General features: G+C 38.8%; 5 protein-coding genes across 6 annotated transcripts; 3 read left to right on the forward strand and 2 right to left on the reverse strand.

Annotated features, from left to right (window-relative positions):
- Window positions 1–4,681: 4,681 nt before the first annotated feature.
- mettl25b (methyltransferase like 25B) lies at window positions 4,682–15,382 on the reverse strand. Its single transcript, XM_055163971.1, is given in 10 exon segments — window positions 4,682–6,387; window positions 8,678–8,862; window positions 11,391–11,842; window positions 12,722–13,033; window positions 13,460–13,597; window positions 13,677–13,739; window positions 14,162–14,293; window positions 14,295–14,379; window positions 14,679–14,797; window positions 15,023–15,382. Coding segments are annotated over 10 exon segments (1,704 nt in total). The 5' UTR covers window positions 15,155–15,382; the 3' UTR covers window positions 4,682–6,301.
- Window positions 15,383–15,666: 284 nt separating this feature from the next.
- isg20l2 (interferon stimulated exonuclease gene 20-like 2) lies at window positions 15,667–21,714 on the forward strand. 2 transcript variants are annotated; one of them, XM_020936416.2, is made up of 4 exons: window positions 15,667–15,715; window positions 16,472–17,184; window positions 17,693–17,893; window positions 19,323–21,714. In XM_020936416.2, exons 2-4 carry the CDS (start codon window positions 16,489–16,491, stop codon window positions 19,449–19,451), a joined length of 1,026 nt encoding a protein of 341 aa, XP_020792075.1. In that variant the 5' UTR covers window positions 15,667–15,715; window positions 16,472–16,488; the 3' UTR covers window positions 19,452–21,714. The 2 variants fall into 2 exon arrangements, with proteins under 2 accessions (XP_020792075.1, XP_020792067.1); XM_020936408.2 differs by having other exon boundaries at window positions 15,681–15,906.
- Window positions 21,715–23,279: 1,565 nt separating this feature from the next.
- On the forward strand, window positions 23,280–45,436 carry bcan (brevican). The gene is made up of 17 exons (XM_055163435.1): window positions 23,280–23,333; window positions 26,643–26,725; window positions 28,004–28,399; window positions 29,880–30,054; window positions 31,401–31,528; window positions 32,529–32,822; window positions 33,276–33,373; window positions 34,676–35,284; window positions 36,252–36,636; window positions 37,079–37,225; window positions 37,740–37,952; window positions 38,484–38,594; window positions 38,693–38,851; window positions 40,555–40,637; window positions 40,750–40,894; window positions 42,645–42,827; window positions 45,330–45,436. The coding sequence occupies exons 1-17, from the start codon at window positions 23,308–23,310 to the stop codon at window positions 45,434–45,436; spliced, it is 3,342 nt and encodes a 1,113-aa protein (XP_055019410.1). The 5' UTR covers window positions 23,280–23,307.
- Window positions 45,437–46,725: 1,289 nt separating this feature from the next.
- hapln2 (hyaluronan and proteoglycan link protein 2) lies at window positions 46,726–56,962 on the reverse strand. Its single transcript, XM_055163436.1, has 6 exons — window positions 56,912–56,962; window positions 49,157–49,232; window positions 48,574–48,930; window positions 47,662–47,778; window positions 47,406–47,588; window positions 46,726–47,003 (listed from the first exon to the last, which is right to left on the reverse strand). Exons 1-6 carry the CDS (start codon window positions 56,960–56,962, stop codon window positions 46,726–46,728), a joined length of 1,062 nt encoding a protein of 353 aa, XP_055019411.1.
- A 14,138-nt stretch (window positions 56,963–71,100) lies between these two features.
- On the forward strand, window positions 71,101–90,397 carry rhbg (Rh family B glycoprotein). Its single transcript, XM_020936460.2, has 10 exons — window positions 71,101–71,400; window positions 78,177–78,363; window positions 79,301–79,451; window positions 79,529–79,676; window positions 80,183–80,349; window positions 83,647–83,784; window positions 83,907–84,040; window positions 87,492–87,613; window positions 88,019–88,092; window positions 89,371–90,397. Exons 1-10 carry the CDS (start codon window positions 71,214–71,216, stop codon window positions 89,446–89,448), a joined length of 1,386 nt encoding a protein of 461 aa, XP_020792119.1. The 5' UTR covers window positions 71,101–71,213; the 3' UTR covers window positions 89,449–90,397.
- The last annotated feature ends 37,340 nt before the right edge of the window (window positions 90,398–127,737 follow it).

A 127,737-nucleotide genomic window follows, 5' to 3' on the forward strand; every position in this document is an offset into this window, starting at 1 on the left:
AACTTCAAGAGATACATATTTTTTTCCACAACAACTGTTTTTCCTTGTTTAAAACTTGAGTACCGTATTTTTTGGACTATAAGGCGCACTTAAAATCCCTTAATGTTCGTAAACATCGACAGTGCTCCTTATGTATTGATTCTCGTTGTGCTTAACTGACCTGAAATTGATTTTCACACATATTCCACTGAGTCATCTCCTTTAGTCTGACAGAAGCTGACCGCATCAGCGCACAAGGAGTGAGCTGTTGTGGTTTTTTTTTTGCTTATAGTTTATGCAAATGAGCCATGTGGTTTTAAATTGTGTTTCTGTAAAACATAAATAAATGTGCACAAAGCTGCATTAAATACATTATTACTCAGTGTATATTTGAATCCTACTTGTAGGAGATAGTCTCGAGTTTCAAGTGTCGTCCATTTGTTTCGCTTAATGCGCCTTATAATCTGGTGTATAAAAATAGACAAGAGAATTCAACATTATTGATATTGCACCTTTTAGTCCAAAAAATACAGTCATACTATCACTTAGTCAACAAATATCCTCATTAATGTTCAATAATGGTCCCAAATTTATTTTGTAAGTTACAAATAATGTCTGTTGACTTGGGTCATAAAGATTTGTGACTTTTAAAATATGGGTCCTCAGAAAAAAAGTTTGGGAAGCACTGTTCTATAAGATCTTCTATCTCCTAAGGGGAAAGACTTTTACATATACACACCAGTTTTCAGATGATATTTGGAATATTCTGTTGTTTTGATTAGAATAAATGCAAGCAAATCATTCAATCCTTGTTCAGTAAACATTTGAAAAACTTGGTATATGCAGGTGCTGAAAGGTGCACTGTGTTTCTTTGGATATGTCATTTCTTGGCCTGGAATGTTCCACAGTATGACATTAAACAGCTCCATCTTACAGTTATTCCATTACAGGTGGTTTTATAGCTGAAAAATACCTAGAAAAACTGACATTCTGAGAGTGAGTGGGGTTGCCTCTCCACAGATCTGACCTGTAACTTGGTCTGGTTCAATCTCCATGAAGACAGAAAGGTTTAATACTATACTGTGAAACATTCCAGACAAAGCAATAATGTCTCCTTGGAGAAAAGCATTTGAAAGACCCCCACACAAAAAGTTACACAAAAAATGTATTTGAAAAATGAAAAAATGTCACTGAAGTTGCACTATCTCCTTGGGATTAAAGTGTGTTCAGTTTAGGTGTAGTTTTTCCTGAGCTATTCCCAAGAGAAAGTATATATAGGCCAAAATCTTCCCACAGCACGTACCTCTGTTATAAATACATGGCTTTGTATTTGCCACATTACGTTACAGCTTATTGTGCAAACCTAGTTATTCAAGTTCCTCATACTAACACTAGACAGGTCATGTATGGGCATCTTCTAAAACACATTTGGTATATTTGCATTTAGATTAACTGTAAATTATCTGTAAATTAGGTTAAAATTTACTTGAGTGACTTTTTTACACACTCTATATTACACTTCAGGTTGAGGGCACAAACTTTAGCGCCCAGACCAATGACATCACAGTCTCTGTTTATTTAGTGTAATCTGATTGGACAACTGTTCTGTCACTCACGTCACGTCACGTCACGTCAACCTGCTGCGTCAACTCGTAGCAGCTTCACGATTAGCGGCAGCAGCTACTTTAGCCTAAACCCTAAACCTCCCATTGATTTATAAAAAAAAAACTCCACACAGGAAATGGCGAGGACAGAGCCAAAGAGCGGACACACTGACCGACCCGCCGCCGGGACCCGGAGTTCTCGCTGCCGCCGCCGGGGCCAGGCAGAGGATAAAGTCTCTCCGCCTTTTCCCGCTCGTTTCTGGGTGTAAAAGTTTGTCCTGGGCGTAGCGCAGAGGCAGAAGTCCACCTGGTGTCCTGGTGCTAATATGGACTGGTGGAACTTTCAGATTTAAGTAGCAAGTGGAATTAAGTTTTAGTTTTACAACCAGCTCGTGCACTCGGCTCCCGGACCTCGCGTCACGGACCAGACTGGACCGGGATTTGGACCAGTTTCATCTCTTCATATTGGACAATAGACTTTTGGAGACAGAACCAATAGGACACTGGATAGAGGAAACCTTCTGCTTCAGTCTCTGGAGAAGGTAAGAGGCTGGTTTTCATTAGTTAGCGGCAAATGTGAAGATGGAGCGTCACAGGTAAACAATGTTAATAGTTAAATAGTGCGTAAATGAGCTGGTGGGTGCGGTGGAGCTGCTCTGGTTGTTCTGTCGTGTGCTGTAGGAGCGGCGCTGATGCCGTGTGTTCATGTTGTGACCAGAGCCTCTTATCTTATTGTAGTTTTGCTGTCGTTGTTGGGTCTGGGTGTGAACGGCGTGTTACGTTGTGTTGTTGCGTAAAGTTTTCGCGTGGCTGTTCATTGTGCTCTGATATAGTTCAGCCACTAGTAACCAAAATATTCATAATATATATTTATAATTTTGGCCTTGGTGCGCCTCCCAAAAATTATACCACAATTATTATTATTTTTTTTTTATATATATCACATCAGGAGAAGTGTGTGGACGGCGTGCCCTCGCGTACCACGCCCACTACAGCCCTGGTGCTGCCCGATGCGTGGCTGTTTCTTGCCCGATTGCTTCTTTCAGTGATGTTGTTCAGAGGTGTTTTTGACGAGGCTGTTGTTGAAGGTTTACAACCAGTGGCAGACCTTATTGTTTTTTTTTTGTTTTTAAAAAAAAATAAATTTCAACCTTTTATTATTGTCTTGTGTGCGTATCGTCTACCACACAGCCTCAACAACTATTGCAGCTAATAATAATAATATAAATAATAATGATAATAATAACAACACATAATTAGCCTAATACTGTTAAAGAAAAACGTGTTTGATAGCATTTCTGCTTTGTATGACTCCATCCCATTAAAATATTTATCAAATGGCCCTGCTGGTGACCCACGCCCTTCCAGTACATGTGCTCTGACTCCGCTCTGTTCATACATGTTAAACACACAAATCTTACAGTTCTTCTCTCAAATAGAAAACACTCTGTTCCACCTTGTGATGTCATGTGGTAATTCAGGAAGAGTTCCACTATGTTCTTGAACTCCATAGACTTTCACATTTTTTCCCTGGAATTTACTACTACTGAATAAATGGGTCAAAGATACAACTAGTCCAATTAATTTGGTCTTTCGATAATTTATGTTATAGACACATCAAGAATCTCGGACTTCCGGTCATTGCGCAATGCATACTGGGAAGGATTTTCCGAAAAAGTGAGCATCAAACCACCATGTTTGTTTTCCCAGTGGGATGCATCTATTGACAAAGCCAGTCTTTTCAAGTCTTTTGAACCATATCACTTTTGTTTCTGGTTCTGATATTGTCATATTTTTGGGATTTGGACATTGTAATTGTGTGGTTGTTGGATGTCCTAACAGCGGGAAACGGCTCGAGAAATTTGTTTGTGAACTCCATAAATGCAAAAGGGAATCAGATGTGTGTGACTGCAAACCTCTGTTCAAACTGTTTCCCTTCCCAACAGAATTGAATAATAGTACAAGGCGAAGGCGATGGGCAGTATTGATCCATAGGAAGGATGAAAAAGGAAACTTTGACTGCCTAAATCAACTCGAGTTTGTAGCGAACATTTTGTATATGGAGCAATTTTTCGGAGAATGCTTCCCAGTATGCATTGCGCAATGACCGGAAGTCCGAGATTCTTGATGTGTCTATTAGGGTCTTTTTTCAGACCAAGAGTTTTTTTTCATACCTGACAGTTTCGACTGCTCACTGGCACTCTTCCTCAGAGTGGTCATGTGATGTTGCTGTGACGTGTATGGTCAGCTGATTTATACAGGTTTTGGCGCTGTTTTCCTACCGGTGGAGGCAGGACGACAGCGCCATCTGCAGTCCGACTTCCTCAGGACAGTATTCCAGACGTGTGACAGTACTGGGACAGAGCAAACATCACTAAGACAGAGGACGTTGTTGGATTAAAGACGTAATCGAAATACGGATACTTGCCCACGGGACTATAAACCGGCATGAGGGTTTTTTTTACTCTCACACACCTGGGATACTGTCCTGAGGAAGTCAGACTGCAGATGGCGCTGTCATCCTGCCTCCACCAATAGGAAGACAGCGTCAAAACCTGTATAAATCAGCTGACCGGACACGTCACAGCAACATCATGTGACCACTCTGAGGAAGACTGCTATTGAACAGTCCAAACTGTCTGGTATGAAAACAAACTCTTGGTCTGAAAAAAAGAACTTTGAAAACAACTACTTAACGACATCATTACTTGGAACAGAGCATTTTTAGCTTTGGAGATGTAGACTGACACAGACTAATAATAAAGCTTCGCCAACATGTGAATGAAACTCCAGGTATGTTTTTGATGTCTGAAAGCAAAGGTGCTTCTGTTTTTTTAGATTCAAGGTTAATAACATTTATTTCAAAAGTAGATGTTTCTCTTTTCCTCTTGTAAAACAGAGTCAGTGACGGAATGATGAACAAATAATGAAGCATTCATACTTGTCTTTTTTGGGTTCTGGTTTGCGCCCAGTTTAGTCCAGATGTAAACTTGGTTTGGTACTGTTCTAGTAGTCTTAGTTTAGTCCTGGTTTAGTCCTGGTCTAATCTAGTTTAGTTCAGATTTTAGTCCCAATTATTATGTGGACACGAACAAGAGTAAACGCACTCCAAAAGTTTTAATTCTTTAACTAGAGGATTCCAGAAAATTAACTTCACAACTTAATCAATCCATGCATAATTTAAAGTGGCTGCTTGTTTTCGTTTTGGCTAGAGTGCTCCACAGTATGGCATTAATACGTCTAACTCCACGGAGACAAGCAGGCGATGCCACCCGATAAAATACTGATGAGATCTGTGGACAAGTGACCCCACACACGTTAACAATGTATATTTTTTCAAGGTAACAACACCCATGTGGAACCTTCCAGGCCAAACAATAACTTCGTCATTTATACATGCAGGTAGCGGACACCCCACAAGAAAAGTTACACATTGCACCTTTAACATCTTTGTAAATGTGTAGCTCATTGACAGTGGCTTGACTTTAATTGACCCATGTAGCTTAAACCCTCCTGTCCATTGTTGGGCCCAGCCGCTGTGAACTTAATCCTGTCTGGAGAAATTCAATAGCTTCATAAAGAGGCACAAGCTTTGTCAATTATAAAACAGGGGATTGTAAAACTATTTCAGAATCAAGATGTTAAGTTGACAAGGTGTGTAAAATGTGGGCGTCTCGGATTTCAAATAAAGCTGTTAAAAGTGAAATCATGCATCAACAGTGCCATCAAGTGGTGAAATGCAGCATTTTCACACACAGATGTTGACATTATACGTAAAAAAAAAATTAAAAAGAAAGAAAATGAAATCAGCTATGCAGCTTGCATCAAAGTTTGACAATTTGTTTTTTTTCTGCAAAGGTTGATTTCACTCAACACCAACTAAAGGCAACCATGATTTCAAATTTAAAGCTGCACTGTGTACCTTTTCCATCTGCTTGTCTCATTGTGCTGGCAGTGCTTTGCCTCAGATGTTCCACAGTATGGCATTAAACAAATATATCTTGTATTTATTCATTTACAGTTTTTTTTTTTTTTTTAATCAAAACTACCATAAAGACATGTATTCTTACTGAAAGCAGACCCACTTCTCCACATATCTGACCAGTAAATTGGTCTACTTGTATCCATAGAGATAGTTGAATGAAATGCCACACTGTAGAACATTCCAGGACAAAACAATAACTGCACAAAATCAAACCAGAAAAGTGACATAGTGCAGCTTTAACCCAATCGTGAGAGACTCTTTTAAGGTTTTGTAAACCCTAAAAAAAAATCTACAATGATAAACTTTGGCTGTTCATGCTGTAACAAAGGACTGTTAATTAATTAATTTTTCTTTTTTTTCATATTGCAGAGTGCCTCAAATCTCTTCTCTTCTTCACTGCAGTGCACACATTTTGGTAACACTAGCAAGTCAGTCGTATTCTGTTTTTTAAAAATATTCAACAACTGTTATCAGTAAAAGCAATATTTGATTTGAACTCATATTTGGGGACACAGTTAGGTCAGGTTTATGGAATTTTAAATAAAAATCTTACACGTGGTTCCTTTAAGACTTTCAATTTGGGTTAAAACATAATAGTAGACTAATAATTATAAATGTCCATTAAACATGACAAGTCTTCATTGCCAAATAAATAAGAACATGATATGCCTGAAACTCCATACAAGCATACAAAAAGAGTGCAAAGGCAAAACGTTGTCAAAATGTGCTCAGATTATCTGTGCTGCTTCAGAGCCACCAGTACAAAGTTTCTTGGGGAGAAGTTTGGGTTGAAGAGAGGAACCAGCTGACTGTCCACACCTGGAACAGAGAAGATACAAGAATCTCCATCACGTACGCAATAATGAATAATAATAATTCTGCATCAAATATACACCAATGAAGTATTAACAATGTGAGTATAAAATAATTCAAAAAGATTGTCTCCAGCTCCTTTCATTAAAGATGCACTGTGTAACTTAAGGGTGGAGGATCCGCTACCATGGAGATGTTGTTGCTTTGCCTGGAATTCTTCACAGTATGGTATTAAATGTATCTATTTCCATGGAGACAAGCAGGCACCAAAACAATTTACAGGTCTGATTTGTGGAGAGGTGGGCCCACTTACAGTAAAATGCATACTTTTTAAGGTAGTTGTACCAGAAAAGTTACGTAGTGCACCTTTAATAACATTTCTATCCATGATTTGCTTTATTCATGGGTTTACCAGCTTTCAGTTATCTGTACATTTTTAGGGACATTTTCCTATTGTAAAAATATCATAATTTAATCGCTATGGTAACATTCCTAATTTTTCATCATTCAGAGACCCGTAAATATTATAATTTATCTCTTCTTACAGTCACAAGATGGCTGCAGCAATTGTCACAGCAACAGTAACCAGGATCTGTCTTCTTCTGTTTCATTACACCAAATTTAATATAACAATAAAGCCTGGTTTTAACTTAATGGTTTGACTCTAAATAATGGGGCAAAAATCTGAGACAGCTGAGACAAAGTTATGTTTCATACAACTCTAGAATTGGATAGTGAACAAAATCTTGGAATGGAATCTATACAACTCTGTACGACATAAAATTGTACATTTGCATCGAAATAAATACAAGTTTTTAGTCAAAATCATAGGTTGAGTTGGCGCAATTATCAAATCACAAAAGCTTAGGTAATAAAATGTCCTCTGAAAAGAACAAAATATCCTCCTTTATATAAAAATGCTTGTTGTGCTTGTAGTTTAGACCTCTACAAACATGTTCTGAACTACGTGAGATTCTTGTATAACTGATCAGGTCAAATTTCAGTCTTCTCTCCAATATTAAAGCTCCTGGAGTAGTTTTACAATGAGAACTCTGAATATTTGTATTTAGAAAAAATCTAAATTACCTTATTTTCGGCCTATTAGTCGCATTTTTTTCATGGTTTGGGTGGTCCTGTGACTTATACTCTGGTGCGACTTAAATATTAAAATTTTCAGACTGACAGCTTCGAGAGGGCACTCTAGGCTTGTGTGTCAGTGTCTAGTGCTACTTTTACTTGTGCAGAAAAAGCCACTGTCTTTCTGCAAATAGTGAAATATGCAGCCAAAAATGGTAATTGAGCAGCAGAAAGAAAGTTTGGAGTGAGCGAGAAACTTGTGAGGGACTGACGGAAAGTGGGGATGGAGAACACAGCTTCACGGCAACCGGGCGGGTGTGCTATACAACTTTACTGGAAGTCATTGGATGAATCGACAAAGCCTGGACTTCAGTGACAATTGAAACCATCCTGTTGGGATTCAGAAAGGCCAGAATAATTCTAAGTGGAACTGATGCTGCGTCTGACAACAGTGACACAGAAGAGGAAGCGGCGCTCCGTTTACATCATGCATCTACAGTTTATCTCAGAGGATGAAGAATTTAATGGATTTAGTTACTTGGAGTGAGATCGTGAGTTTGGTAAACTTATGTTCTCTTGTTTATGCTATAATTATCTGAATAACTGTTAATATGTTACGTTAACATATTAATGCCTATTTAGCCTGTTGTTCTACTCTGTTGTTATTATCTATAACTTGCATTTCAAGATGAAATGTCAGTTCCTGGTCTCTGATTTTATAAAATACATTTCCCCAAAAAGTAAAGATGTTTTTTTCTTCTTCATTATGCATTTTTTGGCTGGTGCGACTTATACACCGGAGCGACTTATAGTCCGGAAAATATGGTAAATTTTTTTCCCCAGAACCACACAGCATGAGTGATGCACCGATCCGATACTGATACCAGATATCAGCGCCGATACTTTGCTCGATCAGATATCGGCTTCAAAATATAACTTCAGACGATATATTGGTTGGACATATGTAATGAGACTATTTACTGGTGTAGTTGGACAAGAAAATTTAAAGTTGTTCTATAGTTACATATGGGATACATGTGGGATAATTAACAGCTACATACACATTTGGATCAGTTGTGTCTTGTTTTATTTCTGTTTAAATGAAATAAGCTTTGCACGGTGATCGGTTGTTATTGGGTATCAACAGAAACTTGAAGCCATAGTATCGAAGTTGGTATTGAAGCTGAAAAAGCTGCATGGCCCTAACGCACAAGCTTACCGTTCTCCTGTAGGTAGATGATCCGGTCAAGCAGAACCAGACTCTCCACGACCGGAGCCAGCAGCAGAGCCAGGCTGAAGAACACCACCACCCTGCCCTGGTGCTCCAGCATGGCCTCCACACGAGCTGGGTCCAGGGGGAGGTCAGAGGGCAAACCCACCCGGGCCAGCCCCAGACCAGCGTACCTGCAACCGCAAAGAAAGTTTAGGCTCGTACAAACCTTCACTTCGAAACTTCAGTTCTCCGTATTGCTATGTCTCCCTGAGGTGAAGAAAATTGAAAGGGTCTCTAATGTAAGACTTAAATTCCATAAACATTGCCTATCTGTGTCCCCAGATACAAAGTAAACATGTTCAAATCCAATTATAGCTTTCACAGATAACAGTTGTAATTGGTCTGGTCACCTGGTCTATTTTTTATTTAATTTTTTTTACATTTTTTTCTGGTAATATGAAGTTTGCTGAAAGAGTAACTTCTAAAACAACTCCTTTATTTAATTTAAAAACAATACCTGTCTCTATTCCAACCCAGAAATTATGTAAATTGGGACACCATTCTGTTCATCTCTAAATACATTTTTCCCTGTCTTCTTACAGTATCTCCTTCAAACCCACAGCTATAATCAAACCAAACACTCTTTCTCAAAACTACCATAAAGACATGTATTCTTCATTTCTCCACAGATCTGACCTGTAAGTTGGCCTGCTCGTATCCATGGAGATAGTTATATTAAACGCCACACTGTAGAACATTCCAGGACAAAACAATAATCAAAACAATACCAAACCAGAAAAGTGATATACAGTCCCTGACAAAGGTCTTGTCGCTTATCCATTTTGTAGAAACAAAAGCTTATAACCTGACTTTAAATTAATCAATTGGTTTTAGAAATGTCTCATATGAAAGCTAAAACCCTCCCAAATTATGCTCAATATACTAAAATAAATTTGCTTCACTGAAGAAAGATTGATCATTTAATGAGCACAGAAAGGTCAGATTTTGGCAAGACAAAAGTCTTGTCGCCTTGTCATATGATGCACCCAATCCTAGATTACAGCCTCACCTGTGATCAGTTACTGATCAATCAATTAGTGGGTGTGTATAAAAAGAACCCCAGCACACCAGACCTTCACATCAACTGCAACTTGACCTCTGACAACATGCCTAAGATCCACTCTGAGACCAAAGCTTTAATTATCAAGAGGCTGAAGACCAGATCCACTGCTGAGGTGGTGACACCTTCAATGTGTCTCAGCGTCAAGTACAAAGAATAAGAAAAAGATCTGAAATGACTGGAGATGTTTTTGACAAGCCCAGGTCTGGCAGACCCCGCAAGACAACTGCTCGGGAGGACCGTTTGTTGATTTGAAAATCCAAGGCCCCTTTTCCACTGCAGTAGAGCTCCACCAGGCCTGGTCACCTCAAGTCCCTGTGTCAACCAGAACAGTTTGTAGAATTCTGTCTCGAAATGGCCTCCATAGTTGAATCAGTGCACAGAAACCAGCACTAAACAAGGCAATTAAAAAACCATGTGGCATTTGCCAAGGCCCACAGCCTGCTAAAAGGATGGACACTGGAAAAGTGGCAGAAGGTGGATTTCTCAGATGAATCCTCAGTTGAATTACATCACAGCCGCCGCGAATATTGCAGGAGACCTACTGGAGCCTACATGGATCCAAGATTCACCCAGAATGGTGGCGGAAAAATCATGGTCTGGGGTTACATCCAGTATGGGGGTGTGCAAGACATTTGCAGGGTGGAAGGCAATATCAATAACCAAAAATATCAAGAAGTATTAGCTCCTCTTACATTCCCAACCATAAAAGGGGTCAAATTTTGCAGCAGGATGGTGCTCCATCGCATACTTCTATCTCTACATCAAAGTTTCTCAAGGCGAAGAAGATCGAGGTGCTCCAGGACTGGCCAGCCCAGTCACCAGACATGAACATCATTGAGCATGTCTGGGGTAGAATGAAAGAGGAAGCATGGAAGGCAAAACCAAAGAATCTTGATGAACTCTGGGACTGCTTTCTTTGCTATTCCTGATGACTTCATCTACAAATTGTATGAATCATTGTCAAACCGCATGCATGCAGTCCTTCAAGCTCATGGAAGTCATGCAAGATATTAAATATGGATCTCACAGCACCACTACTTAATTCACTGACGTTATGCAACATATTTTTGTATTTGAAGTCAATTATTTGTTCAATTTTCTGTAGGTGACAAAACTTTTGTCTTGCCAAAATCTGACCTTTCTGTGTTCATTAAATGATCAATCTTTCTTCAGTGAAGCAAATTAATTTTAGTATATTGAGCATAATTTGGGAGGGTTTTAGCTTTCATATGAGACATTTCTAAAACCAATTGATTAATTTAAAGTCAGGTTATAAGCTTTTGTTTCTACAAAATGGATAAGCGACAAGACTTTTGTCAGGGACTGTAGTGCACCTTTAACCCAATTGTGAGAGACACCTTTAGGGTTTTGTAATCAAGAAAATTAAACAATAAAAAAACTTTGGCTGTAATAAAGAACTTTTAATATTTTGTTTCTTTTTTTTTTTCATATTACAGATTGCCTCAGATCTCAGAAATTATGCAAATTGGGGCACCATTCTGTTAATCTCTAAATGCATTTTTCCCTATTTACCTACAGTATCTCCTTCAAACCCAGAGCTATAATCAAACCAAATACCAAACCTGCCCCACTCACTCTGTAAATTGTAACATATGAGCCTTCTTGATGGTCTGGATCCCGGCTCTCTTCAAGTCCGGCCTCACGTCTCGTATGAAGCTCTCCAGCATGGCTCTGTAGCAGTGCGTCCTCAACAGCTCGCTCCCCTCTCTCAGCCTCCTCATGTAATCCTCTATGGCGTGGCACGACCCCTCCCGCGCCTTGTACGACAGCTGGTGCCCGGGCAGACCCCCCACCCAGCAGCTCATGGGGTACCCTAACTCCGAATGGTGCCGGGTGAGGGACGTGGGGCAGGGGCACTGAACCAGCCCAGGAGGAGTCGGGTTCTCCTTGGTGGTGATTTTCATGTAACAGCAGGCCACAGACGTGATGCCGCGTACGTGTGGGCACTTGACGAAATGGCGGAGGAGGGTGGCGCTCAGGTCTCCGCACGCGTGGAGGCCCGTGAGGACGAAGTCTGAGAAGCTCTCCTGGTCGTAAGGATAAGAAAATAACAAAAATTTTGAGTTACGATTATTGTGATATATATCAGATTTTCAATTTTGTATTACTTGTTTTGGTATTACTTGTTTTCTGGGGGAGGGGGCATCAAACACTTTCTCAATAAAAATGTTATTGGTTTGTCTGGAATGTTTCACAGTATGGTATTAAACTAGAGACCAAACCAAGTTACAGGTCAGATCTGTGGAGAGGCAACCCCACTCACAGTCAGAATGCCTGTTTTTTTAGGTATTTTTGAGCAGCAAAACCAGCTGTAATTGAATAAATATAAGGTAGAGCTGTTTAATATCATACTGTGGAACATTCCAGGCAGAGAAATGACATATCCATAGAAACAAACAGGTGACGGACCCCCAAACGTAACATAGTGCACCTTTAAGTGGAACAAAAGTGCAGTAAGTAGAACCTGCAACTAAAGCCTTTATTTCTATGTCATAAACACAGACAATTCATTTTCAAACTAATTTTCATTAGCATAATAAAGGTGTTGCTACTTTCATTGTATCATCGAAAATATAAAGAAGTTACAGTAATTTATCGTTTATAACTCCTTTTGTAATTAGTAAAAATATATTTCAAATTATCAAAATAAGGACTGTTTGTGCCACCATGATCTCATATGAAGAAGCTGTATGTGATCTGGTTTAAAACAAACTTTCTGAATGAAGTTAAATAGCAGTGATATAAACAGTCTACGTTACTTGTACTTTTGTGGCGTATAGATTAAATGGAAATTACATTTTTTTCTACTAAAATTGTCAAAATTATTACTTTTTTGGGCTCTCAAAATTATAGTGTCATCTGAGTAATCACCATTATCGATAAACAAACCATCTTGACATCCCTACCTGGTTGTTACACACAGATTCCTCATAGACATTTTGAGTTTGTTGGCAGCAGTTCAAAGATGACAGCTCATTCTTAGTCAAACATTCTTGTGTTATCTCTTTGAGTTGTGGGTTAGATTCCACATCTTGTAGTTTTGTTTCATGCTTGGAAGCCTTTAACTTCTTTTTACGTGGGCCGAAAGTGGGCGGACTTTGGCTGGCACAGGGTGATGATGACTGTAGCTGTTTGAGGAAGTCTCTCCATGAAGAGTTGGGGTCGACCCAGCCGGCCACATGACGAGGATGGGAGTCTGGGATCAGGAAGGTGCAGTTCTGGAAATTTCAAAATAAATACAAGTTTAGTCAATGACTAGTACTGATGTAATGTATGATACACATATTATATTTTTAACATGGTAACAGCATGTCTACATAAAATCCAATTCTATTAGAGCTGCAATTAATGATTATTTTAATAGTTCACAAGACAGACTTTTTAAATACATTATCAACCAAACAGAAGTTAAAATATTGTGACTGATGGTTTCTAGGTTTTGATGTAATAACGCCACTGTCTTTGTTTTAAAACGAGCCTTTCTACATGTGTTTGAGACTCTGTATTCCAGATAATGATTGTATTTAAAAAAATCTAAATTACTGTCAACTAGTCATGATTATTTAATTAATCCTCACGGTCTACATTGATCAAACACATTTTTAATGGGCATAAGATAAATAAACCCTAGTTTTTGGACTTACCCTTTTTTGCTTTTCTTTATCCAAGGCCCATAACAACTGTTTGTCAAACACAGTTGCCATGGAAACCAAGTGTTGATCAGCTTCGATTGCAGTCACTGACAGTCCAAGGCCATAGGACAGGAAGCGAGTGAGATGACCCTGTTTGGGGCAGAGCATGGTCAGTTTGTTCAAATGTCCGATTCCAATTGTGAATTGAATATATTCATAGGATCTTTACTTGTCCAGAGCCGACATCCACCACTTGGTCACAGCCGGTCTCGTCACAAATTCTCTTCACCAGCTGAACATAGAAATAATAAAAATGTAACACCAAAACATTACTGGTTTTTGACAACATTAGATTGTCTACATCTCCAAAATGCTCTGTTCCACCTTGTGTTGTCATAAAAAAGTTTTCAAGTTAACCGCTACTTTTTACCTTTAGTTGAGGAGAGACCGGTAATTCCAGGGCTGAAATTATTCAAATGATTCTAGTGAAGGCGTGCAGACTTTAAAAATACAGAATATCCTATATTACCATATCACATCACAAGGTGGAACAGAGTGTCTTGTGTTTGAGAGAAGAATTGAGCCTAAATATGCAGGGAGTTGTGTGTGTGAATGACACAAAACACAACTCCAGGTATGTTTGTGATAAAGAAAATACACTATGACACCAGAAAAAAGCGTAATATGGGCTTTAAGAAAAAGACCAAACTGTACCGTGCCCAGCTTGCGTATTTCATGTTGTTTCTTTGGTTTGACGTGTTTCCTGAATATATGTCCCAGCAGTGAGCTCTGACTCTGGTTCTCATGGAACTCCTCTGGCTTCCCCGTCCCAAAGGAAGGGTCTCTTTTGTGGCTGTCTTCCCTGGGAAACGGCCAAAGCATGAGCCGTGGCCCTGAACGCCAGCAGGGACAGAGGCCAGACTGAAGGGTACCTGGAGGAAAGGACAGTTACTTTGGAAGTTATTACTAATAAAAAGTAATTAATATTTGTCATAAATGTATTTATGTGACTGGGTATACCATCCATTCCCTGAGACTTTATCTTTTTTTTTCAGTAGCAAAACCTCGCACTCCTCCATTAATGTTGGGTTTCGGGGTATAACTCCTTTATTACACGAATTGCCATATACTTCACAATCTACTGAGACGGTCGCCAAATGATTCCCCCCATAGACTAGGATATTGGTTCACTATCATTTTCCTAAAAAGGTCCTCAATACCATCATCTTACCGCCTGTCTTGGCAGGTAGAATCTAATAACAGATCTGCTATCTGTGGAAAAGACAGATGTTTGAGGGCGGACTGCCAGCTGCTGGGTAATGTCTGCCACAGGTCCTCTGTGAAAAACTCCTGAGGGGCAAAAATATCACGTTGTAAGAATGCATTTTGATTGTCTCAAATAGAGGATGAACAAGATTAAGAAGTGTCAACATTATGTTCACTTGCATACACTATCATTAACAACAATAATAATTATAACATAACAGTAAATAAGTAAATGATGCAAAAAATATTATGCCCAGTCAAATTTCTTAGATTGTTATTTATATTTAAATGTTTTTAAATGTTACATACGATAATATAGGAGTCGGACAGGTGCCTGTATTGCGAGAGGAAAGAGGTGAGGTTTGTCGCCAGCTCTCTTTGTTGTTCTGTAGTAAGACTTTGTTTAAACATGTCTTCATTTTGACTTGGAAGAAATTGCATAGGTTTTGTATTGATTCCACGTTAATGCTAACACTAACTTAGCTCCGTTCTTTATTAACCCAGCTTAACTTGTGAATCGGTTCAGTTGCTAAAGCAATTATTCAACTTAAAAGTGTAATTCATTCAAACGACTTTAACTTCATGTACATAATAACCACAATCTTACTCAAAACTATCACGCTAACAGTGGACAAGCGCTAACAACAGCTAGCGTGCTAACTCCTGGGCGGTTGCATTCACTTACAGTTCGTTTTTTTTAAAGTTAGCTTCCGTTAACGTTGTATCTTTGCAGGCTCAGCGCAATACCATTATTACTCACTAAAATAATATTAATAAATGATAAGATGATGGTTATCCAGTAAAGTAAATATTTCTATAACGTTATTTGAATCGTAAATTAATTTTCTAATTCAGATTAGATAAAAATGCTTCAATAATATAACGTTAGTCCTAACACAAACGAAGGAACAATGGGTAGTGAACGCGGCATAACCTGGAACCAATCAGAAGCTGTTTTGACCTGGCATTTTCACGTGCTGAGAGCATTCACTAGTAGAAAAGGTTTGTTTAACTTTCGCTTAAATAAAAAATAGGAATATTGCTCCACCCAGCATAAATAATGCGTTGTATCTGAGTTTAAAATGATTTACTGTACTGTGATACTAGCAGACTGAAGAGCTATAACTTAAAGCTGCTTGCTTTTGTTGTGTGATCACTAATCTTTATCAACGCTACGATCATCCAACAAAGACGTGAGTATAGCATTCTTAAAGCACTGCAATATGCTGTAATTATAACAGACCATCTTTTTAACTGTCTGATTGTTGAGGTCATCAATGAACGTTGTTTAGGCTACTTATGTGTGCATTTTTTTGATATTGAGCTCACTATTCCACCACAAACCAATGCACATATTAGCTCACCTATCATGTTATGGTATAATTTAATGTGTAACAACTTGTAATAACATAATTACATTGAAGAATTTTAAGTTTTGAGTTATTATATGTTATTACACTGCATTTCTGGGATTCAGATGACATTACAACATTGTATTGTATACTGATAGGGACCAGATTAAGATATATTGCTACTAAAATGATAAATGTTTTTTTTGTTTTTGTTTTGTTTTTTCTTGTAATATAGTGAGCTCTTGGGTCTAGCTGTATCGATATCGAATCAATTCCTTATTATCAACATCAAGTTTGAAATTTTAGTATTGTGAAAATGCAACAGTGTACGTGGGTGTGTTATGGGGTGTTGTTACAAAAAATAATATTTGACATTTTTTCATTTATTTATATTTTTGTTTTACAGGAGGAAACATCTGAGCCATGTCGGACAACAACACACGTGTAAAAAAGAAGCAATGGAAGAGCAGATGGAGAAAGATGAGACAAGGGAACATCCAAAATTCCTTTAACCGCACAAACAATGCACATAACAGAGACAATACTCATAATATTCATAATACCAACACGCCACATTGCAATGAAACCAGTTTTACAGAGAATCATGGCACTACTGTCACAGTAAGGATCCATTCAGGAGTCAGCTCGGGTCAGTCCTCTTCCCAAACCTCTGCTCCTGTAAGATCTCAGGTTACCACTAGCTCCATTCCGCAGCAGCACTGCAAGCCAACTGCCTCAGCGCACCACCAGCCCTCCTCTTCTGCCGGTGTGGGACCTCCGAAGGGACAACAGGAGACACCTGTGGACTTTAAGAGGGTCCTCTCCGGGGCTGTTGCAGGTCCATCCAAACAAAGCAGTGGTCAAAGGGTTGTCCAGTGCTTCTCTTCAGTAGCTGCTCCATCTAAGTGTTTGGCCATAGACTGTGAGATGGTGGGTGCGGGTCCCAAAGGGCAGATCAGTCAGCTCGCACGGTGCAGTATCGTCTCATACGATGGAGACGTCGTGTACGATAAGTTTATCCGACCACCTCTACCCATAACTGACTACCGCACGAGATGGAGCGGCATTAGGAGGAGTGACCTATACGAGGCTATGCCATACGACCAGGCCAGGAAAGAGGTGAGAAGGAAACCCAACTTATACTGTTTAGCTTCAGCTTTGTACAATGCATTTTGTGTTATTAATTCTGTAGCTTCTCAGATGATACTACATTAATTTGCAGAAACTAATATTTCAGGTTAGAAAATCTGTCTTTTTTGCCATCTTGTGTCTGTATCATTAAAAGATGTATAATTTAGTGAAAGGAGGGATGGATTTTTAATGCACTAAAATTTATTTGGCTATTAAAAGCACTGCTAGACTACTTTTTTGCTGATCTGTTTTTGACCTTTTCATGCTTGGAAGCATATTTTCTCATGCTTATTACACAAATTAATGTTTTTATTAACTTAAATATTTCTTAAAAGTTTGCAGAAATTGTGGCATATGAGAAAAATGTAAAGAGGTGATTCTCATTTCTGTCAAACCCAGGTTACAAAATGAGTCCTTGTTGTGCATAAGCTTCATAAGATCTACTTTGGAGCTACGTAAACAGTAAGTAAGTGAGAGCTTATATTTTTATTGTCAGATCCTGAAGCTGATCACGGGGAAGGTGCTGATTGGACACGCCATTCACAACGACCTCAAAGTGCTAAACTACGTCCACCCCAAAGCTCAGATCAGAGACACGTCCCGGATCCCTCTGCTCAACGCCAAAGCTGGTTTTCCCGTGCAACAGCCCGCTTCACTCAAGAGGCTCACCAAGGCCATCTTTAATCGGGACATCCAGGTACCACCACCCTCTTCTTCTTCTATACAAGTCCTGTCCATTTTTATTAATAGAGCTCTTGAAAAAAAAAAAACAGTCAATCAAAGTCCTTTTCACAAATTCAGAGTGTCAAATAATAAAGTCCAAATGACAGGTTAGACTACTATTTTCATTAAAACATAGTTACCACATTTATATTTAAGGTTTTACCAAAAAAAGAAATTCTAGTTTTTTTTTTCTGTGAATTTATAATTATGGGCAGTAGATATGACATCCATCCATCCATTTTCGTCCGCTTATCCGGGGCCAGGTCGGGGGAGCAGCAGCCTAAGCAGGGACTCGTAGACTTCCCTCACCCCAGACACGCCCTCCAGCTCCCCCGGGGGGAGCGGAGGAGTAGATATGACAGATAGAGATAATTCCAGTTCAGTTACCTAGCAACCATAATTTAAACAAGGGTCAAAACATTTGCTCTGTTATTATTATTACACTAATAATAATAAAAAATAACCGCACCTTTATTTTGTTAGATTAACGTCAGAAAAATGCCTTCCTTGCATGTGAATTGTTCCTGCATTTTGAGTGTGTTGATGACGTAGGTAAAGGCATTCCATTTTAGAAGTAACCAGTGCTTCCTGTATTTATGTACTTTTACTCTCAAGTCTATTTTTTTTTTCACAAACTGCCACTTCAGACTGCCTCCAAACCATGTAATAACTAGAAAAATGTTAAACTCTGCCATATGCACTTTAAGTTGAGTTGTACATGATAACAATTCATTTTGATACACAGTAAAAATTATCCTGTAGTCTTTGCTTTGTAAAGTATTTATAATAGAAATAGAGCATTTTAAAGCAATTCAAGCATTTGTGCAACAAACCTGTTTGTTTGTAATATGCAGAACTGTTTGTGTTTAAAGGGGACATATTATTTAAAGTTATAACAGAAATGTTGCCCCATGATTAACTTACTCAAAGTTGTTGAGTAATCCTGTATTCTCCTGCATTTGAGGCTTCAGTGGTCAGAATTTTTTCTGTTTTCACCTACCCCCTCACTACACCCACTCTCTTCTTCTCTTCTCTGTTACTTGTGCATATTATTCATGATCAGTGTGGGTTATAGTTTAATGCTAAATTCTAGAAAAAGCATATCTTTTTAATAAACTCATTGTTGAGTGTATTAACTTGTGTACTTTTGTGATATAAAATCATTTGTTACATTGTAAAAACATATATAGAACAATATATATTTTTTGCCTAACTAGCGTTTTCTGTTTCCATTTTTACTCACTAGTCTGTCTAGTCAAAAAGACAAATCTGATGTACTGTGGCCAAACTGGGGAAAAAAATATCGAAAACATAGCAAAAACCCTCTAGTAATATACAGATACCAATAGTGAAAACTATGTATTACCCATCCCTGGTTCAAATGTATGTTCTTGTGTCTTCAGACCGGGAAGAAGGGCCATTCGTCGGTGGAGGATGCCAAGGCCACGATGGACCTCTACAAAGTGGTTGAAGTGGAGTGGGAGCACAAGTTGGCCACCACAACTCTGAAAAATGGAACAGAAAATAAATGAATTGTGATAATTATGGTTCTTAAATTACAGATGCAAAAACTGCTTTTATTTTTTTAACTCATTGATGGGTTACATGGTTGGACTGTTGAGTCAGAGGCTCTTTCTCAGGTAGAACTCAAAACTATGCTGCAATCACAAGATACCACAAGTACCTAGTGATCATATTTTAAACAACTTTTAACAGCCAAAGATTGTTTATTCTACTGTAGTCAGAGTTGGGCAATGTTTCCCAAAATGATATGCACATAAGGGTATGTTACTTGAAGCGCCCATATTAGGCTATCTTTTAATCTGTTATAATGTTGTTTCCTCATCACAAACAGACCTAGAGTTGTGTTTTATGTCATTCACACATCCTGCATATTTAGGCAGAGTTTTATCAACCAGAAAACATCCACCTCCATACACCTTCTCTAGATTCATTTGGTTGATTTCAGCACTGGAATTGCCAATCTCTACTGAACTAAACGTAAAAAGGTAGCTGTTAACTTGAAAACAACTTTTTAAAACTTTTTTATGATGAGGTAACAACATTCTAAGCTGATTAAAAGCTCATAGAGTCAGTTTTGTAATATAGGTGCTTTAATATAACTATAGTACAAATATAAAGTAGTGGTTCAAGATATTACTCAAAAGGAAACTACTGCTCAAGTAAGAGTAACTGTAAGAGTAGCAGTCTGTATGTTTCTGAATTGAACTTAATGTGATTAGATGGACAAAATATTAAATTAAATAATGAGATAAAACTAAAATAAGGAAAAAAAAAAAAAAAACAGTGGTGCAAGAAACACCAATGTTCAAAATATATGAAGGAACTGTATGTAGCCTGCACTCTACAGGAACTGCAACCAAAACCGAACCTGGGTCCATTTATTTGATTTCAGCGTTTCAGCATTGGACCTGGCAACCAAAATGAATCATGTAAGGCGCATTCTGCTTTCTGCTGTGGAACATTCTAGACAAAGCAATAATATTTCCATGGAGTTAAGCAGGTGGCAGTGCACCTTTAAGAACTAAAGCACCTAATTATGACACAAACAACTTGGACATCATATCCAACGTTTATATAATGAAGTTGTTATTAGTAAAAGCTATATTTGATTTGAACACATCTACCTCATGTCTGGGGATACTTGGGTAATGTTTATGCAATTTAAAATCAAAATGTTACATACAGTTCCTTTAATATTGACACGCGAAGCTTGTAAACAAAACTTTTACTGAAGTCCTGTTGCTCTGTAAAATATCTGATAATTAAGTAGGATAAAAAAGTACAGCGTCTGAAAACTACTCACCCCTGATTTGAGTTTCTTGTGAATGTTAAAATATTTTAAAAGATTGACTATAATGATTTTATAAATGTTCTATTGTTAAAAAAAATACATGCTTCTTCACTTCATTTTCATTTAATTACACTGCTGTAGTTCTCTGCAGGGGAGTCAACATAGGAGGAGCAAAGGAGTCTGTTGTCTCAGGTCTCAGAGTCTTAGGGAATTGGAACCTCTGTCTATTACCGTATTTTTCGGACTATAAGTTAACTTTTTTTCTCCAGTGCGACTCATATATTAAAATTTTCAGACTGACAGCCGCAAGAGGGCACTCTAGGCTTGTGTGTCTGTATCTAGTACTACTATTACTCCTGTACCACTGTCACTTCACACTCTACTGCGCATGTCTCCTGTAGAAAAAGCCCGCTGTCCTGCTGCATATAATGAAATATGCAGCTGAAAATGGTAATAAGCAGCAGAAAGAAAGTTTGCAGTGAGTGAGAAACTTGTGAGGGACTGGTGGAAAGCGGGGATGGAGAACACAGCCTTACGAGAACCAGGCGGGTGCACCATGCAACTTTCCTGAAAGTCACTGAATGGATCGACAAAGCCTGAACTTCAATGACAACCATAACAATCCTGTCACTATTCATAAAGGACCAAATAATTCTAACTGGAACTGATGCTGAGTCTAATGACAGCTACGCAGAAGAGGAAGCGAAGCTCTGTTTACATCATGGATCTATGATTTATTCCCGGAGGTCGCTCAGAAGTGACACCGAGGATGAAGAATTCAATGGATTTAGTGATTTGGAGTGAGATGGAGAGTTTGGTAAACTTAAGATCTGTTGTTTATGCTATTAGTATCTGAATAACTGTTAATATGTTACGTTAACATAGTAATGCCTATTCAGCCTGTTGTTCTATTGTTATTACTATAATTTGCCTTTCAAGATGAAATGTCGGTTCCTGGTCTCTGATTTTATAAAATACATTTCCCCAAAAAGTGCGACTTATGGTGTGACTAATATGTTTTTTCTTCTTCATTACTCATTTTTTGTCTGATGTGACTTATACTTCGGAGCGACTTATAGTCCGAAAAATACGGTAATTATAATTAAAGAGGGGCCCATGTGAGTCTTATTGCCCCAGGTCCCCAAATTTCTGTCAACGGGCCTGGTACCCTGTGATGTTTAATATACGAAACAGTGTGTGTTTGCAGTTTGGACAACACTCAAAACCAATATTGCCCAAGCCATTTTCCCACTCTGGATTAACTTCACACTTCTGAGCCCATAAGCTCCTCATATGGGAAGTAATATCACTAATTCCTGGTAAGACTTCATTATTAGCACAGCCTCAGAGGGGGGCTGGGGATTTACATAGGACTGACTAGAAGTGTTACTGTTGACACTTTTTTAAATATGGTGTAGACAGTTTTGTATTAAAGGTGCATTGTGTAACTTTTCTGGTGGAGGGCCCGTCAAATGCTTTTTTTCATGGATATGCTTTGCCTAGAGTGTTTCACAGTATGACATTAAACCTTTCTATCTTCATGGAGACCAAACCAGACCGAGTTACTGGTCAGATCTGTGGAGAAGCAAACCCACTCACAGTCAGAATGCCTGTTTTTCTAGGTATTTTTGAGCTGATAAAACCACCAGTAATTGAATAAATGTAAGGTAGAGCTGTTTAATGTCATACTGTGGAACATTACCAAGTAGAGTAATGACATATCCATAGAAACGAGCAGGTGACAGAACCCCAACCAAAATGTTACATAGTACACCTTAAAACTATGCTGACATGTTTTCTACCCTTCCCATCAAATTTGTACATTATATTTCAAAGATAAACTTAAGCTGAAATAGGGCTGTCAAAAGTAGGATTGCACAGATATAAGGCCACATGGTAATATAAAAGAAAGTACTACGATTTAATGCTGAAATGTTGCCATAGGCCATTATATCACAGGTCTACCTTTTAGCTGGACACGATTAGTGACCATGGGAGACCAGTAGCCTACATTCTGAGGAGTGTGAAGGTGTTACACAGTGTTATGAGATCTTTCATACAGTGTCTTGTCATCTTTTTCCATATGGCCATTGTAGCCTATTGTTTTGAATAGTTTTATGTTATTATTTTATTATTTAAATTCATCATAACTAGAAATAAGCTAATAACAGGATGATAATAATAAACATAATAAATATAGCCTATAGCAGTTTGTGTAAAAGTATAGGCCTGGTTTAATTTAGGCCTAAATCAGAACTCTCCAGCTGTAGTGAGGGAGGGAGCTGCTTTTCCTCTGTTCTCTTTATTAGAAGCAAAGGGGACTCGTGTGGTCCGGAGAAGGGGCAGGGCTCTGGAGGAGGAGGGGGGCCTTTATTTATACGGCCCGGTGCAGCGTGCTTCCCTCGGCTCACCTCTCCTCCTGTCCTCTTTCCCTTGCTTCCTCCTCTCCTCCGCCTCTCTGGTCCTCCGGTCGTTGCCCAGGCTCAGGGCAGCAGCTGTAGCGGGGGTGTTTAGAGCAGACCTCGGACTCACACGCCACGCACCTGCACTCTGGAGACGGGCACAATTTGCAAATGGACCCTAAAACTCTGAGAAAAAGGTTTGTCTCATAAGTTAAGTAGCCTGCACTTAATACTGGAACTTAGTTTATGTTTTGGTTTTAATTATTACTAAAGTCTAAAATGTAAATAGCCTATAGGCTGCATGCTGCGCTGTGGCTCATTTAAACCTGTCATTTTGGTGGCCAAACTCTATGCTGTGTTGGCATTTTTACTGTACTTTTAAGACTACTTACTCCCACCCTTATATTGGGTTTTTTTTTTTCATGCATTTGTTAGGCTAGATCTTTTTGCATTTTTGTTTTTGACAATGGCAATTTAATTAAAAGGTCTGCTTCGGTATTTTTCATTGATTTGTTGAGAAACTCATTCCCATTAGGTTTCCAAAGAAGATCCTCCTCCATCATTTGTAAAATTTGCTAAAATACTACATAGAGAAATGGCCTTGGCCATAAGTTTGGTCTTTCACAGATCATTGATCCTTGTAGAAGATGCTTTTTGCAGACACTTATGTCTTGTGACCCATCCACTCTTTTGGCCCTGAAGTGAGTCAGCACAGGCTCAGATGGAGCATTGCTTTAGACTGAACAGATCCAATGCTTCTTGAATATCAACATGTGAGGGCCCACCATCTCTGTTCCTCCCTCTTCCTTCCCCTGCCCTTCTTCACCCTCCTTGGCTGCTCCTCTCTTCCTGTAAGGCCAGGCGGGGGACGGAGGTTGCCACGGAGATGGACAGACCAAGTCATTTGAGGTGGCCCGATGTGGCACTGGTGCTGGGCCAACAGTGAGTGGTGGTCTGCACTGCAATCTGTTCAATGGGAAAAAGGAAAACCAGTCAGCAGAGGAGGATGAACTTTAAGAGAGGCTATTCACATCACATCATAATTTAGCTTTGTCCACTCATTGTTACACGTTCTATTTGAACTTTTCTTTACACTTTGCAGATCCGCTGTTGTTTCCTGGCATTCTGTTTTTTATTTGATGTGGCCAGTCCCGCCTCCTTCAGTGTGAAGATGTGACGTTTGCTGCATTTTAATTAAACAGATCCAGTGCATCTGGGCCTTTCACACCGCTGTTTTATACACACAGAGATTTGATTTGAAATGACAAAGTACATACTACAGTACCATTTGAGACACATTATTTACTTAAATTTATCATGTAAATGTGAAAGACTTTTGGCAAATAGACTGAAAAGAATCAAGGATGACAGGATTTTTGGTGCCTTGTGATGCATTGTTTTTTGTGGCATTTTTGCCACTTCTGACTTTTAACCAAGATGAATTCTGCACTCACATAAGACTGTTCCTCTCTTTCTCTTGTTGCCATTGACAGCCCCAGTAATTATAAGACATCAAAACTATACATTTTAATAACAGACTATTGAAGTGTCAGTATCCCACAGATCTGGGAAAAAGACAGACAAATATTGGAGCTGATTTGTTATCCATCCCTCATTTAAATATATTCTATTGTAATTACAATGCATTAGTCTTCATTTTTTAATCATTCCATACCCAGTGGGGGTAAGCTACTATTGTGTCCACAACTGCCTGGGGCAGACTGACAGAAGTGAGGTTGCCAATATGCACCATTGTTGCCCTCACCCACACACTGCACACACACCAGGCAGTGTGTGGATGAAGTATCTTGCCTAATTCCTGGAATTCCCAGTGGTCTCCCATCCAAGTACTAACCAGGGCCAACCCTGCTAAGCTTCTGAGATGTGAGGAGATCTTTGATAAGCAGGACTGGTTGCAGATGTAGAACCATAGAATCCTTACCTCAAATTCAAAAGTTTGAGCCCTTTTAACTTGGTAGGCGTTAAAAGCCCCTCTCAAAATGTGTGCTACTTCTTCTGTAGTAGAAGAGTGAGGTGAGTGGGCAGCCTCTCATGACCTTGACTGACCTCAGTAGCCTGAGCTGTGGTCACACGTCCACACTTCTGTTGCTGTTTGTTTAGCTCATAAACAGCCTCTGCCTCTTTGAGTCGTGACATTACACAAGGTCACTCCTTCTCTCTGTGACACATTTACATTTCATTTGAATACTGATATGTTCTTTGCATCTCAACAAATACTGTGTACAAGTCATAGCTGTGGTTAAATGTGCCTGTCAAATAGAATCGTAATCAGAAAATCTGAAAAATTACTCAGTTACAATCGCAATGGTAATTAATTAATTAACTTCTGTTCAGAATAGAACTGGATAAAAGAAAAATAATCATGGGTTCTTTTCTTCATATAGCTCGATTTTCAATTGGATTATTGTTTGTCTTATTAAAAACTAATAAAAATTGCTTTCTATTTGAGATTCCTGAAGATGAACCACATAGCCTTTTAATTATTGCCATTTACTACCAAAAGAGTCAAATTTCTTCCTTCAAAATCTAAATTCTGCTCAAACCACATGCTGTATTGACTTTAAATTATACTAGGTCTATACTTAATTGTTCATTAGGACAGTATAGAAGTAATTGTTTGAGATAATCAAGCCAATATTAGCTATTATGACCCTAGTATCAAATACATTTTCGGTTGCATTTTACTGTCCATTCACTTTTTATGCAAAACATAAACCTCAAAACATTGACTCTCAAGGACATGATGAAAAGGATATGATCTCTTTTTTACTGTTGTTGCTGTTTGCTGTTGCAAAAATAATTGTGATATTCTTATTTGCCCCTCCTCTGTGTGGGGAGCAGATGGACAGAGGCAGCGCTGTGTCCTTGGGTCTTTGTCGTGTCTTTGAGGAGCAGTGGAGAGTGAGCAGAATCCTGATGTCTCACAGCCAGACCAGTTACATTAGCATTATGATTTCACTTGTGCTTTCCAAGGAGATTGTGCTTTTGTTATTCAACTTAAAGTGGAGATAAATCAACTTATTATAAACTCAACTGCATATGTGTGTCAAAGAGTGTGTTTTAATAGCATTATCTACTGTTCCTGTTCCCTTTTCTAGCAATGTTATAGTTTGTGAGTTGCACAGTTAAAGGTGCATTGTGTAACTTTTGGGTTGGGGGTCCATCATGTTTGTTTCTATGGATATGTCATTGCTGGGCCTGTTACGTTCCACAATATGACTTTAGACAGCTCTACCTTACATTTATTCAATTACAGGTGGATTTGGGTGCCTCTCCAGAGATCTGACTTGTAACTTGGTCTGATGGTAAAAGGGTTCAATGCCGTACTGTCAAACATTTAAGAAAATAACATCTCCATGGAGAAAAGTATTTGACGGACCCTCCACCAGAAAAGTTACACCTTTTAGTAGCAGAAAAAAAAGTGGATGTAGTGTTTTGTTGCACTAAAATGTCAGTCAGACTGGACATGTTTTGTTTCTCCACAGACTGGGAGCGCCTGTGTCCGTGCTCTGGTGCACTGTGTGTCTGCTGCTTCTGCCTCCATCCTCCTCCTCCCACCACGAGTCTGGTAGATTACACACACGACATCACCTGTACATCACATGATTTATAGGTGATGTAAATCATGGCTTATCAAATCAAACAGCTCAAAAGAGTACAATATAAAATGACTGAGACACCTGCCATTTGCTGTCAGCTGAACCTGATAACCCAGACCTGAGCATTGTCCAGCTCCCGGGCTACATACCCTGTGGCTGACTCCAACTGGTTCAAGCTAATTTGGAACTACAAAATAAACATATTTTATAATTTTACCTCATGCATGGACTAAAACTGCATGGCAATCCATCCAATTTCTTCTGATTCGCTTCTAACATTTTTTCTAGGTCTAGGTTACATGCGCAAAGACGAGTTTACATTTTTCTCTTCAAAACTTAACTAGCGTTAGCTTAGATGCTAACACTGTGAGCTGCTCCTGTTGATGACTCCTGTAAAGGTCTTTAAGACATTCTTTTATTTATAAATGTGTACATTACATATGTAATTTAAGTACTGGTAGTACAGGAGCAGGCTGTACTTTAGTACGTTTTTATTGCTTTTTAAAGTATAATTTTCTGTGGTTCCGCTTACTAAGTCTATGCTTAGACCTATACGCAGAATACTTGACTTTTTTTGCAAACACCATCATTTGAACAACTTCATTGTCTTCACTTTTTCATTGCTTGGTCATAACATATACTCTTACCAGCTTGTCAAAAACAATCCCGATTTCTGCGTTTTATAAAGAAATACAATTAATATTATGCAGATTGAGTTAAGCATTTTGGCCTGGCCTTCTACAATATTTTCTGTTTCTCATGTGGCCCAATGGAAAAAATAATTGCCCACCACTGTCATAAATTTTGTATTTCAAACTTGACTTGAGCCACAAGATTCAAATGCAGATTTGTAAATTCAGTCCTGCTTTTATCCAGACTTTTGGCTCTTTTTGGGGTATTTAAAAATGTAAAAATGTGTCATTTTGATCTTAATCTGGATAAAAAATGTGAAATACTGGCCCCTTGACACTGTTTGTAGAATCATTAACTTATTAAAACTTTTTCATTTTTAGTTAGCTTATTTTTTAGTTGGACTTTATTGACAAGTACTACTTGTCTATAATTACTTCTAAGTCATTCTTTCAGTACAAGAGAATGATACAAAATTAAGACAAGATTATTTCTTTTTACTATTGTCCATTGTTCTTCTACTTTATCTTCTGACTTCATGAAAATAGTTAATGAAATAGTTCAATGATTAGTTGTCTAAATGTATAAAAGTACACTAATGCTTGTTGTCTTTCCAGATGACTCCAGTCTGCTGCAGGTGACCATCCCCGTAAACCCTCCTGTGCTGGCCGTTCTGGGGGGCTCCCTAACTCTCCCCTGCCTGGTCTCGCTCGCCCACCCCCCACCCTCGCCCTCCTCCAATGGGCGCCTGGCCGTGCTCTCAATGCCCCGGGTCAAGTGGACGGTGGTGAGGGCGGGCGGTGAGGAGACGGAGATCCTGGTGGCCAGAGGGGACAGGGTGAAGGTGAGCGAGGCTTACAGGGAGCGGGCGTCTCTCGTGCACTACCCCTCCTCCCCCGCAGACCTGACCCTGGCACTGGGCGAACTCCGGCACAACGACACAGGCTTCTACCGCTGTGAGGTGCAGCAAGGCCTGGAGGACGCACACGATGTGGTGCTGGTCAAAGTCAAGGGTAATGCTACCGACAAATTAGAAAATATTGGTTACAAAAGTGTAGATTAGGGATGGGAAATAAATAATAATGCCGTTTATCATGATAAACAAAAGAGTAGTGGGACATTTTATGTAATCGTGATAATGGCCATTTTATCACCAAAATGTGCAGCTACTTATCCATCATAGTCTCTGCTAGATCATTGTTGTTTTCACTGATAACAAAGTACAACACTGTAACATTTGTTTAAATATGGAACTTATTCATAATATTAAAATTATTAATATTCATATCCATAAAATTTTTAAGTGTCAGCAACTTTAATAATTATCGGGATATAGATTTTTAATCACAGTTAATACATGCATCATGAATTTCGGACTTCGGGTCATTGCATGATGCATACTGGGAAGGATTTTTCGAAAGTGAGAAGTGAGCATCAAACCGCCATGTTTGTTTTCCCAGTGGGATGGCAAAGCCAGTCTTTCCTAGTGTTTTGAACCATGTCGCTTTTGTTTCTGGTTCTGATATCCTCATATTTTAGTTTTGGGATTCAGACATCATAATTGTGTGGTTGTTGGATGTCCTAACAGTGGAAAACGGCTCGACAAATTTGTTTGCGAACTCCATAACTGCAAAAGGGAATCAGATCTGTGTGACTGCAAACCTCCGTTCAAATTTTCCCTATTGTGTAATTTATATGAGACCTCCAGTTTAGACCTTCATCAATCATAACTCCTAAAAATTTGTCTGCTTAAATCTGCTTAAAAATCTATAGGAGCACCAAAACCCATCTGTATTTTCATCCCTTCTCTTCGGTCCTCCTTTGTGTGACGTGTTACAGTGATGGATTGTTTTCTCATTCAATGCTCACAAACCAATAGATTCTGGATCTCCTGACCACACACATTTGGGACCTCATATTTCAAGTTTAGAACGCCTGCCTTTTCATGCGCAGAGGACTGATTTCATTCACGCAAAGATACAGCATATTTTGCACTGTAAAATGTTTGACAAATGCCTATGTTATTTATTTGAATTATGTTTGTCTGCATCGAAAAATACAATACGAATCAATACTAAATCAAAACAAACAAACCAAAAAGTTAAAATCTCTCCTTCTCCTATTTTCAGTTGAAGATATTAGATTTTTTTGTGTGTAATCCGAGTCACACCGGCGGGTTTCAAATAACAATATATTGAAAAAGACTGAGGTATTGAAAAGTACTATTTCTCTCAAAACTGAAAAACGTAATTTGTGTTTTAGTTTTTCTGCACATATTTTTAGATCAGTTCAAGCTGGGGTGGAGCAAAGAAAATGACAAGAATGGAAAAAAAAAAAAGCAGTAATTATTATAGCAGGGGATTTTCAGTGCAATTTAATACATAACTCAATCATAGTGAGTATTACATGGTACTGGATCAAAACAGACTTGGCTAAATGTCTCAAAAACACTATATATATATATGTATAATTCCATCTCCGTGTGTTTCCCAGGGGTGGTTTTTCATTACCGTGCTGCCTCCAGCCGTTACGCCTTCACCTTTGATCAGGCCCGTGAAGCCTGTGAGGACATCGGGGCTGAGATGGCCTCTCCACAGCAGCTCTATGCAGCCTATACCAGCGGATACGAGCAGTGTGACGCAGGCTGGCTCTCCGACCACTCAGTCAGGTGACCACCACAAGCACAGTACATAATAATAATAGTAGCATAATAATTGTACATAATACTTGCATAGCACTTTTCATGACACTCAAAGACACAAACACAAAGGAAGCAGTTTTGAACAAGTTTTCAGGGTGTTTTTGAAGATTATGCGTGTAGATGAGTCCTCTGAGTCTCTGTTATATTTTGTAGAGAAATTACTGTATTTTGTGGACTATAAGTCGCATTTTCTTTCATGGTTTGAGCGGTCCTGCAACTTCTACTCAGGTGCAACTAATATATTAAAATTTTCAGACTGACAGCTGCAAGAGGCTCTAGGCTTGTGTGTTGGTTTTGTGCACATGTCTCCTGCAGAAAAGGCCACTGTCCTGCTGCAAGTAGTGAAATATACAGCAGAAAAAAGTAATCAAGCAGCAGAAAGATAGTTTGGAGTGAGCGAGAAACTTGTGAGGGACTGGCAGAAAGCGGGAATGGAGAACACAACTTCACAGCAACTGAGCCGTGCGCAATGCAACTTTCCTGGAAGTCATTGGATGACAAAGCCTGGATTTCAGTGACAACCGAAGTTGCGCGGAGTTGCTCAGAAGTGACACCGAAGATGAAGAATTCAGTGGATTCAATGGATTTTGTGATTTGGAGTGAGATGGAGACTTTGGTAAACTTATGTTCTGTTGTTTATGCTATAGTTATCTGAATAACTGTTAATATGTTATGTTAACATTACGCCTATTCAGCCTGTTGTTCTTTATTCTTGTTGTTGTTATTACTATAATTTGCCTTTCATGATGAAATGTCGGTTCCTGGTCCCTGATTTATAAAATAAATTTCCCCCAAAAATGCGACTTATAGTCTGATGTGACTTATATATATTTTTTTCTTCTTCATTATGCATTTTTTGGCTGGTGTAACTTATACTCCGGAGCGACTTATAGTCTGAATGATAATCAATAAAAGCTCTTTCAATCTTTTTAATGTTTTTTTCTTTCATTTTTGTCTCTTTACATTTTTTTTTTGGCAGACTTTTATTTGTCAAGATTATTCACATCAATGTAACGTCAATAGTTTGAATAATTAGATTTTTGGTGTGCACTGAAGATAGCCACTGATTCAAGGGTTCTTTTATATTTGGTGCCCCCTAGTGAAGCTTGCATGAAATTTACAATTTGAGAGTTAAAAAAATAATAATGGAAGCTTGTTTAGGATTATACATTTCTACCTAAACTGGCTGTACATGATTGTTTTTCTCTTTTCACTATTTCACAAAATTGCATGCCACAATTTTTTAAATGTTAGATTTTTTTGTATAAAATTAAGTGTTTCCTATCTTTACTTGTGTGTCTTTGTGTTTCCAGATATCCGATTCAGATGCCCAGGGAAGGCTGTTTGGGGGATTTGGATGAACTGCCCGGGGTCAGGAACTACGGGCTCTTAGAGTCAGAGGAACTGTACGATGTCTACTGCTATGTAGAAAACATCAGGGGTGAGTGGGATTCTTTGCTTACTTTTTTAGTAACATTACCACTCGACATTATTAGACATTCATTTCAATTTGCAACTGTATCAAAATTGTGGCTGCATAGACTGTAAACTTAAGTGGAATGAGGGAGTGTGACATTAACCACAGTGTACAGTGGCAGTCTAATGTAGCCAAGTGAGGCAAAGGAAAATAAGGCACCTGATTGGCCTGTTATTATTGCTGATCTCTTGATTTAAAACAAACATTTTAAAGGCAGAATGAGAAGCCTCACAGTAGCTGTTACAGAGAGAGAGTTGCAGATTTTTCATTAGAAGTCAACTGGAGTCAGACCTCAAAGTTATATGTTATTGACTTTGTTAAAGAAGACCTATTGTGCTTGTGTCTGCAATATAGTTATAATTTATGACACCCGTGGATCATTATAATTTGTACATTTTACATCACACACTATTTTAAAACTACTTAATAGTAGTAATAACACGAATAAAACAAGTCCGTTTTACAAAACTGCAGAGCTCAATGGGAGCGGACGTCACTGTGAATATCATCACAACACAAAGCCGCAGTGGATTATTTTTCATTTGCACCAAAATGACTACCCAGCGCTGCTGAATGCTACATGTATCACTGATTAAGAAAATAAAACTGGAGAACGAAGTACAGAGCAGTGGGCGTGTACGGGTGGCAGTGAAAACGGGGGTTGATTGACAAGATGATGCCTTGAAAATAAGCGATCATAGGTTGTTGAAACATGCAGAAATCACTCCAGTTACAACTTTGGAAGAGTAAATGGTGAAACAACTATAAAAGCTCTAAAAAGATGATTTTGCAAAATAGGTCTGCTTTAACACTTTTTAAAAATACTTTTTTAAAGCCGAATACAAAAGATGCGTTATGTTCATACCAAAAATACAAAGATCTTATCTGTCAACTGTACCCCATCCCTAATCAGCAGTACTTTTTTGTTAGTATATAATTACATAGTGGTCTTGGTTTCTCTTAGGTGAGGTGTTATATGGCCCTGCCCCCGAGCGCTTCAACTTCTCTGAGGCGAAGTCTTTCTGCCAGTCCCTGGGAGCAGAGCTGGCGACCACCGCTCAGCTGTACGCCGCCTGGAACGACGGCCTGAACCACTGCAGCCCCGGGTGGCTCGCGGACGGCAGTGTGCGCTACCCCATCGTGACCCCCAGAGAGCGCTGTGGGGGAGGGGAGCCCGGGGTCAGGACTGTCTATCGCTTCAGTAACCAGACAGGCTTCCCTGAGCCACACACACTGCATGATGTGTACTGCTTCAGAGGTAAGAGGGCAGAAACTAGGGCTGAAAGGTTTGGAGAAATTGTAATTGTGGGATTTATGTTTTAATAAAAGGATTCTGTTCAAACTTCACATTTTAAACACATCCAGAAGAAATGACAAGAACACTGAACCGACAATCTAATAAAAGAATCACATTCAGAACATTGTGGTTTGGGCTGCTTTTTCAGTCATACATTACCTGTCAAAAGTTTAGACATTTTTCATTTATTTTCTTCCTTTTTTCCATGATTATTTACATCAAAACTGTGAATGGACACACATACACAAATACACACATGCAGATTGCAAAATAATCCCTTTTCTTTTTTTTCTTTTTTTTAAGATTTCCTTGTTGGTGACACCTGAGTCATGTCCTCAAATATGCCATTGCTCAGGAGAAAAGTTTCCTCAGTCTGTACTTTGCTCACTCCTCATGTCCCTGTTTCTATTTCAGGTGAGAATGGTGCTTACACAGACTCCCCTCAGGGTGAGCCTGCCACACAGCCCGACGACACGGACCACGACATCATTTACTCCATTCACTCATTTACAGTGCGTGTGACAGGTTTCATATTTTTATAATGATTATTTGGTTTGGTGGAATAGTGCCTGTGCTAAATATTTGTCATAGTTTTGCATTGCTTAAGTGGCATTTTGTGGAAGGAAGGAAGAAGCGATGAGTATGTCATTAATACCGTATTTTCCGGACTATAACTCACTACAGAGTCTGAGTCACACCAGCCAAAAAATGCGCTATGAAGAAGAAAAAAACATATATAAGTTGCACTGAACTATAAGTCGTTCCTTTTGGGGGAAATTTATTTTACAAAATCAGAGACCAGGAACCGACATTTTATCTTTAAAGGCAAATTATAGTAAAAACAACAAAACAAACAGGCTGAAGAGGCGTTAATATGTTAATGTGACATATGAACAGTTCTTCAGATAATTATAGCATAAACAACAGAACATAAGTTTACCAAACTCTCCATCTCACTCCAAATCACTAAATCACTGTATTTTTCCTCCTCTGTGTCACTGCTGCACGAACTCCGGAGATAAACCATAGATCCACGATGTTAACAGAGCGCCGCTTCCTCTTCTATGTAGCTGTCGTCAGACTCAGCATCAGTTCCAGTTAGAGGCCTTTCTGAATCCCAACAGCATGGTTTCGTTTGTCACTGAATTCCAGGCTTTGTCGATTCATCCAGTGACTTCCAGGAAAGTTGCATGGCACACCCGCCTGGTTGCTGTGAAGCTGTGTTCTCCATCCCCGCTTTCCGCCAGTCCCTTACACGTTTCTCGCTCACTCCAAACTTTCTTTCTACTGCTCGATTACTGTTTTCAGCTGAATATTTCACTATTTGCAGCAGGACAGCGGCTTTTTCTACAGGAGGCATGCGCAGTAGAGTGAAGTGACAGTGGTAGAGGAGTAATAGATACTGACACACAAGCCTAGAGCGCCCTCTCGTGGCTGTAAGTCTGAAAATTTTAATATATAATTCGCACCGGATTATAAGTCGCAGGAAACACCCAAACCATGAAAAAAGTGTGACTTATAGTCCAAAAAATACAGTACAGTGTATTTCATCCAAAATGCATGGACAATGTACATTTTACAATTTACAAGGCATTTTTCTGCTTGTTTTATTTTATTTTATTTATTATTTCACAAAACAAATCTGTCAACATTCAGTTGTATTAGTCTAATTATTGTCAATTTATACAAGTTTTGCTCTTGTCTTAACATTACAGGCTGCCAGGTAAATAGTTGTAGAATTAACTTTACGTATGTCTGTATTTATCTGCTGCCTGTGTCCAACCAGGAAGTGAAACTATCATATGTACTTTAAGGAAGAAGACATGGATGAAGTGACATCTCAAGACAGCCCCATGGTCCACCACACAGAGGAGCCCATAGAAAACCTCTCTGCCACTCCAACACAAGACTATACTACAGATAATCTTCATACTCCAATACCTGAAAAACACCTAACCACAACCTATATGGAAGATATAGTCATAAAAAGCGAGTATCATGAGTCTTTTCAACAAGTTCCTTTAAGTTCAGATTACACAACACTTCCAGATGACAGCACTGAAGCTGTAGAATCCACCTCACCCAGTGTAGAAGGTTTTGAGCACTTGGACCATAACACAACTGAAAGTCTAATAGAAAAAAATGAAACACAACATGTCTTCATTTCGCATACTGAAAGCGATTTTACTAGTTCGCGTGAAGACCACACTTTGGAGTTTGAAATAGACAATTCAACCATAGTCCTTGAAGTTTCTGAGGAGCTTGAAGAAAAGACTACTGTCTGTGATGAGATGTCCCAGGTCACCGATCCAACAGAAGAAGAAGATTCAGGAGAAGAAGATGAAACAGCAGCCAGTGAGACGACAGAGGAACCCGGACAGGAGAGCACAAACCCTGCACCGGGACATCTACTCACTCCAATTGTAACTGGGGCTTATTCCACTTCTGCATCAGGTATATCATTGTGCTGAGATTTTTTTAAAGCTTTGAATTGTTATATTCACTCAAATTGGCACACTCAACAAATATGAGCAAAGAATCTGAAGTGTAGCCTGATTCATCAGCCGGTTTCAGTTCGTTGGAAACTGTCTGACCTTGCAGTGTTAGAATTTGTTCGATCGATAGTAAGCGGGTACTTTTTTCATTTAACCAATCGCTGCTTTTTGGTCGTGAAGTATGTAATGCACCACTAATGGGGCTAACTGGTATATTAAGCTTTTCCCAAATCCGTAGGAAGAAGAGCAATAACGTCTTTCCCCTTGATAAAATTCACCAAACATTCTCTTTGTTATGACTTTAAATCCTTGATTTCGGGAATCGTTGACAACTCTGAATGTATGGCTCTTCGCTGATTTGCTGGTGCCCAAACTCACATTTTCATGGTTTTTGCAAACTGTCTAGTGTATTCCGAAAAAAAATATAGACAAAATACTAATACAAATGCAAAAAATGTTGATGTCACAGAACTAGAAATATCCCAAGATGAAAAACAATTAGTATGAATCAAGTGTATCAAGTATAAACAGTTCTAATGTTGCCTACATTTGTAATACTATAGTTTTTTTGTTTTTTTTTTTTTTTACAAATTTATTTAGTTATTATGTAACTTTTCTTGGTTCTTATTATGTAACTTTTCTTGGTTCACCACCTGTATTTTATTACCTTACCTGGAGTGTTCCGCAGTATGACATTAAACAGACACAAGAGAATCTACTTACGGTAACAGTTTATGTTTTTCACAGCATCATTTTTAGCAGTAAAATAAAAAGCAAGCAAAATTATTAGATGTTTTAGGAGAAAATTACTCAGTGAATCTTTAAGTACATTACACACATACTAGGCACTGTGGCTATTGTGAATCAATAATTTAGATTTTTGTCTTTTCAACAGAACCTCCATCCTCTGACATTCTTGAGCTCACTACAGTGGCTTCTCCAGATGATCTACCAATGCTCCAGAGTTCTCCTCTACCTTCTGAAGAGGCCCACACCTGAACCACTGACTGACACTGACCACTCACACACGTCTCTCCACGCAGTCACTTTCATTTCACCCACATACATCACACTGCCCTCTACCCCTGCGGAGGAGGAACTCATCTCCCAAATCTCCACTCACATTCACCAAAACACAGAAGAACCAGACGAAGAATTAGAAGGAGACAGTCAAGCTGAGATGTTGAACGTCACCATATCTGAAGATGGGTCTGGAGAGTTGTCAGGTGAAGAAATGGAAGTGAATGGACATAGTTTGAGTCCAGAGCCTACAGCCAGAGGTGGGTAGTACATTTATAATATAATAACTTTTTTTAAACTTTGCCCACAACCACATTGCCCAGTTTCTAATCTGGGCAGTACCTGGGGGACTGAAGAAAAGAGAGGGGGGAGGAGGGGTGGGGTCTGGAGGTATACAAACACTCTGACTGGTCTAATAGGTATCCACGCTACAAACTTGGCCCCTGTAGCCAGGTGTTTGTATCAGAAATACCTGGCTGTAATCAGGGTAGTCCTGCGTGATGTCAGTGCTGTGGCCACTGGAGTCACTCATAGATTTACATGTTTTTGACCACAAAGCTGCAAATATGGAAAAAAAACACACTCACTTGAGTACTTTCTTGTACCACTATTTTCTACTTTTACAATATTAATATTATTTTGAAGTAACATTACTCTTACTTCAGTACTATTTTTGGCTCTTCCTCTGCCCTCTGCCTACAGTGGACAGCACAACAGTAGATTGGGACTTCCCGCAGATAACCCTGGTTTCCTATGAGAGCGTGACACTGGGCTGGGAGCCGAAGTCCGATGGGCCACCCCAAGAGTCTCGATCTGAAGTACTTTATAGCCCCGTCACCACGGTGACAGGTGAGGCTGAGGCAGGGACAGGGGTGGAGCACCTGACAGAGACCAACCGACAGGAACATCAATGGTGAGATTCAAATGCCTTGCCATTTTTATTTGTAAATATAGAGACACTTGTGAATTTCTTTTGACCCAAAAAGTGAAAATCAAGTTGCAAGTCTAAATAAGTCTAAATATTATTGCCGGAACCCAAAGTTAAAACCATACAAAAAAAAGACTTCCACTGAATGGTGGAAAACTGATCTATCTCCATGGAGAATGTTCCGAAGTATGCCTTTAACTTCCTATTTCCATGGAATCGTTCAGGTGTCACCTTTCTGGAGGTGTCACCTCCAGAATGTTACACATTGTGCCTTTAAATTAGGTTTGTTAGTGGCATGACATTCATTTCAAGTGGGTATAAACCAAAATTTCATTAGATTCATTTTCAAATGAAAACCTCTGAACTGTAATATGACTGCACTTGTGAGATACCAACACATCCCCTGCCCTGACGTGTGCTGTATTGAACTGACAGAGCCTTGGACAGAAGAGGACGACTCCATGTCATCAGGGGAAGTCTGTCCATGGCATTCTTATGAAGAAACATCAGATGATCCTCTCACACCAGATGACCAGGACGTGCCCCTCCACACCCCCACCCCTCAAGAAGTGACGGGAGACGTGGAGGCACACCCAGCCATGGCTGCTTCTGTCCCAGAGGTCAGGATGTCCGCAGCAGGTTTGTCAGGTACGTCACGTGAGAACTGTAAAGGGGCAGTCACCCACTTAGTTATTATTTATAAAATGTGGGCCATCCTTCTGTTACGTGCCACTGTCTGCCAGCAGGGTCTTATATTTGGATAATGTGGACGTAGACTGTACAGATACACTGAATCTAATTTTACCCTAGCTAGACCTGTCACAAAAATTACTATAATGACTTATAGCAATAATTAATGTGAATTAATATGAAATGAATATGAACGCTAGAACAATATTTTTTGGGGCTCAGTACTTCAAATATTCTGAGACTGAAAAACACTGCAGATTTTTAGAGAATCAGTGAATGATGCTAAACTCTGTTAATTTGAGATGAGAGAAATGTCATTGTATCTCAAAATTATGGGTGATCCTTTGTTTCACATGCGTCACTGCTTATCATTTTTCTGTAGCTACAAATCACGCTTTTAAATATGTTATGGGGACAGGTTTATTTGACACTGTAGATATTTTGTGTAACTGATTAAAAAACTTTAATCTCTAATTGTGTTTTTATCAGACACCTGCCTACAGAGCCCCTGTTTGAATGGAGGAACCTGTATCGAAGAAGTATCCAGTATATTTTCATGCATCTGTCTGCCTGGGTACCATGGGGACCTGTGCGAGTTAGGTAAACTTTTATATTTTAGTTTAGTTTAGTTAGGTAAACAATTATATCTACAAACATTATTAGCGTAACAATTAGCATTCCTCTTTGGTTGTGTGCAGACCTGGAAATGTGTGAGCCGGGCTGGGATAAGTTCCATGGATTCTGTTACCGTCACTTCTCCAGTCGTCAGAGCTGGGACACAGCCGAACAGCACTGCCGTCTGTGTGGAGGGCACCTGGTGTCTGTCATGACCCCCGAGGAGCAGCACTACATCAATGGTGAGGCTATAGGAGCTGCACCTGGGTGGTGCTTGTAATATGTGACAAAATCAATAGTTGTCTAATTGTTGTGTCTATCCTTTGAAAATTCCAGTTTGTGCATTATTTGATGCTTTGTCCTTCCAATTACATTAACTTAAATTATAAATCGGATGTTACATCTCAACATTCACTCGTCATGTTACTCTTACTTTAGTACTTTTACCAAATACTTTTTACTCTTAATATATCTCTTCTTGGACCACTACTTTGTACTTCTACTTGAGTACTGTTATTTTGTATCATGCTACTCTAACTTCAGTAAGTTTTTTTGCTACTCTACCAGCCTCTGACTGTATTCCACATGGACGTGGAATACTGATTCAAGTATATTAGCATCTTATTTAAAAATGTAGTATAGACAGTATTTATATTTTACGCCTCAAATATAGTGGAGTCAAAGTAATACGCTCTCAACAAGAAATACAACCCAATTAAAGATCCTCAAAAAATAATTAAGTACTTCAGTAAAGTAACTTAATTACTTTGAATATGTGTCTTCAAACACACGAGAATTGTAGAAAACAAAAAACTATTGTAGATAAGTACATGAAATGCCATGTTGGACCACCAGATGGAGGCAAAGATTTGCTTCAGAGACTTGCTGCTTGGACCACTCATTTGAACACGTACGTTTTAGGATAGTGATGGTTATGCTCGTTATGCCCACAGTAATAATGAAGTAAACACAACTTTAAAGATGAAAGCAAAAACAAAGATAATATCGAATCAACTTTTTTGTTGACTATAAAAATTTTATAGTTATTTCCCTTTACCATTTAAACTCTCAAAGTTATTTTGTGATTTGTGCATGTTTGAGTAATCTTCAGTCGCTCACATTTTGCTGATCAACCATTTTTACTCCCACTGCTACTTACTTCAGCTCTTTGTTGTGATGACGTTTACAGCGACATCAGCTCCCATTGGGCACTACAGTTTTCTAACGCAGAAATCAGTAGATTTGTTTCTTTTATTAAGTCATTTTAGATGAATATTGCTATTTAAATTGTCCATATGATGACATAAAGAGCTATGGGTGTTGTAGATTATAACTATAAAGCAGACGACAAGATAAGTCGTCTTTAAAGTCGTCAGGAATGCAGCATGCTTGTCCTGACACCACATTATGATAGTAGATAGCAGATATTACCAGGAAAGACACAACAAAAAGCCTTTAATGCCCCTCCCTCATTCCACAGCTTCTGTTGGTATCAGATCTGGGGTCGCCATCACACACACTGCTGCTGGGGGCTGTGGAACCCTCTCAGCTGCTACCATGGCAGCCTTAAAAACACATACAAATTTATATTTCAAAAAAGCATAGGCTAAAAAAGACTGAAAGCTTATGTGTATATTTGTGTGGAATACAGTATCACATTTAAAATACGTACCTACAAAATATTTTATTATTACATTTATATATATATTTAAATTTTTATAGTATTATTGTTATTTTATGTTATGTATGGTATGTTTATTTATTTATTTTATTTGCTATTTTCTATTATCTATTTAATGGGGGAAGGACAAGTACAAAGTAACTGGTACAGTATGTGAAAATGACATGGTGAGTTTTATTAAATGTCTGTGTAAATGTACTGAAACATGTAATATCTTTTTAATATTGTATAATTTTTCCAGATTTTTTTACATCTAATTTTTAGATAAATTCAAAGAATATCAGTGGATTGGACTGAACGACAGAACTATTGAGGGAGACTTCCGCTGGTCAGATGGCAGCCCTCTGGTCAGTATATAGAATACCTTGTACACTTTGTATGTTTTTGTTGTCTCAATCACATGGATTTAATAATGTATGATATTTTTTCTCTAATGGCCACTGTCAACTCTGTGCTCAGTTGTATGAAAACTGGTCCAAGGGGCAGCCGGACAGCTACTTCCTGTCTGGAGAGGACTGTGCTGTGATGGTGTGGCACGAGCAGGGCCAGTGGAGTGATGTGCCCTGTAACTACCACCTGTCCTACACCTGCAAGAAGGGAGTCAGTGAGTGAACTTCAGCTTAAGTGATTTTAAAGGGGCTGTACTGTACCTGATTTTCTTCTGTGTAGTTAAACCATGTAGTTGATTTTTTTTACCACAGTGCAGATACATTGTAGCACTATTGTAGTGCACTGTTAGCATGCTAATTATTTGCATTATCATGACTGCAGAACTCAGCCCTGTCCTCTGAAAGTTGTGAAACGCACTTATAAACTCATTATGGTGAATACTGTATTTTTCAGACTATAAGTCGCGCCAGACTTGAAGTTGCACTTTTTGGTGGAAATTTATTTTATAAAATCAGGGACCCGGAATCGACATTTCATCTTGAAAGACAAGTTATAGTAATAACAGAATGAAGAACAACAGGCTGAATAGGCATTAACAACGTAACATATTAACAATTATTCAGATAACTATAGCATAAACAACAGAACATAATTTTACCAAAGTCTCCATCTCACTCCAAATCACTAAATCCATTGAATTCTTCATCCTCGGTGTCACTTCTGAGCAACTCTGCGCAACTTTGGTTGTCACTGAAGTCCATGCTTTGTCATCCAATGACTTCTAGGAAAGTTGCATGTTGCACCCACCTGGTTGCCGTGAAGCTGTGTTCTCTATTCCTGCTTTCTGCCAGTCCCTCTCGCTCACTCCAAACTTTTCTCTCGATTACCGTTTTCTGCTGCATATTTCACTACTTGCAGCAGGACAGTGGCTTTTCCTGCAGGAGATATGTGCAAAAAACTAATACACAAGCCTAGAGCCTCTCGCGGCTGTCAGTCGCACCAGAGTCGCAGGACCACCCACACCATGAAAAAAAGTGCGACTTATAGTCCGAAAAATACGGTAATTAAGATGCTTGGAATGTAGGTACAGCCCCTTTAACAAAAACATGTCTGACTATTTGTAAATCCAATCATTTCCTTTTGTAAATAATGCTACTCAGCTTCTTCAGTTGTTGTATTTACTCCACTTTACTGCTTCATACTGCTTCATACTGCTTCACCTTTAACTCCATATTATTGCATAACTCCCTGGCATACTTCATCCTGAACTAATTGTAATCCTTCCTTTTTGGACTTTTTTAATGAACCCTTTCATTTTTCACCTAAGGATCACATTGTAAAAACAGAACAAAACAGACAAAAAATCTGACAAGTGTGACCATCTGCATATAACTGTAAAACACTTTGTTGATCACAAACCTATAGAAGAGACTCTGGTATGGTGCTGTGTGTCGCTGTATATGCATTCCAAAAAAATAATGTAGACGAAAACTAAACAAGTGTGAAAGGGTTTGTGAGAACTACAGGCAAGTTTGTGGGTAACGATGAAACATTTTTTGGTTAAGTAATATTAGTATCCTAGAAGAATTCTTTGTAGTACTCATGATTTGTAGTATGAACATGTGTCTTCACCAGTACACCTGGGATTTTTCCACCACCGAGCATGGAGTGAATGAATAATGCACAAAATTGTTAAGTGATTTTGAACATCTGAAGACTGTATTTAAGACAAATGTATATTATTTTACATCATTATATTAAGTACAATGTAGTATTTTACAGCTATTTTCATAAAACTTCAAAATCTATAGCTAGCTTCATTACAGAATTATTATTTTTTTCATCCACCTATCACCGATCCCCACTCATTCCTCAGCTAATCCACATCCTAACACTCCCTCATAGTTCAAATTAGTTGTAAGGAAATTTCAGACGTGACTCACCGTGTTGTGTACTTTTATTAGCTTCGTGCGGTGAGCCTCCAAAGGTCGCGCACGCTAAAGTCTTTGGCAAGAAGCGTTCGCGTTACGAGATCAACTCCATGGTGCGTTACTACTGCGAGGACGGCTACATTCAGAAACTCAACCCGGTCATCAAGTGTCTGCCCAGCGGCTTCTGGGAGGAGCCACGGATTACATGCATCCCAAGTGAGTCCAGTTCCTTTTGCTGACCATTAAAGGTGCATTGTGTAACTTTTTGGTTGGGGGAATGTTCCATAGTTTGACAGTATAACAGCTCTTCCTTACATTTATTCAGTTGTGGTTTTATAGTTCAAAAATACCTAGAAAAACAAGCATTGTGACTGTGAGCAGGGTTGTCTCTCCACAAATCTGACCTGTAACTTGCTCAGGTGTGATCTCCATGAAAATAGAAAGGTTTACTACAATACATGCATCACGAATTTTGGACTTCCGGTCACTGCGCAATGCATACTGGGAAGGATTTTCCAAAAAAGTGAGCATCAAACCGCCATGTTTGATTTCCCAGTGGGATGTGTCTATTGACAAAGCCGATCTTTTCAAGTCTTTTGAAACATATCGCTTTTGTTTCTGGTTCTGATATTGTCATATTTTAGTTTTGGAATTCAGACATTATAATTGTGTGGTTGTTGGATCCAAACAGCAGAAAATGGGCTTCAGAAGTTTGCGAACTCTATAAATGCAAAAAGGAATCAGATTTGTGTGATGGCAAACCTCCGTTCAAACTGTTTCCCTTCCCAACGGAATTGAAAAATAGTGAAAGGCAAAGGCAATGGGCAGGATTGATCCCCAGGAAGGACAAAAAAGGAAACCTTTGGCTGCCTAAGAAATCATCCTGAGTTTGCAGCGAACATTTTGTATGTGAAGCACCATCAACGCAAAACCCCGATCCCTCGCTCCACCTTGGTTACGAAAAGTCAGCGCCAAAGCAAAAGGCACCAGCTGTTTGCCAAGAAACACTTTCCACTGCAAAGTGACCAAGACGTGATGTTGCTGTAAAGCCACAAGAGCAAGAAAGTGCAAGCTCAGCCTGTTTGTCTTCTGTACCTCTCACTTAACAAATGGGATCCCACTTTGTTGGCACTCCACATACAAAATGTTCGCTACAAACTCAGGATGATTTAGGCAGTGAAAGGTTACCTTTTTCGTCTTTCCTGTGTATCAATACTGCCCATTACCTTCGCCTTTCACTGTTTTTCAAATCCGTTGGGAAGGGAAACAGTTTGAACAGAGGTTTGCAGTCACACAGATCTGATTCCCTTTTGCAGTTATGGAGTTCGCAAACTTCCGAAGCCCATTTCCCGAGTTGTTTTCCGCTGTTAAGACATCCAACAACCGCACAATTACAATGTCCGAATCCCAGAATTAAAATATGACGATATTAGAACCAGAAACAAAAGCGACATGGTTCAAAAGACTAGAAAAGACTGGCTTTGTCAATACACGCATCCCAATGGGAAATCAAACATGGCAGTTTGATGCTCACTTTTTTGGAAAATTCTTCCCAGTATGCATTGCGCAATGACTAGACGTTCGAAATTCGTGATGCATGTATACTGTGAAACCTTCCAGACAAAGCAATAACAAATAACAAAGCAATAACGAAAAGCATTTGACAGACCCTTCACCAAAAAAGTTGCACAATACACTTTAAAGAGCACATATTACGCAAAATTGCCTTTTTCAAGCTTTTGACCATGTTAGAATATTGTTCCCTCATCAAACACATATATCAAGTTGCATTTTCCTTCATTCATTCACGCTTCTTTGATTAATCTTGTGTAGTAAATTCACTCCCCACAAAGCAGTTTGAATTTTCCCAGGTTTGTTGCATCACAGCATATTGTATATTGTACATTACCCCGTGGTGAGTCCATAAATCATCACCATCATTACTACTGTGTGTTTACATTGTCAACATGTCTGGGAATGTTTCTTAAAGAGCTAACGTTTGTGTTTTATTCCCCTCATTGGTAATTCTCTCTGCTGCCAGTAGATAGAGCCCTACTCTAGATTTCAGTATGGGGAGTGGCCAAGCATGAAAATAATTACTGGTTCTTTACAAAGACATTATCCTAAGTTCTAAAACATGAGAAGCCAAAGCAAAAAATACTGAAGAGCATGTTTTATATGTTGTAATGTTTTTTCCTCATCACAAACAGACCTGGAGTTGTGTTTTGTTTCATTCACACATGTTTAACACATAAACCCTGCATATTCAGGCTTAGTTCTTCTCTCAAATGGAAAACACTCCATCTTGTGATGTCATGAGGCAATACAGGAAGACTCCATTGTGTTTTTAAACTCCATACACCTTCACATACACCTTCACTAGAATAAACCTGGAATTGCCAATCTCTACTAAACAAAAGGTTAAAGGTAGGTGTTAACTTGAAAACGACACCTTCATGACATCACAAAGTGGAACAGAACATAGACAGATTAATAATGCAGGGTTAATCAAACATGCGCATGAAACAAAACTCAACTCCAGGCATGTATTTGAGGAGGTAACAACATTCTAACATGGATTAAAGCTCACAACAGACAGTTTTTTTAATGACATTTAAAGGCCAATAACAATACAATAATCCATAATGTGTGTTCTTTAAAACATCTTTACATCAAGCTAAAATGTCAACTTATCTCATGATTTTATTTACTTTTCAGATTTTGCACATTTGATGAAAGAGGCCTCTGTCACCACTCCCCCAGCTGAGAGTGTGACTGCACAGAAGTCTGCTCCACAGTTCCGGTACATCAAATGGGACATCTAATTATTATTACTACATTATTATATTCTGTGTATGACTGTAATAACTACTGCACTGAATCTAAATGTTGCTGTTGAAATAGATCCCATATCATGACATGCATAGTCATAGATGATATACGACAATGGACAATCTGGATGTTATATGTTTTATGATTATAGCTGATTTTTTGTTTTGTTTTTAAATAACAGAAAATGAGTCTTGAAACTGTCTCTTACTGATAAGTGCTGTTATGAGGCAGTAAAGCTGAAGTTGGAATAAGGGAATACCTAAACTGTATATTTTGCACGTTGTACATTACCACATTTAAACTGCAAACACTTTTATCCTGTGACTCATATGTTCACTTTAGATAGTTTTTATCTGCATTCTGACACTTTTCAATAATAAAAATGCTCCCCTCTGCCTGCTGTTTATTTAACATTTATTACATTAGTACTTGGATGGGAGACCGCTGGGAATATTGGGTACCACAGTGGGGCGCCAGTGGCAAAAACAGTTGTTTACCCACATTGCCTAGTATGAAAGTGGGATGTGTATAAGTGTTGGTGGTGGTCAGAGAGGCCGATGGCACAGATTGGCATCCTCACTTCCATCAGTCTGCCCCAGGGCAGCAGTAGCTACAATAGTCTGTCAGTGTCTCATTTGGGTTGCCAGTTTCAGTGTTGAAATCCAGTTGGTGTAAACCTGAAAGGACTCCCTCTGATCTGAATCCTCTCTACTTAATCCCCAGTGCCTGCAGTCAGCCATTAATCAGTGCTAGTGCAGCCTCTGCAGCTCAGTGAGTGCCTCTATCTGCAGATTTAGGTACTGGTAATCCAGGTTCACTAGTGATTGTGATACCCCTTTAAAATCACGCAGGCCCCATACTGTTTCTTTAAAATGTAGGCATTTATCCAAATGAAACACTTGGGCATGGGAAATCTCAAAACTCGTATTTTCTGGCATCGTAATTTCAACATAATGGATAGACCCAACTGAATGTTGTAGTAGATGATTTATTAGCAGTAAAAAGGTTAGGTCATGTGTCATCTATGAAATACATTTTCATAATATCTTTTACACTATAATAAATTATTATATATGACATTTCTTGTCATCTTGTAGAATAATAACATGGATAAATGCAAGCACCTTTAGTTGTATTTACAGTATCTATTAAATTCACAAATGAAGACACAGAAAATAGTCATATCATTATATAAATACTTACAGTCCCAAACAGAGTCATAAAACAAATAAATTAAAGCAGCAATAGTATGATTTAGACCCACATCATAGTTACCCACTCGTTACCTATAACAGTAAGCTCCATAGAGGTGAGCCTTTTTATCTGGAAATCCAAATGAACGGACCCCCGCCTCTGATACCCCTCCACAGCGCCTCCTGGGGTTACTGATGGGGAAGCGCACACTGCCGTCTCTCAGCCAGCCTCCATCGCACCGGTCGTACTGGTGGAAATGCCAGGCAGAGTATAACTGTCCAACTGCAGCTAGCTCTGCTCCTACCTTTGTACAAGCCAACTGTGCCTGCTCATAGGAGAAGGCACCACGCACATAGAAGACAGATCCTAGGGAAGAAAAAGTACAAATCTTACACTTATTCAAAGGAAGTTTGTAGTTTTAAAAATATACTATTATCATATCTAAACGTGGGTTGCCAGTGCCTTAACCTGCATAAAGAGAACACATACAAGTTTTTCCATTTTTTTCATTATATAGTCATGCCTCATGTGAAAGCTCAGAACCTCCAGAATACACTTACTGAGCTGTAGAGGCTGCACTAGCACTGATTCATGACTGCCTACATGTGCTTAGGTTTAGGCATATACTGTATAAAAAACTGGACTAAGGGAGTGTGATGTCACCCTCACCCATAGCATTTGGCTCCACCCAAATGAAGCCAAATGAAACCAATCGAGGCAGTGGCCCCCATAAGAAATGAACAGGGTACAAATCTAAAAACAACTCACCAGGCGCCAACGAGGTGAAGCAGAAAGCATCAAAATGATCTCTCTTCTTGTCCTTGGGACCATAGCTGCGTATGCCCGGCTGCAGCCCCCCTCCACAGACCGCTCTGGGCTGGATGATCGGGTACTGTGCTGTGCCGTCGTGGAGCCAACCAGCATTACACCAGTCCAAGCCCTTTGTCCAGGCTGGTATTCATAACATAATAGTTTTACCATTTATTGAGAAATGTCAGTTAGTGTTAATATAATGTTGAGGTACCTCTGTAGAGCTGGTCGAACGTAGCTAAAGTCGCGTCATTCTCCGCACACGCTTCCTTTGCCTCATGGTAAGTGAATCTGTATCGGCCGTGTTTACTCTGATATGGAAACACTAATCCTGAAAGCAGCAAGTTATCAGGGCAGTATTAGGATCTCTTTCTTTTATCCTGTTTATTATGCATTATTTCTATTGTTTTCTGGCCTATAAGCGTGCATAGTTACCTGGTCTTGGTCTATGACAGCTTTTGTTTTCACTTGGTCCTGAATCCAAAACTGTCTCATCTCTAAGTTAGTGTTGTTTGGTTTCTGCCTTGACCCATGATAGTTTTGTTTTTGTCCCCCTAAATTCTACAGTAATCTATGGACTGATGACTGATATGAACTGATAAACTAATATAAGAATTCCATTTATTTCAGAACATGTTTATAGGTTCAGTTTATGAAAGTCTATGGGGATGCCATCTTGTGTCAAACACATTTCAAGCATCTTGAGAGTTCATGCTCCAGGCTTCAAACGCCAGAGTCTTAAAATCTGAACTTTTGATATAGTTCATGGTGTGTCAGCATGTTTCTAACATCTGCCCTCAAATGCAAAAGTCTAACTAGAGGCACGATTTTGGCGCCATGGTTTGAACGTAGCATAAGACTTTACTATAAAGACTGGATAGTTAGTTCTTTGCTGACGACATTCTGTCATTTAAAAAGTGCAGCCATTGCAATATATTGGTGGCAACTCAAATTGTGAATTTATAATTTCGTTTAATTTGTGCAGCCCTAGTCTGAACCATGATCTCCTAAACTCTTCATCAAGCTTTAGTCTGGCCTTCTAATGTTCAGGTCTTGTCTTAAGTGTTGTTCAGTATAGTCTTATCCACACTAAAAGCTCTTTACCACAGTTTCCATTGCCACTGACCTTCTATACTCAAAGTGATGACCACATTCTCATCCTCTATGCCGTCGATGAGCTCACAGCGGTACCTGCCTCCGTCCTCCAGCGCTAGGAGGTGGAGTTGTATAGACACGTCCATGGCGTGGGCATTCCTGGGAGTGGCGCGTGGTCCCAGACGTCCGTAGGGTTTGTATCCCTGAGCACTGAGCATCATGACCACATTCTGTACCCCCATCGCCTCCGGGTCCAGTTTAGTCCATTTCACTTTGTAATGTTTAGGCTTATTTTTCAGTAAACATGGTAAAGTGACATTGTCCCCTCTTCGACCCGTGACTTCAGCATATACAGGGGGCTCAATGAGGTACTGCAGTTCTTTAGTTTCTGAAAGCAAGTGAGGGAGTTTAAAGTTACATTTTTGTTTGTGTTTACTAAAGACTTCCTGTGTGAGTTTTTAGGTGGAGAGCCAAGGTGTTGTTGTTTTGTCTGGAATGCTCCACCGAATGGCATAACACTTAGCCATAACTATGGAAACCAAGTATTTCTGCCAATAATAATGTCTGTAATCAAATGACTGAAAGATAGATACAGAACAAAGTAAAAACCATACTGTGGAACATTCGACAGCGACCAAGAGTATTTTCAGAGGCCATAAGGAAGGAACCTCCTCCATTAAACCCTAACAGCTGTAAAATAAGAGCAATGATACAAAGAGCACATAAGTCCATAAAATCATGTACAAAATTACAATTGAAAATCGTGATTATTTTGAATTTATTTTTACAAATGATATTTTTGCTATTTGTTATTATAGTATATTGTGATGTGTGAGCTTCTGTGTCCAAATAATTACAAATCAATAAAGTTTGTCTAAGGCTAAATACTGTAAATTGGAATTTTATGTAGTAAATGTAGACAATCTCTCCCAGCACAGTGCAATCTCTCATCAACCATTAAAACAGGTTTGTGAACTTTGAAATGCATCACTTTCGAAATAACTATGTGTACTGTACAGTATACAGTATCACATTCCACACTTCACACGCTTTAGTTCGTTTTTGTTCTATAGGTAACCACAGTCAGATTAATGAAAAAGTACTACATGATATGCTCCCAGTCTGATTCAAAATACAGTAGAAATAATAAGAGCAGTTATGTACTTTGAACAGAGCTGTTTTTTTCTGCTGTGTAAACATTGTAGATCACTGTACCTGTTTCTAGAGGTGCAGATATGGCCCACAACCAGCTTGAAATCAGAAGAAAACAGATCCCAGCGGACCACATTGTAGGAGGGGATGTTCCGCTACTGTAAGAAACACAACTTTACACCAGTTTTACACCAAAAATATGACTTTTAAAAATAGTATTACCTGCACAGTTCATTGGAGGCTTTTGTCTTTTGAAGAATCCTTATAACATCCTCTTGTGTGGGCCCTCATTTTAACGAGAACTTGAAGTAGAAACAATTTTTTGTGTCTTGACCCAGGACCATCATCTGTCAGTCTCTCACTGCCCCACGCCCTCTGTTCACTGCCCCTGCTCTGGGTCAGACGGTGCACCGCTTGTAAACAACATGGAAATTTCTCTACCGTCCCACTGCTGTCTTTTTATTGTGCATTTTGTAACAGATAAAATTCATGTAGACTTTTATTTCATAGCTGACATTTTGAAGACTTCTCACTATTCAAATGAACACTATTTTGAGTAACAATCCTGATTTTTCATTATTTTGAAACCTATGGATTTGACTTGCACCAGAGAAGCGACTTTATATTAGACAGGCCTGTCCTTTCATGCTTCCAAGTTTATTTATAAATAGTTAAATTTTTTAATTTTATTAGATTGCTGCAAAATTTGAAGAAAAACTAAAGTCAGCAGCAAAGGTTCTTTACTATTTTTTAATAAAGTAAAATTCGTTTTATCCCACAATACAGATATTATCAAAAACTGAAGACTGCTGTATGTGTGTAGGTAATTATAAAGCATTTTTAGTCTCATAGTCATTTTTTCTTGGCAGAATTATTCATACAAAGAAGTGTTACCTAAAAAAACAAACTCATGCATTTACTTACACAGAAATGCTCGACGATTTTTTTTTTTTTTTTTAGCTTTCTTTGGTCAGATTGTTTGGAGGAATGGTGACTCACAGCAAGAAGCTTCTGGATTCAACTTCCAGACCGCCCAGGCCTTTTTGTGCAGAGTTTGCGAGTGTCTCCCTGTGTGGGTGGGTTTCCTCTGGGCACTCCCGTCCCCCTTTAACCCAAAACATGCATAATAGATCAAATCCTCCAGCTAACGTAGTCCTGACTAAGACTAGTTCAAGATCTGAAGATGGGTCTTTGAGTACCAAGCTGCGATGCCAATTGACCCTGACAGGTTTTCCCCAGCGACAAAATTCCCTATGGAGACAGTGTAGTGTACCTTAATCTTGTAACATTGCAATTAATAGTAAACTCACGTGATCTTCAGTTAATTTTTTTTACTCCTTTTTCACAACTTTTCACATTTGTTCTTTTCTGTATAGACCCCCGCCTCCCCTCTGCAGCATATTGTACGATACAGTGACCATCCTTATAAGCCTGACACACAACAAGTCTCTGTATTCTGCCCTTTCCCAGAACACCATTGCCAACCCGCACTGTAGGGAGCATTGAGCCGTGCCCGCCTGTGCCCGTGCAGCACCCGCACCCGCACAGCGCCCACACAGCACCCTCACCGCGCTGGGGGCCAACGGGGAGAGGAAGCTCCAGTTTCCAGCACAGCTACCGGGCACAAGGGCGGTATTGTGAGCAGTGACAAGAGCCAGCGGTCACACAAACAGTGGGCAATGCGGAATACACATAAAATAATAGCAGCGCTCAGCTTGTGCCCGCGCCGCCTCCCCATTGTCCAGAGACATCAATGCAGCTCTTTGTGCTCAGCAATTAGCATTCACCCAAACACCTATGGGGACAACGGAGAACTGTCCTCGGGGAGAAGTGGCCTAAAAGGGGAGGCTGCAGGATTTCAGGCAGCCAATTCAGAGCAAGATTTTTTTTACAGTGAGAGATTGTTGTGATGGTGATTTGTATAAGCCTAGAAGTTATGTTCACATGGCATCAACACAACATGGCACAAGATACTAGAATCTCAATGACAGGTTAGAGCGCTCTTTTCACTGAAACTGTAAATTCAAGATAAAGTTTTAGGTTTTGGTGAAGTTTATATATTTGTTTCCCAGTTGGACATGGGCTGCACATGATCAGCCATGGCTACAATGAATTAACTGTACCAGTTTGCTGAGGCTAGAGTGATATGCTACCGGTGTTTTCCCATTTATAAAAGTTCATAAATAAAAGGGAATCTTGGAGAGATGGTCCTGTTCATGGCAGAGTTCTTCTACTTACTGAGGAGTGCTTGTGTTTACCTGATTGATCACAGATGCAGCTTCAGGATAGCCAGGCTGGCGTCGCCTAGTGCCTCTGCTCAATTTAATTTCTCTCCAGCAACTAGGTCAGGAATCAAAATACAATAGACGGTTCGCAAAAAACCCCAGAAGGGCAAGTTCGGGCATCAGCCAATCAGCGAAAAGCCATATATTTAGTGTTGTCAACAATTCCCGAGATCGAGGATTTAAAGCCGGAATAAAGAGAATGTTTGGTGAATTTTATTAAGGGAAAGACGTTATTGCCCTTCTTCCTACGGGGTTTGGGAAAAGCTTAACATACCAGTTAGCCCTGTTAGCAGTGCATTACATATGTCACAACCAAATAGCAGCGATTGGTTAAATGATAAAAAGTGTACCCGCCTACTGTCGCACGAACGAAGTCTAACGCTGCGAGGTCAGATGGTTTCTATGAAGTGAAACCGGCTGATGAATCAGGCTAGCATCAGGAGTCACGCAGTCATGATATCAGTCACAGCTCACCTTTGGTCGTATGATGGTTTGTACCAGTCTTACTCTGAGATCTACAACTTTTAGTTACAACTCAAGATTTTCTTCATGATCAGAAATCTTTTGTTGCAAATGGCTAAAATCGTGCAGTGGACACCCATGGCACAATAGTAATGATTGAGCTAGTTAAACATAACTTGATGAAGGTGTGCATTTTGGATGGAATTTTCCATGACTGACGGATTGATTTTATGACATAGTAAGAGGTATTATGTTTAGAATTCAACATTATTTCAGGAATTTTTGTACTTTTCAGCTTTTTTCCATAAACTGCCACCTAGCTGATGTAAAACTATGATACATATCTACTACAGCTACCATCCCATAAAACAAGTAATAAGAAAAACATAAAAACCTGTCATCTGCACTTTATAATTGAGCTGGAGGGCAGTTGAGAATTATAAGGTGGAATTTGCTGTTTAACTGTCAGAGTGCAGAATTGTTCTCTTGGTGTATGGTTAGTATCTCTGGAATCACTGGGCCTATCCGCATGAAATGAACAAGTTTCTGGACACACATAATCAATGACCAATCACACATGTTTGAGTGGTCCTTTATTGTTGGTCTGACTACATCACATCATGATGCGGTAGTTTTCAAGTTACCAGCTACATTTTACCTTTTGTTTAGTAAAGATTGGCATTTTCAGGGCTGAAATTAACTAAATGAATCTAGTGAAGGTGTATGAAGTTGAAAAACACAGTGGAGCACTTCCTCTATTACCACAAGACATCACAGAACAGAGTGTTTTCTGTTTGAGAGATGGGTTTGTGTGTTAGACAAAACACAACTCCAGGTTTGTTTGTGATGAGGAAACAGCATTATAACATAGATGAGAAAATAGAGTGATGCAGAGGTACAACTGCAGCTGCTGTGTTGTCTGGACAAACATTGCCCTCTACTGTAAGTCAACACCAATGGACACCACACCACAAGCATCCCTCTCTCTCCCCTTCCTTGCCTCCTTGTTAGCTTAACCCGCTTCTTCTGTTGACAGTTAGGCTCCGTGCAGCTGTCAGAGTGTAGTTAGTTATTCTGGCCTGCAGGTAAACTCTGTACCACACTCTACTCTGGTATTTCCCTATCCAGACTACTGATGGATGACTTCTTTATGCACTCATTAAATACACTGCATTTATATTCACAAACTTGCAATATTATTTAAAGGTGCACTATTTCACTTTTCTGGGGAAGGCTCCATCTCTTTCTTGTCCCTGCAGAGATGTCATTGCTTTACACACATAGTATGCAAAATTGAAGCTTTTGAGCATTTAACCAATATATGTACAACAATATATGGTTGAACCCATTATCAAAATCTGAGTCAATCTGAAAACATAAAAATATTCACTTGGCATTTTGCTTGGATTGTTGTGTCACAGGTAAAAAATATGGACTTCTCCAGCACAGGTTTCAAGTTTATAAACCATTACTAGACCTGTTGCGGTCTGCCAAATTATGTTCACTAAGAATGTATGACTCTATTAGCAGAGCATTCACTTGGCCTGAGGGATTCATCTGTTTGTTATGCTACTCGTCATGTGTAACTCTGCTGCTGATGTGTAGTTTATACAAAATTTCAAAAAGTTGTGATGTGAAATAATTATCCTGAAGTGAAAAGCATGTTTAAAAGAGAAATAAAGTCACAAGAATGTATAATAAGTGTCCTTTAAACTTTTTTTTTTATCTCCATGGAAACAAACATGTGACCCCACCAGGCCAAGCAAAAGAATTTTCACAAAAAAAGGAAAAAACTAAACAAAAAAGGATGATGAATGATTATCTTCTTTAGTACAGTTATAAAAGAACACTTAAAACTGTCACACTGGTCATTTCTTATACATTCATAGCATATACGAGCTCAATATGTACAAGTACTAAGGGACATACGCAGTTTAACCGTTTTTAATTATCAAAACAGTGAATATGACAAATGTATTGCATAAAATGAGTTTCCTTCTCTGAGCAAACACTAAAATATCAATATCGATTTATCATATTTTAATGCTTTTTCCATAATGAAGAGCCTAATAAAAGTTACATAATACACTTTAACATTAAATGACATCAGTATTACAGGCATTTAAAACATGCATTAAAATAACACTTATAATAGCACTTAAGATGATACTCCGTCCTCTTCAGTGGATGTTTGGATATCGGAGCAGCCCTCACCTCCGCACCAGTGTGATGCAGCAGCGCGTGACCCTTTCAATAATAACATGGTGGGGTGAAGAGGACAGACCGGATCTACTTTTTCACTGTAGTCTTTCTGATCCTTTGTGGAAACACGTCTGCACCCCTAAAAAACATTCCTGCAGTGCCCCCACCTGTCCCGGAGCCAGTCGTGAGTGACAGTTTGTGAATGTGACTGATTTGGTCCTTGAGGTTTTCGTGACAGACTGGAGGGGCCCCTGTCTAGCTGAGGGTCACCCGTTTCCCCACCTTAAAGAGATACGGGTGCTATGGGTGCATTCTTTCACATGATGGATTTGGAATTGAACTTTTGTGAACTTGGCTTTGAACTGTGGAGCCGCTAGTAAAAACGATAAACTTTCTTGTAATGTCTGAAAAGTTGTGTTAAGCAAGCAAGCAAGATTTATGTGTTGTGTATAGCCTAATGTTTGCACAATGGCAACCTTGTCTTGTACTATTCGGAAGGGCTGCAGCTGTTAAAGGTCATATATTACCCAAAATTGACTCTTGTGAGCTTTAAGCCATGTTAGAATGTAGTTACCTCGTCAAACACATACTCAGAGTTGTATTTTTCTTCATTTACACACGTTTGAATGACCTTTATGATTAGTCTGTCTACATCTCCAAAGCTCAAAGTAATTCTAGTGAAGGTGTATGGAGCAGAACACTTCCTGTATTACCACCTGACATCACAAGGTGGAATGTGTTTTCTGTGGAGTGTTTTCTGTTGGAGACAAGAGCTCAACCTAAATCTGCAGGGTTTGTGTATTAAACATGTAAATGAAACAAAACAACTCTCGGTATGTTTTTGATGAGGAAACAGCATTATAACAGATCAGAAAATAGTGTAGTATTTAGAAGATGTAAACATATAAATTGTGACTTTTTCTCACACTTTGAAAAGTGCGGTTTATACAGTGATGTGGCTAATATATGGACGGATTATTGTTTGGTACATTGTCCATTCATTTATACGGTCTATGGTTGGTATGGTTTTCAACACAGCAGATATGCACACACACCTTATGAAAAATACACAAAGAAATGCATTTGATGCAGCTTTTAAGTTAAAATCGATTGATGTGGCTGTCGTCGAAGGAAATAGAGCCACTGCACGTGAGCTCGGCATCAGTGAGTCGATGGTGAGATTTTGGCGATGGCAGCGTGACGAACTGACTTAATGCAAAAAAGACGGCAAAAGCTTTCAGAGGCGATAAAAGCGGATGGCAGAAAATTGAAAATGTTCTTGAAGACATGAACGCCTGCGACTTATATTCAGGTGCAGCCTATATATGTACAATTTTTTTTTAAAAAAAAAAGTTAAATCTAGTTGATCCGGCTTATATTCAATAGTCCAGATATTACTGTAGTTGACTAAAATTCAAAAAACAATCATAGTTGTATTTTGATAAATGTAATTGTAATCTGGACTGTATAGACTCTAAAACATATACTAAAAGACACTTTTCTAACAAAACAGTGGTATTATTAATTTAAAATAGAGCAAAGAATTCCATATTTTCATCAATAATACACTTTATCTGTCAATATTCTCTATCTGGAAGATTGTCTCCTTGTCAAAAACATACGTGTAGTTGTTTAATCTATTAGAGATTCTGAGATGATCCATTCGTATTTCGCCTGGATTGTTGCATCATAGGTTAAAAAAAAAAAAAGTCATGCACAGTTTTGATGCCCATAAGCCATCCCTGGATTTGTTCTGTGGTGAAATTTGATTTGTTTATTTTCCAACTGTTCATTCCTGTTGCTGACAGCAGAGGGAGCTCCTATGTCTACATGCTTCATTGATGTATTGTTTATAAAGTGTTTTTCTAATAATTTTAACTTAGAAATGAATGTAGAATGTTTAAAATGGAAAACTGTTTTGTATCAGATTTTTGTTACTTGTAAAATGATCAAACAATGCATATTATATTATACTATCTATTTAAAATAAGTACTCCACAAAAAGCTGTTGTTTTGCACTCTTAGGCAGCGTGACCCTTTGACCTTGACTTGAGTAACTGGAGCCTGGAGGTGTTGTCTTAGCTCACATGTGCAGTCTTGTGACAATCACAGGTAGATTCGTATCAGACGAGTGCAGATGGGAGTGAGATAAGTCTGCATTCCCATCGCTGTGTTTACTCTGCAGCACATTGACTACACACTGAAACAATACTGGCAAAATACACTGCTTATGTATTTCAATGGGCTCAGTTCTAATGTAATGCATACCGGCACGTAGGAGGTCCCATTATAAACTACCGTATGCCATGCGCTGGTCATGTTTTCTCTTAAAACATGAAAAACAGAACTAGTTTGAACAGTTTGCAGAAGTTCAAAGTTTTTCCTCCCTTACCTAATGCATTTGGACGGTCTTAAGTATTCACTGCAATGAATTTCTAAACAAGTTTTGCAGCTTTCAGAGGCCAGAGAGACTTTTCCGGTCACGGTAATGCTAACAACAACTAGCATGCTAACCGTGCACCTCCTGATTCTCAACTGTTTGTTCTAAAATTGCACAAATTTGACTCTTGTGAGCTTTAAAAGACTTGTTAGAATGTTGTTACCTCAAAATTATACATGAAATTGCATTTTGTTACATTCATACAAGTCTGTCATGTCATTATTAGTGCCAAAGCTCAAAATCCTCTGTTTCACTTTGTGATGTCGTGTAGTGGTTGTTTTCTACCACTGATGACAGCTACAACCCTTATGTTTAGTAAAAAATAGGAAACCCCAGGGCTGAAATTATCCAAGTAATTCTAGTGAAGGTGTATGGAGTTTTAGCAGTTGAGCTCTTCCTGTATCACATGACATCACAAAATGGATCAGAGCATTTTGAGCTTTGACAGACTAATAATGACATGACATACTTATATAAATATGTAGGCTTTGTGTGGTAAACGTGTGAGTGAAATAAAACACAACTCCAGATATATTTGTGATGAGGAAACAACATAATAACATAGATCAGAAAACATCATAATATAGACGCAGATATCATTTATACAATACATCTGTACTCAAATACATGAACAAGAAAAATACAGGTACAGTTCCTTAAAATATATGTGATAGCGTGGTTACATAAAGAGCAGGTCTAAGCTTGCATGTATCTCTCGGATCTGGGGCCAAACCTGTTGCAGCCACCACCCCCTGTGCATTTATCTGATACAGTTGTGTTATCAGCGCAGCCCTGGAGCCAGTCTGCCCACAGCCACTGACACTTCCACATGACAGCGCTCTATGGCATGCGCTCTTGGACCTGATCAGAGCAGATAATCAAAGCTTTATTAAACTATTATGATTTATAGTTTAATTATATGAGCTTGTTGTTCAGAACAGGTAATGACTCTAGCAAACATGCCTTGTCAAAACAAGTGTACAGTAGTAGAATAGAGAGGCTACTGCTGCTGTAGAAGCAGTGAGCCCGTGTCAGGGCGTATGTCAGCAGTCAGGTGTTACCCAGTGTTTGTGCTGGACCAATATTGGTAAATCTACTCTCTCTGCAAATGAGAGCTCAACATCTGTGGAGTTTCTACGTATAAATGCATGCACCTAATTTACACTGTTTTCTGATTTATGTTACAATGTTATTTCCTTACCAAAAACATGGAGTCGTGTTTTGGTTCATTCACATATGTTTAACACCTAAATCCTGCAAATATTCTCTCAAACAGAAAACACCATGTGATGTCATGTGGTCATACAGGAAGTGCTTCACTACACCTTCACTAGAATCATTTAGATGATTTCAGCCCTGTAACTGTTCATCTCTACTACACAAAATGCTGTTGACTAGGTAACAGCATTGTAACATGGCTTAAAACTCACAAGAGTCAATTTTGCGTAATACAGGATTTTTAAACCTCAACACCAGCAAGCATAATGCATATTGTAGCCACCCTGCATTAACAGGGAGATTATTTGTTGTGAGTGTAGTATACACATTTGTTCTGAAAACAGCTCAGTTGCTCTTGTATCTCTACACCACACACAATAACTACACTGTAGTTGTTTTTAAAGACATATACATATTGATCTTACTTACTCCTGTTCAGATACAGTAGACCAAGCAGACCTTTTAAATATGTGATATAACCTTCATGCTTGAATTGGCTGAAAGTGTTTATGAAATTACAACTCATCTGTCAGCTTCTCAGGATCATATGACCTACACCCTGAGGTCACATGTCCTGTCTAATCCACATCAGTGCTATCGTTCTGCACACGCACAAAATTTTCCATCCAAAGTGTGCGAGAAGTGGGTGCCAGTGTGAACAGAATTCCCCCGAAATCTCTCTTTGTCAGTCTCTCCCTCTCTCTCACACTCTCTTTCTCTCTCAATCGGCTTTAAATCAGCCTTAAATCTCCAGCATTGGCTGATATTTTGTTTTGGTCGATCTGCCACCTAAAATACACACAAAGCTTTGTTTAACTCTGAACAAAATTTGACTACACAGTTCTGTCATGGGTCAAAATAAAAGAGCTCTGTGTGAGTTTGTTGTAAATTTAAATTACATAAGTTGAGGAAATTAATTGGAAATTAATTAAATTGGTCCTACGCATCTGCTCAAAAACATGTGCAGAGCACCTCAGCCATCAGTTGCTCTGGATTATAAACAATCAGAGTTGGAATTGGCCATGAAAATACTCATATCAGTCGAGCTGTAGTTGTGTGCCCCTGTGTCTCACTGAATCTGTCCTGTGACTGTGTATCAGCTAAAAGGGGTTTGGTTCCTTGCACAGACTCTGGACCAGTCTCCCTCCACCTCTCACACAGATGAGCAGCAGGATGTGAATGAATGGATTTGAAAAATGTAGTTTCCTCCTCACAGCCTTTACACCAGGGATGTCAAACTCAAATTCACATTGGGCCAAAAGTAAAACCTGGGACTAAGTCGTGGGCCAAACTCAATATTTATTGAAAATTTCAGCAATAGCTGCATGTTTTCTCTTCTTTCAAGGTATGTAATGTTAAACCTTTTCTTATTAAAATAAATGTTTAATAATAGTTTTGCTTAAAAATTTAATCTAGAACAAGCATAATATAAAATAATAACACAATTTTAAATAAATAATGTCTCTATAGTCTATCTGTAGCTGGCGGGCAGCTCTAATACATATTTGATATGAGCTCGTGGGCCAAATATAATTGTATCCATCCATCCATTTTCTTCCGCTTATCCAAGGTCGGGTCGCGGGGGCAACAGTCTGAGGAGGGCCTCCCAGACTTCTCTCTTCACACACACGTCCTCCAGCTCTTCCAGGGGGATCCCGAGACATTCCCATGCCAGCCGAGAGACATAGTCCCTCCAGCGTGTCCTGGGTCTTCCCCGGGGCCTCCTCCCAGTGGGACATGCCCAGAACACCTCCCAAGGGAGGCGTCCAGGAGGCATCCGAAACAGATGCCCGAGCCACCTCAATTGGCTCCTCTCAACATGGAGGAGCAGCGGCTCTACTCTGAGCTCCTCCTGTGTGACTGAGCTCCTCACCCTATCTTTAAGGGAGCGCCCAGCCACCCTGCGGAGGAAACTAATTTCGACCGCTTGTATCCGCGATCTTGTCCTTTCAGTCATTACCCAAAGCTCATGACCATAGGTGAGGGTAGGAACGTAGATTGACCGGTAAATCGAGAGCTTCGCCTTTCGACTCAGCTCTCTCTTCACCACAACGGTCCGATACAGCGACTGCATCACTGCCGACGCTGCTCGATCCGCCTGTCAATCTCACGCTCCATCCTCCCCTCACTCGTGAACAAGACCCCGAGATACTTGAACTCCTCCACTTGAGGCAAGGACTCTCCACCCACACGGAGAGGGCAAGCCACCTTTTTTCGGTCGAGAACCATGGCCTCAGATTTGGAGGAGCTGATCTTCATCCCAGCCGCTTCACACTCAGCTGCAAACCGCCCCAGTGCATGTTGAAGGTCCTGGTTTGATGGAGCCATCAGGACAACATCATCTGCTACTCCCCCCGAACTGCCAAATTTCCGTGGTGGGGGGAGTTTGCGTACCCGAATGATCCTAGGAGCTATGTTGCCCGGGGCATCACGCCCCTGGTAGGGTCTCCCATGGCAAACAGGTCCTAGGTGAGGGATTTAAAGGTGCACTATGTAACTCATCTGGTCAGTGGGCTCTGGTTTATGTTATAATGTTGTTTCCTCATCACAAACAGACCTGGAGTTGTATTTTGTTTCATCCACACATGTTTAACACACAAACCCTGCATATTTATGTTGAGTTCTTCTCTAAGCTGGGAAGCACTCCACTGTTCCACTTTGTGATGTCAGGAAGTGCTCCACTGTGTTTTTAAACTCCATACATCTTCACTAGAATCATTTGGATGATTTCAGCTCTGAAATTTCCCATTTCTGCTGAGCTTGAAAAATACAACTATGTGAAAAGTTACTCACACAGGTGTGAATGAAACAAAACAAAACTCCAGATATGTTTTGATGAGGTAACAGCATTATCACATGGCTTAAAGCTCACAAGAGTCCATTTTACGTAATATAGGACCTTTAATGACAAACTGTGGAACATTGCAGGTATAGCTAAAACATCTCCATGAAGACAAGCAGGTGGCTGACCATTAACCAGGAAAGTTACATAGTGCTCTAAATGTTATTCTGACAGAACCAAAAATAAAAGCAGACATTTTACTATGCACACTTCTATCATATCCCATATCACATTTTACCCAGAGGCCTTTGCTAATTGGCCCATTGAGTGAAACAGTTTGGCTGAGAGGCCCGTTGCCGTGGGTGATGATTGTAATTCAAAGCACAGGAGTTCTGAGAAAGAGTTTAGAGTAGACAGGACGGGACTGGCCCATACGCAGGTGCCACAGGCCTCGTACTGACTGAAGAGAGACTGACGCGAGCTAATGGAGCCTATCCAGATATACTTCACGGCTTATGTCATCTTCCCACATTAAAACTAAGACAGCTCATGATGGATGTTTGAATGTACTTAAAATGCATTAGGTAGTATCTATAATATACACACAGGTGGGTAGACAGTAGTAGACCCATGATGATAACACACTTTGAAACTACTTTGCGCCACTAACATTCAATTAAAATAAAGCAGCATAATTCTAGTAAACCATTTTAAATAGACAGTATCATTAAAAGATCTAATCTGCAAGAAATAAACAACAGAATGAACCAATAATTTTGTCAGAGAAGAGACTTATTCAACCCTCTACAGCTCAAATCTTAACAAATTAACAAAAATAACAAAGATCTCTCCACGTTTGCAAAGAAAATATATGCACGATAAATATGGAGAACCAAAATAATAGTATTGTCCGAGCGTTCATATATTGAACAAAGTCGATATAGTAATTATGATAACGGGTCTAGTAACCAAAAATTTACTCAAGTGAGAGTAACGTTGCTTCAAAATAATATTACTCAAGTTAAAGTTCAAAGTAATGTTTCAAGAAAGTACTCAAGTAAGAACTACTACAACAAGAGTAACTTAAAGGGCTCATATTAGGCATTTTTCTGATCTACTGTATGTTACAATGTTGTTTCCTCATCACAAATAGACCTGGAGCTGTGTTTTGTTTCATTCACACATGTTTAACACACAAACCCTCTTCTCCTCTCACCCTGTTCCATCTTATGATGTCATGTGGTAAGGTAAAGGAAGTGCTCCATACATCTTCACTAGAATCATTTGGATAATTTCAACCCTGGTATTGCCCGTCTCTACAAAAAGTAAAAGGTAACTGTTAACTTGAAAACTACTGCTTCATGACATCACAGAGCATTTTGAGCTTTGGAGATGTGGACTAATAATGCAGAGTTACACAAACATGTGAATGAAACAAAACTCCAGGTATGTTTGTGAGGAGGTGACAACATTATAACATGGTAAAGCTCACAAGCGTCAATTTTGCATAATATAGGACCTTTAAAGTGTAACAATCGAGACATAACATCTGATATAATTTAAAGTTAATGTAATTGGAAAGACAAAACATTCTAAATTAATGCACAAGATCTGATATTTTAGACACAAAAAAATTGAAAAACTATTATATCTAAAGAAAGGTGCAAGAAACACAAATGTTTAAATGATTTCATATAGTCAAGATAAAGCTTTTGTCAGTTGTAGAATTACTGACAGCAGGAGGAGTAAACAAAACTTTTACTCAATTATGAGCACTGTTACTTCAATAAAAAATATAATTCAAGTATAGGAGTAAAAGTATGCTGCTAGAAAAGTACATTGAAAATTACCATTTCTTTAAAAAAGTTATGTAAATGTAACTACCCACTTATATCTACACTGGACACAAAGTAAAACCAGGAATAGCTATAGGACTAAACATGCCAAGACATTATAGCCTAGATCCACAAATGAAATGAAATGTAAGACACGCTATATGCATGATGAATATGTCAGTTTGATTGGCGGTTGAGTCTGTGAGGTTACTTTCATGTCATCTCATACTTTTATGTCTGGATTTCAGATAGATGACAGTTGTCTGTATGTCTATGGGCAATCTCTGTTTTTGCAAGAAAGATTCAGGAGTCGTTAGGGATGTGCAATTTATCTTTTTGAGTCATTTGTAATGTATTATATAAAGGTGCACTGCGCAACTTTACTGGTGAAGGGTCCGCCACCTGCTTGTCTTCATGGAGATGTTATTGTTTTGTCTGGAATGTCCCGGTATGCCATTAAACATACCCCTCTTGCATTTACTCAATAACATGGATTTTATTGACTTAAAAACTTGCATTCTTACTGTGAATGTGCTCGTTTCTCCACAGATCTGACATGTAACTTGGCCTTGTTGTGTCACCTGCTGTCTCCCTAGAGTTAAATAAGTGTAATGCCATATTGCGGAACATATAAGTCCATCGTCTAACTTTTTGGATGGGGGTCCGTTACCTGCATTAAACATTGACGTATAGCTCTACTTTATATTTATTCAGTTACAGGTGGGTTTCTTGCTCAAAAATACCTAGAAAAACAGGCATTCTGACTGTGACTGGGGTCGCCTCTCCACAGATTTAACCTGTAACTTGATCTGGTTTGGTCTCTGTGAAGATGGAAAGGTTTAATACTAGGGTTGGGTGGTAATACAGTATTACAGTATCCTGCGGTATCAAAAAGTAGCAACGGTATTAGTTTCATTACCATAATAAAAAAATCTGCAACGCATAAGGACCTAATATAATATTATAATTTATTGATACCTAAATTTGTTTGCTCAGCACAAATGAATGTGTGGTTGTATTTTCAGTTTAATACTAACATGATTTAAAACTAATTGTAGGAGGCAGGATTGGTGCACTGTGTTGTTGAGGGTGTGGGTGTATTGCTCTGGTGCAGAGGGGGCAGGGCTCACTCGGGCAGGTGCGCGTGCATGTGTGTCTGTGGAAGGATGTAAAAGCGTGCACTTACCTGTTGCCCAGTTTTGACTGAAGGGCCAGGGTGGGTATCCGTAATTTTTGATGACCGCCACTCTTCCTCTATTCTCACCCTTTATTTTCCAACTGGTTCTATCCATCTTCTTTGCTGCGCTGTGATAGCTGTATGTCTGGAAATAAATATACAAAATGCATTCTGGATCTCAGCGTATTAGTTTACAATAGCCTCCATGCATACACACAAACTACGACCCCAGGAAGCCGCTGCACTAATAGTATCTATAATGTTTCTTTTAACTGCGGGAGGAGATGACGTTCAATTAGTTTTGTTTTGTTGTCACGTGACACTCATGAGGGAGACCAAGACAAGACAGCAAGTGTTGTCTTGGTCTCCCAAAAAGTACTAGTACTTTTGCTATTTGGCAGCATTTTGGCTTCAAGTGCACATTTGTTTACGTTTTACAGAAACAAAACTTAAAATCACATGGCTCATTTGCATAAACTGTAAGGCGCTGATAAAAACAACTCTTTCCTTGTGCGCTGATGCGGTTCAATTTTTGTTGTACTAAAGGACATGACTCAGTGGATTATATGTGTTCTCTTTGTGACAGAGGATGTGCGGCTGATGGTGAGTCTGTTCTGTGCGTGTATCGCGTTGGAGATGGTTCATGTGAAACTTTTCAGAGATTATACGTCGCTTATATGCATAGACCGTATAGTGATGCGACTTCTTAGCCTACTAAAGTCGTACTAAAACATTTTGGTAATATGGTAATACTGTATACCCCGGTAAAATCCTGAGAAGGTTCAAGGGTATCAAAATTTGGAGACCGCCCAACTCTATTTAATACCATACTGTGAAACATTCCAGACAAAGGAATAACATCTCTATGGAGAAAAGCATTTGACGGACCTTACACCAGAAAAGTTACACTGTGCAAATTTAAGTGTAAGTAATTAATATCGAAGCCTTTTTATTTGTTTTTAAAGACAAAATAACATCAAAATTTTGAATCAATCAGTAGGAGGAAAAATATGTCCTATTTTCAGTATTTGCTTAGGATTGACTTCACAGAATTCCCACACTAATCTTGTGGTTATGTCTTGTTCAGCCGTCAGCTATTATCTCTGTTTGTTTGCATAGTGCCATTTTTATGCCAAGATGAAAAAAAAATCTCTTTAGTTCATTTATTTTGACAGAAGATACTTGTAGATGTCAGGTTTTATTAAATACACAGACTCAACCAACAAACACTGACTTGATCTTGTGATAAAATCTGGAACAATGTATTTTGGAGCTCAATATTTATCTTGGAGACTTTTTTTTTTTTTTTTTTTTTTAAAGTGGAGATACTTATTTAGTTTATGTGTCATTTCAAACAGTAACAGCCCACTCCCACTCTCAGTTTGAACCATTTTATACAGATTTTAGCTTTGGCCATTTCTCTCTGTGATAAAATTAGTTCTCCCGTTGGCTTCTGTCACGTAAATAATTATAAAAAGAGACAATATTTTGAATGGCTCCTTGAAATAAACAGATCCAAAAGAATCGGATCCCACAAAAGTGCCGAAAGTCATCACTAAAGTCTACTGTGCCAATAGAAATGAAGCGATTGTATTCACTCTAGAAACATATCATTTACAAAATCAACATTTCTAACATATTTTGAAAGATATAATCAAAAGCTGACCGCGTGTCACATTTTTAAAGGCGGGGAGCGTTGCCATAGCGTCGGTTACAACATGCAGAGTGCCCCACATACTCCTTTGACGCCTGTCTGTAGTGGCCATAGCTCACATTCCCCAAATCACAACAGCATTCTAAAACGATTGTGAAAAAGACGCTTAAAGATGGAGGGGTCGATAGTGCGCTGAGTGACATCTTATCTGAACGCCACACCTGCCTCCTAAACTACTGTACAGAGAAGAGTTTATATCTTAAGTTTATATCATTGTTAAACATATCTCTTCCGCTAAATGTTGGTAGCATTTGTCCTATGCACTCAAAGGGCAAAACTAATGGGCTATGTAGCTTTGTTTAGCAGAAAGGTTTAGTAAACATGTGTGATTCTTGGACTGTGTAATTTTTCTGATGGAGGGTCTCTATGGAGATGTTGTTGCTTTGCCTGGAATGCTCCACCAAATAAGTTACGTATAAGTTACATTGATGTGAATTGTCATTGTCTTACCTAGAATGAACCCTAAAAAATCTTGACATACTTTTTGATCAAAGTTACCATATTTTTCGGTCGCACCGGAGTACAAGTCGCACCAGCCAAAAAATACATAATGAAGAAGAAATAAAACATATATAATTCGTATTGGACTTTTTTGGGGAAATTTATTTTATAAAATCAGAGACCAGGAACAGACATTTTATCTTGAAAGACAAGTTACAGTAATAACAATAAAACAGAGAACAACAGGCTGTTAACATCACATATGAACAGTTCTTCAGATAACTATAGCATAAACAACAGAACAGAACAAGTTTACCAAACTCTCCATCTCACTCTAAACTAATCTCCATCTCACTAAATCAATTAAATTCTTCATCCTCGATGTCACATCTGTGCAACTCGGCGACCTTCGGAGGTAAACGGAGCGCCGCTTCCTTTTCTGTGTAGCTGTCGTCAAACTCAGCATCAGTTCCAGTTAGAATTATTTGGGCCTTTCTGAATCCCGACAGCATGGTTTGGGGTGTCACTGAAGTCCAGGCTTTGTCAATCCATCCAATGACTTCCAGGAAGTTACATGGCGCACCCTCCCGGTTTCCCTGAAGCTGTGTTTTCCATTCCCGCCTTTCCTCAGTCCCTCACAAGTTTCTCGCTCACTCCAAACTTTCTTTCTGCTGCTCGAATATCATTTTTGGCTGCATATTTCACTACTTGCAGCAGGACAAAGGCCCTTTCTGCAGGAGACATGCGCAGTAGAGTGAAGTGACTGTGATACAGGAGTAATAGTAATAGCAGATACTGGAACACACCTCACAGCAATCAGTGTGAAATTTTTAATACATAAGTTGCACTGGAGTATAAGTCGCAGGACTACCCAAAACATGAAAAAAGTGTGACTTATAGTCCAAAAAATACGGTAAATAAACATCGGCACGTGCCCATTGCTCTCTGCTACTTTTATTGTATTTATTTTATTTCTTTTGGCAGCGTTGCATAGTCATTTTGGTACAAATGGAAATAAAACCTGCTGCTCCCTAGCGTGATCTGTAGCTATCCATTTCTTTCAAGTTATTTTAGATGAATATTGCAGTTAAAACTTTGCAAATGATAACTTAATGATCCACGGGTGTCACAGATTATAGCAGACACAAGCACAATGGGAAATATTCCAGACAATGAAATAAAACAGGGAAAGAGGAGAAAACCAGATAGGAGTCGATTACGAATTGTAACATTGTAAAGAAATGTTTGGACGGCAGTCACAGCAGGTTTCATACAAACAACTCCTTCCTGATTTAGAGGACTTTGTGAGGACCCTTCCCTATTCAAAACACATAATATTTTGATTTGGATTGCTTAATTGCTATGACCAAGGACGGTTGCCATATCTTGAAACCCACGAATAAAGACAATTGTGTAAACAAAATGAAAAAGTCTTCCACTGTATTGTAGACACTGAATAATAAGCAGCTTAGGTTAATTTCTAAGTCACGAGGTTAAGTTAACAGTTGAAAACAAAGTTATTTTAGAAAGACTGCTACAATAGTTGGAAACCAAACATGCCCCATATCCTCCCCTTTTCGGCTGCAGGCGGATCTCTTCCCCAGAAATAAATGAGCACACTGTTGGAAAGCATCGTACTATTGTTGGAAATGGGCCTAAACTAAAACCAAGATAACACTAAGGGCATCTAAGGACGGTGTTACTATTTTACACGTATTTCTTTTCAGTTCTGCACTTTGCCAATATGACGTCTCAGAGTAGTGTAGAAGTATAAAGTAGAAGTATAAATATTAGACTTAGACAAACGTTATTGATCCACAAAGGAAATGATTTGGACACAGTAGCTCACACATCAAAATACAATATAATAAAAAAGAGTAAAAAAATATAAATGATAGCAAAAAATATAACAAGAGACTGGTGAAATACATATATATAATTATAAATTATGAAGTATCTATAAGTTCTATGTTTGGCTAATACATTCTTAGTTTATAGAATGCTGTTTGGCTCTTACATAAGAAGTCTGTATACATTTGTAAAACTAATAAAATTGCATAATTAAGGTGACTTTCTGGTATTTCATGTAGTTTAGGCTTCATACTGCACAGTAATTAGTAGGGGTGTGCAAAAATATCGATATAGCGTATCGTTTAATGTGATGACACAGTATCGAAACCGTGAGCTGCTGTATCAATATATCACCAAGAGTATTTTTTTGTATATTTTTCTAAATTATGTTGTTGCAGCGCTACAGTTTTGTTGCTTGTTTCATGGAAGGAAACTCGTTTATGCGACACATTTGACATTTTCACTGTTTTGATGATTAAAATGTTTGTGTTTCATATGAACTTTGCACAAGAAGTGGTTTAACAAAGACTTTTAGTATCACAGCCACGATTTAGCCTTTATTTCTTATTGAACCGTATCGAATAGATTTGAAATATATTGTCATGAACTGTATCAAATTGAAAGCTCACTGTATCGAGATATGTATTGAGGATTGTATCATTTTAGCATGAAAAATAGAAAACATAACTCTGTAGCGTGTGTGTAATTTTTATTTCTCTATTTGGTGATACATAAACTCATTACAAATAGTGATGTTTTAAATTCTCTGTCATGTTTGTACACTATAATGTAATGCAATTTGAAAGTATTTTAAGTATTCAGAATACTACAGTAGTCTGGTTGGACCATGCAGGTATTCAATATTATGTGACTAAATCATTTTTCTAAGTATTCTTTCCAACACTAAAGATGGACACAGAGAAACACGATACCAGGTAAGAATTACAACCACCCTATGAAGCAAAATATATATTATTATTTAACCTTCTTAACCTTTCCTCAGATGTTTACTGTTTATTTCTTTCAGCACATGTCCTTGTGTGACTGTTGACTCTCTAAAGAGACTGGAGCAGAGGAGCCCAAATGCTTTAAGCTAACACTCAGTTTCAGGAGAAAAACAAGCTAACACCCGTCACCACCACGGTATTTATATTTTTTCTGTTCAAACAGTCACAAGTTCAAACACATGCACCATGTACACAGCAAATAACACAGCTAATAACATTTCACTTACATGCAATGGGATACTAAAAACAAGGTCTGGTCAGCTGTCAGCAGATTTTGCCTCAGGGCAGTTTGAGGAGAGTAAAAGTCCCCAGGACAACAGAGTCCCTCCTGTGTGTCCTGTAGCAGTACAGCCAGTCTCTAGAGGGAACTAGGTCAACAGCAGCTCTGTTATTTCAACTGATGAAGAGTTTGGGCTTTCCATCAAAGTATTTCCTTTGGAAGGTCTTCTGTCACATTTGGTGTAAAACCTGTAGCATTTCACAGGTCCATAGCTAGCTCCCTAGCTAGCTCCTTGAAGAATTGTAATTTTCATTCCGGCTCCCGCCTGCATCTGTGATATTTTGTCCCTCTCCCGCCCGTAAATCTCGCTTTCATAAGCTCTATCAAACACGGAGAAGGGAAAGGAATTGTCCAAAAAATGTGCACGAGATTAGACGATGTCCACAAATTTAGGCTGCTTAAAATATTTTTATTAATACCAAATAAAATTTCCAGCACAAATGAGTTTTGATAGGCAAGCATTAATCATTTGTATATTTTACTTTACACTAGGGATGGGCATGATTAATCGATTAATCGATAATTGATCATTAAGAATTTCATCAATTACGTTAATTTTAATCGACAAACCGAATGCAGGTTGCTGTGCGTAGCCTGACCAAACAGGGGTCCGTACATGTGTCTCTCTGCACTCAGAAGGAGCGAGCAAACACAAACATTCGGTCAGTCTGCACAAATGCGTATTTAACGATGACTTGTACAAGAAATTCCACGCTTTCCGTTGCGTTCGGGACAAGTGTGAGTCCATGTGCACAGTGTACAAAGCAGCACATATGTTTCTGTGTCCAGTGGGAAAAAGTTTTGCCAGGTGAGAGTCGCTCAATGTCGATGACGAGTCCCCACCTCCCACCCCCCGTACGGTGTCCTGATTTTGACAAACGCAAATATGGTCACACTAACCTGTATTCCACCGAGTCATGTCTTTTAATCCGACAGAAATTGACCGCATCAGCAACACAAGAGCTGTAGTTTTATCTTCGCTGAGTTTATGCAAATTAGCGATGTGGTTTTTAGTTTCGTTTCTGTGAGAGTTGCGCAAAACTGAACGGAATTGAAACGGATTGATGTGGCTCTAGAGTCGTTACGGTTTATATGTCGTAAAGTTGAATTTATTTATGCAGATTAGTAGTGCAGATAGTAATAATAATGATGATCATTTTAATATAAAAACGTTAATGATTAATCGATAATCGATCGTTAAATCTTCCGACGATCGATTAAGAAAAATTCATCGAATGCCAATCCCTACTTTACAGTCATATTTAGTGTGCAGGACTGCAGTTTATCATCCTACCCGTATTGTGCAGTCCTGCTCCCGCCCACACTCGCAATTAGCTTTCAAAATATGCTGCACTGTTTTGTGTGAGGTCCCGTGGAAGGCCTGCGGGAGTGCAAAGCTCTAGTTTGAACTCCACAAGCTACACTTCTTAGTTGGTTAAAATCCCATGATTTTTGGTTTAAAAACAGAAATTTAAACCAAAAACTACTGAGTGTGTCAAGCAGGTAGCAACAAGAGCATCCAACCACCATAATGTAGTAAATGATACTAAAGTTCTGTGAGTTCAAAGGTCATACAACTTTAATTGCATAGACAAGTGTGCATTCCACACCTGGTTCCTCCTCTTGCCTGTCTTTGGTCTTCCTGGAGGGGGCAGGTCTGATGGGAGTGTCCTGTCCTGCAGAACAAAACCTCCTCAGTGAGAGTGCATGCTGCTCCTGTCACTGCTCCTGTCTGTGTCCTCTCACCACACTCAGCTCTCTGTTGCAGTGCTCTGTGAGTTTTACCCCAGGATCTTTACAATCTGCCCTTTACCCAGACTGCACCATGACGGACGCAACCACCAACATGCGGCTGAAGCTGCCCTCCACCTGCCTCATCCTGGAGATCATCCTGATGATCCTGTTTGGGACCCTGGTGCAGTATGACCACGAGACAGACGCTAAAGAGTGGCACGAGCATCTGCACAACGGATCCAGCAACGGACACAATGATTTCTACTACCGCTACCCCAGTGAGTGCTCTGCCAGCTGCTGTCAACAAGTGTCAATAAGTGGAGGAACTTAATAAATACAATTAACTATAGTGAAGTATACTCTAGTAAACTGAGTAACACATATATAAAAGCACATTAATCACAGCCTTTATAGTGTATGATTGAAGACATCCACAATGAACAAATAGACTTATTCAGGTGTACTAATAACATAATTAATAGGAGTCTAATAGGAGATGTTATTGTTTTGTTTTGATGTATTCAGTTATAGGTTGTTTTGACAAACAGGTGAGCGGGGTTGCCTCTCCACAGATCTGACCTGTGACCTGTGACCTAGTGGAGACCCCTGCTTGTCTTCATGGACAATATCTCCATGGTGACAAGCAAGTCTCTTTTAGAATGCATGTTTTTAAGGTAGTTTAGGAAAAAGTTTAGTTTAATGACTTCAGTACAGAGTAGTAATTAACTGTAATAGAGACAGCTATTATTATCCCAGTGTCAACAATTCTACTGCACAATCCGCTGTCTGCTTGTTTAGCGTTGTTTGATTGTTGTAGTATGTTGTATAAAAATGTATTTGAGATTGTTCCACTGCAAGATGGGAAATACTCAATTATCTTTCTCCAACAACATGAGGTCAGAGGTCAAACCAAACCAAGCAGCGTGCACTTTTAGGGTGTGTTCACAGTTTGCACATAAAAACTGGGACTAAACTGAGACAAAATTTTGAATCAGACCTGGACTAGATCAGAACTAAACCAGGACTAGAACAGGACCAAACACAGTCAGCATCTGGTCTCAACAGTAGGAGTGTAACAATAACCAAAATATCGTCATATTGTATCATCAAAAGTCTCTCAGTAATATCGTGGACCATCACAACATATCGAATCACAAGTTTTTTTGCTTGAATTCATTGTTATGGTGCAGCAATAGCTAAAAAAACAGAGGGAACTATATCGACCATGATCCTTTGCTCCGTTTTGGCATGAAGAAATAGCAGTTCTAAGCACTTTTAAATCTTAGTTCTTCGGATTAAGTCTTGTCAAGGCATTTTAAGAAGAAAAAGTAGCATATTCACAGTTTTGTTAGCCTCCACAAAATATTGCAATAAATATCGTACCTTGAGATGTAAATCGTGAAAATATCATACCCTGAGATTTGGATATTGTTACATCCCTACTCAAGGTTCGAACCAGGCCCCAACCAGGACAACTGTGAACGCTATATAAAAATACAGTAGAAACAGTGGTGGTGTTTACAAGTTTCTGCTACATTAGGTAGGATTCGGCTCACTAAGCAAAGCTGTTGACGTTTGTAGAATAAAAAATAAAACACAGTGTATTATTTGGACTAGTTTTGCATGTAAAACAGTGAATGACGTCTCTGCAACCTCTGATACTAAATATTGGACATCTTAAAACTGAACGATACAGAAACCAAGAAACTGAGATGATATTGCTTGTTTGGATTTTTCCACAGTATGGCATTGAATGTATTAATCTCTCCATAAATGAATAATGCATGTTAAGTTTAAAAGTCATATATTTTGCAAAGATGATTCTTGTGAGATAAGCCATATTAGAATGTTGTTGTTATGTTTGTTTCATTCACACATGATTAATCCTTTATTATTAGTCTGTTTACTCCAAAGCTCAAAATGTTCTGTCCCAACTTGTGATGTCATGAAGCGGTTGTTTTCAAGTCAACAGCGGCCTTTTACCTTCGGTTCAGTTTGGCTCAGAGATTGGATGTTTAACGGCTGAAATTATCCAGATGATGAATGATGAAATGAGTGAGGCTGTATGTTGTTAAAAACAGAGTGGAGCACGTCTTGTGTTGTAACACATCTCAACGTGGAACAGAGCGTTCAGGGCGTGTCTGATAAACACACGTGAAGGAAACAGAACACACCCACAGGTCTGTTTGTGATGAGGAAACAACATTATAACAGATCAGTAAACAACGTAATATGGGCCCTTTAAAGGTTACATGGCACAGCACACAATTAGCATACCCCTTCCTATTATAAATGCCCCAATGTGATCCTGCTCTCATTAGATTACATAACTTTCGTGTGAACCCCCTCCACCCTGGAACAATCTGGGGAAACGCTCTGTTCACTTTGTATGGAAAACATGGCCCCTGCTTTTTAAAACAGGCTTTTATCAGAAGGGACAAGACAACCAGGTCACAGTGTCCCAAATAAACCTGACTATAATACATCGCTCATTCAAATTTTAAAATGCAAATTAAAAGCCCACTGTGTGACTTTTCTTGTGAAGGATTGGCCGTCTGCTTGTTGTCATGGGGATGTTATTGCTTTGCCTAGAATGTTTGGCATTAAATAGTTCAATCTTGTATTACTGAGTGGTTAAATTCCTTAACAAAACAACAAATTTAACTTGGTTTGTGGTGCTTGTCTCCATGGTGATACAAAAGCTTCAAGGTGCACTATGTAACTTTTTTGTTGTGGGTTATTTCTATGGATATGTCAGTACTCTGCCTGGAATGTTCCATAGTATGACAATAAACAGCCCTACTTCCCATTTATTATAATTATAAGTGGTTCTATAGCAAAAGAATACCTAGAAAAACATGCATTCTGGCTGTGAGCGGCGTCGCCTCTCCACAGATCTGACCTGTAACTTGGTCTGGTTTGGTCTCCATGAAGATAGAAAGGTTTAACACCATACTGTGAAACATTTCAGATGAAGCAATATCTCTATAGAGTAAAACACTTGACTGACCCTCCACCAGAAAAGTTACACAATTCGCCTTTAATGCCATACTCTGGAACTTTCTAGGAAACGCATAAACATCTCCATGGAGACAACAAGCAGACATGTTACACAAAGCACCTTTAATGCTACTTTAATCTCACCAAAACCCTCTGCTGATCCAAATTTGGTCTGAACATGTCCAAGATTGTGAAAAATTTCATTACACATCTCTGTGACTTTGCAGTACCATTGTATCCAGAGGGCAGCATGCAGGCGCTTTTCAGAATGTGGACAAACCTGTTCCCTCACAAACACTCAAATTCAAAGAAATTCATTTGTTAGGTTCACCGCAAGACTTGCATTTTGGCAATAGAACAGTAAGACAGTGTTTAAATAAGGGGTTTAAACAAAGTAAAGATAATAACACAACATAAAATTAGATCTGGAAGGTTACAATTAATTATTTTTAAAAGTATAATTTGCAGACCTAGATTTTGTTATAGTCGTATTTTATCATGACATGTATAAACCTCATGTCTGTTTAAAAGGTTTTGTTTGGAAGGGCATCTGATTTTTAACTTAACCCACAATTTCAACTTTCACAACAACCCCTGAATTAAGAAAATGTTATGTCATAACTCTCAAAGAAATACACTTAAAGGTGCATTGTGTAACTTTTCTGGTGGAGGGTCCATCACCTGCTTGTTTCTATGGATATCATAGTCATTGCTCTGTCCGAAACGTTTAAACATTAAACAGCTCTACCTCACATTTATCTAATTACAGGGGGCTTTATAGCTCAAAACATAGAAAGGTTTAATACCAAACTGTGAAACATTCCAACAAAGCAAAGCAATAAACATCTCCATGGAGAAAAGTATTTAACAGACCCTCCACCAGAACAGTCACGCAATGCACCTTTAACCAAAATTAAATGAAAAATTGAAATAAATATTTAGATTTAAGTGAATTCACATTGATATATATCTCCACAGCAGCCGATTAAAGCTGTCAGCAGAATACATCATGTGAAGGAAATACTTTGACATAATCGTGCAATTAAGTAATCATTTTGTCTTCTTATCTGATCATCATTTTTATGCAGAAGTGGGTGTGTAAGTCTGAACCAATCACGTCTTCTGCACGCTGTATCTGATGTTGGCTGTCTTCAAAACAGATCGAGTTCATTTTACAACAGTGTGTAATAGACCAAAGTTATTCCTCACTTACCTTATGCATTCTGAGCATCCTAATTATTCGCAGTGATGAGTTTATAAGTGCTTTTCATGACTTTCAGAGGCCAGAGTGGAGTTTTGCAGTCATGGTAATGCAAACACCTAGCATGCCAACAGTGCACTTCCTGATTATCTGAGGTTAAAATGCTATGTACTTAGATGTAGACAGCACATAGCAGTCTCATTTCTACCTTACACACTGCTTCTACAACATATCTGTGCTGGAATAAAACAAATTTTGCTCAACTACACACAAAAAAATCTGGCACAGACACTTTAAAGGTGCACTATGTAACTTTTTGGTTGGGGTTTCATCATCCATGCTTGTTTCTATGGATATGTCATGGCTCTGCCTGGAATGTTCCACAGTGTGATATTAAACTGCTCTACTTTACATTTATTCAATTACAGGTGGATTTATAGCTGCAAAATCCCTAGAAATCAGGTACTCTGACTGTGAGCAGGGTTCCCTCTCCACAGATCTGACCCCTAACCTGGTCTGGTTTGGTCTCCATGAAGATAGAAAGGTTTAATGCCATACTGTGAAACATTCCAGACAAAACAATGATATGTCTTTGAAGAAAAGCTTTGGACAGATGCTCCACTAGTCAAACTTTATCAGTCAAAAGTTTTAAGTAAAAAAAACCAAAAAGCTATTAAATTCCAATCTCAAATAATGTATGATAATGCACTACAAAATGCACTAAATCAACATTTTCCACACCCCATAAAACAAGTCCATCATTTTAAGTGTGACTGCAAGGTTAAAGTGAGTCTAAGGCCCATTATGTTTAATAGAGCCGATAATGTTTAACCTGCTCTAACTGTCACGAGATGCTGTGGTATTTACACATGCACATCCTGATGCATACCTGTACTGTGTGTGTGGCTCAAACACCTGCTCGTATATAAGGACTGTTCTCTACACATCCAAGTGTCTATAAGAGATAAGACTGTGTGTGTCTGCATGTGTCTGCTGATAACATCGCGTGACCGTCGCACGACATGTCCTGCTGGAGCTGTGAAATTTTTTGTTTCTTTACTTTGCAGTTTAACGTCTAAGGGTTAAAAGAACTTTACAAAGCCTGTGATCTTAGTGATTTTTAAAAAGTTATTACAATCACAACTGAACCTGAGTTGCCAGAATGGATGATTGTCTTGTTAATGCCATAATTTGCAGATAAATTAGGCTACACATACAAGTTTTTCTCAGTATTTCTCATGTGAAGGCTCAGAACTTCCAGAATTCACTGCTCACTGCACTGATTCATGTTGCTGGGTTTTACATATTCAGAATTCAGATCAGGGAGAGGCCTTTTAGTTTTAAACCAAATGGATTTCACCATAGAAACTGGCAACCCAAATGAAAGACTCACTTGAGGCTCATTCTGTTTTTTGATTGGATCACCGTGTTCTAAACAACTTGGCAATAACATCTCGTATTTTTGTCATTTAGTACATCGACATTAGAAGTGAGTATTTGAACATGTTTACATATCTGAGGACACCGTTAAGTCATGTTTATGAAATTTAAAATCAAACCCTTGCGTACAGTTCCTCGAAGCAATCTGCCAGGATTAGTTACTACTTAATTAAGGCATTAGAGAAAGTGACATGTTCTGTCCTGAATGTTGGAGAAATTCCATCTGTGGGCTGGACCGAGACCGCAGTACAGCACCGAATAAATAAAGAGAAGTAAACACGATAATTAGGGCTGCGCAATTAATTGACATGTAATCATATCAAGATCTAATCATTTCTAAACACTAGTGTTCAGCTTTGATACTTTTAATGGAGAGGCGTGGCAGTCATCTGTCAGGAGCACATGGTTTGGATCAGAGTTCAGTCTGGAGAGAGAAAAAAAAATGTAAATGGCTCTAATTATTATTTTTTTCCCCATAAAATAAATATCAGAAGACTTTTTTTCTTTTTCTTTTTTTCTGTTTAATTTTCTTTTATTACAGTTTTGTACATTTCTCATCATCCATGAATAACTTTTTTCTTTTACATAATTGAAAATGAGGATAAAACAATAAGAACTGTATCAAAAATGCGATGTATTTTCTATAACTTTTATCAAATGACCGTGAACATTGTTTCATTCCAGCTTAAGTATCACTGTAAACTTGACTGATATTATCTCTAAAGTTCATGTCATGATTGTTTACAGCTACATGGATTAAGGTGCAAACCAAACAGATTTACCAGATCAGTGAAAACAGACTAATCCGCATTGAGTGAAATCTTTTGAATCAGATTACATTCAAATGCCTTCTCCTATACATGTTTATATGGCAGTGATGAATGAGTTAAGACTTTGCGTTTTATAGTACAGCAGAGTTGGTACTACAGTATTTATCGTTTTTAGTGATCTGGTCTGGCCAAACACTCTATAATTTTATAATAACACACACTATATAAGCACAAGTCTAGGAAGATATGATTTCAAATTATACTTCGACTTAAACAAACTTTATTAATCCACAAGAGAAATTACTTGGACAGAGTAGCTCACACATCACATTATATTACAATAACAAAAAGTAAAAAATATCAAATTAGCAAGAGACTGGTGTCAAATAAGGCATAACTGTAAATATGTGTATGTAAGAGTAAAGTAAATATTTTAAATGATAGAAATGTGTCTTTGAATTGTCTGCTGGTCAAGTGGTGAGGTCATTTGGTGTGTTTTACTTGGAGGTCATAGTAACAGTAGCAGTAAAAATACTTTGAGGTATTTCTTAAACTTACTCCTACTCTACCCCAAAACCTTATTTTTGCAGTTATGATTTTATTTCCATTCCTGTTTGTATAAGTGAATGTCTCGTGTGTGCAGGTTTCCAGGACGTGCACGTGATGATCTTCATTGGCTTCGGGTTCCTCATGACGTTCCTGCAGCGTTACGGCTTCAGCAGTGTGGGTTTTAACTTCCTGATCGCCGCCTTCTCTCTGCAGTGGGCCACGCTCATGCAGGGATTCTTCCATGGCATGCACGGAGGAAAGATCCATATCGGAGTCGAGAGGTACTGCACACTGTTTTCTATAGTTTTATAAAGTTTCTTTTTAAAGTGAAAATCACAATATTTCCTGTGAGCTGTCCTAGTGGTTCTAATCCTGTCTAATTTTGAGCAAGATCAGCCCTATCTTTACTGGGAATGCCAGCCAGCACTAAGTGGAGTTCACTGAAAAGCTAGGAATGCATGGTATCGGATAGCTGTGCTGATATTGCCAATTTTAGTAGGTCCGATATCAGTTCCAAGATATCCGATATCCCATTTTGGTCTATAAAGTGGTAGTAAGACAAATTGCCTGCCAATGTTGGCCCAAAACTAGCCAGGCTGTGGAGCCACCTAGTGCCTCCGCTCAATTTCATTTCTCTCCAGCGACTAGATCAGGAAACGGAATACACTAGACGGTTTGCAAAAATCCCAGAAGTGCAAGTTCAGACACTAGCCAATCAGCGAAGAGCCATACATTCTGTGTTGGCAACAGTTCCCAAGATTGAGGTTTTAAAGCCGGAACAAAGAGAATGTTTGGTGAATTATCAAGGGGAAAGACGTTATTGCCCTTATTCCTACAGGATTTGGGAAAAGCTTAATATACCAGTTATATATGTCACAACCAAATAGCAGGTTAAATGAAAAAATGTACCCGCCTACCTTCTAGCGGAAGAATTCTAATGCTGCAAGGTCAGACGGTCAAACATTTATATTAAGTTTGTTTATTTTATATTCATGAATTTGAATTGACACATTGGTTATTCAACAGTTTTCAATTTTAAACCACGTGATTCTGGTAAATTTGCTTTTATAATATTGTAATATCTAGAAAACATGAATGCACACTAGTCTGGTTCCAAAGGTTTCCAACCGTACATTAAAACTGAGCTCTAGGTGATAGACTAGCTCTGCTTTCATTATGGCCTACATTTTTTACATGATGCCTCCTGTCTTGTCCCAGTATGATCAACGCAGACTTCTGCACTGGCTCTGTGCTCATCTCCTTTGGGGCGGTCCTGGGGAAGACCAGCCCAGTGCAGCTCCTCGTCATGGCATTGTTTGAGGTCACTCTCTTCGCCGTCAATGAGTTCGTCCTGCTCACTGCTTTGGGGGTAAAGCTCACAGATCTCTTTATTATGATTATTACATACAGTCTGTTCTCACTCTTTACTCTATACTTCTCTGTCAGGCCAAGGATGCAGGTGGCTCCATGACCATCCACACATTCGGAGCGTACTTTGGCCTGGTGGTGACCCGAGTGCTGTACAGACCAAACCTGGAGAAAAGCAAACACAAGAACTGCTCTGTCTACCACTCCGACCTCTTCGCTATGATCGGTCAGATATTTACAGTATTCTGCTCATTACTAAACATTGAAATAACAACAAACAAAAGTACACAACTGGACAATACAAACATTAACAGTCAGTCAAGTCCAGTTCTGTCAAGATGTCCAAAAAGTGTCCATGTCCATTTAAAGTCCTTAAAGGTGCACTGTGTAACTTTTCTGGTGGACAGTCTGTCAATTGCTTTTCTCCATGGAGATGTTATTGATTTGTCTGGAATGTTTCACAGTATTAAACCTTTCTATCTTCATGGAGACCAAATCAGACCGAGTTACAGGTCAGATCTGTGGAGAGGCGACCCCGCTGTAACCTGTAAAACCACCTGTAACTGAATAAATGTAAGGTAGAGCTGTGGGACGGTAGAACATTCCAGGCAGAGCAATCACATATCCATAGAAACAAGCAGGTGACAGACCCTCCACCAGAAAAGTTACACAGTGCACCTTTAATGAGCTGAAGTTTGACATTTGTGTGTGCGTGTGTGTGTGTGTGTGTAGGAACCATCTACCTGTGGATGTTCTGGCCCAGCTTCAACTCTGCCATCACGGCCCACGGAGACGACCAGCACCGCACGGCTCTCAACACCTACTACTCCCTGGCGGCGTGTACTCTGTCCAGCTACGCTCTGTCCTCTCTGACCGCTCACGACGGAAAACTGGACATGGTACAAACACACACACGCAAATAATGTAATATTAAGAGTTTAAAGGGCCCATATGACGCTATTTTCTGATCTGTTATAATGTTGTTTCCTCATCACAGACAGACCAGGAGTTGTGTTTCATTTCATTCACACATGTTTTAACACACAAACCCTGCATATTTACGATGAAAACAGTCTGTTCCACCTTGTGATGTCATGTTGTTTCTCCACTGTGTTTCTAAACTCTATACACCTTCACTAGAATCATTTGTATCATTTCAGCCCTGAATTTGTCAATCTCTACTAAACAAAATGTAAAAGGTACTGTAGCTGTTAACTTGGCATCTACCACTTCATGACATCACAAGGTGGAACAGAGCATTTTGAGCTTTGGAGATATAAACAGACTATTAATAAATGATTGAAACAAAACACAAGTCAAGGTCTGTTTTTGATGAGGTAACAACATTATAATAATATAGTACAGTGTTGGGAAGGTTACTTGTAAAATGTATTCCCCTACAGATTACAGATTACATAACCCAAAATGTAGATTGTAACGGAAAGCTTTAAGTTACATTAAGGTGAGTATCGTAATCTGAATACTTTGGATTACTTGATATTGTCACACGAGAAAACACGGTCAACACACATCGCATGGGACGACAGCGGTGTCCACGCAGTACAGAAGGAGACGTCTTAGGTTGATGATGATGATGAAGATGGGTGTTTGTGGGTGTTTGTGTGCGTGTCCCCTCATGTCTCAGGTCACTACTGTATTGGACAGTACTGCAGATATCAAGAGCCTATGCAGGTTGTTTTCACCAGTGCCATTCGCTCCAGTTTGACATTTAAGTTTTAGGCGTTTTTATATTTGTTATTTTTTTATATCTCACGTCGGGAGAAGTGGGTGGTCGGCGTACCCCCGCATACCCCACCCACCACACGCCCGTCCCTCTCTTTTTTAAATACAAAGTGACGTCTGAATTTCCAAGACACAAATGCGTTGTTGCTCGTGCACTGCTGGCTCTGTTCTACTGGCTCCTCGACCTCATCTACTGTGTGACCGACGCCACCAACCTTTAGGTTTCCGGCAATGAGTGGAATTACCGAAATAAAAAAATATATATTGAAAAATGGGATATAGCCCAAAATGTGAAAACAGGAAAATATCTCAGTGTAATCCGTTTATTTTAACAAGGTAACTGTAGTCCAATTACCACTCATTGAAACAGTAACTGTAACCGGATACAGTTACTTATAATTTTTACTCTGATTACGTAACACTAGTACATGTAATCTGTTACTCCCCAACACTGATATTATGGTAGTAGTAGTTTTATCAAACACTTGAGTAATTTCTTGGAGTTCTGCTTAATATAATTTTGAAGTAACATCACGATTACTTCAGTAGAACTACTACTTCTCTACCCATCTTTCTACTTATGTCTTTTTGATTTACTGTTTTCTATCTGTGTTATGATCAGAACTAAATTTTGGCTCCACTTAAATCATTTATCAGTATTTCCCTAGGAGATGATGTAAACAATGCTTTTAATGCGTACTTGTCAATCATTTGGAGTAAAAGTTTTTGCATACTGCCCGAGGTGAATAGTTTTATGACGTCTCATCTGTCATCAAGCAGACACACCCCTCACTGTCACTCAGAACACTGCACTTTTGAACTCATGCCTGTACTACTCCAGTGTAGGAAATCACATAATCGTATCTTTTTCATTTTAAAAACAGAATAATATTTATGGAGTCGGTGTGCACATAGCGTGTACTGGGATCTTATCTGCAGACAGGATCGGGCCAGTAGCTCGTGTCTATCTATACTGAAGAGCTAAGGCAAGTCTGAGCATGTAGTAGTGGTAGCTCTGGTGGTCTGCATGGACTAAAAAGCTTACAGGTAACAGTAGTGGTACTTGGAAATATTACTTTCTGCTTTTAGAATATACGAGTGGTAGTGAAGATATTAGTACTTTGGTGAAAATGCTTTTTATATACATACTTTTTATCTTCTATGTTTATTTCCTATTTCCATAATTAAGAACTATAATTATAAACATAAAACATTAAATAAAAGACATTTCAATCCGTGTATCATTCATTCATTTCTTTTTCAAAATAAAACCAAAAATAAGAAAACAAAGAAACAACAATTTTCTTCAGTATTTGTCCCCAAAACCAAAAACTGAAAAATGAATCATTATCTGTTTTTTTCAGTTTTTGATTGAGTGTTTAAATGAATGATGGAAAAAACGGATCATGGCTGTTTCCTGTTTCTGCAGTGCCGGACTTTTGCATCGCATACAGACTGATCCCAGGATTGAACCAGGACTAAAACAGGACTAAAACAGGTCTAAACCAGGTCTAAACCAGGACTGAACCAGGTCTAAACTAGGACTAAACCAAGGACTAAACCAAGGACTAAACCAGGATTAAACCAGGACGAAACCGGTCTCAGTCCCAGTCTGGTCCCGGTCTCAGTCCTGATCACCCAATGGTCTATGTGGGCGCACCTCCAGGCCCATTTTGACACTCAGTACTGGTTCAGCCTTGGTTCAGTCCTGGTTTAGACCTGGTTTAGTCCTATTTAAGTCCTGGTTTAGTCCTGGTTCAGTCCGTATGTGGTGCAAAAGTCCGGCATCGCAGTTTGAGTCACGGAAACAGGAAATAGCCGTTATCAGTTTTTTCCAATATTCATTTTAACACAAAATCAAAAATTGAAAAAATGTATCATTATCTGTTTTTTCATTTTGGTTTTGGAGACAAATAATGAAGAAAATAGTTTTTTGGTGGTTTTTTTTTCGTTTTTTTATTTTTGGTTTCATTTTGAAAAACTAATGAACAAATGATACATGGATTAATTTCAGTGTTTAGGATAAAAGTCCAAATTATCTCAGTATAAGTTTTGCAAATAAGAAACTACACAGTAAAAAGTAAGTTTAACTAACCCCAACTATTCAAAATAGTATAACTCAACCAGAAGTTAAAGCACCACCATGTAATCTTTCAGCCAATAAACAATCCACATTTCCAAGTCAATTCTGTAGAGAGGCAAGCCCACGTATGATAAGAATACAAGTTTTTCGAGCAAAAGAAGTTTTTTGTTGTGAAGTGAAGACAGAATAAAATTTTCCCTTGGACATCTGAGGTATTACACAAACATGAGTTTTTGAGCTATTTGCACAAAAAATACTTCTTTTAGTCTCTTTATTGGCTGAGATGTTACACAGTGGAGCTTCTAAAATGTCCATAGGTAACCATAAAAGAGTGAATAAGTGTAAAATATTTGTTGTTGTTGTGTTCCAGGTGCACATCCAGAACGCGGCGCTGGCAGGTGGCGTGGCGGCGGGCACAGCAGGGGAGATGATGCTCACTCCGGTCGGCTCCATGATCGTGGGCTTCCTCGCTGGAATCATCTCTGTGCTCGGATTCAAGTACCTCTCTGTGAGTTTAAACACCACTTTTAGCCTCTTTGTGGTTTTTATATGTGATTTTAAAGGTGCACTATGTAACTTTCTGGTTCGGGGCCACTTACAATCGTCATGTCTTGTGTGTGCGTTGTGTAGCCCATCCTGGAGTCGAAGCTGAAGATCCAGGACACGTGCGGGGTCCATAACCTCCACGGCATGCCCGGAGTGCTGGGAGCCATCGTGGGGGCGGTCACTGCTGCCGTGGCAACCGACGACGTCTACGGAGAGGGGTAAGGGTGTCAGAGCAGCGATTGCTATCAGAGAAAGACTGTCTGTTCTGAGGGAAGACAGGATCCTCCTCTGGGCCTAATCCCAGCACTATAGTTGTGTACGTTTAACAGAGTGACTGTAGAGATGTACAGGAATCACATTACAGCTGTATTTAAAGGCCCTGCACCGGATTTTTTCCTCACCTGACCAGCCACAACCACATGCTTTGACAAAACTTTACAAAGACGAGTGGATCTGGAGCTGTATTCTGTCTCCCTGATTTCAGAGGGAGTGATTGATTAACCAACCAAAGAGACGCATGCTTAGTTTGCGTCAGAAACAAATGTGTAAAAAAGGGGAGGGAAAAACAACATAAAGGACTAAGAAACAGCTCAGGTTTTAACAGTAACAACAATCAAAGCACCAAAATTCTTCTTCTTCTTCTATACTTCTCTCAAGTAAAAGAAGTTAGGTGTTTTTTGTTCTGAATCTGAATTTTTGGAAGGAAATATCTTTTGTATTTGAGAGCTCTGTGGTCCGGTTCCAGTCACTTCTGGATTCAAACAGAATGTAGAAGAGACTGGCTGGTCAGGCAAGATTTTTCCCATGTATTTGAGCAAAGGTTGTCTTGCCCCAGTACAGATATACCGCTACTAGTATTGTATAAGCAGCTCTTGAGGTCAAAATAAGTCTTCAGTGTGCTTTCTAATTATCAAGCATTTTACTGTGTGATAATCAGGAAGTGCACATTCGCATGCCAGTAGTTGTTAGCTTTACCGCCACAGCAAGACTATGGCTTCTGAGATTTGTGAAAAGTGTTTATAAAGGTAACTTTGGAGTTTTTTGGGTTTTTTTACTTAAAAACTTAACTTAATTTTTTACATATTTTTATACATATTTACATATTATTATTATTATTATTTTATTTTATTTTTTTTTTTTTTACATACATACATTTAAAGTTCAGTCACCCAGCCAATGTATATGTATTTGGTGATAGCTGAGAAGGAGATAAGTCAAGATACTACCCTAAAAAGAACATTTATTAAATTGTTAGTCCCATTTAAAGTGAACCTTACAAGAAAATTACAAATAAAACTTCCACCTGAAAACAAGTAAGAATATAAAAGCGTTTATTCGTAACATTCTTAATTCCAGTAGTGATACAATAACAGACTTGAGTGGCAGATCTGGTGAGTTTACCTTGAGCATGTGGGTGTAAACAGTTTGTGGTCAGACATGTAGACTCCATTTGAGGACATCAGGGACACACATCATTGGTAAAGTCAGTGGAGCTCAGTACTGGGAATATTTACTGAGGGATGGTGCATTCACTGACCAACAGTAAAACAAAACTGAGCCAATGTCACTTTGAAGCATAGGTTTGAATAGGTTATGTTCATGTGACATGGTAGAATCCCTATAGTCCTGGGATGTCCAACTGAGCATATATAAGAATCATGGCGAGCCTTAGATGAGGTACAGTTAGATGTATATAAAACATAAACCTTTATTTATTTATTAGTGTACAAAATTAGACATCAAAATTATACATGTACAATGGTAATAGGCTTTTAATCAATCAAATTTTACTTATTCAGCACAATACATGTAATTCAGAAATCCCTTGGCAAGCTACTTGGAAAGCGGTGGAGAGCTACCAGTAGCTCCCGAACTACAGGTTGGAGACCCCTGCTATAGTCTAAAGGTCCTGTATTACACAACATTGACTCTTGTGAGCTTTAAGTCATGTGTTAATGCTGTTATCACGTCAAAAACAGACCTGGAGTTGTGTTTTGTTTCATTCACACATATTTAAGTAACACTTTAGTTAGTTAGTCTATATCTCCAAAAGCTCAAAATGCTCTGTTCCACTCTGTGATGTCATAGAGTCGTAGTTTTTAAGTTATCAGCCCAGTATTCAGCTAATTTTTACCTTTAGTTCAGTAGAAATCAGCAGTTCCAGAGCTGAAATGATTCACATGATTCTAGTGAAGGTGTATGGAGTTTAAAAACACAGTGGAGCTCTTCCTGTATTACCACATGACATCAGTGTCATTTGTTTTCTGTCTGAGTGAAGAACACAGCGTAAATATGCAGGGTTTGTGTGTTAAACATATGTGAATGAAACAAAACACAACTCCTGGTCTGTTTGTGATGAGGAAACAACATTATAACATAGATCAGGGCTGGGTATCATTAAAAAGTTGCCGATACGATACATACCTTGATACACAGGCCACGATACAATACATATCTCGATATATTCGACACGATATATTTCAAATCGATTCGATACAGTTCAGTGAAAAATAAAGGCTAAATCATGGCTGTGATCCTAAAAGTCTTTGTTAAACCACGACCTGTGCAAAGTTCATATAAACATATTAATTTTAATCATTAAAACAGTGAAAATGTCAAACGTGTTGCATAAATGAGTTTCCTTCTACTAGACAAGCAACAAAACTGTAGTGCTGTAACTAAATAATTTAGTGAAATAGACCAAAAACAAACTCTTGGCGATATATCGATACAGCAGCCCACGATATTGATACTGTATCATCACATTAAACAAAACGATATATCGTTATTTAGATATTTTTGCACACCCCTAGTTCTAATGTAGTTTTAGTTTGGTACTCTGTTTTTGTCTAGTTAAGACATATTTTAGACCATGTTTATACTGGGTGATGTTTCAGTGAACACATAGCTTTGTCTTGGTTTGAATTAAACTGAATTAAATTTGAGATATGAATAAGGCTTCATTCAGACTTACACCAACTTCACACCAACTTCAGATTCACACCATCAAAAATTCGGACTTTAGACCAAACCAAACAAAGTCTTCAGCATTTTAGACCTGCTTTAGACCTTTTAACACAACGGAATCCAGGCACTCCTAAGAAGTAAAAATCACACAAGGTTTTTACTTCTTTGGAGTGCCTGGATTCTGTTGTGTTAAAAGTTTTGATGCTTTTTACAAGAGCACCCTCTACCTGCTCCCACTGACTGGAACACCCACAGCAAACAGCCACATTTTTTCTGCTTTAGACCTGTTGTAGTCCTGGTGCATTGTCTAACTTTTCTTGTTGAGAGTCCATCACCTGCTTCTTGTTGTCATGAAGATATTATTGTTTTGCCTGGAATGTTCCACAGTAGAGATTAAACCCATCTATCTCAAGGGAGACAAGTATAAACTACATCACAATTCAGATATGTGGAGAGGCAACCCTGTTCACTGAGAGAATTATTGTATTTTTGAGCAGTAGAAACACCCATAATTAATAAATGCTAGATACAGTAGACTCCCTCCAGCAGAAAAGTTGTGCAATGTCCCTTTATACAGTAAACATAAATCATAACTCCAATGTGTATGTGTGTGTGTGTGTGTGTGTGTGTGTGTGTGTGTGTGTGTGTGTGTGTGTGTGTGTGTGTGTGTGTGTGCGTGTGTGCGTGCGTGCGTGTGTGCAGAATGGAGGACGTGTTTCCACAGATCGCTAATGGAGACTTCACAGCCTCGGTTCAGGGAGTGAGACAGGCCATCTCCCTCGCTGTGACCCTGGGCATCGCTCTGCTCGGAGGACTCATCGTCGGTACGTTTAATGTTATTATTATTATTAGGGATGGGACAAGATCTCGTACAACAAGATCTCGAGAGACAAAATTGCTACAAGATCGTGCAAACATGAGTAAAATTATCTGGTGAGACTGTTTTGACATTTGGATTGGACAAAAAAAAGTTAAGTGCTGGCAAGTCAGATTTCTTGGGAAGGTGTTGTACCAAAAAATGAGGCTACAATGACATCATGAAGTAAATCACAAATGTTGACGTTAAAATGTTAAAATTTCATCTTGTCTTGTTCTCATTAACCCATTTCCCATTTCGTTTCTCATCTCATTTTATAGAAACTGGGTCTCATCTCACCCCTAATTATTATATATTTTAATATGTTTAAACTATTCTCTCATTATATGTCCTGTATATTTTATTTGAACAGGTTTCATTTTGAAGTTGCCAATCTATGGAGCTCCATCTGATGCCATTTGCTACGAGGATAGCATCTACTGGGAGGTATGTGCTTTCTCTCTTTTATGGTCACTTGGCATAAAAAATGTATTTGAAATTAACACAATTAAAAGGGATTCATTTGAGGTTTAAAGCTGCACTGTGTATCTTGTTCGGTGAATGGTCCTTCACCTGTTTTCAAATTCATGTTATATTTGAGTAATAAATAACACCCGTAGTTGAACGATGACAGATTACTTTAATGCCATACTGTGGACAATTTAAACCGAAGCATTAACATCTCCATGGAGACAAACAAGTTGTAGAACCTCTCCAGAAAAGTTAGACAGTGCACCTTTAAGCCAAGACACAAATCTTGCACACAAATCACAAAAAAATTCCAGTATTTCCCTTTATATCATAACTTATTTATCATCATAATATAACAGCTCTAATCATTTTGAGATTAATAAAAACTTAAATCATAATTACAGTTGTTTATCTTTTTTTTAAAATATATATATATATATATATATATATATATATATATCTTAATATTTTGGAAGACATATTAACGTTTTTCTTACACAATAAACACTTCAAGCTGTCTATTCCATAAAATTATATATAGCAATTCTTTGTGTGAACCACCAGAGGGCGTACTTGCACTGATAATGCAGTCACTCTACCGATCCAGCACATGTCCAGCAGGTGGCGCACAGACATTTTTAATCATTTGTCCAGTTCTGTTGGAGCAGTCTTCAACAAAATGATGTCAGACATTTTGACGTCAGTTATGTTTCCTCAGTGGGATTTGTGGGATTTGCATTTTGTTTTTTTGTTTTTAAATTAAGAAAGACTGGACTGGATTGGAAATAGATGCACAATTCAAATTCTACAAAAATAACTATGTATTCTGTAGTAAATAAAAAAAATCATGATGTGTTGAAGTGTTTGTACATACCTATAACATATATTTAATTGTAAATATACTCATTATATTAATATGAAAACCATAATTAACTAAAAGAAAAGGAAGTTAGGCAAAATCTGTGTTTTAAATGTAACAGAAAATAACTCAAAAATGAAAATACAGTAAAATATTTTTAGTTTTGGTAGATTTTTAAAACTATACTTGTAGTGTCAATTGAAAACTGTATTGAGTAGTATTTTTCATGTGTACTTCTGCTTTTACTTAAGTATAATTTAGGCAGCAGTGTAATTGAGTACATTACTGGCCATGTAACTGTACTTTTAGTTGAGTACACATTTGCAATACTCTCTCAAATACTGCTAAATATATACTAAATGATATACTGAGATGGTTTTCTTTTTCTTTTTCAGATGCCAGGAGAAGAGCCCCACCACGACAACCAGCTGACCGCAGTGAGGACGGAAGAGGGAGAGAAACTGAACGGCTAGAAAGAGAGGAAGAGGAGAGGAGGAGAGGTAAAGGGAGAGGAGGAAGAGGGAAGGAGTAGGAGAAGGAGAAAGACAGAGCAGAGGGTGAGAGGATGAAGATGAGAGCAAGATGAGAGTAGAGAGGGAGGTGGGAGGAGGAAGAGGAGAAAAGCGAGAGGAGGTAAAAAGAAAGAGAGGGGAGTACCTATATTGAGGTCGGAACATTCCATCTGTGAACACGTATATGACCAAATGCCTCAAAATGATTTCTTGTATCTAAAAAAAGAAAGACAGAAAAAAAGAAAGTTAAAATATGTTTCAAAATCTGCCCAAATTGTATGTACTTCCATTACATTCACATTTTAAATAAGCGCCTGTCTAAATATACCACATAAATAAGATAGAAAATTTAAGATTTTAGAACACAGTTATCAAATTTTATTCATTTTTGTTTTTTTTTTTTTTTTTTTCTATTATTGTAAAAAGCTAAAAAAAAACGTGTGTAAATTTTAACCTAAATATTGTTGTGTGGATCAAACATGGTAAAACGCTAACAATTTTTTAAAGACATTATAATATTTTAGCAATTTTTTCTACTATGGTAAAAAAACAAAAACGTGTATTTGCTTATTTTTAACGAGTAATGAACATTTTACTGCTGTCCCTCTCCTCACCACTAGAGGGGAGTATAGAGCTGTTATGCTGAGACAATGGTGCTTCCTGTTCTGAGTCTGTTACAAAATGAACACATTTTTAAACCAAAGACAAAACCCCCAGGCCCCGCTACTTTACAATGAGATCGCCTTTATAGTTTAAAATTTACAAAAATACGTTTGTTTGTATAAAATTTGACTCTTTCTCATTTATATTTAGCTATACATTTGAAGAATGTATACCAGTCTGGATTTTTGGCATTTTCTTGAAGCTCAATGTATTGGTTGTTTTTTAGTAAAATAAAATGTTCAGTTCACTTTGGCTTATTTTTTTTAATTATTATTATTAAACAGTATTGCGATCTGTGTTTGTAAAGACGATGAAGCTTCGTTTGTAAAGATGATGAAGTTGGAAAAGGTTTAGATCAGTGTTTCCCAAACTTTTTTTCTGGGGACCCATATTTTAAAAGTCATAAACCTTCACAACCCAAGTCAATAGACATTATTCGTAAATCACAAAATAAATTTGTGACCATTATATTGAACATTAATGAGGATATTTTACTGCTGACTGAGTGATCGTGTCTCTCTGAACAATTAGTATTACTCAAGTTTTAAACAATGAAAAACAGTAATCAGTGTTTCCCGCAGAAAACTGGTTAGGCAAGGTCGTGCACGGAGAAGAAGTGAGGAGTGGGGAGGGTGTGTGGAGATTCCGTGCCCAGAGAAAAAGTGAGGAGGAGTGCGTGGAGATGTATGTATATTGCAGAGCTACATGCAGATTGTGACAAGGTGACCCCAAAAAAATCTGCAGCGACCCACCTGACAGTCAGTCTTTGGGATATAATGGGTTAGAGCTCATACAATTAATGTGATATGATTTCTGCAGACTGTTTTTGAATGAGGCAGTTCTAACTAAACTCATTCATAAAGCCTTTTTAACGTACACATTTGTCATATGGATCTGTGGGAAGCTGCGAAAATGAGGAGGCTTTTATGTTATGTTAGAACCACTTTCAAAACGCTCCCATTGCTTTGCAGAAATAGCTGGATGCCGTCAAAGAAATGAATCAAATTAGCAATGTATTGATTATTGAAAAGCCTTTTAACAAGCCTTGAAAAAGAGAAAAACTGTTTATCAAGAAAAAAAAAACACTGCATAACTCTAGAATCGCCAGATCGCCTTCGTGATTGAATGGAAATAAAAAGTAAAACCATACTTTGGTTCATTCTTCATGGATGTAGATACGTTTTCTGATGCACTGTGGAACATTATAACCAAAGGAGCAACATCTCCATGGAAACAAGCAGGAGGAGGCCTTCTTCCAGATGAAATATGTCAAGAGTCAGGTTTGTGGAAATGCAAGCATGCTCACAATAAGGACACGTTTTCTATATTTTTCAATGTAAACAAACAGGTTTTATTTTCATACTTCTGTTTTTTTGCTAAAAAGTGACACTGTGGGGCCATTAAAATGAACTTTAATCAGTAGCTTTTAGTCATTTTATTATTTTGAAACCTTTTTGGCTCATTCAAACATGTATGATCCATTGTAGTTCAAATACTAGCGATGTAACAATAACCGAAATATCGTGATATCGTATCGTCAAAAGTCTCACAATAATATCTTGGACCATCACAATATATCAAATCACAAGTTTATTTGCTTAAATTTATAGTTATGGCACAGCAATAGCTAAAAAAAATGAGGGAACTACATAGACCAAGATCCTTTGCGCTATTTCAGTCAATCTGCATGTTGAAACAATGGTTATTAAGCACTTTTCAATCTTAATTATTTGGATTATGGCGAGAGAAAAGTAGCATATTCACACTTTTGTTAGCCTACATAACATAAATAATCGCAATAAATATCGTACATGCATATCGTGAAAAGAGAACTCGATATTATTACGCATTTTTTCTGTTGTGGGATTATAAATATGACATATGATAATGAAACGTTTTATCAATAGATGTGGTCAGCTATAGTTTCTCTCTGTCCCCTCTGACTCCATCTCAGGACTTCGTTATTTCCTAAAATCGGTCAAATTGTGTTAAATCCGCGCCACGAAACACCGTCTATAACGTCAACACCGTCATCAAATCTCCTCTCCCCAAATAGCCTGATTGATTAGCCCTGCTCCTCTCAGGGCATTAATTGCTAAGTGCACCGCGGCGGGCCCCTCACAGGCTGTAAGGGGCCCTTCTGTACCCCCCCCCCCCCCCGTCATCTCGCCCCCAGTGCATGATGGTACCTCTCTGCGTGAACGGCCCCCCCAGCCCTTTCCCAGGAGCGGCAGACAGGTGGGCAGCTGCTTCCTCAATGGAGCTTAATGGAACTTCATAAGACTAATTAAAACGCAGGCAAAAATAATCATGATTATGCTAATTATGGTATTGTCTCAGAGCAGGCCTGTGTATGTGGCCTATCGTGCAATATGCTTAAAACACTGGGCCAAAACACAGCGGCCATTTCCATCCTGACGCTATTGTTGTGCTAGCGTGTTATGCTAATGGTTTTAATTGTGGAAGGCTAAGCTAAAGGATAAACATATGTGCGGCGAAAAGTGTTGGCAAAACAGGAGTTAAAACTGAGCCTATAGGAAGTATTAGTGAATTGTTATTGCTTTGTTATGTAAATTAGGGTTAAACATGATTGAAAACGCTTTTTAAAAATGTTTCCAAAAATGTATTGAGAATAGGAAATTATATTTTTACTTTTATAAATGATAATACATAAAAGCAAATAAAAATCTTTAAGTACCTGACTTTTCTCTCATAAATTCTGACATTTATTATTCTTTTACCTATAAAATACTAATTGTACAAGCAGCATGTTGTAACGAAATCAGAGCAGTGCGTGTAACTGCAAACTATTTATTGCTGATATTGATCGCAAACACATATGATCTTCACAATCTGCTTCTCCAACTGCCAGCAGCATTGATACACACACACACATACAGAACACATACAAAACACATTCATAACAGGCAATGTGGGTAAAGTACCTTGCAACTGCTACCGGTGCCCCACTGTGGCACCTGAATTTCTCAGGTACAAACCAGCCTCAACATGGCTTCTGAGATCTGACGAGATCAAGGAGGTTTGGCCACAGCAAGGAACCGCTCACCCTTTCACACACACCCACACACACGCGCACATGCACACGCACATTCATACACTAGTGTAGAAATATCCAGGAGTGAGGCGGGTTAACTGTCTTGCCCAAGGACACAGTAACAGTCTTGTCACTGCTAGGCTTTTGGCAATGTTTATGTCAGGAGCATGATTTGAACAAACAACCTTCATATCAGAGAGCGCTGTTCTGAAGCTGTTTTCAAAGTCAAAATTCACCTCATAAGTGTTGTAGAAGTTTTCAGCTTGTCCAAGAAAGGGTGGAAGTAAAAGGCTGAAGACCGACTGGATGTCTTAAGCGGGAGAAGTTTATATGGGCCCAGGGAGACGTGAAAAGTCAACATAGTATGATTTCAAAAAGTCAACATAATATGATTTCAAAAAGTCAACATAGTATGATTTCAAAAAGTGAACATAATATGATTTCAAAAAGTGAACATAGTATGATTTCAAAAAGTGAACATAGTATGATTTCAAAAAGTCAACATAGTATGATTTCAAAAAGTGAACTTAGTATGATTTCAAAAAGTCAACATCGTATGATTTCAAAAAGTGACATAGTATGATTTCAAAAAGTGGACATAGTATGATTTCAAAAAGTCAACATAGTATGATTTCAAAAAGTGAACTTAGTATGATTTCAAAAAGTCAACATCGTATGATTTCAAAAAGTGGACATAGTATGATTTCAAAAAGTGGACATAGTATGATTTCAAAAAGTCAACATAGTATGATTTTAAAAAAGTCAACATAGTATGATTTCAAAAAGTGAACATCGTATGATTTCAAAAAGTGGACACAGTATGATTTCAAAAAGTGGACATAGTATGATTTCAAAAAGTGGACATAGTATGATTTCAAAAAGTGGACATAGTATGATTTCAAAAAGTCAACATAGTATGATTTCAAAAAGTGAACTTAGTATGATTTCAAAAAGTCAACATCGTATGATTTCAAAAAGTTGACATAGTATGATTTCAAAAAGTCAACATAGTATGATTTCAAAAAGTGGACATAGTATGATTTCAAAAAGTCAACATCGTATGATTTCAAAAAGTTGACATAGTATGATTTTAAAACGTCAACATTGTATGATTTCAAAAAGTGAACTTAGTATGATTTCAAAAAGTCAACTTAGTATGATTTCAAAAAGTCAACATCGTATGATTTCAAAAAGTGGACATAGTATGATTTCAAAAAGTGGACATAGTATGATTTCAAAAAGTGGACATAGTATGATTTCAAAAAGTCAACATAGTATGATTTCAAAAAGTGAACATCGTATGATTTCAAAAAGTGGACATAGTATGATTTCAAAAAGTCAACATAGTATGATTTCAAAAAGTTAACATAGTATGATTTCAAAAAGTGGACATAGTATGATTTCAAAAAGTAAACATAGTATGATTTCAAAAAGTCGACCTAGTATGATTTCAAAAAGTCAAAATTACTTAAATTCTCTTACAATAATGTTACCTGAAACACTAGATGGCGCTGTCCTCTGTGGATGTATGAATAAAGGCTTCTGTTATACTTCTGTTGGGATACTTTACGTCATCATTGTTTGGCTCCATTCTGTTTGGCGCTTTCATTCACTGTTAATGAGCTTGTGTGTTTCCTGTGTGCCCTCGGTCACGATTCTTCAGTCGATGGTTCAATTCCCCGCTCAGTTCAGCCAGCATGTACGTTTTAATTGACACAAAGCAATGCCGATCTTTTGGAAAGTGCCGAATGTGGTGCAGTCGTCCCAGTAAACTCAGAGAGAGAGCAGTCTTTTTAACTAACCAACCATGAATGCACTGAATACTGATCACTGTCAAACAATTCAAAACCCTATTAAAGAATCCACAAGGCTTTGTACTCTCAGAGCTCACATCCTGATCTGGGTTGATTGTTCTGCGCTAACCCAAGAAGTGTTTATTTCTTTTATGCATATTTAAAGTGAACATATGATGCATTCTTGTGGCTTTAATTCCCAAATATAAACATGCTTCAGGCCTCCTTGGCACTAGTATTTCATGTTTTCTAACTAATGGAAAACATGCAAAAACATACAATACATACAAAAAACTACTTCTGTTTCCACTGCAGTATTTAGACAATGTTGGTGAAAAGACTCGAGTGAATTCTTGACAAATTTGCTAGAATTCACTAGAGGTAAATTTGCTGCTTTGTGATTTAAAAAAATGTCCAAATATGTGCTGCCTCCAGTGGCCTCTATAATACATGTATCTCGAATTTTGGATTTCTGGTCATCATGCAATGCATACTGGGAAGGATCCTCAGAAAAAGTGAGCATCAAACCGCATGTTTGTTTTTCCAGTGGGATGCGTCTATTGACAAAGCCGATCTTTTCAAGTCTTTTGAACAATAACGCGTTTGTTTCTGCTTCTGATATCGTCATATTTTAGTTATGGGATTTGGTCATTGTAATTGTGTGGTTGTTGGATGTCCTAACAGCGGAAAACGGGCTTCGGAAGTTTGCAAACTCCATAACTGCAAAAAGGAATCAGATCTGTGTGACTGCAAACTTCCATTCAAACTGTTTACCATTTCTCGAGCCATTTTCCGCTGTACATCCAACAACCACACAATTACCATGTCCAATTACAATAACTAAAATATGACAATATCAGAACCAGAAACAAAAGTGATATGGTTCAAAAGACTCGAAAACTTTAACTTTGATAATAGACGCATCCAACTGGGAAATCAAACATGGCGATTTGATGCTCACTTTTTCGGAGGATCCTTCCCAGTATGCATTGCGCGATGACCTGAAGTAATTCGGGATGCATCTATTTCCAGTAGTTTGGTAACACGCACGACTGCCCTGATTACAGCCAGGACCCTTCTCTCTTCTCCCCGTCACTCTTCCCCTTTAGTCCTCCAGTTTAAAATGCGGGTGTGGGCAGTTTTTTTTTTTTTTTTAAATACACTGCTCACCATTGTTTTTTGTTTTGTTTGTTCTTTTAAACCGTTTCTCAATACCTCACAGCTGTCAATGTTCTTTTGTCAATAAAAAGATATCTACGCATTATGTTACTGTTGTATTATTTGTGAAGCCAAGATGATAAAGATTCATTTCATATTTAAAACTAGATTCTCCACTCAAATAATCAGCATCTCCAGTCCAGTTTCAGATCATCTCCTCGTGAGCCTGGTCCTAGGAACAGAGCCCCGGGCCACAGGAGCTGCAGCTGTGTCTCTGCCGTCCTTAACCCTTCACGCTCTGGACAGTTTGGAGTGGGACATAATAGGTTAATAGAGTCCCTGAGGACTCAGTGACTCCCACGGGACTCCTCCTCTGCTCTGTCCTGTGAGGGGACATAACTCTCTCTGACACAGGCAGAACTATCGCTGCTCACTGCACCTCTTTTCATTATAGAATTAAAAGAGCTAGATGAAGCCTGTGCTTTTAATGTTTTTTAAGAAGGTGCTACATTCACATCTGCAGCTGGGTTGTCACTACCTTAAATTACATATGGTCGACACCTACAAGTTTTGTTATTCTCCGTATGTGGATGATCTGATGTGAAATGTCACATACTTGTAAATTCAATTCCCAGTTTTTGAATGAAGTCTTTGTATGGAGTTGGCTAATGCTGCAGTTAGGTATTTCTGCACAGTGATGACCCACTGCTCTTTATAGTTACAGTGGTGAAAACTAGAAATCTGTAACTTAAAGTTTATTAGATTAGATTTTTTTTCACCTAAACATGGCAACCTGTGCTCTCTGGTCTTCTTTAATCAGGCCTACAAAGACTCACTATATGACAGAAGTAACATACATAGCATCTAGTGGTCATATATGAGAATACAAAAGGTCAAATTGCAGCTTTAGAGTAGGTTCATATGAATGCCTCATGTGAAAGCTCAGAACCTCCATAAATCACTCCCTGAGCTGCAGAGGCTGCACTAGCCCTGATTCATGTTTGGCTGCACGTGCTGGGGTTTAGATAGGTATGATTGCTTTTAGGTTTTAATCAACTGGATATCAGCATTGAAACTGGCATCCCAAATGTGAGACTTACGTGAGGCTCATTCTGATTTCTGACTGAATAATCGTCTTGACAACCAACACACCAAATTATAACAACTTGGTCATTAAGTCCAATAAAAAAATCTGCATTACAATTATCAGTAAAAGCTACATTTGATCATATTTACCTAATATATGGGGACACAGATAGGTCAAAAATATGAAATCTTGCACTACATTTGTTTTTATATTTATGTTGGTAATTACTCTAAAATTATGTATTTGTCCCTATTTCCAAGCAGTGTCTCGTCTTGATAATTCAGTAGATGTTTTCAAACTGGGACAAACCGAATCACCCTAGTGAAAGAGACAGGGTTTATAACATAAACACAAGATTAACTGTAGTGTAAATTTTAAACATCACAGTCACAATCAGAGTCATTGTTCCCGGACAGACGAGACCCCATTTACTCACAAATGTCAAGTTTATCCGGTTAGACGTTTCCCCAGCATTGTGTGTGGGGTCAGAGGTCAAACAGCTCCCAAGGGAGACTCATGTCCAGACAGATGAAGTGGACAGCCTCTCAGTGTGAATGAAGAGGAAGAAGTGTCTTGCTTAAGGACATAATGACAATGTATTTACAGGCAAGTCAATGTCAGCCCCAAGTCCCTAAACGATTTAAAGAGCATATGACACTAGCACCTTCACTAAAACATATAATTAACTTATGTTTTCAATTTTACTGAAATATCTTGCAGATTTTTATCTAGTTTGACAATTTTGGTCAAGTTTTAGTTATACTTTCGGGGCAGCAAATGTGACATACTTAATTCTAGAACTATTACCTACCAACAATAAATGCAACAACAAGGGCCAAAAGTTCTATAAATTTTGCAATAGTTATAATTAGACTGATTAAAATAGATGACAAGAGATATTTTGTTAACTTAAACTCTCAGAAAAAATGCATAAATTGTCCTTGCATTTTGGATGGAATTTTCCATACTGATGACAGCGAAAGCATGTACCATCCCACCAAACCAAGTCATAACCAGAAGTAAACCTGATATATGCAGTCTAATGCCACATTTATACCAACTCCGTTATGTCACCTGCACGTCTCCGTAATAATTAGAATGTGTTAAAATTAAGTGATTTAGTACCAGCTGTTTATAGCCACATAGAAGATAAACACGAGAAAACTGTCCGTTTTCAATGATCAGATGGAACCTTTCATTAGGCCTACTCATTTTCTGGTAGACCAAAAACGGCGACGGACGTCAACACCGGCAACTTACATGGATCTATAATGTCGATTTAGCTCAACAAAACGTTGTAGGAGGATTTAAGTTTTGCTCGCGTCTCTCCTGGGCATGTTCAGGATTTATCGTGTAAATTAAACCAGTGGGATGTTTACAGAAGCCAGCGCAACTCCGTGTCTACCAGCAGCCGGATTTATGTTCTATTTTGACTTCTCGATGCGACCGGAGCACCTGTTGAATGTCGACGGGAAAAAGCAGGAGCGGAAGAGGAAGAAGGAGAGGATTTGAGGTGAGGAGAGCTCACACCCGGCTCAGGCGTGTCTCTGTGGGAGTGTTCACAGCACAGGTAGGGTGCATGCACACACCCACGTTTGCCCGCGGTGTTATCTGTTAGACTTGTAGTTAAATACGCTGTTTTGTACAAGTTCAATAGCGTGAATGCTTTTTAAAAGGTTTTTTTTTTTATAATAACCACGCATCCCAGACACATGTACACAATGTAAATTGGAATGTGTGAAATGTTCATGCGGCAGATGCACGTCTCTCTCACACAGTGGAGTTGGTGTAAATGAGGGCGACACTGTCATGTGTAATCAGATTGGTCGACCTGTACTGTCACATATGACAGCTAGATGTTATCTGCAGTCAGTGATGGGAAGGATACTATAAAAATGTGTTAATTAAAGAATACTGAATACTTGCATTACAATGTATTTTGTATACTTATATTACAGAATACTTTGACGCAGGGTTGCATTTAAAATATTTGTTTCACTGTTTGTTATGCATTTATTGATTACTACAAAAGTACTTAACCAGAGCATTAGCCAGCTTCATACAGGAAGACTTCATCCAATCTGGGAACTGAACTTACGAGCATCTTGTTATAAGGCATCCCACCAACTATCCCATACTGCAAGCATTCAATGATATGTATAGACAGTTAAATATAGTATATGATTGCATAGATTTGAAATTATATGTAAACATAGCCTCATCAAAACTTGCGCTGTGCAGCTCAGAAGACTTTTTACATAAGTGATTGCATAATTATCCACTTGCTTATGTTTCCGATCAGATCCTTCACTGTGAAATTAGCGGTTAAGCTAGCACAGCCTTAGCAAACATCAACAGTGTGACGGCAGGCTCATCAGTGTTAATTTCAGCATCGTTAGCAACTAGCAGTCGCCTCTCCAATCAGCTCTATGGAACCATGTGAGAGGATTGCCACAAACTGTAAGCCAAGATATCAGTTGTGTGTTTGGTATATTGAGGAGGATTTCATAAAGACAAAGAAGTCATGTACCTAAGAGGTGGCTCTGCACAAGCCATTTCACATGTTTGAACCAGGCTTCATTTGTAAATGATCTGGATTTACAAATGGACACAAAAAATTGGCAGATTCACCATGACTTAACCTTCTAGTATCCGGGAGCATAAAAACATGCTTTTAATGCTTCAAGACAAAGTAAAGTAAAACTGATATTATTTTTCATAATTCTGTATGGTGTCATTTCTAAAATTGTAGCTGTTAAGTGTTTCCTTTGCACTTGCTGACTGACACTAGAATCTGCCCATTGCAAACAAAGAAAACAGCCTTTTCCAAAAGTGCTTAGAACTCGCCTAGACTCCCACGAAAAACACCATTTTTAATCTGTTAACCACATAAACAAACATTATGCAATTTTTGGTTTCTTGGTTTTGTTTAAGAATTATTAATTAAATTTTTCCACTGGATGGCACTATATATTATTACCTGGCTGAGTGTGTTAATGTGAGTTTGTGAGGCACATGGAGTGTTTATATGTGTGTGGACATGCACTTGTGTGGGTCTGTGCATGTGAGGATGTACATGAATGAATATGTGTGTGGACCTTTTGCTATTAGATTTTAAATAGAATTTCACAGACTGTGAAAAAGTATATTAGAATAACACAATTGCAATATCACACATCCCATTTTTCTCATATTGGCTCATTGTATTTTTGCTCCTAAGCTCAGTCCAGTGAAGGAGGGACAGTGGTGGTGTGGGTGGGAGCAGGAAGTTGTTGAGTTGGAGAGGCTGAAGTCCACTTGACTTGGGGCAAAATGGCCTCCAGTACGTCCAGGAAGAGTCCACTTAAAGATCCCCCTAAAATCCTCCAGGTCGTGTGAACGTACAACTAACAAAAGCAGAGGTAGTGCTCATTTGGTGAGCAGAAAACAGTGGCACAGCTCCACCACACCAGACTGTGAGAGAGTGTGAGAGTGTGGGACAGGACCAGAGTAGTAATAAGACTTTAAACGTGCTCTACATGATTTTTACATATTCCTAGCACCTTTTTTTATAAGCACTTTTCATATCTTTCAAAGGCTACTTTTACCGTGACAAGAATGCTAGCAACCAGCATGCTGACAGTGGACAAGATGTTTTATAATTAGTACTACAATTAGGACAATTTTATTTTTAAGACAGTTTTGGCTGTAGTGTGGTGATACGACTGTAGAAGCTGCAGGTTCAGGGGTTTAGGTCGTGACCGTTCAGAGTGGAGTCCTTTCAGGTTTAAACCGACTGCATTTTAGCATTGAAATTGAAGACCTGTCCACACAACTTTTTTTGGTCAAAACAGTGAAGTTTGTATTTGTTTTGGTTCCAGAGTGGAGAAATCTGAGAACGCCGGCATTGTGTTGTCGTGTGGTTTGCTTTTTCGAAAACAATGATGTCGCGACCCCGTCATCACCATTATCCTCCGATGCAGCAATGACTGCAGCCCTTGAACTGGCCTCCACAGACTGCAAAAGTGTTGCCGAAATGGGACAGGTGTAGCCTACGGAGCCACTCCTGTCGCCCAGCAACCGAGACACGCTGTTAGCTCTAATGCTAACAACACGTACCACAGAATACACACATGGATCAATAACAAAGATTACGCACGAGTACATAGACATGGACATAGCCTGAGTCTCATGCTGCTTTCTGATAATTGCCAAACCAAACAACTTGGCCATGAGGTCCAATATTTTTGTAATTGATTAAATCAGCATTACATTATGTTTATCTTGTATCTTCGGTAATGTTCATGAAATTTAAACTGAAATTCTTACGTACTGTCGCCGTTGAACCTCCAACACCCCTTACCTCTGACAACCCTGGGAACCTCCTCTACCCCCCCACCCACAATCACCCCCTCCTCCAACCATGTCATGTAGAAGCTAAGCCAGTTATTGAGGAAGGGGGTGGTTGAACTTAATCGTGGCTGGTCATTGGTGTCTTTTGTCAGGTCCAATGTCCACCTTACCCTTCCTGTGTAATACGTGCCTTTGTTGGTTTTGCCTCTTGTAATGGCTCCTCCGGTGGTGGGGGGGCTTGTTAGCGCGAGGAGCACCCAACCGGGGGGACATCGCCTCTGGGTCGCTGGGATTAAAGGCCACCCCTGCTGGTCGCTGAATGTGATCCTATGTCCTGTCACAATGCACATTCAAGCAACAGGAATGAATATTATTTCTTTAGATCTTTGCAGGTTTTTTGTTCCCCGTGAGGGTCTTAATTTGGGGTTTGCCGAGTCACGTCAGGAGAAGTGAAAGGGCGAGGCGGCGTACAGAGGGAGGGTGGGTTACACAGTGGAACATCAATGGCTGCCTGACCTTTTGAGTCTAAAGAGGGAAGAGCCAGCACAGCACTGAGATATTAATGAACGAAGGAATCCATTAAAGCGCTGTCTTTAGCTGTCAAATGGGCTGTGAAGCTCCATACACGGGGCTTTATTCTCATTTTTACATCTGAGCTTAGCTGTGTTTGATCCAAAATGGTGCCCTTGGGTTGAATGATTTGAAAGAAAGGTCTCCTGATATTTAATATGAAAATGTTTTTAAGAGGAAAATATAATCTGCACCTTTTAATGCAAATCAAGTAGTAAACAAATGTCAGAATGTCCACCCAGAATCACACATTTTGACCAAAGTTTACACAGAAGGATGGATCTGGTGTAGTATCCTGTCTCCCTGATTTCAGAGGGTTTGATTGACACGTGGATTAACCAATTGGAGAGATGTATGCTCCGCTGGCATCAAAAACAAACATGACGATTTATATGAAAATAAGGAGAAAAAACAACATTAAGGACTGAAAAACATCCCAGATTTGTGTAGAATGTTACGAGAATTTCCCCATTTCAGAGACACGTGATATAAATTAGCCACTATGGCTGGACTGTCCCAAGTTAGGACAAAGGTTTTTCACGCCCTATGGTTCTTTCTGGATTCAAACTGAATGGACTCAGGCAGAATCACAAGGTTTGACTAAAGTTTACACAGGCAAATGAATCTGGGGTGGTATCTTGTCTCCCTGATGTCAGAGGGAGTGATTGACAGGTGGATTAACCAATCAGAGAGATGTATGCTCCGTTCGTGTCGAAAACAAACATGGCAGTTTACACGAAAACAAAAGTAGAAAAAAACAACGTAAAGGACTGAAAAACAGACGAAATTTTTGTAGAATGTTATGAGAATTTCCCCATTTCAGAGACACGTGATACAAATTAGCCGCTATGATTGGACTGTCCCAAGTTAGGACAAAGGTTTTTCACACCCCATGGTTCTTTCTGGATTCAAACTGAATGGATTCAGCCAGAATCACGTGTTTTGACCTAAGTTTACACAGATGAATGAATCTGGTGTGGTATCCTGTCTCCCTGATTCCAGAGGGTGTGATTGACAGGTGGATTAACCAGAGAGATGCATGCTCCGTTCGCGTCGAAACAAACATGGTGATTTACACGGAAAAAAAGGAGGAAAAAAACCCAACATTAAGGACTGAAAAAGAGCCCAGGTTTTTGTAAAATTAGCCGCTATGGTTGGACTGTCCCAAGGTAGGACAAAGGTTTTTCACGCACTATGTTTCCTTTCTGGATTCAAACTGAATGTAGAAGGAAGTGGCTGATCAAACAGTCAGATCACACATGAAATGAAACGTGTAATGGTAAAATCTAGGGATGTAACAATAACTAAAATGGCCTTCCCGCCAAATCATGAGCTTTCCCACAATATCGCAATAAATATCGTACCGTGAGGTTCATACCGTGACAATATTGTATTTATTTGTTTGACTTGAATATCGTTATACTATTTGCCATGAAATATCTAAAAGGAAAATTCACAAATGTTAAACCTGATAATTTCTATAGACACAAAAATATCACTCTATTACAACAAGAATCTACATTTTAACAATATTAATTTTAGTTGCCCCATCTGTATTAAATATTACTGGCCCTTTTTCGAACTTCATCTGAAACCCTGTAATACAAGATAAAACAAGATATCGCAACAAAAAAGGATTATTCAAATGTGTGAATGAAACAAAACACAATTCCATGTCTGTTTTTGAGGAGGTAACAGCATTATAACATGGCTTAAAGCTCACAAGAGTCAACTGAGTGTAATATAGGAGCTTTAAAGCAATGTAATGACTGATTATAAAGAAATCATTCAGAGCTACTAAAATATGTGAGTTCTCTATAGTTTAAGCTTGTTTAAGAACCAGTTATGTTTCATAGTATTTGTTTGTACCAATTTGTAAGTATGACACAGTACCCCATAGACCTTAATCTCACCATTTAAAAAACATTATAGGGAAAATGAGGTGTAGCCTGAAAGTAATTTATTTCAAGCTGATAATGTTACAATGCTAAAGTCGTTTTGACCTGACAGCCATTTTGCCAAAACACAGTGTTTCTGACCCGAGCAAACAAAAAACATTTATTTTGTGTAGTAAATGGAATTCAAACACATTTCTACAAGGTTGTTTAAGCATTTTTGTGATCTATGTTATAATGTTTCCCCATCACAAACAGATCTGGAGTTGTGTTTTGTTTCATTCACACATGTTTAACACACAAACCCTGCATGTTTAGGCTGAATTCTTCTGACAAACAAAAAACACTTTGTTCCACTTCATGATGTCATATGGTAATACATCTTCACTAGAATCGCTTGGATGCTAGTCCTGGTCTAGTCCCTGGTTTAGTCCCATTCTGGTACCTGGTCTAGTCCTGGTTTAGTCTCGGTCTAGAATCTGGTTTAGTCCCGGTTTAGTCCTAGTCTAGATCCTGGTTTAGTACCGGTGGAGTACCTGGTCTAGTCTGGTTTAGTTCCGGTCAAGTAACTGGTTTAGTTCTGCTTTAGTACCTCATTTAGTCACGGTCTAGAACCTGGTTTAGTTCCAGGTTAGTACCTGGTTTAGTCCCCATCATGGGGCTGGTTTAGTCCTGCTCGAGTACCTGGTCTAGTCTGGTTTAGTTCCAGTCGAGTACCTGGTTTAGTCCCGATCTAGTACCTGGTCTAGTCTGGTTTAGTTCCGGTTAAGTACCTGGTTTAGTTCCAGTTGAGTACCTGGTTTAGTCCCCGGTCAAGTACCTGGTTTAGTTCCAGTTGAGTACCTGGTATAGTCCCAGTTTAGTCCTGGTTTAGTTCCAGGTTAGTACCTGGTTTAGTCCTGGTCATGTGGCTGGTTTAGTTCTGGTTGAGTACCTGGTCTAGTCTGGTTTAATTCCAGTCGAGTACCTGGTTTAGTCCCATTCTAGTACCTGGTCTAGTCTGGTTTAGTTCCGGTCAAGTACCTGGTTTAATTCCAGTTGAGTACCTGGTATAGTCCCAGTTTAGTCCTGGTTTAGTTCCAGGTTAGTACCTGGTTTAGTCCTGGTCATGTGGCTGGTTTAGTCCTGGTTGAGTACCTGGTTTAGTCCTGGTTGATTACCTGCTTTAGTCCCGGTCGAGTACCTGGTTTAGACCCGAACTAGTCCTGGTTTAGTCCCCCTGTAGTCCTGGTTTATTTCCAGTCTAGTCCTTGTTTAGTCCCAGTCTAGTCCTTGTTTAGTCCCAGTCTAGTCCTGGTTTAGTCCCAGTCTAGTCCTGATTTAGTCCCAGTGTAGTACCTGCTTTAGTCCCGAGCTAGTAGTCACATTTTCTTTGTGTTTTGTAAATTTTTAATCAGCTTTTCTGTATTTTACGTAAATAAATGACAATTTATGTCTCCCTTTACTGTTGCCTGGTATCAGATTGGTCAAAAACAGGGACACCTGGGACATTTCTTGTGTAAAACTGGGACAAATCACTGGTTTTGTATAAATTTGCTGGGACAGGGGACACAGGGCTCAAAACTGTGACTGTCCCGGGTAAATTGGGACGTCTGGTCACCCTAAGTTTGTGTACTAAAGGACTTCTAACTTCTATCAAATTTCCAACTTTATTTTATCCTCTTCTTTGCTTTTTTTTTTTTTCCAAACTAGATCACTGAACATCTCTTGCATCTCCTGAAAATCAGTCAACCCCTCTAACCCCGCTGTGCTAACTGTTGTCTCATTTAGCACGCAAGCTCGCACTGTACGCTACTGTATGTGCACCAGGGGACCCATAAAACACGCGCACTCATTGTCACGTCATGTCAGCTCCCCCTGAAACAAGAAAAACTGCCCCAGATGGGAGGAGCCAGCTATCCCATCGGGGAGAGGGGAAGATGAGCTTGTTGCCTTTATGTAAATTAGCATCCGATGATTTTTTTTTTTTCGGTGGTCCACAAAGGGGGCTTGTGAGGGTGACGAATGGGAGAGGTGAGGAGGGGTTGTGGGGATAGGACGGCCGCAAAATTCCCATCGGCTGCCCCGGTTCTGCGCTCCTTTCAGGCGTTCAGTCGGCACAAGCACGACCCCGTTTTTAATTTGCGGCAGATTAGCTGTTAGCTCGTTAATTAGCGTACTCGATCTGTTAGCGATTGTATCCGATTCGGGTTGTAGCCTTTGCGCTTTTTTGCAGTGTCCAGCTGCAACCGAACAATGACTGTGTCTATACACCTCCATACGCTATATATTATCTGTCACATAAGGGTGAGTTTTTGTACAGTCGTAGGGAGTATTATCTGTTACAGAAGGGCGAGTTGTACAGTTGTAGGGAGTATTATCTGTTACATAAGGGCGAGTTTTTGTACGGTCGTAGGGAGTATTATCTGTTACATAAGGGCGAGTTTTTGTACGGTCGTAGGGAGTATTATCTGTTACATAAGGGTGAGTTATTGTACAGTTGTAGGAGGGAGTATTATCTGTTACATAAGGGTATTTGTACAGTTGTAGGGAGTATTATCTGTTACATAAGAGTGAGTTGTTGTACAGTTGTAGGGAGTATTATCTGTTACATAAGGGTGAGTTGTACAGTTGTAGGGAGTATTATCTGTTACATAAGGGTGAGTTGTACAGTTGTAGGGAGTATTATCCATTACATAAGGGTGAGTTATTGTACAGTTGTAGGAGGGAGTATTATCTGTTACATAAGGGTATTTGTACAATTGTAGGGAGTATTATCTGTTACATAAGAGTGAGTTGTTGTACAGTTGTAGGGAGTATTATCTGTTACATAAGGGCGAGTTGTTGTACAGTTGTAGGGAGTATTATCTGTTACATAAGGGTGAGTTGTTGTACAGTTGTAGGGAGTATTATCTGTTACATAAGGGCGAGTTGTTGTACAGTTGTAGGGAGTATTATCTGTTACATAAGGGTGTGTTGTCGTACAGTTGTAAGGAGTATTATCTGTTACATAACAGTGAGTTGTAGTACAGTTGTAGGGAGTATTATCTGTTACATAAGGGTGAGTTGTTGTACAGTTGTAGGGAGTATTATCTGTTACATAAGGGTGAGTTGCTGTACAGTTGTACATGGTGAGTTTTGTCATCAATAACTAGTATGCTAACACACACTTCCTGATTTTCAGACAATAAAATGCTCTATAATTGGACACAGACAGCACACAGACGCCGATTAAAAAAATAAAATTGGAAAAAATAAAATCCGAGAACAAAGTTAGTATTGTGGGCGTAAATCGGGGATTGATTGGCAATATGAAAATTGAAAATAAGCGATTAAAAATTAGTCAAACATGCACAAATCGCTCCAAATACAGCTTTGAGAGAGTAAATGAGAAAGGGAATCAACTGAAACATGGTTAAAATTTCTGAAAAACTCAATTTAGGAGTTTATAGATTGGCTTTAACTGATACAAAAACTAAAACTGTGATAAATATGCACAAATGTCTATCCCACCAAACCAACTCGTAATTACAAAAACAAGAAATCGTTGCGCTTTTTAGCCATTTCAGTTATTTTATTTTATTCTCATGAGGTAATTCAGAATACACCCCCTCCTCTTTCCTCTTTCCTCCTCCTCCGATCATTCTCCTCTCCTTCATATATTCCCCGCGGGTTCTTTTCAAATCATAGTGAGGGATTAAGTAGTGTAAAGACTAAAATTGTTCCATGGCTCTTATAGCGCGTGTACAGTGGACTTCTGGGTTTAGCTCCTATGTGGTTCAGATTAGCGGCGAAATGTATGGCCCTTTTCAAGCGCGGGGCTGTTAAATTTGTACTCTTTAATTTCAGGCTAATTTTGGGCCAAGTGGATTCCATATGGGGGACAGTTCTCATTAATTCTGACTGCGGAACGACTAGAGCCACTGTGCGAGGCATTGTCTCGTGTACTGAGCGCTGCGATGAGTTTTGGAGGGTTCGAAATCTATTATTCTGCAGCGTACAGTGACATTTAAAGGTGCACTGGGTAACTTTCCTGCTGGAGGGGCCATCATCTGCTTGTCTCCATGGTGATGTTATTGATTTGCCCAAGATGCTTCACTGTAAGTGTTTTATTTCACAGAACTACCACAAAAACATATTTTATTAATGTGAGCGGGTCTGCTTCTCCACAGATCTGACCTGTAACTTGGTGAAGTGGGCTGCTTATCTCCATGGAAATAGTTAAATGAAATGCTATAGTGTAGAACATTTCAGGAAAAAATAAGAAAAGTTGCACAGTGCACCAGTGGAAGAAGTGAATGTCATTGTCAGACCATGTACAAGTCAGGTTTGTGGAGATGCAAGCTTGCGTTTTGTGCTCATTTATATAGTAATAGTTATGGTTTTGTGTGTGCGTGTGTGTGTGAAGTTAATCATTTTTTAACTTCCTGTTCAGACACGTCAGTAGATGTGACATACATAGAGGTAATTCCATATCTGTTACCTAGCAACCATATTGTTAACAAGGGCCAAAACATTTTTTTCTTTTTTGTGTGAAATGAATGTAGAAACTGTCAGGAAAATGTACACATTTTCAGTATCAATTATGGCGTTTTAGGACTTTCTATTTTTGTACTTTTATCCAGAAACTGCAACTTAAAGCAACATTGTGTAACTTTCTGGAGCTGTTTCATCACCTGCATGATCAAATAGAAAGTTAAATCCATACATTGGAAAATTCTGCATGGAGATAGATACTTTTTATGCCATACTGTGGAATATTATAACCAAAGGAATAACATGTTTGTTCATGGAAACAGGAAGTGGGAAGCCCTGCGCCAGGATAAATAAGAGTCAGGTTTGTGGAGATGCAAGCCCGCTCAGAGTAAGAGTTAAGTTAAAACATTATTTAGTGCAATTAAAAGCATCTTTTTTTAAAAAAGTGCTATTATTTCAGTCAGTTTTCCAGATTAAAAAGTTACATGATGGGGCTTTATCAATATTTACATATTTTTCGGACTATAAGTCGCAGTTTTTTTCATGGTTTGGGTGTTTCCTGCAATTTATACTCCGGTGCGACTTATGGATTAAAATTTTGACACTGACAGCCATGAGAGATTCTAGGCTTGTGTACCAGTATCTGCTACTCCTATTACTCCTGTATCAATGTGACTTCGCTCTACTGCACATGTCTCCTGCAGAAAGAGCCTCTGTCCTGTCTGTATCATGTCAGTCGATCACACCATTACTATTACATTACCACTGAAAATTTTAAATGCAAGTGATTTCAGTGAAATCTGAAGCCATCCTGTTGGGATTCAGAAAGGTCGGAATAATTCTAACTGGAACTGATGCTGAGTCTGACGGCAGCAGAGGAAGCGGTGCTCTGTTTACCTCCGGAGGTCGTGGAGTTGCTCAGAAGTGACAATGAAGATGGAGAATTCAGTGGATTTAGTGATTTGGAATGAGATGGAGAGTTTGGTAAACTTGTTCTGTTCTATGCTATAATTATCTGACAAAACTGTTCATATGTGATGTTAACAGTCTATTGTTCTCTGTTCTGTTGTTATTACTAGAACTTGCCTTTCAAGATGAAATGGTTCGGTTCAGTTCCTGGTCTGATTTTATAAAATAATACGGTATCTCAGGTATCCCACCAAACCAAGTCATAATTAGAAAAACAAGAAAACCATATACGCTGTGAGTAGTGCACATGCAGCACAAGTGATAATCGCTGGGGCCAACCAAATCTAAAATCTTGAATCTTGTTTGTCATATAAAATGTTAAAATCAACGATAATTTTTCAACCACAACCTCACCAATCCACACACATGCACACATACACACACACACACACACACCTCTCTCTCTCCACACAGCCTGCCTTTTGAGCGTAATTAAACCAGGAGGTGCCGACACAATGCGCTTTTGTCTTACGGCGCGGAGAGGGGGAGGACGGGGGGAAGAAGAGGGGCGAAAGGAGGGAGAGGAGGAGGGAGGGGTGAGGAGTAGGGGGGCTCCGCATATTAATTAGGAGGCTGCGGTGTGAAAGCCAATCAGGCGTGTTAAACAGACACACACACACACACTCACAGAGGAGGGGCCAACACCACGGGCACTACTTTCTCATCCCTCTCCCACGCCGGCGTAGGGATACATCAAGGCTCCATCAACCGCCACCATCCATGCCACTTCCGGCCTCGGCGCGATGCCAGCCGCCGTGGGGGGGGGTTAGGGGGGAGTGAATGTGCCAGGCTGTGTGCGGAGCAGCAAGGGAGAGGAGATCGACCATGAGGGGGCGCCGGCGAGTCGGAGGAAAGCGCCGCACAGACTTCTTTTGTTTTTTGGCGTGCATTCAGCGCCGCGGTGTAATTAATCAACGCCAATCTGAAAACGGGCTCTGGGATTCGGTCTGAATGGAGCCGATCAGTCACAGCGTTTTTATTCAATTCAAATGGATGTACAGTGGATTATTAATGAAAATGAAATACGGTACGATGTATGACTAGAACACTCAAGTCAAGTTTGTGTGTGTAGCATGTTTAAAAGTACTTCAGATGATCAAAGTACTTCAAAGCAGGTTAATACAGTACAAAGCATTAATAAGTCGGGGTGGGACGAGATACAATTTCCACAATATGAGGCAAAACACGAGATTGGATCTACGAGAACGAGACAAGACGACATTTTGACATTCTTTACAATAAGTAAATTGTGCAGTCCAGTTCACAATTTTGGCCTCACCATTTTTGATTTACTTTTTTGAATATCATTGTTGCGGCACATTTTGGGACTATAGCTTCTCCATTTTTGTATCTGACCCAAATGTAAAAACATGGGGAAAAAAATCTCACAAGATCATTTTCAACACATGTATGCAATCTAATGGCAATTTTGTCTTGCGAAATCTTGTGGTACGAGATCTTGTCCCATTCCTGTTCATAACGCCGAACAAAAGAGCAGTAGAAGAGTGAATGGGCTTCAAAATCTTTTTTCAAATCCTCAGAGTATACAAAGGCAAGAAAAAACTCAATTTAGAAGTATCAATTTGAAACCTTTTTTGTGATTTAAGATATATATATTTTTTATCAGTTAATGTTTTTCATTGACTGAAATAGGCTCTATTCATGCTTACTGGAAGACATTTGGAAACACGCAGATGACTGCTTCCGGTGTAGTTACCGACACTGAGCGTGTGATAAAACCGTGGATTCATCAGCAAGATGACACTCTGAACAGAAGATGCAAAAGTGGTGTCACGTTTTCACTTTTTATTCTGTATTTAGACGAGCATTTTTTGGGAGGAAATCTGCATCCCTACGATGACTCAAAAATGTGTGGAATTCGATTGGGCATACACGCCAGGCGGCTAGCTGGTGACGCTAGGTGATGATGTATGTGACTTAAATGTGTACGCAACGTGAGCAGACCTGACCAGAGTTTTGCGTCTTGGGCAGTGCAGATGGAAACGCCTCGATGGCGCATATTCAAATTTTCCACTCTGGAGGGTGGTTTCAGATTTTTAAGTTTTTAAGCCCCAAAAACACGGCCACTGTCTAGGCACTTTTGATAAGCGAAAGAACAAGCATTCTCATGTAAACAGGCCCTTACACGCAGCTGATCGTAACTGTTGATCTGCTGAACAAAACAAAGCACTACAATTACATTTATTTTATTTTTTATTAAGTTAGACAAATTATAAAACACAAATTAATAGGCAATTTATAAAAGGAAAAAGGAAAGAATACCATGACATCTAGATGAAGAAAACTGGACCATTCTACTATTGCCATTAGAACCCAAAGGAAATCGTCATCCGCATGATTTCAAACTTCTGCCAGTTTTGTGACCTTAGGTCACAGGCCTTTGAAATCAGGACATAGATCTGAAAATGGATAGAGCCAGGGTTACAATTTTTTTTTTCTTTTACATGTAAGATATCTTATTTAGTGTTTGAGTGAAGTAGAGATGACTGGAAATAGGCCTAAAAAAGTCAAATTTTGTCTCATGTTAAAACTTTTGATCAATCAGGCTTACAATTAGATAAATCAACAAAACCTTCTGTACAATCCGGCAACATTTTGTACTAAAATGAAAAAAAAAAAAAAAAGAAAGCTTTACAATGTACAATGTCCAGTTATTCTGAATCTCTGAAAGAAGAAAATGAATACAGCCTTTTTTAGTTCAAAATATTGACTTAACTTAAGAACCTACACAAGAGACAAATTCAAACGTACGTAAAACTCAATGTGAGAAGCATTTGTCAAAAAGTGTGATCTGTAAGTCAAACATCTGTACACTTTTTCATGTGTATTCAAATCTGTTCAGTAATTAGTCACAGCCAGTCTGAAATCTGAAGGAGATTTTTTTTTATTGAATACGCTAATCCGTACATGAAAAGTACAGTTTTGAATCCATCTTCACATTCTATTCTCAAATTGTTCCCTCTTTTCTTTATTTCAAAAGTTTGCAGTGGTCCAAAGTTGTTCCTCACTTACCTTACTCATTCTGAGCATCCTAATTATTCACCACGATGAGTTTATAAGCGCTTTTCACAACTTTCATACACCAAAGTTTTAGTTTTGCAGTAATATTCACAACAACTAGCAAGCTATCAGTACACTTCCTGAGTATCAGACAATAAAATGCTGCAGCTGACTTATTTTGACCTTAGGAGCTGCTTATATAATCTATCTGTACTGGAGCAAGACAACAAATTTTGCTCAAATATATGAAAAAAATCAGATACAGGCCCTTTAATTTCACTTTTAGCTATTTATCCAATGAAAGTAAAAAGACATGTTGCGACGAATCTTCCAAACACGCCAGCACTAAGCAGATTTTTATTTACTCCTTATACCATAGCAGCGATTCAATCTTGTATCTTTTCAGAGCGTGTACTTGCCAGACGGAGTCCAGCTTGTGCCAAAAATATGCCCCGTGAACATTTGGAATTCCCACGCAGGGTCTGTGTGTCTGCTGCCTCTGTAACTCATCACACGGACACATCTCAGCTCGTTCAGTTACAGCAAATGGGAAGTGAGGAATTAAAGAAACTGCGTATAAGATTTAGATTTTAAAGATGCATCGTGTAAATTTTCCGGTTTAGGGTCAGTCAAATGCTTTTCTTCATGGAGATGTTATTACTTTGTCTGGAATGTTTCACAGTAATGTATTAAACCTTTCTATCATCATGGAGACCAAACAAGACCAAGTTACAGGTCAGATCTGTGGAGAGGCGACCTCAGTCAAAGCCAGAATACCTGTTTTTCTAGGTATTTTTGAGCTATAAAACCACCTGTAATTGAATAAATGTAATGTAGAGCTGTTTAATGTCATACTGTGGAACATTCCAGGCAGAGCAATGACGTATTGTTATGACCCAGCTCGCTTGGGTGAAGTAACAAAAATAACCAAGATGGAAAATGGAATAAATGAAATAATGTTTAATTAATAGGGGTGTAAAAGGTAAATCAACAAAACAGACTAAAATATAAACCGAAAATAATCTAAACTAAGAAACAAAACAATAGTGCCACAAAACAGGTCACGCAGGCTTACAAAATAACGATTGGTTAACTAAAGGGACACACACACAAAACTAAAACACAAGTTCCCCAAATTAAACCAAATAAGCCCACAAACAGAATTGACAATCGAAATTAGAATCACAAACCAGGGCTCCCACAGCAGGAATCAAGGTGTGCCAGTAAAATCATTTAAAATACTCAAAACAAATAAGAACTAAAGACCTGGAGCCATAACACGTATCCATAGAAACAAGCAGGTGACGGACCCCCAGCCAAAAAGTTACACAGTGCACCTTTTAGTTCCATAAACATGACCTAACTGTGTGCTTAGTTATGAGGTAAACAAGTTCAAATTAAAATAGCATTTACTGATAACAATTGTAATGCTGAGTTATTCAAAATTACAGAAACACTGAACATGGTGGCTTGTTTAAATTAAAGTTTTTTAAGTTATAATTTGGTGTTTTAGTTCTCAAGATGATTCTCCAAACAGAAAGCAGAGTGAGCCTTACATAAGTTTTATTTATTTATTTATTTATTTATTTATTTATTTAATGAGACAGGGACAGTGCACAATTTACATGAACCTTAACAGGAGAGATGCTTTGTTCAGGTTGTAGCAGCAGTGCTCATTTCTCCCTGTAGTCCCCGGGCAGGTTCATTGACTGATCGTGTTTAATTGACCTTAGTTATCAACTGTTCTTCCTGGAGACGTACGTGCCATGTTTTGAGTTGAGTCTCATTTGTGTTGCCAGTTTCAATCCTGAAAAAAACTTAAAATGCCTCTCTCTGATCTGAATAGTCACTAACTAAACTCCAGAATCTGCTGCCAGGTGCTAGTGCAGCGTCTGCAGCTCAGGGAGGGAATTCTGGAGGTTCGGAGCTTTAATATGAGGCATGACCTGCCCTTATACTGAGAAAGAGAAAAATGTATCTGCAGGTTAAGGCACTGGCAACCCAGGTTCAGTTGTGTTTTTAAACTATAGCAGTTCCTTTAAGGCAGACATGTCAAACTCAGGCTCGGGGGCCAAATTTGGCTCGCGATACAATTATATTTGGCCAGCGAGATCATATCAAATATGTATTAGACCTGCCCACCGGCTACAGATATAGACATTATTTATTAAATTTTTTTTTATTATTTTATATTAGGCTTGTTGTGGAGTCAATGTTTAAGCAAAACTATTATTAATAAAAAGGGTTTAGCATTACATATCTGGTAAGATGCAGAAAACATGCAGATGTTGGTGAAATTTTTCAACAAATATTTAGTTTGGCTCACGACTTAGTCCCAGTTTTTAATTTTGGCCCTCTGTGAATTTGAGTTTGACATCCCTGCTTTAAAGATTTTACTACACCACACAAAACATTTTAGCAATGAAACGACTCTTTAGAACACAACAACAACATCACACAACACAACACTGCAGAAAGCATAAAAAACACAACATATAAGTAAGAATAGCTGTTTTAAAATTAAAGTTAAAATAGTGATCAAAGTTTTAATTCAAGTAGAATTAAAAAAGCAAAAATAGTAATAAATATTTGGATATTATATTGGATTTGGCAAAGTTCAAGTCTTAAAATTAGAAATATTTAAACAAACCTTTTGACACTTTTACTCAATTAAGAGTGTTATTTAAAAATATATAAATAAAGTGAGATTACTTTGCTTGTGATGAAGTGTAATTTCTTCAAAAAGTGAATAAAGTAAAAACTTGTAACAAACCATTCCTAAAAATACTGTAAATTTCCCTTCCAAAATCAGAACGCTTTCCAAAAATCCGTCATCCTCCAAGATTGACACCAGGAAACCGACTTTTGTTGCCGCCATTTTGGGTCCTGAATGAGTGAAAACAATATCGCCCCTGAGAGAAAAAAAGAAAGAAAGAGAGAGGGAGAGAAATAAAGGCCCACACCTCTCTCCACAGAGCTGCTCCTGTGTGCCACTGTACACCCCATTCCCCTGACAACAAAAACCGTTAGCCCAGATTTAGCGTCCCTTCTCCAGCTAACACATCTGTTTAGTTATCAATACCACCCACCTCCCTCCCTCCTCCCTTTACATTCAGGAGCGAAGGAACAATTTAGGTGTTATAAATCATTGGACTTTTTTCGGAGGCGTTGACAGGCTGTACAGTGGCACCCCAGGGACCTCTTGCACCCTGCTTTATAGTCCGAGGCCACCCAAAGACTCCCGAAAAAGTGGGTGATCCTCGCTTTTTGCCTTGCTTTTGTTTCGCTTCTCCGTTTTCCTCCATTTGGGACGAGGTTTTTGGTGCACTTCCGCCCCGCTTTCAAACCTCGCCTTCCTCCTGCGCGCCGATTGAATTTTTCGTTTTTTTCTTACGTTAATCTGTTAGCGCTTTTTTGTGAGCATTTTTGCCCAGCTTTGCCAACTCTTATTGTATCGCGCCCCCTCCTTCCCCTCTTCAGCCATCACTCTTGCTGCCATTTTGGGTCACTTCGCCGCGCTTGTCTTTCCGTCTCCGCTGTTGGCACACACGTTCTGAGCGGCCACCTCCACCCCCCCGCCCCCCCTCGCCCGCTCAAAAAACTTCGGGGTGCCCATTCCATGCCTGCCCCCGCCCGCACAATGGACCTTTTCTTTCGCCCCATCAATGCTTTCCATTAAGGGTGCGCCCGGGTGCCTGGGGGGGAGGGGGTTTGGGCGATCGGGGCTGGCCGGGGTGGCACGCAGGGACGGCCATTAAGGGGCAGGAAGCCGGGGAGGGGGGGCGAGGGGGCGCGTTAGGAGCGGTGCCAGGGAAGGGGGGGAAAGGGGAGGGCGAAGGGGTGGATGTGCCAGGCTGAAGGAGGGAAGAAAGAGAGGGAGGGGAGGGGAGGGGCAGGGCGGGCATGAGGCGACGTTTTGTGTTCCGACCCCGGGATCAGCATAAATTCACGCGCGCGAGCCAAAAGACACATTAGGATTGTAGCGAGGGCGGCTAGCTTCCGTGAATGTTAACTGTAGTCATGTTTTGTCAAATCCTGGTTTAGTGGCTGGGGTTTGGGCCAGTCTTTCCCTTTCTTAGTTCAGCTATAAACCTGACTATCTCAGAAGTAAGAATCACATTTTTTGAAAAGTTTGGTCAGTTTTTCTGTTATTTGCAGAGTAAAACGGCAAAGCTAACAACAATAATAAAAATGAATAATAATTAGTGTGACCAGACATTCCTATTTACCTGGTACAGTCCCAGTTTTGAGCCCTGTGTCTCCTGTCTCAGCAGATTTATGCAAAACCATTGATTTGTCCCAGTTTTATCAAAGAAATGTCACTGGTGTCCCTATTTTTGACCAATCTGATCCCTGTCAACAGTAAATAGAGGCACAAATTGTCATTTGTTTTGGTAAAATACAGAAAAACTGCTTAAAAATGACCAAACCAGAAAGAAAATGTGACAACACTGACTCACATGTTTGTCATGAATGAACCTATTTTCATAGGCATAACTGTTTTCCTTAATTACTAACCACCACAAACCAAGGGTGTCCCAGTTTGTGATTTGAAAATTTGGTCACCCAAATAATAATAATAATACATTTATATATTTATTTAGCGATTTTCAGCACACTCAAAGACGCTTTACAGAACACATTAAAACAGCCAAAAAAGCAAGAAAGAAATCAAACAGTAAAGGCAAAGGAGAAATTCAGTTTGTTAACTGGACAAAGTTTATTTGGTCAAATATGTTTCACAGATCATCCAAGCTTTTTCTTTCTCCAGTTCTGGTCAGACGCTGGTGGACACTTCCTTATATCTGCCAGCAGAGAGAAACTAACTATAGTGAAACTACTCTGAAACTAACACACCTACTTGTTTACAGTTTCTGTTTGTTTGTTTGTTAGGCCTATTGAACATGCACTGAGGGTCGGGTCATACTCAGTGCTAACTGACATGCACTAGCCTCACTCACTCAGTGCAGTTCAATAGGCCTAACTAACTAACACAAACACAAACTGTAAATAAGTAGGTGTAGGTGTCAGAGTAGTTTCATTGCAGTTAGCTCCTCCCTGCTGGCAGACATAAGGAAGTTCCCACCAGTATTCTGACCAGACCTGAAGACGCAGCTTGGATGAGCTGTGAAAAGTATTGTGTAACGGACAAATAAACTTTGTCCATTTGACAAATTTAATTTCTCCTTGAGTATTCTCAGTATGACAGTCAGTCATACTGAGAATGGTTAAACATTAAAAGTTATTCTAAATAGATGACTCTTCTTGAAGGCGATGAAGTCATTGTAGTCATGGATTTGCAAGAAGTATGTTAACAGTGGACTTCCTGGTCAGACAATGAAACGATTTAGGATTACATTCAGAGAGTACACTGCAGACTTATTTTGACCTCAACAGCTGCTTATACAATATATCGGTACTGCAAAGTTGTACTTCTGTGTATCTGTACTTCACTTTTAGCAATTTCTCCAATAAAACAAAGGACTTGTGTTGTGACAAATGTGGGTGGATAGAACAGTGCAGGAGATGTTTTATTATGTTTAGGTTACGTGGTGCACCTTTAAGAGACTTTCTCGTGGAGGGTCTTGCCTTTTCCCTGAAATGTTCCACAGTATGGCATTAAACTTGCATATCTTGCATTGCAATTAGATGAATTTTCTGAGCTAAAATGCATGAAAGCGTGTATTCTTGCTGTAACTGGGCTCGCCTTTGCACAGATCTGAGTTGATCTGAACTGTAACTTGTCCAGTTGGTGTGACCTACTGAAGGACAGGTCAGCCAAAGCTGTCTGAGAAAAGCAGGTGGCAGACCCTGTGGAAGAAAAGTTACAAAGTGCACTGCAAAAAAATGTTAGATATAAACACTTAAATCTCAGTATCAGTATCAGTACTGAATTAAAAGTAGTAAAATTATCTGTCCATACAACAGGATCGTTTAACTTATCTTAAAATAAACTACCTCTACACAAGAATTAATTCAATTTAGAACTAATGAGTAGATACTGTAATAAAATCTGAAAACAAGATGAATAACCTGATATAAGTTTTAAAATCTTGGCCCAATCAGACAAATTTGCGGTGTTTATCATCAAAGTTAAATAAGAGCCTTCTGATTTGTCAGGAGGCAGAAACATCAGGTGGAGGTAAGAACAGAGACAGCAGTAGCAATGATTTTGAGTAGAATACAGTTTTTTTGCTTCCGTACATTTTCCATGAAGATTTATCATTTTTGTATCATACTGTGGAAGATTATTGCCAAAGGAACAACATTTCCATGGAAACAAGTAAAAAAAACAAACTTGCATTCTACTGAATGTTGGTAGGTGATAAATCCGAGTCAGTTCTCCCGACATCCGTTGTAAATGTGTTTGATTGCAACAGTTGGAGAAAAGCCTTCTGTCTACTGCCAAATGATGTGAAAGAAAGTCTTACCCACTCCACAAAGCACCCGTAGCAAATCTGAGTGTAAATGTTTGTGTTGATAGAATAATGTTTGAAATAAAACTAATCTTGCATGGCATGAATCGTCACATGTTGAGTCACTATTTTTTAAGCAGCAGCAGAATTTTACTTTGCCGGTAAGATCGGTGCTAGGTGATATCAGTCCGCCGCTGCCAAGCTTTCTATCAGGAAGTACAACTCACTGCTGCTGCTCAGACATAAATCCTTCAAATGCAAGGTTGGTTTTATGTCTAAAATTATTCTATCAACACAGACATTCACATCGACAGTCTGGTGTAATAACAGATTTGCTTCGGGTGTTTTGTAGAGTAGGTAAGACTGTTTTTAGTAGCAGGCTAACTATGGCCATTGACATGCACTAGCCTAGCACCAGCGACCTCTGCAAATACAAGCACTGGATGGAATATTTGAAAAAGTGTCTCCACACGTCTCCAACACTCTACTAACTTGGAAATGAAGTGGACTGTCCCTTTAACCTCAAAATAACAAAAAGACAGTTCCCCCCCTTTATTGTGTGCGCTGCCACTTTTACTGTGACGTAAATCCAACCGACTCAGTGTACACCAAACTAGCCCGAGTTTGTGCGTCTGAACCCCAATTTGATTGGCTGTTCCATTGCATTTTGTAGAGGTCGGGTTTCCATGCTTCTCGAAGACAAAAGAATACAGCTGCAGAAGGCCCTCCTCCAGGCCAAAAAAGAGTCAGGTTTGTGTAGATGCAAACCCGACCATCTTATTTTAGTCTTATCTTTTGTTTAACAAGTTACATTTTGTTTCTTAAAGTGAAATCAATCACCAGCTCCCCTCAACTTTCAACCCCACAACTTTTCCAACCCTGAATTTAAAATGGCCGTCGCTGCCTCGTCTCCTCCCTGGTCCTGCGTACACCGGGCCTGTCCTGTACCCGTGCGTGCCCCCTCTGCTCTCATGCTGGGCGAGCAGGTGGGCCAATGTCTCCCAAAGCACTGATCTAATGAAGCACCGTCGTCCACCGCGCCAGGCCTCCTTTTAACCACTGCCAATTAGCTCACGGGGAGGGGCCGCGTGATGGACAAGTCTATTATCCCCCCGAGGAATCAAAGGGACCCCGGTTTTGAAGAAGTGTCCATTGCAAAGAGAATGGCGGCGTTCTGCTTGAGTGGGTCGATTGTGCACAAATTAGAAGTTTTTCTTTTAGTCGGTAATCACAAAACACAACAGCCACAATGCCACTGATGCAGTTTGGGGAAGAGGAGGACATGACCCCCGCGGATAGCTTCGTTTGTAAGGGTCTTCAAAGGAGCTAGGCCCAAGTATACGAAGGAGGTTTCACATAGCAACCAGAGCAATGCCACTCTTAAAGGTGCGTTGTGTAACATTTTTTGGTGGAGGGTCCGTCAAATGCTTTTCTCCGTGGTGATGTTATCGCTTTGTCTAGAATGTTTCACAGTATGGTATTAAACCTTTCTATCTTCATGGAGACTAAGCCAGACCAAGTTACAGGTCAGATCTGTGGAGAGGTGACCCTACTCACAGTCAAAATACCAGTTTTTCTAGCTATTTTGAGCTATAAAACCACCTGTAATTAGGGCTACCTCGATACACTGGCCACGATATGATACATTTTTCGACACAGGGCACTTTCAATTCAATACAGTTTGATCCGATATATTTCAGATTGGTTCTATACTGTTTGGTAAAAAAAAAAACAAAGGCTAAATCATGACTATGATTCTAAAAGTCTTTATTAAAACTTCAAATTTTTTGTGCCAAGTAAAATAAAAATTTTAATTAAATAAAAAAAAAAACACCCATTTTACACAGTGAAAATATATTGCATTAAGTTTCCTTTCTCCAAACAAGCACCACCATTGTACTTTTTTCACAAAATAATTTAGTAAAATATACCAAAAAATACTCTTATATATCAATACAGCAGCCCAGGATATCGATACTGTATCATCAAATTAAACAATATGATATATCGAGATTTCAGTGTTTTTGCAAACCCCTACATGTAATTGAATAAATGTAAGGTAGAACAGTTTAATATCATACTGTAGAACATTTCAGGCAGAGCAGCGACATATCCACAGAAACAAGCAGGTGATGCACCACCAAACTGAAAAGTTACATAGTGCACCTTTGATTTGTGAAATTAAGTGTGTGTGACATGTCATATTATGTATTTCACTAAAACTTGAGTCACATACATAAATTTAAAGAGAGTTGCTGCAGAATCGACTTTTGGAGCTTTCTACCATGTTACAACGTTCCCTGTCATAAATGCATGTTTGAGTAATTTAGCAATCTCTAACCCTCTTTAGCTCTATGATTCTTTCCAGTGCTCCGCCCACAAGCCTAATCACCCATGCTCCCACACGACAATTCTCCATAAATATACAAAAGCGTGATACAAAACTGTACACAACAACTTCACAAACCTGATGCAATGTCACAGTGCTCTGAAGGGGGAGTGACTTACAAACACGGAGAGCAAGGGAAGACTCAGAGCGTCAAAAATGAAACTCAAGCTTATTAAAAATGTGACTACGTTTTCGATGATTATAGCATTTTCAAAACAATAAACAGGTAACATGTAGATCTAAAAAAGTGCCTTCTTTCTATACTGTTTAGAACATCATCACTACTTCCTGTATTTTTGTGCGTTTTCCTTGAACTTTTTTTTTTTATTATATTGTTTGGCATCCAGTATACACACTTTTCAGTACTTTACAAAAATGTGAGTGGAGTCACCGGTGAATCTCCGTGAGTTCAGATGTGATTGACTGGTGGATTAGCCAATCAGGGACACGCACGGTCCACCTGTATCAAAACAAATATGCCTGAAAATTTTAGAATAATGTTATAATGGTACACAAACTTTTTATATATTTATATTTAAGGCAAGACAGTGCAGTTGAATAGGAAAAAAAAAAATCTTACTTTGAAACTGTTCTGTAATTTACTTTACTACTATAAATATAATAAAACACATAGCTAAATTTTTTATAATGTAATGTTTTCATATAAAATAATAAGGTATTTTATGTGTAAGAATTGAGAAAATACATGTTTGGGACGTACCATACAGATCTGAAAAATGGATAGAGCCAGGATGAAATGTATCCTTGTTTGTATTGAAGATTTTTGGCTCTTGTTTAGTAAAACTGATCCTACAATCTACTCAAAAAATCAATAAATAAATCTCAACATTAAATAAAAGGGTTCAAAATTTTACTTTTCTCTCCGGGGATTTCAAACTTTTAAAATTCCAACTTAAAATTAGATATCAACAAATCTCTCTGTACAATCGGTCAAGATTTGTAAAGTTTGGTGTTTCTAAATGCTCTTTGCCACAATAACGTTTGTTGAGGGAGCAAGATTACCAAAAAGGAAAGAAAGAAAGAAAAGTCGTGAGAAAATTTGAGAAAAACAAAAAAACTAAACTGAAAATCTCTTAAACTAACTCGTTCTTAGATCATCAAAGACAGTTTAAGTGAGGCCCCAAGAAGCATTTTGCATAAGAAACACCCCTACGTCTTATTTTGCTCAACTTTAGAGTTTGTTACAATTGCATCCAAACCTCTTTTATTTTACTTTCCTGTTTTATTTCCATACCAACGCACGGACGTACCACCCCAAAACCTCCGTACCCCGCGCCTCACCGTGCAACAAAAGCAGAGGGCATACCCATGATGGTAAACCCGGGATAATCTCATGTGCTGCGCCTTGGCTACCGCGCCCTTATTTATCTATTCTGTTGTTCTCAAGGTATATATGTGTGTATGCTTCTTTAGTATTAGCCTAATCCTTCATACGGGCCTCTCCTATAAAGCCCCGCGTGCATCTGCCACCACGTATCCGAAAAAAAAAACGAGGAGGGGGAGAAGAAAATGGCACAAAATGGCAGCTGTTTGTTTACGCGTTCCCACGGCTCCCCATGCCAATTAAGCATCGTTATTTCGTCAGCCGCTTGTCTCCCCTGATTAGACGGGCCCCGAGAAGACGAGTCGCGCGACCGTGGGGCCCGTAGAGAGAGAGAGACAGAGCGGGAGAGAGAGAGGCCCCCGCGGATTGGCGTAGAGGCGATCCCAACACGCAGCGGCGCTTTCTTCCCATACATATAGGCCGACATTACGTACCTACCGCTCGCTTCTTTTACGCACGCTCTAATCCACTTTAAAGGACTATATTTCAAACGGTCCGGGGTTCGGGGGTTGTTATATAAGAGGGGGTAGTCAAAGGGGGTGAGGTGGTGAGATCATGGAGAGGCGCGGTGCCAGCCCCGGGGCTACGCTGCGCCACGGTGTGCGCGGAGGAGATAGGAGAGAAGCGCGTTCACCGGTTCACTCAATTACCGGATAGATTCATACGGAGCAGAAATTACGCACGCTTTTAAACTGGGTATTCTAGATCAATGTTAAGAAATTTGATGCGTGGGAAAGGTGAATTGGAGGTCTGTACGTTTTTAATCATGAGAGGATGAAAAGAGTTCCCATGTTTTTGTGTTATGAGGGTCTGAAAACGCATAGACCAACCAACATTTATTTTTCAGTTTGTTTTAGCATTATTTAAACCAACAAAGTCTCCATTCAGTTTTCTTTTTAATGAGAGGCTAAGACAAAAATGTGGGGAGCACAGCTGCAGTGGGGCTGGCAGTGTTTGACTTATATTTTACTCTTCACATCTATTTTAATTTGGTCATCATAGTCACAACAAAAATTAAAAAAAAATTCCTGGCGAGACAAAGACAGTTGGTTTACCAGCAAACATTACACTACAACATACAAAAATATATAAATACTTTGTTAGTTAGTGGTGGAGAATATGATGGAGTCAGTTTGGGCATCAGATGTTACATGATGGTTAAGTACGAATCTGGCTGCTTTGATTAAAAAATAAAGTGCAAATCAATGAGTATATGTATCTACGATTTAATTATATAACTGAAGTTGTAAAGAAATGTTATAGAAAATAGATCTGACCACATCTATGCTTTAAAACTATATTTTCTACTGAAGTTACAGGCATTAAAGAGGAGGTATTGAGTTTTCTATTATTTTCTTGTCAAAAACATGCCTGAGGAGGTTTTATATGCCGTCCGTGCATGTTTGAGTAATTTAGCGATCTCTCCCGGGTCCTATTGAAGCCCTCTTTACGGTTAGCTGTAAAATTCTGAACAACGCTCAGCCCACAAGCCTACGTCACCCATGCTCCCACACAACTATTCTCCATAAATATACAAAAACGTGATACAAAATTGTAACTACAACTTCACAAACCTGATGCGATGTGCCAAAGTTTCATTAGTGGGAATCACACCAATTGTGTTGTGATTATGCTCTGAAGGGGGAGTGACTTAGAGTGGGGAGAAAAAGGGAGGAAGACTCATCAAAAGACATCAAAACTGAAATTGAAACTTAGTAAACATGTACTTCAAATTTAGCATTTTCAAAACATTAAAAGGTAACATGGATGATCTAAAATACTCCACAACAGTTACGCATTTAAAAACTACGCTTACTTTTTGTTTTTAGTTCATGTTTTCCAATTTGTATTTTTTTTTATATTTGGTTCTAGGTATGGAACAAGATCTCGCAAAACCAAACTGGCACAAGACGCACACATGAGAAAAAAGAGCCGGTGAGATAATTTGTTTTCTTTGTTTACATTTGCACAACAACGTATAGTGCATGTTCCTGATTGGCTAATCCACCTGTCAATCACACCCATCTGAAAACAGGAAGATTTCTGTCTATTAACTTCTTCATTTCAACTTTATAGATAAATATATAGATAAGTATTATGTATTGTTGTCCCAGTGAGCAGAAACCAAGAGCCTATTTCCAGATCTTGAACAAGAAACATTGTACTAGACCTGGAGGATTTTGATTGCATTTAAAAGGTAAACAGAATGGCCCCATCTGATAACGGGAGTCAAACCGGGGACCCTCTCGCTGTGAGGTTTACCCACTCGCCCCTGCACCGGCTCCACCCTCTGCTCACCTCCACAGCCCTGTACTGTAGTGTCCTTGAGCCGTACCCATCCTGATTGGATAGTGCACGCTTGAATTGTCCATCAGGCTCTCCTTCCTCTCCCATACAGTGTGCATGACTCCCTCTCCCCCACACCGCACCGCAACACACCACACCACACTACAACACACTACACTGCACTACACTACAACACACTACACTACACTGCAGTACACTATAACACACTATATAACACACTATAACACACGATACTGCACTACACAAGGCTCTGTGGGCTCTCTGCTCTCATTATGTGTAATCCTAATAGCAGCCATGTCCTCTACTGCACAGACTCATATGTACTACTGCTACTGGAGATGTTCTGCTGTCCTATTATACCTTTAAATACTGGAAGTAAAGTAGCTGAAAGAAATTGTTGGTGGTTCTTCTTCTTCTTCTTCTTCTTCTACTACTACTACTACTACTACTACTACTACTACTACTACTACTACTACTACTACTACTACTACTAAAACTGCTCCATTTCGGCATAAATAGGTACTGCTACTACCACTATACTCTACAACTTAAGATTTAACATTAGTACTGCTATACTTTTATACTGCTACTGCTGCACTACCGCTACTACTACTACTATTACTACTATTACAACTACTATTAACACTACTACTAGTACATTTCAAGATAAATAGATATTGCTACTACCACTATACTCCATGTACTACCATTAGAATTACCATTAGTACTGCTATACTTTTATACCGCTACTGCTACACTACCACTACTACTACTACCACTACTACTACTACTACTACTACTACCGCTACTACTACCACTAGTACTACTACTACTACTACTAGTACTACTACTACTACAGTGCTACTACTACTAGCACATTTCACGATAAATAGGTACTGCTACTACCACTATACCATTAGATTTACCATTAGTAATACTGCTATACTACCACTACTATTACGACTACTACTACTACTACTACTACTACTACTGCTGTTGTTGCTGCTGCTGCAATTTCATTTCCTCCCACTGCCATCACTGTGTTATTAGTACAAAACATTTTAGTACCACTGAGGGAAGTAGATATTGCAACTACTACTCTAGTACATATTGCTCACAGACATAGCCTGACAGTTTGCTTTGATGAAATATAAAATTATCTACAACTACGACTACTACTACAACTACTACTACTATATTGGTATTATCTGATGCTGTTATGACTCTACCACTACTACTACTACTACTACTACTACTACTACTACTACTACTACTACTACTCCATTTCAACTAAGAGATAAGTAGGTACTTCATCTACAAGATTTAAGTGTATAGACATAAATTACAATGTGTTTTTGTAAAATATTAAACTGATAAAAGGGTGTCATGAACAGTGTCCAAACCTTTTAGAGTGTCGTCATAGTGAAGTACATTTTTGGCACCGCACACGTGTGACATTTGGCAGTGTCCTGGTGTAATACAGGTAGTGTCCAGTAGATGGCGCGTGGCTCTGCTGTCATGTCACTGGTGTGTGCCGTAAACAGCGTGATGCTCTGGACGTGACTCACGTTTCCTTTAAGGACTGGTGACAGATGCATGTGTCATCGAGAGTACTCTGTGCCCATATATGGACTTCCTAAAATGTATATGTATGATAGTAGGCCTGTTATAATATCAAAATCTCTCACGTAAAATAGCCTATATTATTAATAAAGACACAAAATGACCTCCATCCACTTTATATCATTGTACTCAAGTAAAAATACAGTTACACGGCTAATAATGTAAATGTTCATGAAAAATAATACTCACCACTAGTTTCTTTTTTAACACAATTTTATAACCATTTTAGATCACGTTTTTTTGACCTTTCAAAACTGTAAAATTGAAATTAGATGTTTTGATTTGCAATGTGGGTTTTCTGAGAGCTCTGGCCAATGAGAGCAGGAGGTGCAGTACTCTTGTATATCACTGAGATGTATTTACTATATTTTTTTTATTTTATTTCTATGAAGTTTGTCTCAGTCTAAGTGGTGTTTTGTGTTTGTTGATACCGAAAGGAGCAGAGACAAATGTGGATTGCAGAACTGGGACTTGTCCAGTACTCAGTAACTTCAATGATTTAAAATACAACTGCAATTATATGGCTAGAATGATACACTATTTATACAAATTACAAATACAGGTTCAACAATATACTACAGTCTACTCAGTTACAGTAACGTGAGTATTTGTAATGAGTTACTTTGCATCCTTGCTCATGACACAACACTAATAACAAAAACATAACAAAATATTCTTTTAATAGCTACTAAAATATCATATACAGATAATCTCATCTAAACAAAAGATAGATTTTTGCCCCATTTACATACAACCTTCAATCTTGAGACTACAAAAAAAAATCCATATTTGTTTTTATAAATCATTACAGGCTGATACAACCAAAAATGTCTGGCTCCACCCCGACTCTTGAGTTTTCTTTATACTTGTATTGTTTATTTTGCTACTGAAAACTATTTGACGATTTTGAATTAGTAAAAATTGTGATGTTGACTTTATTTTGAACAAAAAATTAATAATGGTCAAGTAATCAAGTGTTATAATAATACTAATGTAATCTAGTACAAGACAAAATGCATGAGAATTCACATTAAATTAACATTAGGTATATTGGCCACTTTTGAAGACTAAATTGGCTGAATGGGCCTGTACCCGCTGCGTACTCTCTTCATTTTGTTATAAAAGCGCAGGAAGTGTGTGGTAGCATGCTAGTTGTTAGCTTTACCGCCTCA

The sequence above is a fragment of the Boleophthalmus pectinirostris genome, unplaced genomic scaffold (genome assembly GCF_026225935.1).
Source record: "Boleophthalmus pectinirostris isolate CB_2022bp ecotype Guang Dong unplaced genomic scaffold, ASM2622593v1 HiC_scaffold_6, whole genome shotgun sequence".
NCBI classification, from domain to species: Eukaryota; Metazoa; Chordata; class Actinopteri; order Gobiiformes; family Gobiidae; genus Boleophthalmus; species Boleophthalmus pectinirostris.

Excerpts from the sequence above, each read along its gene's own strand:
- isg20l2 (XM_020936416.2), top strand. The coding sequence starts at position 16,489 with ATGTCGGACAACAACACACGTGTAAAAAAGAAGCAATGGAAGAGCAGA. Across the intron at positions 17,185-17,692 it reads ACGACCAGGCCAGGAAAGAG|ATCCTGAAGCTGATCACGGG; the intron begins GTGAGAAGGAAA and ends TTTTATTGTCAG. Across the intron at positions 17,894-19,322 it reads TCTTTAATCGGGACATCCAG|ACCGGGAAGAAGGGCCATTC; the intron begins GTACCACCACCC and ends TTGTGTCTTCAG.
- rhbg (XM_020936460.2), top strand. The coding sequence starts at position 71,214 with ATGACGGACGCAACCACCAACATGCGGCTGAAGCTGCCCTCCACCTGC. Across the intron at positions 83,785-83,906 it reads TCGGATTCAAGTACCTCTCT|CCCATCCTGGAGTCGAAGCT; the intron begins GTGAGTTTAAAC and ends TGCGTTGTGTAG. Across the intron at positions 87,614-88,018 it reads GCTCGGAGGACTCATCGTCG|GTTTCATTTTGAAGTTGCCA; the intron begins GTACGTTTAATG and ends TTATTTGAACAG.
- hapln2 (XM_055163436.1), bottom strand. The coding sequence starts at position 56,962 with ATGACCAGCGCATGGCATACGGTAGTTTATAATGGGACCTCCTACGTG. Across the intron at positions 48,931-49,156 it reads TCGCTGTCGAATGTTCCACA|AAACTAAAGAACTGCAGTAC; the intron begins GTATGGTTTTTA and ends ACTTGCTTTCAG. Across the intron at positions 47,779-48,573 it reads CATCACTTTGAGTATAGAAG|GATTAGTGTTTCCATATCAG; the intron begins GTCAGTGGCAAT and ends TGCTGCTTTCAG.
- bcan (XM_055163435.1), top strand. The coding sequence starts at position 23,308 with ATGGACCCTAAAACTCTGAGAAAAAG. Across the intron at positions 28,400-29,879 it reads GGTGCTGGTCAAAGTCAAGG|GGGTGGTTTTTCATTACCGT; the intron begins GTAATGCTACCG and ends TGTGTTTCCCAG. Across the intron at positions 38,852-40,554 it reads GGAGCAGCACTACATCAATG|ATAAATTCAAAGAATATCAG; the intron begins GTGAGGCTATAG and ends TCTAATTTTTAG.